We start from the raw sequence: 144,179 nt of genomic DNA, 5'->3' as shown, positions 1-144,179 counted from the left end.
TCCCAATTTTTAGCAAGAATGTATTTAATGACAATGATTATGAATTTATACATGTAGGAACAACAATAACAACAACAAATCTTACTTATTTTTGGGTGAGTGCCACAGAGTAGGGTAGAATTTGACAAGCTCCAGTTTTAACAAAAAAAGAATCAATCTAAGACTTCCAATCATCTTTTATTATTGGGCTTAAAGATATTTCTGCCTGGCCAGTGCGGCTTAATGGTTGAGCCCATGAACCAAGAGGTCTTGGTTCGATTCCCAGTCAGGGCACATGCCCAGGTTGCATGCTCAATCCCCAAGTGGAGACATTCAGAAAACAGCTGAGCAATAATTCTCTCTCATTATTAATGTTTCTATCTCTCGCTCCCTCTCCCTTCCTCTCTCTGAAATCAATAAAAATATATTTTTTAAAAAGACATTAGACACTCCAGCATGCAATCTTTGAAGTGTGTTTGTAATATCTCTTTCTCCATTGGATCTTGTGTAGGTTTCCACATTCTTCTTCACATCAATGGCTGTGCTTCATTAGTTCTATCTATATTTATCCAAATGCAAACACTCTCATCCTAATCTCAAAAGAGCTAAGACATTTGGCCTCCTGGGCAATCAACATGAATTAAACAGTGCCTGGAGATAATACTACCACACTACAGGCTTCTACTGTAGATTTTAAAGATTATGATTAAGAACTTCAATGGATATTTATCATGTCACTGAGTCCCTAAACCTAAACACTTGCTGCTGAGTCTTCTTTGCTAACATCACACACACACACCTGCCTTACATCAATTACTGTAGTAAACAAATTACATTTTGAAGATTTTGTATCATTCAGATACACATCAACTGGTTTCAAGAGAGAAACCCAGAAGAGCAAAATATGACCCAAGAAATTAAGGGACATACCACCATGATGTTATATATTCTGAAAACAGCTCTAGATACCATAATATTTCTACAAAATTGGTATACAATTAGCATATTTGAATTGTCCTCCTGAGGTTTCCCATTGCTTTGCGGGGTCTAGTCCAAAGCAGGCAGACCCAACTGAAAGGAAGAACGGGAACTATTCTGACTTCAGGGGTTTCCTTGTACACTAAAGGCAATATGACCCTACAGCTCTGGGGTTTGCCAGTTGTCACTCTGCCTAGCCAGCCTCAGACCCCGTTCATTTCAGTACCCAATCTAAAGCTGTCGTCGGCTGATGGAAAGAGTGACTCTGTTTGGTATGACTGCAACTTGTTATAAATAAATGACTGAGCTGTTAGAATCTACCCACAGCTTTAAATTGACCTGAAACTTTCTGTAGATAATCTCATCTGAGCCCTAGGATGACTTTAATCTTCTATATAAGCAATAGAAGCCTGCACTTGAGCTGGAATATTTGGATTTTAACCCTGCTCTAGCAATTTTTACATATGCAATCTGGGGAAAACTGCTTGACCTCTCTACTTGTTTGTAAAATTAAAATGATTGTGGTGAAATTAAATACTAAAGAAGATTGGATTTCACTGATAAAATCCAAATAAAGTTTTTGACTAGTGCCTGCCAGAAGAACTCAACCACAAGTTGTTATCATATTTAACATGTTTGGCTTAATTTAACATTTCCTACCTAGTAGTGTATTCTTTATTAGAGTAAGTCAAAAATCTGTTTAACTCTGTACAACATTTTTGTTAACACTCAAACTAATTAAAAAATAAAACATTTAGTTGAGTAGGTGAACAGGGAAATAATCATATCTAAAAGGAGAATTTTGATATCTGTAATATCACTAAAAATAAAGATTATGAATTGATCAATTGCATATTTTACCACAGAATAACTTGAAAATTAAAACCAATCATTGTTTCTTATGATGGTATATAAATTTATATAGTATATAACATAAAATAACAACCAAGAGAAAGTATAAAAATCATAATTAAAGGTAACATAAAATGTGAGACAAGATGACTAAAACTTTTGAAAATAAAAGAGACTTCAGAAATGTAAAGCACACAACCTTTGTTGCTATTATCGACAATGAAGCTATTGATGGTGTTATTTCTGATTTACCCTTGAAACTTTGGTTAAATTTCTTTTTTTCTTTTTTTTAACTGCACAGAGCTCATTTCAGGAACTTATTTACATTAAACATGTGACTTCATGTACTCTTTTTTTTAACTTTGATTTAATAGTAAATCCAACATATTGTTTCATTTATTTTTAAATGGTAAAAATAGACATGACAATCATAACTGCTAATGCTGATGTTATTATTTTAGAAAAATCATTTTTAGAATACAAGAATTAATTCAATCTTGAACAGGTTCATTGAAGATAAAAACCTAATTTTCAAATGCTGAGTGGATACTAAAAACAAACAAACCACCATATAAAAGAATTACATTGAAAATATGTACTCATGACTGCTTATATTAATGGTAAAAAAATAAAATAAAAATCATGAAACAAATGAGTCTTTTTCAGAGAACTCATTGAGACCAGCTTTCAATTTATATTAGTACTATGTAAAATATATTAGATAATAAAATGTATGAAATGGGCTTAACATTGTGTCTGGCTCATAGTAAGGCCTTAGCATATGCTAGCTATCATTATTCATCCTCATGTTATACAAACAATGTTATCTTTTCATTATCTGTTTTCATCTTAAGTATAAACTCCTTGATCAACTGAAACAGGGTACACTTTTTTGTGTGCTAGGAATATGTAAATAATTTATTCTATTGCAGACTCTACTTCTACCCAAACATTTCCTCTTTTAATTTAATCTTAACTGTACTATGCATTGTTACTTCAACAGGGTGAGTAACAATGACTTAATTATGAGTAATAATATTTTAAAATGTTTATGCTGCTATTGCAAATTTAACAATAAAAATATTCAAAGAACATTTAATTGGCTACCAGAGATAAAAGATAGAGGAACTGTGTATCTCAGTTAAAGGAGCACTTCTAATGGTTCTGGGTTTGACATTGTTATTCTTATATATGGACAACACCCAGTAATGCCAAAACATGTTGTATTTTGCAAGCATAGCCACCCATAATTGCACAAAAGAATTTCACAATAATTTAATAATTGTTTTATCTTTTAAGATGCATTAAATATCTAAATTGCAACTGTTCACTATACTGTGGGATCAAAAGATAAATGTTTTATTTTTATAGTAATCTGCTCAGCCCTCCCTGCACCCTCTCACAATCCAGGACCTTTCAGGGAATGTCTGACAGCCAGTTTAGGCCCAATCCTACAGATTGCAATCCCGGATCACTGGCTCCTAACTGCTCGCCTGCCTGCCTGATCACCCCTAACTGCTCTCCTGGCTGCCTGATTTTGCTCCTAAAACTCAAGCTTCTTTTTGTTGTTGTTGTTGTTGTTGTTGTTTTAATATTTATGTTTCTTCTTTATTACTTATTTTAAAAGTCAAGTTTCTTGAAAACATGAGGCATTTAACATTATTCCATGTTCCTTACAGAAAGCTAAGCATGGTAAACACAGCAAATACTTAATACTTATGGGCTTCTATACAAACCTAAACCAGGATGTTTTAATAGACAAGTCTCCAAAAACTTGAACTAGAAAACCTAAAAGTAGAGTGCTCAGATTTCAGGCATCAGGTGCTATTAGCAAGATATCTATCCCAATTAAACTCTAATTCTTAGCTCTCAACAGTCTGGACAAACTGCCCTTAACTGTCTCCAAGGTTTCTCATTCATCACTATCTCATTTTCTTTTTTTTTTTAGTTCAATGTTTTATATCCACATCAGTATCAACATAACATACAAAACCCACCTGCCAGCCTAGCTGGGCAGGCAGGAGGTGAGTCCATGGCAGCATAGAAAACCAGGGTTCTTGTCCCAAAAGAGAAGATAATGGTTTTACAGTCATGGAAACAAAATCAGAACCCAACATGATCAAGGAAAAACCTTGAAACTGCATGCAGCGGAGGTGCTGTGGGAAGCAGTACATCTCAGCTGGCCCAGCAGTACCTACAGTAATCTCAGTTCCTGGGAAGCCTGGGGTCAGATAGGGCCCAGCTCTTGAGATTATATATACTAATAAAAGGATAATATGCAAATTGGTCAGGACACCCTCACAGTAACGACTGAACAGCCAGGCTGCATGGGGTGACAAAGCCAGCAGAGGAGTTAGTGAGGGATGACCAAATAACTGAACAGCAGGTTGCATGGGGTGACCAGGTCTACGGGGGGTTAGGGAGGGACAAATGACTGAACAGCAGGCAGGGTGGGGCAACCAGGATAGCAGGTGATGGGGGGGAGGAGCAATGACTGGCAACCAGGCTGGGAGAGGGGCAGTTAGGGGCGATCAGGCCAGCAGGAAGAGATGGTTAGGGGTGATCAGGCTGGCAGGAGTGGCAACTAGGCAAGATTAGGCAGATAGGCAGGTGAGTAGTTAGGAGCCAGCAATCTCAGATTGTGAGAGGGGTGTCCAACTGCCAGTTTAGGCGCAATTCCTGAAATCAGGCCTAAAGCGGCAGTCAGACATCCCCTGAGGGGTCCCAGATTGGAGAGGGTACAAGCTGGACTGAGGGCTCCCCTTCCCCCATGCATGAATTTTGTGCACTGGGCCTCTAGTTTTAAATAATTTTGCTTTTGGGGAAGGAGGGTCTGGGCAGCAGCTCTTTGTGGGGATAACCAGTGTGAGTTTCACTTTAGGATTTGAAGGGGAAGCTGGGTCTGTGTGATGGGACTCACCAGGCCCCAAATGTCACAGCTGAGATTCTTGGAAGTGGCTCAGCAAAGTTCCTTCTTGCCTTCTTCCTGCCCTGACCCCAGGTCTTTGGCTTAAAAATCAGGGCACCACGCTGGGGCTGAGCAGTGCTGGGGCCTTTGTGAACATGGCAGGTACAGGCAGGTACAGGCAGGGGGAGCTTAGGGGAACTGTAGGAACTGGTGGGGCAGTCAGAGCCAGGGGAGGGCAGTGTCCATGGGTAAAGGGGACATGGGGTGTAAGAGGTATGCTCCTGTAACAGAGACTTAGAGGTACAGAGACTAAGAGAAACAGAGAGGACAGAAATGGCTATAGAGTGACAGGAAGAGAAAGACTCAGAAAAAGCAAGAGAGAGATTGAGACAGAGAAAGATTCACAAAAAAGAGAGGTACAGACAGAAAGATGGAGTCCTGCTCTGTATGACTCAGCTGGCTGGGGGCGGGGGGGGGGAGGGGAGGGAAGAGGGCAGGCACACATGGGATGTGTCAGTGTGACAGTAAGTGCACCGTTGTGTTGCATGAGGGAGGTGTGCTCCTTCAGAGACCCGTACAAGTTGTAGGGCTCCGCAAAACCCAAGCCAGTGACCGAGTGGTAGATCACACAGTGCTGGGTATGGCTGACCACCACAACAGAGCAGGCACAGCAGCCCCACTGGCTGCTCTCATGGACGAGAAAGGTACCATCCCGCTTGCCGGTCAGGTCAGCATTTCCTCAGCCTGCGTGCAGTGATCTTGCCCACATACCAGGTTCATTCCTCATGGTGGGGGAGGTCATCCTCATCCTCCATCAGTGCATACTGATCTTCAGTCTAATTTTTTATTCTCAACCACCAGTTCATTTTCTTCTGCTGGGTGTCTTTCTGGGTGAGCCATACCAGGTCCTGGTCTCGGCTCCTGAGTAGCTGCCTGAGGTCTGGCTTCAGGCTGTCCATGCACTTTATCGATCTCCTGATTGCCCAAGGCCTGTGTCCGCAGCTCCTGCTCCAGCTTCCTGTGGCTCTGGTGGATCTGGACAATGGGAGCAATGAGCTGTGCTAAGTTCAGCAGGATCCTCTGCATCTCATTTTCATTGTCCTCGGGCAGGAAGCGCTCCAGATACTCCTGGCTGCACTTCTCCTGAGTCTGGCCCTGCTCTTCGAAGATCTTGATGGCTTCATTGAAGGCTTCGATGGTGGTGCACTACATCTACAGTTCCTGGGAGGTGCGTGTGTATTCCTCCTAGAGCTAGCTGGTCGTACTCCTGGCTCTTGTCCTCCGCTTCAAACCCAGGTAACAAAAGAAAACCTTTAATTCTGATCTTATCTCCCCACAAGGGAACAGCAAACTTCAATCCAAATAATTTCCCTCCAGAAGTTACCTCCAAATACTGCGAGACTGAGGACTATAGGGCTGACTATGTACATGCACAATAACAGGCTCGGATTCTAGCTGTAGGCACCCAGGCGTCCTCCACAATCCCACAACCCTCTGGTCACAATCTTCCAGTTTTTCTAGCTCTTCCTTACGTGTTGCTTCCTTCAGTCAAGTTGCAAGTCCAGGGCCTCTAGTTAGAGGAGATTTTTCTGTTCTTCAGCGTTGATAGCTGTTTACTGTTTGGAATCAGTGAAGTTTCAGGAGCACTGCCACTGCCATGAACATAGCGATTCCAAGCGCACTCATGAAACAATTGCTGGAGCTGTCCTGGTTCCAATGAGAAAGGTACTGGGCTGAGCCATTTTCCAATCGGATCTTCCTCTTCCTTCCCCAGCACACTCCACACCTACCCTGGGCCGACCACCCCAACCTCACAGACCCTTAAGACCTTCCCCTGTATTTCTTCAGCTTTCTCCCATGAAACTCGCACCCTATCCTATTGCCTAAGGGTGCCCCTAACTGTTACCTGAAGGTGGGGCCAGCCTGGGACAGGGGCCATGGTGTTCTGATCTCTGGTCCTTCTGGTCTTTAAAATTGCTGGCTTTTAGATAGATAGATAGATAGATAGATAGATAGATAGATAGATAGATACATAGATAGATAGATACATAGATACATAGATAGATAGGAATAGAGCTGGCAAATAGATATAGGTATAATAACACAAAAATACACACATCTCTTTATTTCTCTAGCTATCCTTTTTCAAAATATATTTTTAATTGATTTCAGAGAGGAAGGGAGAGGGAGAGAGAGAGAGAAATATCAATGATGAGAGAGAATCATTGATCAGCTGCCTTCTGTACACCCCACACTAGGGATCAAGCCAGCAACCCAGGCATGTGTCCTGGCCAGGAATTGAACCATGACCTTTTGGTCCCTAGGTTGATGCTCAACCACTGAGCAACACCAGACAAGCTATCCTTTTTTTTTTTTTTTTTTTTTTTTTAACAACTGATAGTCAATTTATTAAAAAGATTGATTTAAGCATCTTCAGTGGTGACTTCAGTCTTGACTCCAGGCTCAATATTGATGGAACTAATCTGTTTAACAATCTTAGAAGGGCTGTGCAAGTCAATGACTTGCTTGTGGATCCTCATCCTATACCTATCCCAAAGGAGTTTTTCTTGTAGTGATTCTCAGAGTCTTGTAGGCATCCACATTGGTCCTTTCACTTTGATATTTTTTTCTTTTGCACCTCTAATCAAGTTAGCACATACCTTCACCAAAGACATTACATTGCAGCTGTGTATATATTAAAAACTATTTGTTTATACTGATACCTTTTATTATAATTTAACCTGTCAGAGTTCATTTCAGTATTTTTTATTTTATGTATAACCTCTTTCTCTGACAGTGAGAAACATGGCTCTCTTTCTTAACAATATATTTGCTTATTTTTTCAAACTTAGTACCTTAAAACATAAAATAGTTCAGAATTACTAACTTACACCCTACTAACTTAGAAGCAAATTTAATAAATAGAATCTAGCATTTGTGGAAATATCATGGGAATTTTTTTGTTTGTTTTGTTTGTCTTCATAGTTACTAGGTTTAGTCAAAATACTGCTTTCTAAAGCTATTTTTGTTAGTTCTTTCATCTTCACCCTCATCAGTGTGATTATTTTATTCATTTATAAATACCATGAAATTATACTTGTTACTATCTATTTCCATTTTGGATTCTCCTCACATTCTTGTTTGTTTGTTTGTCTGTTACTTGGGAAGCATGTAAAATAATATCATGATTCTAACAATAAGAGCTATAAAAATGTATATTCACAAAAGTATTGGTCTCCCTCTGTTCTATACCATGTTCTTATTGCTTCCTTGTTTCCACCCCTTTTCCACTCGTCCTGAATATAACCAATTTCTCTAGCTTCTGTTTTTTCCTTCCTATGTCTTTTCCACCAATGAACTGATCCATGTATATTCTCATACTTCCTTCTTGACTCAATGTTCAGATGCTACATATAGGCACTTTTAAAACTTTGCTTTTTCACAGAACAATATATCCTGAAAAGACCTTTCACATTCTTATATATAGATGCATAGTACTCCATTGTGTAAGGTACCATAGCTGTTCAACTATTTCTCATGTATGGACATTTAGGCTATTTCTAAATTTTCACAAGTATAATAAAGAAAAAAATGTAAATAATAGTGAAAGAATTTATTGCTATATCACCAGGATATAGCCTAGGAAATCTTTAAGAATCTTAGTCAAACTCCAATACAAAAAGGGCAATGAAAGTGTGCACCTCAGACAATCTGTGATGGTAGAGCATCTGGCTTCTCAGAGCCCATATCTTGTAGTTTTCAGTTTTCCACATGCTTAACTGCTGGAAACACAACTAGAGCAAAGGAGGACTGGGGTCATGACAGAGACTGCAGGTGCAAGTATGTTGTTCAAATGGATTAAAGAAACAACCACACAATATTCAGGAATAATTAAGGTCTTCTCCGCAGAGGCAGCAGGCCATGGAGAATGGTACAATACAACTCCAGCATCACTTTCCTCTGGAAAACTTAAATCTTGGAAAGGTGGTGGTGAAGGAGAGACTCTGGGGAATTTGGGGAGGGCTAATCCTATCAGGGGGTTTGCGTTTAAAGTTGAATGTTACCTTACAGAAACTAAGATTTAATTACATGTTGTAGTGTAACAAATTACACCAAAACTTAGTGGCTTTAAACAACAAACATGTATTACCTCAAAGTATCTATGGCGCAGTAATTCAGCAATAGCTTAGCTGGGTGGTTCTGGCTCTGGTCTCACATAACACTGCAAACAAGACGTCAGCCAGGACTTCCTCATGAATCCTTGAGTGCGTCCAAGCACATTCACGTGGCTGGCGGCCTCACTTCCTCACTAGCTGTTCTTAGGAGGCCTACGTTCCTGGCCACGTGGATCTCTCTATAGGCTCTTTGAGTGTCCTCGTGGCATGGCACTTGGCTGTCCCAGAGTGAGTGACACCATAGAAAGAGTAAAGAGGAAATTGCAATGCCTTTACATCCTAAACCAGAAGTCACACATTGTCAATTTCACTATATTCTTTTCTTCAGAAGCAAATCAATAAGTGAGTCCACATTAAAGGAAAGGGAAATTAGGCTCCACAATTTGTTTTTTGTTTGTTTGTGTGTGTGTGTGTTTTTAATTTTTTAAAACTATATTTATTGATTTTTTACAGAGAGGAAGAGAAAGGGATAGAAAGGTAGAAACATCGATGAGAGAGAATCATTATCTGCTGCCTCCTGCACACCCCCTATTGGGGATGTGCCTGAAACCAAGGAACATGCCCTTGACTGGAATCGAACCTGGGACCTTTCAGTCCACAGGCCGACATTCTATCCACTGAGTCAAACTGGTTTTAGCTACATTTTGTTTTTTTCTTTTGTTTTTTTTCCCCCTTGTTTTGTTTTTTGTTTGTTGGGGAACATAAGAGACTTGGTTGGAAAGTTGTAAGGAGGACATTCTGAGAAAAGGGAAGTGTGTGGAAAGCCACCTGCCCTGTTAATCGGAATTCTGACTTAGGGGAGATAGGGGAGCGTTGGAAGGCAGTGCCCCTACTTATTCCTTGACCTTTCCTCACAAGTCTGTGCACATGCAGACCCCCGGGTGTTTACTGGAATCCTTACACTTAATCCCTGGATGCCCTTGCCTAGAGGACAATGTAAACACTTGTGTTTTCCCAAGATTATTCACCCTACTGATTATATCTAAAGCACATGTGTCAAACACAAGGCCCGCGGGCCAAATCCGTCCCGCCAGGCCTTGCAATGTGGCCCGCACCTCGCCGTCATCACTGCACTCCACTGCGTTTTCATCACAATGACAGTTTATGACTGTTCAGTAAACCATTCGGCCTGCGATTTAGGCTGGATTTTAGATTTTGGCCCCTTCTCTGATTGAGTTCGACACCCCTAATCTAAAGAAAAATATTCCAGCTGAAACTGATTTGGCTCAATAGATAGAGCCTTAGCCTGAGGACTGAAGGGTCCAGGTTCGATTCCAGTCAAGGGCATGTACATTGGTTGCGGGCACATTCCCAGTAGGGGGTGTGCAAGAGGCAGCTGATTGATGTTTCTCTCTCATCGATGTTTCTAACTCTCTATCCCTCTCTCTTTCTCTCTGTAAAAAAAAAAGTCAATAAAATAAACTTTTAAAAAAAAGAATTATGTTTTAAAAAAAAAAACTCCAATAAAGGCCTAACAAGGCAGGCATTTAAGGCTGCCTGGCTCCTTCAGCCAGGCTGTCCCTTAGCATCTTTCACAGAAAACGTTGGGTTGGAGTAATCCATTCATCTGTCATTCAGAGGCTGCTGTTCAGCCCTGGCAAGGTGGTGCCCCATGTGAGGACCTAGGAATGCAATGAGACCCAACGGAACCCTTGAAAATGAAGAGGAAGGAAACGAAAGTGACTGTGCTGTAAGTCACTGGAGCCTGCTTGGGATTTCCAAGGTAGAGGGAATTGTTTTTCAGCTAAGATTTCACAATAAACAGCAACAGATCTCTTTGTTACTTAAAAAGTTATTAAAAACTATGGTGCTGCCCTAGCTGGTTTGGCTCAATGGATAGAGTGTCAGCCTGTGGACTAAAGAGTCCCAGGTTCGATTCCAGGCAAGGGAACATGACAGGGATTGTGAGCTCAATCCCCAGTAGGGGGTGTGCAGGAGGTGGCCAATCAATGATTCTCTCTCATCATTGATGTTTCTGTCTCTCTCTTTCTCCCTTCCTCTCTGAAATAATAAAAATATGTATTTTTTTAAAAAGCAAATCGTGCTTATCTATAATAATCTATAATAATAAAAGCATAATATGCAAATAGACCAAACAACCAAATAGCAGAACAACCATCTGTACGATTTTCCGAATAACCATGTTATGACATGCACTGGTGCCAGGCCAGGCAAGGTGGGTGAGATGTGACTGATCTGGGAGCCCCACCATTGCCCTATGATCTCACACAAAGGGAGGTCCAGGCCAGTCAAGCAATCACATCCCATGACTGTCGACCACAAAGGGAGGCAACTGGTGGTGGGGAGTGTGGCAGTACCACACAGATGGCAAGCAGTGGCAGTAGTGGGGGCAGGGCCAGCTGCCGGCAGACAGGGGAAGGAAAGCCCCAATAGGCCCTGATCGCCAGGCCTAGGGGCCCTACCCAAGGGGTCCCAGATTGCAAGAGGTCACAGGAGGGGCTGAGGGACACACACACCCCTAGTGCATGAAATTTGTCTACCGGGCCTCTAGTAATTTATAATCCTTGGTTACCTGATAGAACATTAGGTGATCTCTGGGAACAAGTAGACAGGAATTTAAAGAGAAATCAGGCTCAGGGAAAATGAGTGCCTTTGTCATCTTTAACTATGTGGGCTCTTGTTCGAGCTGCATTATGCCCATTTCACATTGAGGATCAAAAGCCTACAGAATGCCAGGAGGATTTACCACCACCCCTTCCTCCTGAAGTAGAGCCTATAAAACCTGTGATAGCTAAGGTTCTGATCCTCCACCTCCGTTCAGTGTGGGAAGGCTCATCAACTACAGAAAATGGGGCTAACAATCCATTTAAAAACAAAACAAAACAAACAAACAAAAAAAACGACTTAATGCTTTGTCTGAAAATTACCATTTGATGCCTTGGAATTGGAAGATTATAGCTAAAATGACTCTAGATGCCAGTTAATATTTGCTGTGGAGAGCACAATAAGATGAGATCTGTGAACAGGCTGTTTGTGGGTGTTCACTGGTGACCCCACCTGGGAGCTCTCTGGGCCACATCTGGCTATAAGTCCCGGGCACTGCAAAACACCTTCTGAAAGATCCATGAAATGAACTCTCATTTATTAAGTCTTGTCTGTGTGTTGTGCTCACCTGAAAATATCATAGATTAGAGTCTCTGTTGGTTGTTGTTTTACATGACTTTGCTGTTTGATTTAATTTATGTAGAGATGGGTCATATTCCACTTTGCTAGAGGCCCCTGCTATCAATATCTATGGCAGGCTGAACTCATAGCAGGGATTGCAGGAACTTCACAGCAGCTGCCAAGCATTCTTTATCTTGGGGACCCTTCCTGTTCTCCCTCTCAAGTCATCAGCCACTGGAAACTCTTAGCTAGTCAAAGTTCTTGTTCTGTCTGTAATGTAACTTGGTTAGTGGTGTTCTTTGCTTGCTTTCTTATCTTTAGGGAGGGTTAGTTTGAAGATTCCCAGTCCATCCTTTTATAAGTACTTTTTTATTTACTTACTTTTTCTGTTTTTAAGATCTATTCATATATATATATATATATATATATATATATATATATATATATATTTGATTTTTTACAGAGAGGAAGAGAGAGGGATAGAGAGTTAGAAACATCGATGAGAGAGAATCATTGATCAGCTGCCTCCTGCACACTCCCCCACTGGGGATGTGCCCACAACCAAGGTACATGCCCTTGACCGGAATCGAACCTGGGACCTTTCAGTCCGCAGGCCGATGTGATGTTCTACCCACTGAGCCAAACCAGTTTTGGCAAGATCTATTCTTATATGTAAGATTTCATGTTGTTAGTCTACTCAGAAAGAAAAAATATGGGAAATAATCATTTAACCCTTACAAGTGTTTTCCCTAGGATGATTAGACCAATAGATGTGTCCTCCAGTAGGCTACAGAAGTAGCTGTGTGGGGGCCAGTCCCATTTTTTGTAAAAAAGTAAATAAACTTTTAAAAATAGAAATAAAAATAGTACTTTAACATTAAAACCACTGAAGGCCATTGAGTTATCTCTGTTACAAAATTTGCCAAGAAATTGCTGTGGGTAACCATGATTGGCTTTAAAAGGTCAAAGTTGTTAAGGCAAAATAAATATAATTAAAATGAAGGGTATATGATAGAGATTTTTCAGTGGTAATTATAGATTCCTAAACTAATTTTCCAAAGTGTTTAGTAACTTAAAACTTTTGAGCTTGCTGGATTAAATAGTAAAAGTTATTAAGTATCTAGGTATTTTGAAAAAACAAAATACTGAAATATTAATTAATCTGAGTTTGCCTCACATGGAAAATTTGGAGGATGGATTTGAATCTATTAATGAATAAGTCTTCTATTTTATTTGAAACTAAAGGCCTGGTGCACAGAACTTGTGCACAGGTGCAGTCCCCAGGCCTGGCCAGCAATCGCAGTGCAAGTATCAGGAGTAAAAGGGTAGGTCCCAGCTGATCTCTGGGCCCTAGGCAGTATTTGGGGCCCTGCACCCTTGCACATACCCTTCCACCTGATTCATCAGGCCCCTGCCTGGCTTCCTCAGTGCCTGGTAGCCAGGTGGCAGCCCCACCCCCTGCCACCATCCTTGGTCGCTGTCTCAGGGCAATCGGTTGGGCAATCTGGCCCCTTCCTAGCTCCCTCAGTGCTTGGGAGCCAGGCAGTGGCCCTGCCCCCTGCCACCGTTGCTGGTCGCCATTTTCAGGGTGATCAGTGGGGCAATTAGGTCCCACTAACCCACCTTGGCCTGGCACCACCTGCTCACCTGCTCCACCATCCCACCATGGTCCTGCTTTCATAGGGGCCCATCAGGGCCAGCAGTGCTACCACTGACCTCCACTGTCAGAGTTGCATCACTGATGCCCACCATGTTCTGCACCACCCCCTGGTGTCATAGCAAACGTGTCATAGCAAACAGTTGAACTCCCAGTGGAGGGGACAATTTGCATATTAGGCTTTTATTAAACAGGATATGTCTTAAAATGTATTGCTAATTTGAGGGATGTTAATTACTTACATGTCACCTAAACATTAAGGTTCTTAAGGGTTAAGAATTCTAACTAACTAGAAAGATATTATGGTTTTGATGTAATGGAAGGATTGAGGTCATGGGGATGCATTTTGAAGGGGAAATAAAGTGGATTCTAAAACTGGTTATTTCTGAAAGTTGAAAGGTTTCTGAAGAAAGATTTGTGAAAGTTGTAGAATGTTGTGAAGAGAAATGTTGAAATGAAGTTATGTAAGTGAAACAGGCCAGCAGTAAGCCAGGAAAAGCAGAATAGCGAAACTGAGATGTTTAAACAGCAATATGGAGCCATCTAGTAAATTTTATCTTCCCTAAACCAAGGACACTTAAAAGTAAATGATTTGCATTTTGCCTCCCTAAACAGGGGGTAAATAGCTTACATCAATGTACTCAGGGAGACTGATAGCAGAAATCCAATTACCGGTAGTGTCATTTGCTGACCACACCCAAGGACAAATAAACTTAGAAAATAAACCTAATTTTAGGTAGTCTTTTTTTCTAGTCTGTTAATAGGAAAAAAGTATTTCCTATTTTCCTACCCAGGAAGTAAAAGTTTCATAAAATACAATCCTCCCGGGGTTTGAATTTTAAGAAACTTTTTCTTGTCCTAGAATTGGCTTTAGATCATTCGAATAAGCCCTGCAATGTTTCAAGTGTTTGTTTTCTTCCTCGTGAAGGAAAATTTTCTGCTTAAGGTACAGGGGAAGCTTTGTCAAATAAAAATAACTAACTACATTATGCTTTCATCTACAGCTCTAATTGTTAATCTGAAATTTTGTGTTTTGCAGAAAGGATAAGATTCCATGTCATTTGCAAATATCGCTGATTCTTAAACTTTTGTTGTTCAGATGTAAGGAAGCATTTTTAAAGCAATTTGGTAAATTATATATTTCTTTCCCTGCCTGTCCCTCCGGTATTTTAGTAATTCTTAATAAAGTGGCAATACATTTATTTACATGAATTCAATAAGACCTGTTTCCAATTGTAGCTATATTAACCAAGATAAAAACTGAAATTGGGCCTGCTTAGAGCATCCAGGGCTTTGTTGCCTTTTGCAGAACTTGGTCCACCCAGCAGTCTACGGGAATCCCTTATAATGCACAAAGGCAGGCCATCGTTGAATGTGCCTATGCTACCCTGAAGGATATGCTAGTAAAAAAAGGAGGAATATGTAACTTAAAAACTCTGCTATAATACTACCTAAATCACTCTTTACCTTTATTATTTATTTTAATTTGAATGATAATTTTCAGTCCTCAATAACCCCATATCAGAAACCACAAGTCTTATGGAGAGATGTAGTTGCTAATAACTGGATGGGACCCAATGAATTATTAACATGGGGAGAGGATATACATATATTTCTATCCCCACAGGACCGCTGTAAATTCCAGTTCATCGGATTAAACCCTACCATGGCATGGCATGGGACCAATCCTCCTCCAGAAATGAAGAATTTAGGCCTAGGTACTCCACAGCCCTGAATGTTGAGCCTTCTCCTAGACCCAGATGGCCCCCAGAATAACCTGGGGAACAATGACGAATAACCTGGGGAATGATGACGAATAACCTGGGGAACGATGACGAATAACCTGGGGAATGATGACGAATAACCTGGGGAATGATGACGAATAACCTGGGGAATTATGACGAAGCTGATGGCAGAGGCTGAGCAATTATTGGAGTGTACTCACACTCTACACATTCCATATAATTAAGCATTGCTCTTTTTGTTTTTCTTATAGTCTGTAAAATCATAGACTCTGAAGCAAGAAGTTCATCACCTCCCTCTGTCTTCTACATTCAACTAAGCAAAAAAGGGAGACATGGGGAACACAAGAGACTTGGTTGGAAAGTTGTAAGGAGGACATTCTTAGAAAAGGGAAGTGTGTGGAAGGCCACCTTCCCTGTTTATCAGAATTCGACTTAGGAGAGACAGGGGAGGGCTGAAGGCAAAGCCCCTAATTATTCCTGACCTTTCCAAAAAAGTCTGTGCATGTGCAGACCCCAAGGTGTTTACTGGAATCCTTAAGCTTAATCTCTGGGTGCCCTTGCCTAGAGGACAATGTGAATACAAGTCCTCCCATGATTACTCACCTTATTGATTGTATCTAAAGATAAAAGTTCCAATAAAAGCCTAATGAGGCAGGCAATTCAGGCTGCATGACTGCTTCAGCCAGGCTGTCCCTTGGCCTCTCTTTCACAGCAAACGTGTCAAAGTAATCCACTCAAATGTCGCTCAGGGGCTGCTGGTCAGCCCCAGCAGTTGTCGTTTTGTTTAAATATTTCTTTATTGTTGGAAGTATGATATATGACCCTTTTTTCCCCAATTGACCCCCTCCAGCCTATCCATCCCTTCCTCATATCCCCCCTCCCAGGCCTTCACCAACCTATTGTCTGTGTCCATGGGTTATGCATATAGGTATACAAGGTCCTTGGTTGATTACCTCCCACCCATCCACCTTCTGCTACCTTCCCTCCAAGATTCCAAATTCTGTCCCATGTTTCCATGTCTCTGGATTCACTGCATTCATCAGTTTATTTTGTTAATTAGATTCCACATAAAAGTGAGATCATGTGGTACTTACCTTTCTCTGACTGGCTTATTTCATTTAGCATGATGCTCTCTGGGTCCCTTCATGCTGTCACAAAAGAAAAAAGATTCTTCTTTTTTTATTTTATTTCTGCATAGTACTCCGTGGTGTAAATGTACCACAGCATTTTTATCTACTCATCTACTGATGGGCACTTGGGCTGTTTCCAGATCTTAACTATTGTAAATTGTGCTGCTATGAACATAGGGGTGCATATATTCTTTCTGATTGGTGCTTTTTTCAGGTTTCTTAGTATATATTCCTAGAGGTGGGATCACTGGGTCAAATTGCACTTCCATTTTAAATTTTTTGAGGAAATGCCATACTGTTTTCCATAATGGCTGCATCAGTTTGCATTCCCACCAGCAGTGTACTAGATTCCCTTTTCTCCACATCCTCACCAGCACTTGTTGACTTTTTTATGGTAACCATGAGGTGATACCTCATTGTCATTTTAATCTTTCTGATGATCAGTGACTGAGCATTTTTTCATGTCTCTTGGCTTTCTTTATATTCACTTTGGAAAAGTGGTTATGTCCTTTGCCCATTTTTAAATTGGATTGTGTGTTTTCCTTTTGTTGAGTTGTATGAGCTCCTTACATATTTTTTATATTAACCCTTTATCAGATGTAGCATATTGCCATGCAGTGAGCTCCCTTTTTTTTATGGTTTCTTTTCCTGTTCAAAAGCGCTTTTTTAAAAAATAAATAAATAAATAAATCTTTATTGTTCATATTATTACAAAGGTTCCTCATTTCTTCCCCCCTCCACCAGGTTCCCACCCCTCCCCTCCCCCCATTGTCCTCATCCATAGGTGCACAGTTTAAGTTCAGTCTCTTCCCGCATCCACCACTTCCCCTTTCCCTGAAAACTGTCAGTCCACTCCCCTCCCATATCTCCAACTCTACTACAATCAACAGCTAATATTGTTCATCAGGTTTTTCAATCTCCTTTTTGTAGTTGTTGTTGTTGTTTTTTTAATTAATAAACTTTTACACTTCTAAGAATAAATTTTAAAATCTAATAATTTTAAACCTTGTTTTTTCTGCCCTGGGAATTGAGAAGCAAACTTGTTTACATGTAAACTTGCCCTTAGGCTATCAAAAGGTGTAGCCATTCAAATGTAAATGAACAAGTTGTTTAAAGATAGCTACTGGTTGGAATTGGATTACCTGTTCTGGGTGGGAAGGGCTTGTCCTCTCCTTTCTCCATTAAAATTAAGGTGCTAGCTTTAAAACCTCTTTTTGGCAAGAGACCTTAAACTTTCAGAACTTTAGATTTTTCAGATAGTAAATCAGTTACTTAGCATTTTCTCAAATCAATAATACCTCCACATGCCCAAGGATACACTTCAAACAAAAGACATTTCCAAATAGATCAACCAACCTCATCCAGACCCCACACAAGGCACTCACAGATCAACACCCCAACACTATACTAACTCAACACATCCAGATCTAAGCCTTCATCACTTGATTCAGCAGACCCTCAAGATCCCCCAAAAGTTTCCAGCCATGTCTGAGAGGCAGCCCTGGGGCATGGGCAGGCGAGGAGCGAGCTGTTCCAGGCCTGGCCTCTGTTGCTCTGGTCCGCTCCACAATCAGCTGCTACGGGTCTGGCCACTGCCGCTCCCGGCCTGGCTGCTGCTGCTCTGGACCTGTCAGCTCCCCACCTGGCTGCTCCGGGCTTGGTTGCTGCTGTTCTGGGACTGGCTGCTCCCGACCCAGCTGCTGTCGGAGCAGCCGGGCCTGGATGCTCCCTGCCTGGCTTCTCCGGTCCCGGCTGCTCTGGGCCCGGCTGCTCCAGGCCTGGCCGCTCTGGGTCTGGGTGCTCCTGGCCTGGCCACCCTGGGCTTGGCCGCCTCCTCCCCAGGCCTGGCTGCTGCTGCTCTGGTTCTGGCTGCTGCTGCTCTGGGGCCTGGCTGCTGTTGCTCCGGGCCCAGCTGCCACTGCCTTGTGCCTGGCCACTCTGGGCCTGGCCGCCGCCGTTCCAACATTCTGTCCTTTTTTCTTTTTTTTCTTTTTTTTTAACACATTTATGTTGCAATGTTGGCTGCTGAGTTCTGTCTTAGTCTTTGATTTTTCAAGATCTTCTTTGTATTCTTTCTTGAGTAATTTTACTATCTTTTGCTATAACTTGATTTCTTCACATTGAAAACTTCTTTGGTTTCTTCCTCCTCGTCCTGGAAGCTCAGCAGGTTGGCCTGTGGCACCCCTTTGCTCTCCGCGGCCTCCTGTGCAGCTTCAGCCTGTTGCCGGGGTCAGCGCCGCCCAGGTAGCAGCCCCTGGACTCGGCTCCGTGGCCCTTGATCAGCTGTCGAGGGCGCAGAGGCACCAACCCCTAGGGGCCCCGTCGCCTGGCTCCTTGCCAGCGCCCTGCTGGCCGGTGTCCAGCAGGGGCTCCTGCTCCTCATTTCATTCCTCCCAGTTTGGAGCTTCTTTCTCCTTCCCGCTAGGGGAGTCTAGCATCAGAGTCAGCAGTCTGTCCTCTGCGCCTCGCCGCTCCACCAGGATTCCGCCTCACAGCCCTGTCTCCCTCTGTTTGAACCTGGGTCCCCAGGGATTGGCCTAGAACTGGGGTTCAGAGCAGTCGGAACTGGGGCTCAGTACAACCAGAGGTTTTGTTTCCTTCCCACCAGGGCAATCCAGCATCAGAGTCAACATTCCGTCCTTTGCGTACAATGTGGGCAACTCCCGGGGCTCCGCTTTTCTCCACTCCCCTGTGATTCTGCCTCACAGCCCCGTCTCCCCCTGCCTGAGCCTGGGTCCCCAGGGTCTGGCCCAGAACTGGGGCCCAGCGCTTCCAGTTCTGGGGTTCAGCCCAGTCCAGGGCTTTTATTTCCTTCCCACTAGGGAACGCCAGGCAGGCACCCAGCCTTCTCCTCCTCTCCAGCTCCGTCCTCTCCGCACGTGCGCAGCATGTCTCCGTACCTTAGGCTTTTCCAGCTCCTCTGATTTTCCTTCTGGTTTTCTCTTTTCTTCTTGTAGAATTCTCAGTCAGTCGACTACCTGTAGCTCTGGGCAATGTCCATTTTATATTTCAGTTGTATTCCATTGAAATTGTTGTGTGCGGCTGCAGTTAGGTGTTTACCTTGCAGCCATCTTGGATCCTCCTCCTTATGCAAAAGCTTTTTATTTTGATGTAGTCCCGTTTGTTTACTTTCTTCTTAGTTTTCTTTGCCCTAGGAGATGTATCCATAAACATATTGCTATGAGAGATGTCTGAGATTTTGCTGCTTATGGTTTCTTCTAAGATTTGTGTGGTTTCCCAACTTACATTTACCGTATTTTTCGGACCATAAGACGCACTTTTTTCCCCCCAGAAGTGGGGGGGAAAAAGTCCCTGCGTCTTATGGTCCAAATATAGCCTACACATATACTTTAAAAAAAAAGTTTTTTTACTTGCCCGGCTCTGTGTGGTCTTTGTGTGCTTGCCCGGCTCTAAAATGGTTCTAAATGCTGCTGTTTACTTTACAGGGTTGATTACATGTGTTTATGACTGTGATGTTGAGTTTTAATGCACATAAAATATTTTAGGACACTATTTGTTTCAGAATCTTTTTTTCTTCATTTCCCTTCTCTAAAAACTGGTGCGTCTTATGGTCCGGAGCGTCTTATGGTCCGAAAAATACGGTAAGTATTTTATCCATTTTAAGTTTATTCTTGTGTATTGTGTAAATTGGTGATCTAGTTTCATTTTTTTGTATGTAGCTGTCCAGTTTTCCCAGTAACATTTATTGAAGAGACTCTCTTGAAACCATTTATGTGCTTGCCTCCTTTGTCAAATATTAAGTGTAATGGTTTGGGTCGATTTCAGGGATCTTTGTTCTGTTCCACTGATATATTATATATGCCAGTTCTTGTGCCAGAACCGGGCTCTTTTGATTATGGTGGCTTTGTAGTATAACTGGAAATCTGGTATTATGATCCTCCAACTTTCTTTCTCAAAATTACTACAGCTATTTAAGGTCTTTTTTGATTCCATATACATTTTTGGAGTGAAATATGATGTTGGTATTTTAATAGAGATTTAATTGAATCTGTATTGATAGATTGTCTTGGGGAGTATGGACATTTTAATGATTTTGATTCTATCTATCCATGGACTTGGTATATTCTTCTACTTATTTATATTTTCTGTCTTTCTGTTTTCAATGTCCTGTAGTTTTCTAAGTAAAGGTCTTTTGCCTCTTTAGTTAAGTTTATTCCTAAGTATCTTAATTTTTTTGTGTGTTACAGTGGTAAATGGGATTATTTGTTTAGTTTCTCTTTCTGAGACTTCATTATTGGTGTATAAAAAGGCCATCATTTCTTGGATTTTTATTTTGTATCCTGCTACATTGCCAAATTCATTTATTAAATCTAGTAGTTTTTTTATGGAGTTTTTAGAGTTTTCTATGTACAGTATCATGTCATCTGCAAATAATGAGAGTTTTACTTCCTTCTTTTCAATTTTGATTACTTTTATTTTTTTTCTCTTGTCTGATTGCTCTGGCTAGGACTTCCAATACTATTTATGATAATAAGAGTATAATATGCTAATTAGTCTGGAGAGCCAAACAACCTTCCGGATGTCATTCCGGACATCCTTCCAGTGAAGCCTTAATGGTGGGACTGAGGCAGAGATGGTTAGGGTCAATCAGACAAGCAGGCAAGTGGTTAGGGGCAATCGGGCAGGCAGGCTAGCAATTAGGGGCAATCAGGCAGGTATGCAGAGTGGTTAGGGGCAATCAAGTAAGCAGGCAAGTGATTAGGGGGTGATGAGGCAGGCAGGCAGAGTGGTTAGGGGTGATCATGCAGGCAGGCAGATGAGCAGTTGGGAGCCAGAGTTCTAGGATTGCGAGAATATGCAGGCCAATCTGAGGGACAACCCCCTGCCCCCGTGCATGAATTTTGTGCACCAGGCCTCTAGTGTTAAATAAGAGTCATAAAAGTGGACATTTCTGTCTTGTTCCTGCTCTTAGGGGATGGTTTTAGTTTTTGTCCATTGAGTATGCTGTTTGCTGTAGGATTGTCATATATGGCCATTATCATGTTGAGATATGCTCCCACTATTCCCATTTTGCTGAGAGTTTTTATCAAAAATGGGTATTGGATTTTGTTGAATGTTTTTGTTAGTTTGTTTGTTTGTTTGCTTCTATTGATATCATCATGTGATTTTTGTCTTTCAATTTGTTTATGTATCACATTTATTAATTTTCAAATATTAAATGAGCCTTGAATCCCTGGAATGAATCCCAGTCGGTCATGGTGTATGATATTTTTAATATATTGTTGGATCTGATTTGCTAGTATTTTGTTGAAGATTTAGCATCTATGTTCAACAGGCATATTGGTCTGTAATTCTCTTTCTTTGTAGTATTTTCAACTGATTTTGGAATTAGGATAATGCTTGCCTAATATAAAAAGCTTGGATGGAGTCCTTCATCTTGTATTATTTGGAATAATTTGAGGAGTTTAAGTGATAGTTCTATTGTGAATGTTTGGTATTACTCCCCTGTGAAACCATAGGATCTGAGTTTTTATTTGCTGAGAGTTTTTTTTATTACTACCTCTATTTCATCAGTTGTCAATACTCTATTCAGGCTTTCTGAATCTTCCTGATTCAGTTTTGGAAGATTGTATTTTTCTAGGAATTTGTCCATTTTACCCACATTGTCCAGCTTGTTGATATACACTGAGTGGCCAGATTATTATGATTTCTGAATACATAATAATCTGGCCACTCAGAATATACATATTACAGGCCTAGTGCATGAATTCCTGCATGGGTGGGGGAGGGGACATGGGTGATTGTCCAGCCTGCCTGCTGGTCTAACTCCTGGTCGAGGGGACAATTTGCATATTAGCTTTTTATTATATAGAATATACACTGAGTGGCCAGATTATTATGTGTTCAGAGATCATAACAATCTGGCCACTCAATGTATAGTTGTTCATAATTTTTTTCTTACTAACCTTTGTATTTCTGTGGTTTCAGTTATTTCTCCACTTTTGTTTCTGATTTTTTTTTAGATCCTCTCTCTGTTTCTTGATGAGACTGGCTAACGGTTAATCAATCTTGTTTATGTATTTTTTTTAATCTCTATGTCATTTATTTCTGCTCTAATCTTTATTATTTCCTTCCTTCTACTTACTTGGGCTTTTCTTGTTTTTCTTTTTCTAGTTCTTTAAGTTGTAGAATTAAATAATTTATTGCTAATTTTTCTTGTTTTTTTGAGGTAGGCCTTGAATTTCCCTCTCAGGACTTTTGCTTTTACTGTGTCCCAGAGAGATTTGGGGTTGTTTTGTGTTCATTTTAATTTGTTTCCAGGAGTTTTTTAATTTCTTTCTTATCTCATTGGTAACCCTTTCATTGTTCAGTATCATGCTATTTTGCTTCCATATATTCAAATGTTTTGGGGTGTTTTTATTGTACTTGATTTCTAATTTTATTTCACTGTGAGAAGATGCTGAAATGATTTCAATCTTCTTGAACTTGTAAAGACTTGATTTGTGTCCTAAATGTGTGGTCTGTCTTTGTGAATGATCCATGTGTACTTGAGAAGAATGTATATACTTCAGCTTTGGGGTGAAATGTCCTAAAATGTCAATTAAATCCATCTGATCCAATGTATACTTTAGTCACTGTTTCATTTGTTAATTTTTTTGTCTGGAAGATCTATCCAATGAAATCTGTGGTGTGTTAAAATTCCCTACTATGACTGCATTGTTGTCTATCCCTTAAAGTCCTCTGGAATATGTTTTTTTTTAGATATTTAGATGCTCCTATTGGCATATTGGGTACATTTATGTTTACCAGAGTTATATCCTCTTGTTGAATTGATCCCTTTAGTATTATGTAGTGACCTTTGTTGTCTCTTGTGATGGCCTTCATTTTGAAGTCTATTTTGTCAGATATGACTATTGCAATTCCATCTTTTTTCCTTTTCCGTTTGCATGGAAAATTTTTTCCATCCCTTCATTCTCATCTTGTGTGTGTCTTTTGTTCTGAGAAGGTCTCTTGTAGACAGCATATAGTTGGGTCATGTTTTCTTACCCATTCAGCTACCCTATACCTTTTGATGGGAGCATTTAATCCAATGACTTTACAGTTAGTATTTACAGGTACTTATTTATTGTCATTTTATCTGTATGCCTTGCGTTTTCTTTCTATTTCTTCTTATTATTACAGCAATCCCTTTAGCATTTCTTGTAATGCTGGCTTGGTGGTGATGTACTCCTTTATCCTTTTTTTTTTTTTTTTTTTTTTTTTTTTGTCTGGGAAGCTTTTTATTTGACCATCTATTTTGAATAATAGCCTTGCTGGGTATGGTAATCTTGGTTTTATATCCTTGCTTTTCATTACCTTGAATACTTTTTGCCATTTCCTTCCGTCCTATAGAGTTTCTGATGAGAAATTAGGTGTCAGCCTTATGGGAACTCCTTTGTAGGTAACAGTTTTCTCTTGCTGCCTTTAAGATTCTTTCTTTGTCTTTAATTTTTGGCATTTTAATTATTATGGGTCTGGGGATGGGCCTGTTTGGGTTCTTCTTGCTTGTGTTTCTCTGTGCCTCCTGAACTTGGGTGACTTTTTTCTTTACCAGGTTAGGGAAGTTTTCTGCCATTATTTCTTCAATCATATTCTCTATCCCTCTCTCCCTTTCTAGCTCATCTGACACACCTGCTATTCGAATATTGTTACATTTCACCCTGTTCTACAGCTCCCTTAAGCTGCCCTCTGTTTTTTAATTGTTTTTTTTTTATTTTTGGTTCTCTAATTGAGTGATTTTTTTCAATCCTGTCTTCTAATTCACTGATTAGATTCTCAGCTTTCCCTAATCTGTTGTGTATTCCTTCCAATGTGTTCTTTATTTGTGCTATGTCACTCTCATGCTGTTAAGCATCTTTACCCTCATTATTCTAAACGCTGTATCAGATAAATTTATTATCTCCATTTCATTTATTGCTTCTGAAAAATTATCTTATTTTTTTATTTGTGGTTCGCTTCTTTGACTCCTCATTTTGACTGCCTATTTGGGTTTGTGATTCTGTATTAGGTATATCTGCCATGCCTCTCAATCTGTAGTGCAGGACAGTGTCAAACACTGTTTCTGACTAATTAGATTCTCGACTCCACATTTTGAGGGAGAAATATCAAAGAATATGTGGACATTAATAGCCACAGGATTGTTTTAAACTGGAAGACATTAGCTATCTATAATTAACAAATAAAAATTTATTTCTTCTATCAATAAAACCTAGACTCCAGAGCAAGATCAGTTGGTAATAAAACAAAGTGCTGTTTTTATAAGATATGTGTAGAGTGTTATCTCTGTTATAGGGTAAAAATAAATTATGTGAGCTGAATTGCTGAAAAAGATTATTTACACTCTCAATAACTTTTTAAAAGAATAAATCTATAATACCTCTCTGAAGTCACTAATGGCATAGCTTCTTTTACCTTTTACCTTCCAGTAAGATTGGGAAATATTTAAATTCTCATTTTCTTAAATTCTATAATATAAAATACTTTAGGTTTAGTAATAAGAAAACCTTGGAAGAAAGAAGTATATTCAGATATACTTTTGATTGGAGTCTCATTTCCAGTTACTTAACTAGTTTTGCATTAAAGCTTCCTTATGCCTCAGTCTTCCTGTATGAAAATTGGAATACTCATACCTTCTTCATAGTATTTAGGTTTGAGCATAACTAAAGCACCTAGCACAAGAACAAAAACATAGTGAGTACTTAAAAAACAGTACTATCTCTCCACAATACATAAATATAATTATGTTGATACAGTTTTAGGATTTAATTTCCTAACCCTCTTTCTGTTTAAAACTCTGCAAAATATCATACATAAGTATAAGCTTTGAGAACATACAATCATATGATGTCAGAGACAACCAACACCATCTTCATCAAATGTAAATGGATGTACTAGTAAAATATATTCATCAGTACCTAGGATTAGAGTACAGCTTTTGAATTTCCAAAGGAAGACTTCTGAGAGTTAAGAGCTTTTGTAGTGGAGACAGATGACCTGGGTTATAATACTGATTCACATTTATCAGGTGTGTGACATCAAGGAACTCAGTAATTTCTTTGTGCTTCAGTTTCATCATCTATATAACAGAAATAATAACACCATATTCTTAGGCTTGCTGAGAGGATTAAAAGAGTTAATACATTAAAGTAATTACATAAAAACAGAGAATATAGTAAGTACTAAATAAATTTTAGGTGTTTTCATTAACATGACTATGATTCCTACTATTATTATTATTACATTCATTTTACTTTTAAGTGTAAAAAAGTGTTTTGAAAATTAAAAAAGCAGGAATGAGAAGGTACTTTCAGGCATAGTTCTTTAAACTCCACAGTAGGTGCTATATATTGGACTCTAAGTTTGAATCTATTGAATAAAAAAAAAGAGTTTCAATAAATTCAAAGCTAAAATCTATCAAATCTGAATTCTTAATATTCAAAATAAAAATTCAAAATTCTCATTCTGCTAAAAATATATGATTATTCTTAATTTTAAATTATATTAATTTAGCAAGTGACTCAAGTAAACTCCTGTTGGATAGGAAAAAAAAAGTGATATTCCTTTTTTTCAGAGAAATAAAACAGATTTCTCTCTCTAGTGCAACACTAACTGACTATAGGGAAGTGATAGGAACAGAGGTGACTAGTAATGGAGGCTAATTTTAAAACTCAGAGAGAAATAGATAAGAAGACCTGCTAACCCAGAGAATAAAAGTTATTTTTGTGAAAAATGATGAATGCTCATGTAAAAGAAAGCTTTAATGTAATTCTTAGCTTGTTAATTTTGATACACTATAACTCTGCAAAAAATATTTTTTTTACAACTTAGTGTAGAAAAGGTCTTTATAAAAAGAGCAAAATGTTCCAAATTTCATTCCTCATCCTTCTGGTGTGCACTTCTCATCATAGAAAAAGGTGTTCTCAACTCTGAGATCTTTCTGTTTAAGAAAAAAAAAAAATAGGTCTCTCAAAAGACCCCTTCTAAGAATTGTATCCTCTAGACATAAGTCATTATATGTGACTTTGTAGGTATTTTAAAAGGCAACTTGGATTACTCCCCATTCTACTGAAAGCAAGAGGAGGAAGGCGGCCTACTTTTTCCAGAGGTCTTAGAATCTGGAACCAAAAGTATCAATTTGAAGTATTCCAAATTTTAAATTAAAACAAAACCCAGAAAAACAGCAGAATTATTTGGTTCATGAGATATGCCCAAGATGAGTGTGCTAAAATTTTTACCATCAACTTATACTAAACAAATCTCAATGGGCTCAAAACCTACTGAAAATATAAAATTTTTATACTCAAGACATAATGTTGATCCTTTTTAAAGGACAAAATAATCTATTTCACAATGTTCTAACTAGAAACCTATATTTTGTTTCTGATAATGCATATTTCATTTGAAATGTGTGTTCTAATGATTTTAATTTTTATAAAGATGTAGCCTTTTTTAAAATTAAGATTTGGTATCAAATGATCTTAAAAATACATGCCTTTGACTATTTAAAGAGACTGAAATTGTGTTAGTAAGCTCTTAACATTTAAAGCAATAGAGTTATCTTCTACCTTCTATTTTCAATAGGACAAGGCAGTGTTAAAACAAGACCATTCCATCAGAGACGCTTGATTATTTCCTCAGTGTCTTAAATTATGCATATGATTGGTGACACAAATACATGTTTAAGTGGTTGCAAATTTTAAAAATCAATATTCTCAAAGAACTAAAATTATGCCCAATCATAAATAACAAATTAATTCACCTGCATATTTTGATTTACAACTTACCATGAACAGGAACATTTTATAAAAGAGAAGTATCTTTTCACATCAACTTGTGTTCATTGTATTTCCTACAAATATAGTTCAAATCAAACACAAGGCTTTTCAAATAGAAGATACTCAGAACTGTCCACACTCTTTTCTTTCCCAGATGATGTGGTGTAAGATGTGGACTGCCATGTTGCACCAAACCTACAGCAACAGGACCCATTGTTCTCAAGGGAGACAGCCTATGCGGGAATGCAGTGGTGTGCTCTGCAAGGAACGTGGAAAATAGCATATCTCACCTCTGTACAGTGCACAACAGTCAATTATGATTCAACTGTTTAAATTATAATCAGTTTGACAAATGTCCACAAGCATCTTCATTCTATTTGATATTTTCCCTAAGACAAGGCAATCACACAACCAGACAATTCCATCAGGGAAGCTTGTTAGCTGCTTAGTCTGTTAAACCCTGGTTGCCATAGCATCTAGAGTTGAAAAAGCTGCAGATTGGCATGAAAAAGCATGTCGACAATTGCCCTGTCACAGCATGCAAGCCAGGTCTGCTCAAAGGCAGCACACTACAAGTTTTCTTTCCCAGTTTGCACTACCCCATGCTGTTTAATAATATCCATTTACTGGTATTGGGATTGATCTAGCTCAGTGTAAAATTCATATCCAGTGAGACTTTGCTTTTCACATGGAGTGAGATTCTTTAACAAATGGGAGTATGGCAATTAATTTAGCAGCATAATACTGTATATACTATAAGAAGCATATTTATTTTTAATAGAAAAACTGTCCAGAATTTAATGCACAGTTCTTTAAAGAGCCAAACAGTTTTACTTGGGTAATTTTTCAGTTGACTTTCTAGTCATTTCTAAACCCAGTTAGTCATACTTTGGAGATGACACATAGCATTCAAAATTCAGTAGGACATTTTCAAATATGTTTTAATAGTGCAATAGTCATTTCATTATGTGCATGCTATAATTTAATTAAGGATGTATATTTCTACAATCACTATAATTTAATTAAAGATGAATATTGTTAACATTGAAATTATAGTCTAGAAAGCAGTGTGCATCATTTTTTTTCCAGAGGGATCATATGCTTAGTGCTAATAAATTACTATGTATTAATAAGAAAAAGTGGGTTTCTACCAAAGGGTATTCAAACCCCTGACAACTTGCAGACTTATACAGGGCATGGATTTTAAATAAAGTAAAGCATGTTTACAAGCAAGCAACCATTGTTAACTTATTAAAACTATGTGACAATATAATTTTACATAATGGTGAAACTCAAGAAATAAATTTTTTCAGATATTTTTACTTGAGTTATTCAGTCTTTCCTTCTTCCATTATCTCCTATTTTACTCTGTTGCTTCAATTATGTTTTCTTTCAAAGCCACAAAGGAAGTTCTTAAAATACATATTCAGGAACACTATTAACTTAGCAAACCAATAAATATTTCAAATATAGGTATTTTTTACATTTTCTAAAATACTTTTTTCCCATTGATATCCATTATTTTGTTCTCCTAATATCATAAAATTATATTTAACTAAGTAAAAGTTATCTCATTCTTTGAACATTACATGTGAAAAAGTTGAGAGGAGAGTTTACCATAATACAAGAAAGAGACATTAATACTTATGTAAAATAGAGATACTGAAGTAATGATTATTTTTCATATTCTGAACTACAGACCTCTTTTTTCTAAATAAAATAATCAAAGATGTTTTAAATAGAATAATCAAAGCATAACACCTTGCGTTTTATATGGCCGTATATTTCAGTATGAAAATAGTGTCACGGGTCGGCCTCTTCAGACTATAAATTTAAATTCCTCACTTTCTAGGAATTCTCAAAATCATGGGATAAAAGTTGATTCACATATGGTGTCCATGAATGTGTTTTCTTATACCACATCTTCCAGTTAGGAAGGAAAAAAAAAAAAAAAAAAAAGCTGTTTACTTGTTAAAGGTCTTTTTATAAGCTTGGATGACTCAAAAACACCTTCATTTTAACACATGGGATTTGGCAAAGAAGTTAACCATGTCACCATTTGAAAGACTGATATTTTGAAAGAGAGGGAATTAAAAACAACAGAGATTAAAACTGAAGTTGGCTTTTGTGTATAGAACACAATTTTTCAAGTATATTTTTTTAGTACAAGGACTTACTACTGAAATTTATCTGCCAGAATAACAGATCAGAGCTACAGTTACCCTGAATGAACAATGGTAAGTAGAGTCACAAGTTTAACCCTGGTGTACCAAGTTAAAAACAAACACACAAAACGTTAGTATAACATCACAATTGTCTAAATAGATATATGTATGTGTCAAGTAAAAAAAATTAACAAACGTTTGAAATAAAATTTCTTCTATTTACACTTTTCCCAGAAAAATTGTATTCAAACTTTGGTTAATTCATTTCTCATCTTAATTCCTATGCAGTGCAACGCAGCACAATTCTTTAATGGAATAAAAGAAGTACCGCCTCTTAACCAGGCTTTGGGATGTGCATATTTTTCTACAGCTTTCAAAGTACTCAGTGGGCAGAGCCTAAGAACTTGGTTGCATAGAAATGAGAGTTTACAACTTTAACTCACAGTACCTTCGCTCTAGTCAGGATACCTCAAACCTTCCCTGTAACTCAAATGCTGTTTTGTCCACGATTTACAAGTAAGCGTTAGTCTTCACTACTGCACTGAATTAAAATTGTCCATTGCCACTGTATTTTTAAAAATTAGTTATGTATGAACTGTATCTCCTCTTTATGCTTGATTTACTTCATTTTTATCCTTCTACTGTGAAATTGGAAATTAAATGATTTTTTTCTGAATTGCTTAGAATTTGTGGGAGCGCTATCATGATTACTTTTGGACATCCTCTCCATAGAATCTGCCTCTCAGACACTTCGATTATTGCCAGTTTGAAACTATACAAGAAAATGTGAGTAAACTTGATCAAAGGAAAAGAGTTGACTGGTGGTAGCAAGGAGGTGATAGCTTGCCATGCCAGTTTCTTTCAGAATACAAAGGATGAACATCCTAATAAAGATACTACACTGCTTTATTTCGTAAAATAAATGCATCCTATTTATTCCTCATGTGAAATGCTACTTTACACGAAATGCAGGTTTCCTATAAGCACATACATTCTTGGGTAAAGCAGTTCTTGTTTTTCTGGGTGATTTTGCCTTATTCTGAAATTCTCTTCACCTGAGTGAAAGCACATTAACTGCTAGATAGGCATCACACTGCTGTCTCCACGCTGTCGCACACAGCCGTGAATTTGCTACGATCTGTTTAATCAGCAGTGTATTGATTTTCCGCAGCTTTCCTTCATTTTAGCCCCATAGCAGGCTTCTGTAATTTCCTTTGGACAAAGTGTAACCAAACTGTGCTAAGTGATGTTGATTTGCAGGCAAAAGTAAAGGGGTAAATATAAATTAACAAGCTATAAACATTTTACAAGTGGGGAGTCAATAAAAACAGTGTCTGCAGTTTCTTTAAAAAAAAAAATTATTTGCAGCAGATTGTTAACAAACGTGTCCAAAGAAACTGACATGAGTCTGAGAATAATTTTTGTGCTTTGTGATTAAGAATTGATCAGTCTAAAAGCCTCGGATGCAACTGAATCACCCATAAGCTGCTGGCCTGAAAAGGCTCAGCAGGGGCTGGTATTTGTTTGTTAAACTCCCATGATTCCAAGTAGATAATTGGTCTGTGAAGTTCATGGCAGAATCTGAATTTGCTTTCTTGCTTCCCAGCTGGCTGAGCACTGGTTTATAGACTTCTGTGTACAAATTTAGCCAGCAGCAAACCTCACATCTTTAATATAAAAGGTGTTTTGTTGTGTTTTTCAGGTGCTGAGTGGAAAGCCCACACTCCAGAAGCTCATTAAAAGGGCCAAGTTACAGTACAGGTTTATTTCTGTCACAGCATTTCTGCAAACAGTGACAAGGATTAATATGTTTCTTTAGTACTGGAAAAAGCCTGACACAATCCCTTGTGAATTTGATCATCTGTTCCATTGCCTGTATAAGATTCAATCTCCTATTATGTCCTGAAATTACAGCTGTAAACTCATGGCGGTAAGAATTTATAAGCTATTGCAGAAGCCTGGGGCGAAATTAATTGTTTTAGTCAATAGTCATTTGTTTATTTATTATTTATTTCATACCTCTCTACTGTTGTCTTTTTTCAACTGTTCCTCCTCAAAGTCAGAATTATCTTGGCTCTTGGTCTGAGTGCAGAGCAAGTACAGAGTCGTGGGCAGTTCATCTTTCCAGGAGCTTTCAAAAAGTTGCTGCAGATCAATGTGTGGTGGGAATGTGGTCCACCCAAAATGTTTTATGAAACCATTCTGACTCTCCTTTCCTGGAAGTGAAAGTTCCTTATTAAAAGGAATAGCTGCACATGCATGATAACCTTTGTGTTCTGTGTAATCATGTGACATTAGGCTTTATCTGCTAGTGGTTACTGTTTCTGGGACATGATATGGCATGTGGTACATGCAAATCCTAGTCAAGTGCAAACTGTATCATAAAAGGTTCTGTTGTACACCAAATTAGATAGACAGAGAGCTATTTACAATTTTCAAAAATTAAAAGTTATAACAATCTACTATATGGATACCATTAAATGAGTAATCCTTTAAATTGATAAATTCTCAAATCCTAGTGCCCGAGCTAAAATAATCCAAGTGTTTTGAGATAATTCCTTCAATGTGCATCAAGTTTAGTTAGTTCCAATGGTCTGAAAAACAATATCATGTCAACTGAAGTCAACAATTATTTCAGGCACACCACAACTTATACTGTCCAAATTGAAATAAATATTTTGTGCAACCTCCCTCTCTCACAGTTGTAGAGAAATATTTATTCCTTACCTACCTTATTATGGCAAATTATATACTACACTAGAGGCCCAGTGCACAAAATTCATGTACTCAGTGGGGGTCCCTCAGCCCCACCTGCACCCTCTCACAGTCCAGGAGCCCTGGTGGATGTCCGACTGCCGACTTAGGCCCACTCCCCAGCAGTCGGACATCCTTAGTGCTGCTGCAGAGGCGGGAAAGGCTCCCACCACCGCTGCTGCCATGAGCCCAGCTTCTGGCTGAGTGGTGCTCCCCCTGTGGGAGCCCACTGACCACCAAGGGGTAGCTCCTGCGTTGAGGATCTGTCCCCTAGTGGTCAGTGTGCATCATAGCGACCAATCTTTCTTCAGTTCAGTCTATTTGCACATTAGCCTTTAATTATATAGGCTTAGAACTTCACATAAAAAAGTATCAAAATTTCAAACTTTCTTTAAAAGTACAAGACACAAACAGAAGGATCCTTAATATTCCATTTGTGTAAACTTTTTAAGAGTTGGTGAAAATTATTGCAAGCGTAGGCTGAAGAAGTATATTTGTGCTGTGTTGGAAATTAAACATTAAGCTTCCATTATTCTTAACTGGAGTTGTGTGCCTAATTCCTAATGCACCAGAGACATTTTAACCTATAATAACTGATTGTAATACAGCCAGAGCCTTCTTACACCTGCCAATTTGCTGCCCTCTAGCACTGAAAACAAAAATAAAATGGTAGTAAAAGAAATGCCAAGCAAAGCACACTCTGCCCCTCATGTACTCTTCTTTCTATTTCCACAAATAGAAACTTTGCTTCTTGTTTTCCATCAACAAATTCAGCTTTGGGATTTAAAATCAAGTTAAGGAAAAAGACATTTTCATGACATGACAATAGCAAAATAATTGCTAAAATGGCCATCTCCTTTAAATTTGTATCCCCTTAAAACATTGTTAAATAATGAGTGCTTCATTGCACTTTTAATTGAGAATTAAGACCTAAGCCAAACAACACAGGTATTAGAATGGCAGCCACTTATTTTTACTGAATAGCCACAATATTTGGACTCAGTTTTGTTTATACATAAAAGTCCATGTGATTCATTAAGAAGGAATATAGCATTAAGATATATTTGAGGCCGAAACCGGTTTGGCTCAATGGGTAGAGCTTCGGCCTGCGGACTGAAGGGTCCCAGGCTCAATTCCGGTCAAGGGCATGTACCTTGGTGGCAGACACATCCCTAGTAGGGAGTGTGCAGGAGGCAGCTGATCGATGTTTCTCCCTCATTGATGTTTCTAACTTTCTATCCCTCTCTCTTCCTCTCTGTAAAAAATCAATAAAATATATATATTTTTAAAAAGATATATTTAAATTAATAAAGTTGCATTCTCTCTCTTTTTTTCATTCTTGGTGCTTTTCTATCATATCTTATAAATGGCAGCCCAATTATTTCTGTTTGTATTTTGTAGTAGCTTAAAGAATTTGTCAACATTTAAGTGAGGTTTTACCCCTCCCAAATGGCAATTATCAATTTGTCCTCTGTATTTATGAGTTTCTGTTTTGTTTTGTTTTTGTTGTTGTTGTTGGTCTTGGTTTGTTTTTTGGGGGGTTTTTGGGGGGTTTGGTTTTTTTTTTTTTTTGGATTCTACATATAAGTGAAATCATATGATATTTTCCTTTGACTTATTTCACTTATCATAATACCATCTAGGTATATTGATGTCATTGGAAATGGCAAGATTTCATTTTTCCTATGGTTGAGTAATATTCCATTTTACAGTACATATGGGCTACATCTTTTTTATCTCATCATTTACTCATGGGCACTTAGATTGTTTCCATATCTTGGCTATTGTAAATAATGCTGCAATGAACATAGGACTGCATATATCTATTCAAACCAATGGTTTGGATTTCTTTGGATAAGTACGCAGAAGTCAAATTGCTGAATTGTATGAAAGTTCAATTTTTAATTTTTTAAGGAACTTCCACACTTTTCTATAGTGGCTGCACCAATTTACATTCCCACCAACAGTGCATGAGGGTTTCCTTTTCTCCACATCCTCACTAACACTTGTTGTTTGTTGATTTATTAATAATAGCCATCTGACAGGTGTGATGTGATACCTCATTGTGGTTTTAATTTGCATTTATCTGATGACTAGTGACATTAAGAATATTCTGTGTGTGTGTTTTTTCACAAAAGTGTCTATTCAGGTCCTCTGCCCATTATTTAATTGAATTCTTTTTGCTTTTTGTTTGATGTTCAGTTGTATGAGTTTCTTATATATTTTGGATAATAACCCCTTATCAGATATGTCATTGGAAAATATTTTCTTCAATTCAGTAGAGTGTCTTTTTATTTTGTTGATTGTTTCCTTTGCTGTGCAAAGACTTTTTAGCTTGATGTAATCGCATTTGCTTATTTTTTTTTCTTTTGTTTCCCTTGTCCAAAGAGATATATCCAAAAAGACTATTACCAAGAGTAATGTCAAAGTGTTCACTGCCCAGGTTTTCTTCTAGGAGTTTTATGGTTTCAGGTCTTATATTTAAGTCATGAATCCATTTTGAGTTTATTCATATATTATATAAGAAAGTGGTTAGTTTTATTTATTTTTTTTGCATGTATCTGTCCATTTTTCCCAATACCATTTATTGAAGAGACTCTCCCTCTTCGTTTATTCTTGCCTCCTTTGTGATAGATTAATTGACCATGTAGTTGTGGGTTTATTTCTGGGCTCCTCATTCTGTTCCATTGATCTATGTGTCTGCTTTTATTTTATCTTTTAAATATATTTTTATTGATTTCAGAGAGGAAGTGAGGGGAAGAGAGCAATATAAACATCAATGAGAGACAATCATTGATAGGCTGCCTCCAGCACACCCCACATTGAGGTTCGAGCCCACAACCCAGGCATGTGCCCTGATCAGGAATCCAACCATGACTTCCTGGTTCATAGGTCAATACTCAACCACTGAGCCATGCTAACTGGGCTATGTGTCTATTTTTATGCCAATATCATGCTGTTTTGTTTACGGTAGCTTTTTAATATAATTTTATATCAGATAATATAATACTGCCTACTTTGTTCCTCTTCCTTAAGATTGCTTTGGCTCTTTGGGGTCTTTCTGGTTCCTTATAAGTTTTAGGATGATTTTTAACTCATCCTTCAACATTTAGTACATTGAGTACCAAAAGAATTTGTATATCTTAATTAACTTTAAGATTGTTGAGAACAAATAATAATTTTATCACATAGAAGACAATTAATTATTACTCCATAGACCAAAAAAAATGGTTAAGCTCAAATTAGCAATTAATAACCTTTAGACTTTATATTACATTTTAATATTTCATGCCTAAGATTTATGATTTCTAAGGCTGTTGAACACATATGTGGATATCTATGTTTTATTGGCTAGATTGTAGGATCTTGAAGATGGGATAGATGTCACTTAACTTTTAATCAACACTAAGCATTCATTTGGCATTCAGTAAATACATATTAAATTGAATAAACCGAGGCTTTCAAGTCACAAATTCCCAATATATTATCTTAATAGATAATACCAATTCTTATCACTTTTGGCAAATTAATCAGTTTTATGTCAATACATTACAATTAGAAGTTGCTGCACAGACTATATTTTTTGTGCCTTTGATTGGAAAATTAGATGAATAGGAATAAAAAATAGAAACAGAAAACAATATCTGGCATGCCAAATTTGAATGTTGTGTTACTCCTATAAATCAAATATTAAGTGGTTTAGGAGATAAAAAGGTAAAAACAAAACAAAACAAAAAACACCTCTAATAATAGTTGTGATTTTTGGGGGGATGGGGGTGGGGAGGTAAGCCTATACAGTATAGAACCCTATAAAACATTAGTAAAAATGTAAATAATTAAAAGAATGTTATAAAAGGCATGATTGCTTAGCTTTATAAGAATACTAATCAACCCATATCATTCATTAGAAATTACATGTAAAATCTATAAAGATTCAATTTTATTGCTGTTTGATTTGAGTAAGTAAGCAGCCTGGTCTTGTATTTAGCAGGGGAAAGACCCTTTCCACTCTCTTTTTCTTCTCTCTTTTATCTTTCAAGGAGTCTCTCTATCTCTCCACACCCCCCATGCCATCTGGGGCCTAAGTTCCAAAGGCCCTTCTTTTGAGCCTGTAACTCATTTTCTGAGCCCATTTCTTCTGTGGCTCACTTTTCCTACCTCTGTGACTTTCTAAATAAACTTTCTATTATGAGTCTTGTCTCAGAATTCTTTCTTAGCCAGAACTCAAGTATCAGGGTTGCTGAACCCAGGTCTAACACCTGGTGCCATTACGTTTCGCTGCCAACATATGGAGTTCCATCCTTTCCCCCATTTAAAAACAGACCCCGCCTACTCAATGAGAGAATGTCATTTACTTATAAAATGTACAATCAAATGTGTTGAGTAAATGTGTTCCAGTAAGGCTGTCTGAGTATGTTATGTCTTTATCGCAAGATGAGGTGTGAAGAATTAATCACTAGACTAGTTTAGGAAAAAGCTGCCTATACTGTGTCTCTATCAGAAAAATCAATCATAAAAAATCCTAGACAAAATTTCAATATGGCATTTTCATTTAGTATATTATACTTTATAATTTCTAGTTAAACTAAATTATTGACTTGTTTACTAGTAGATGCTTCTTGAAAATAAATACATCATGAACAACTCTAGAAACTAAGACAGATATAATTTTTTAAAACAAACTTTGAAACCAACTACATGTAGCTTTAGTCAGTTAAAAACAATTAAATGTTTTAAATTACTAAGAACCTTTTAACTGGCCAAAAAACAAAAAAATATATTCAAACTAGAAGAACTTCCACAAAACATTCCCATAACTATTTTGGTCTCCTTTTAGATTTAGAAATGCCTCCTACAACTTCTGTTTTCAGATATTAAATCCTAGAGTAGGTAGGCATTAAATTAAGTTGTATGGGTATATGATACAAATCCAAGACATTTGTAAGGACAAAATTTATGCCAATAGTGCAATCAGACACTGTTTATTTAGGATGATTGATGACTAATGTCTTTGTTGCCTTCTCTTTGCAGTTAAGTGGTGGTCTCAAGTTTATTTTGATAATAAAGCACTGTTCTGGGAAATGAATTCAAATCTTTAGTTCTCATCTATTTAACCTGTAGGGTTTTGTTAAGTGAAAATTATTATTTGTTCCCTCAATTTCTTTATTCTGTATTTACTATACCTTTTCATTAAAAATGTTCAAATTAGTGAATTAGATACATACTCTATTTCAGTGAAAACTGTAGCTGCCTTTAGTCCAAGTAACTTCATAAAGTTAGAAAATGTTAATGATCAATTCTATGAGTATTGCAAATTATACTTATCTGTATCTATTATACACTGAACAAAACAAAATGTCTAATTTGTGCTTTTAGCTTATCTTCATTCATTCACTGATTTTTTAAAATTATTTTATCCCTGAATATCAGGCACATTTACTTTAGTCTTTATACAAAGGATGCACATTTCAATTAATATTGGTGTCATCAGTGTAGATGATGTATCCTAAGGAGTTTTATAATTAAAATTACAAAAGAATAATAAATATTTACACAGGGCATACAAACATATTGAACTCATTATAATCAATATTCCTATCTAATAAAAGAGTAATATGCAAATTGACCATACCCCTGGTATGCCCACAAGTCACGCCCACCAGCCAATCAGGAATGATTATGCAAATTAACCCAACTAAGATGGCTGCAGTCACAGAGTGAGCAGGAGACTTAGTTTTCCCTAGAAATGGAGGAAGCCAAGCTTTTGGCCTGCCTTGGCCTGCCTTGGCCTTTGCTTAAGGCTACAAAGTTTCAATTATAGAAGATAAATAAATCCCAGATACCAGGGCCTCCACTTGGCTTGCTGGGGGGGGGGGGGGGGGGGGTGGCGCGCGTGACCAGCCTGCAAACCACCACAGGCCCCTCACTCAGGCTGCTCCATGCCCCAAGAGAATCCCCACTTTGATCGAGGACACCCTTCAGGGCAAACCAGCCAGCTCCCAATCGTGCACCAGGCAACTATCCTATCTAATCCTTCCATCTAATAAAAGAATAATATGCAAATTTACCATCACTCCAACACACAAGATGGCTGCCCCCATGTTGTCAAAGATGACTGACCCCATGTGGACACAAGATGGCCACCACAAGATGGCCAGCAGGGGAGGGCAGTTGGGAGGGACCAGGCCTGCAAGGGAGAGCAGTTGGGGGTGATCAAGCCTGCAGGGGAGGACAATTAAGGGTAACTAGGCTGGCAGAGGAGGAAAGTTGGGGGTGACTGGGCCTACTGGGAAAGGCAGTTGGGGGGACTTGGGCCTGCAGGGGAGGGCAGTTAGGGGCAAATAGGCTGACAGGGGAGCAGTCAGGCATTAATCAGGCTGGCAGGGGAGTGGTTAGGAGGTGATAAGGCTGGCAGGCAGAAGAAGTTAGGGACAATCAGGAAGTTAGGCAGGTGAGTAGTTGTGAGCCAGCAGTCCTGGATTTTGAGAGGGATGTCCGACTGCCCATGGTAGGATCAGGCCAAAATAGGCAGTCTGACATCCCTGGAAGGGTCCCAGATTGGAGAGGGTGCAGGCTGGGCTGAGGGACACACACCCCCGTACACAAATTTCATGCACTGAGCCTCCAATCTATATATATAAAAAACCCAGCAACTATTATGGCAGAACACTGGAACAAAGGTTGGTTATGACATGCACTGCGGCAGCCAACCAACCTGATCTGGCCCCTCCCCCTGGCTGGCTCTGCCCCAATATGCCTCCCCACCTGCTGGTGTTGGACACAGGGAGCAGGTGACCGAGCTGTGGCACCCCTTCTGAGGGGAGACATCCACCAGGTATACAAAAGGTATACAGAAGGCGCTCAACAAGAAGTCTGAGGAGTCCACACGGGTTGTGCTCACACCTTTATGCTGTGTCACCCCCCCACCCCCCACCCCCGCCACCACCACCACCACCACCACCACAATGCCAAAGGAAGCCTGATACAGAAACCCCAGTGCTGACCACCCACACGGAGAAACAGCCTGCCATGAAATGAACATCATGTCCAGCAGACCCCTGAATCCACCTCAAGAAGACCTACAGACCCCGAGCGGGAAGATGGGGACCAAGACAGAAGGTCTGGGAAAAGCAGGGCCGCAAATGGCCGTGTCTTGCATTTGCTGCCCACCCTGCTCCCCGGCCCCTCCGTGTGCAAAGCACCTGCATCGCCGCCTTCGGACTGAGGCCTGTGAGTGAGTGAAGAACTGCGGCTGTGCCTGTGGCTGCCCTCAGCCTCCTGCTCTCAAGGATAAGCAGGAAACATATTTACGTGCCAGAATCTAAAACCCTCTTTATCGGTAATAACGCAAATAATGCACGACCCACATGTGTCTCTAAACAGGACTCTGTCCGGCTGCATGCGAATCTAGATTGAAGGCATGCTCTCCGCTGAGGAGGTTGCAAAGGCTGCTCTTCTCTCCAACGCATGCAACCTGGAGAGGTTTAAAGGGAAAAGGAGGTAAAACTAAAACAAAACAGCAACAAACTCTGAGGCTGCTGCTGATGCCATCAAATCCTCCCCGTGGTGGTCAGGTCAGAGCCCATCTCCCCGAGCCTGGGGCTCAGACGGCCAAGCTGCTGACACCTGCCAGGTTGCTTGGCCCCGGCCTCATCTATACGGCCACTTTCAACCTCCCACCAGCTCCTGGAGGCAGGTGGGCTTGCGGATGGAGGCTTCAGTCTTTAAGCGACCTGTTGGTGTAGCACAGACACGTGTGGGTTTTTTGATGAGAGAGAACCCATAGCATCGCTTTATGGGTGTGTTTTTTACTGAGATCACGCTCCCAGCCTTGGCAATTCTCAAATAGGCCTCAGTGATTCCACTCACCCAATACAAAGACTGGCCCAGGTTTCATGGAGATGGGACCCTGGGCCCCAGAGCAGCCAGGTCCTTTCAAAAGGACCTTGCTCTTTATCACTTTGAATATTTCTTGCCACGCCCTTCTCTACCTAATAAAGGTCATTCAGAATTGAAGGCCAGATAAAGAGTTTCACAGACAAGAAAAAGCTAAAGGAGTTCATTACCACCATGGCCGTTGGGGCCAGCCAACTGCCCACGGCCCCTCCCCTCTACCCTGGCTCCATCACCCCATTATGGTGGCTGGCTGGACCCCACCCATGCACAGATTTGTGAACCAAGCTTCTAGTTATATCATAAGTATGTCACTTAGAATGAAAACTCTTTTGTTTCCACATCATTGATTGTCATTTTTGTTGAACTATTTTTTTTGGAAATTTAAGATATGGCTATCTGATGAATTAATTCTTCTTACAATAAGCTATTCCTTAGGTGGTGGAGTAATTATAATAGAGAGGATATTGGCCCAAGTGAATTTCTAAGTTTTGTTAACAATATTTATTAGACTCTTACTTTGTAATAAAACATTATAGCAGATATTGTATGGAAATGCTCCAAAAAGGAAGGTAAGGTTTGGGATTCCTGCCCATGGAGCTTTCTAGCACATATTAGAGAACCAGATATATATCAGGAAGGCTCAGAAGGTCATTGTTATTAATCAGAGTTATGTAAGTATCATAAAATGCCAAATGGCAGCATGATCACTGTCATGTGGGGTTGATGATAGAAAACAGTTCCAGAGAAAATTACTTTTAAGCCAGGTTTCGAAGTAATTAATAGCTATTTAATTTAAAGGAGAGGAACTAAATAAACTAATCGGAAGGGAATTCTATGTGCAAGACACTATGCTCAGAATTTGATTGGTATGCAAAAAACTCAAACATTCTGCTTGGACTCATGATCTCTCCATCTAGTGATGGAGACATGAAAGCAGAAAACAATGTCATGTGCCAAGCCTAAGGAGTAGACACATACACATGAAATGTTCAGAGACTGGAAAGACTTGTTTTTTCCTGGTTCAGTGAATAGGGCATCGGCCTGCGGACTCAAGGGTCCCAGGTTCGATTCCAGTCAAGGGCATGTACCTTGGTTGCTGGCACATCCCCAGTGGGGGGTGTACAAGAGGCAGCTGATTGATGATTCTGTCTCATTGATGTTTCTGGCTCTCTGTCCCTCTCTCTTCCTCTCTGTAAGAAATCAATAAAAATATATAAATTTAAAAAAAATAAAGGTTTCATATAGAAGAATAAAATTAATTTGTTACTAAAAAAAAAAAAAAAAAACTAGGAGTGGGTTATCAGTTGGCAGAAGATCATGAGGCATGAATCAGCTAGAAACAGTTGCAGTCCTTAGAGCTTTGAATCAGAAACTCCAAAACATCAATGCCCCTGGTTTTCTCTTTCTTTCTCCTAGTATGAAACTCTGGAATTCATAATCACAACACTCTTCAGCAACAGGTGTTGTGACTGAATATCAGATAACAGGCTAAAAGAAAGAGAAGACCAAAGAAGTGACTATGCCATTTTCCCTTTGCCTTTTGAGGAGCTTTATTTGGAACATTCATCTTATGGCTTTCAGTTATATCTTCTTGCATACTATGTCCCTAACTACGAGGGAGGCTGCTCTTTCACTAGTCCTATTACTACTCCCAACAAATCAATTATGTAGCAAAGAAAAATGAGAATGAATATGGAATGGACATCCAGTAGTCTTTACCAGAGTAGGATTGAGAGGGTCTTGTTTAGAAACCACTGGATATGAGCAGGAAATTGCTGAAGAAACATTATGAAACAATAATTGGCAGAAATTATGTTGATTGTATGTGAAATGAGTTTTTAAATATTGTATGCAAGATTAATTTTAGAATATTGAATTGAAGAGCTAAGATATCTTTACCCTGGCTGGTATTGCTCATTTGGTTGGAGCATCATCAATACACCAAAAGGTAGCAGGTTTGATACCTGGTCTGGGCCTCTCTCTCTCTCTCTCTCTCTTTCTTAATTTCTCTTTCTCTCTCTCTCTCAAATCAATAAATAAATTTATAATAATTTTTAAAAGAGCTATCTTCAATTCAAATAGTAGTAGATAAGCCCTGAATATGGTCAACCCAAGATTACCTGAGGAAATAATCCTCAACATTTGTTAATGAAAAATATAAGAGAAGCAAAGTAGTGTGTGTGTGTGTGTGTGTGTGTGTGTGTGTGTGTGTAGAAAGAGATAATTGGATAAAGAAGATGTGGTACATATATATATACATACAATGGAATACCACTCAACCATAAGAAAAGATAAAGTATGCCGTTACTGTATCAACAACATAGAAGGATCTTGAGAATATTATGATAAGTGAAATAAGTCGGGCAGAAAAATTTCAGAAACATATGATACCATTCACCTGTGGGAAATAAAACTGAAAGTAACAAATGAACAAATAAGAAAAATAAACAAACAAAACTCATAGACACGGTCAACAGTGTGGTATTTACTTGAGGGAAGGGGGAGGTGAGAGTAATAAAGAGTAAAGGGGGTCAAATGTATGGTAACGAAAGAATATTTCACTTTTGGTGGTAGGCACAAATGCAGACTGACTACAGATGATGCTTCATAGAATTGTACACTTACAACCCATATAATGTTATTAAACAATATCACCCCAATAAAGTTAATGAACAATAAAAAGTTTTGTAAGCTGTAAAAAAAAAAAAAAAAAAAAAAAAAAAAAAAAGAGTATGCCACTTATATACTTTAAAAAGTTGAATAGCTTTTTACTGCAATTATAATTAAACCCTCAGATTCAGTATCAGGGTCTACTCTCATAGTCATATATAAGCTGACCCCTTAGTACTGTCCACTCACTCTCTCCACAGTGACACATATTTTACTGTAGTACATTAAGATCATTCCTAGTAGTGTGTTTGCACTTACTATTTTGCTCCTTCAGCACTTCCCTCTTGGTGATTACATCCACAAAGCTGACTCCTTATCTTTCAGGTCTCAGAGGTTTATAGAGTCCAGCTTATCAAAAGTGATCTCCTTTTCTCCAGGCACCATTCTGGTTTTATTCTTTTCATTGTAACTTTTTCCATCTAAAATATGCATCTTATTATTTATTGTCTGTTCAGTAGAAAGAACATAAGCTCCATAAGACTCACACATTATCATGTGAATTATTGTTCCCCTGCCCTTAGAACAGCTCTTGCTTCAAAATAAGCACTCAATAAATACTTGTGAAATGAATACGCTATTGGAATGACTATTGGACTTTGAGCACAGCATTATATTTGAAATAAGGCAACTTTGGGGATTAATGGATGAGGAGGAATATAATACCCTCTTGCAGTGGAAAAAGTAATGCTGTAGTATGAAAACAAAAAATTAGTTATAGCCCTAGCCAGTTTGGCTCAGTGGACAGAGCCTACAGACTGAATGGTCCCAGGTTCGATTCTCCTCGAAGGCACATATCTCGGTTGGTTGCAAGCTCCTCCCTGGCCCAGGCCCTGGTCAGGGAGAGTGCAGGAGGCAACCGATTGATGTATTTCTCTCACATCAATATTTCTGTCTGTCTTTCCCTCATTCTTCTACTCTCTCTAAAAATCATTGGGAAAATATCCTTGGGTGAAGATTTAAAGAAAAAAAAAGTAGTTATAGGCTGTTCTGGGGCATTCTATAGTACACAACACACAGAGGAACAGGACTATTCAGGTTTGGAATTCTAAAAACAATAAACCAATCAGGGACTGTAGGGTGTAGTGAAGTGATGGACTATAAAACCAAATTCACTCAAGACAATCCCATTTTATATCTGCTATCTCAACTTAATTGTTAACAATGTCCCCTTTCACTCTCAAAATTGTTCATTGGGCTGAAAAATTTTTACAAAATCAACCTAATTCTAGGATGCTTATGAGCTGTCCATGGAGTTCCTATACAAGCCAGTGGAGAATACATGGAGATGCCCTAGTAGTTTTGTACCATGTTACTTGCTCCTCTGAAATGCAGAACAACAAGGAATGTTTTCCAAAGACCTGAGTCTCAAAGGGATTGACATGGACTTTTCCACCAGCTGCTTCACTGACTCTGCAGTAAGTAATCATCCAGAGAGCTCAGCCTGAGCTCCTGTGGAAGTATTTGGCATAAAGGAATTAACACTGCTACTTCTGATGTAAGAACAGCAAGTACTTCACTGAGTCATCAAGTCAAACCAAAGATGGAAGGAGTCCCAGAATGCCAGCTGGTCTAGGTTCCTGCTTTAGGAAACTAAATATGAGAGCTTGATCTGGTCTCCAAGGGCATTTCTTCAACATACAGGTAAAATGGCCCATGTGGAGGTTATGTGACATGACAAACCGCATAACTGTATGGCATCTCTTCCACTAGATTTATAGATATAGTTCTAATGATTTTTCCTTTTCTTTTTAATTTAAAATCTTTATTGTTTAAAAAGTATTACATAATATCCTTTTTTCCCATTTGACCATTCCCCAACCTCCCCCATCCCTCACCCATCACATGTCCTCAACACCCCACTTCTGTCTGCATCTATTGGTTATGCTCATATGCATGCATACAAGTCCTTTGGTTGATCTCAGAGTGCCTCACCCCCCACTTTCTCTCATAGGTTGGACAGTCTGTTCAATGCTCCTATGACTCTGGTTCTGTTTTTGTTCATCAGTTTATGTTGTTCATTATATTCCACAAATGAGTGAGATCATGTGATATTTCTTTTTCTCTGACTGGCTTATTTCACTTAGCATAATGCTCTCCATCCATGCTGCTGCAAATGGTAAGAATTCCTTCTTTTTTCAGCAGCATAGTATTCCATTGTGTAGATGTACCATAGTTTTCTAATCCACTCATCTGCTAATGGGCACTTAGGCTGTTTCCAATTCTTAGCTATTGTAAATTGTGCTGCTATGAATATAGGGTTATATATATATATATATATATATATATATATATATATATATATATGTGTGTGTGTATATCCTTTCTGGTTGGTGTTTCTAGTTTCTTGGGATATATTCCTAGAAGTAGGATTAATGGGTCAAATGGAAGTTCCATTTTTAACTTTTTCAGGGAACTCCATACTATAATATTTCCCACAGTGGCTGCACCAGTCTGCATTCCCACCAGCAGTGCAAGAGGGTTCCTTTTCCTCTATATCCTTGTCAGCACTTGTTGTTTTTTGATTTACTGATGATAGCCATTCTGACAGGTGTGAGATGGTACCTCATGGTTGTTTGAAATTGCATCTCTCAGATGATTAGTGATTTTGAAAATGTTTCCATATGTCTCATGGCTTTCTGTATGTCTTCTTTCAAAAAATGTCTATTTAGGTCTTTTACCCATTTTGTAAAATGGTAAATTTTAAGATAAAAATTCTGTTTATCTTCTTTTTGTCAAGGTATATGAGCTCCCTATAAATTTTGGAGATTAAACCCTAATTGGAGACAACATTGGAAAATATTTTCTCCAATGCAGTGGCATTTTTGTTATTTTGTTGATAGTTTCTTTCGCTATGTGGAAGCTTTTTATTTTGATGTAGTCCCATTTGTTTATTTTCTCCTTAGTTTTCATGGCCCTAAGAGCTGTATTGGCAAAGATATTGCTATGACAAATGTCTGCTCTATTACTGCCTATGGCTTCCTCTAGGATTTTTAAGGTTTCCTATCTTATGTTTAAGTCCTTTATCCATTTTGAGTTTATTTTGTGTATGGTGTAATTTGGTGGTTTAATTTCTTTCTTTCTTTTTTTTTTTTTCATGTATCTGTTCAATGCTCCCAACACCATTTATTGACTCCATTGTATGCTCTTGCCTTTGTCAAATATTAATTGAGCATAATGGCTTGGGTCAATCTCTGGGTTCTCTGGTCTGTTGCATTGGTCTATATGTTTGTTCTTGTGCTAGTACCAGTCAATTTTGGAACAGTGGCTTTGTAGTATACCTTGATATCTGGTATATCTGGTATTGTTATCCCTCCAACTTTATTCTTCTTTCTCAAGATTCAGAGTCTTTTTTTATAATATTCCAGAAGAATTTTTAGAGAGTTTTTTCTAGGCTTTGAAGAATCCCATTTGGTATTTTAAAAGTTATTGCACTGAATCTGTAGATTGTCTTGGGTAGTATGGACATTTTAATTATGTAGGTTCTTCCAATTCATGAACATAGTATATTCTTCCATTTGTTTATGTCTTCCTCTATCTCTTTTTTCAACATCCTATAATTTTCTGAGTATAGGACCTTTACCTCCTTGGTTAAATTTATTCTAGGTATTTTAATTTTTTTGTTACAATGGTAAATGGGATTTTTTTATTTTTTAGTTTCACTTTCTGTGAGTTCACTATTGGTGTATAAAAAAAAAAAGCCATAGATTTCTGGATGTTAATTTTCTATTCTGTTACATTGCCAAATTCACTTATTAGTTCTGGTAGTTCTTTTATGGATTCTTTAGGGTTTTCTATATATAATACCATGTCATCTGAAAAATATGAATAAGGTATATCTTCCTCTGCTTGATAAATAATTTTTAAAAGCTATAGCTAATATATTAATCATAAGAAAAGAGATTATTCCTTCCAAATATGGGCAACAAGATATAATGTTTTCCTACTCAGCATCATACTTGAAGTCCAAGATAATATAATAAAACAAGAAAAGGAGACAAGAGTTATGCACATTGGAAAGGAAAAAATAAACTGTCTTTTTCACATGTAACATCATTGTCTACAAGTTTTCAAAAGAACAATGAAAGCACTACTGGTATTAATAAGAGTTTATAGCAAAGTTGCAGGATACAAAGTTAATATACAAAAGTTAGTTGCTTTTTCTTGTATCAGCAGTGACCAATTGGAATTTAAAATAAAATAAAAAAACACATCATTTTTATCAACACCAAAATACCCCACAGGTCTAAAACTTTTAAAAAGGTGTAAGATCTATATAAGGAACACTACAAAATGCTATTAAAATAAATAAAAGATCTGAATAAATTGAGAAAAATATAAAAGTAATATAATAGAGAGCACAGAAATAGATCCACACAAATATAAACATTATTTGACAAAGAAGAAAAGTCCATTTAGTCAAGAAAGGATGCTATTGTGTGTTCTCTTCATAAGTCATGCACATGCCTAATCACTATGTTGATGTTGTACAGCTGAAACAGATATAATATCAGATGTCAACTATAACTGAATAATTTAAAAATTAAAGATAAAGGATATTGTTTTCCACAAATGATGCTAGAATAATTAGATGATCATATTAAGAAAAAACAATGAATCAGACTCAGACTTCACACCTTTTATAAAAAAATAATTCAAAATGGAGCATAAACTCAAATGTAAATGCAAAATTATAAAACTAAAAGAAAACACAGGAGAAAATATAGGTGACCTTGGATTTGTGATGACTTGTTAGATATAACACTAAGAGCATGAACATGAAGGGAAAAATCTTCTGTTCTGAAAAAGATCCTGCTAATACAATGAAAAGTGAAGCCAAAGTCCTGGCCAGGATTGCTCGGTTGGTTGAGCTTCATCCATTGCACTAAAAGTCACCAGTTTGATTCTTGGTCAGGGCACATACCAGGGCTGCAGGTTTAATGTCTGGTCAGGGAGCGTGCAGGAGGCAACTGATAGATACTTCTTTCTCACCTCTCTCTCTCTCTCTCTCTCTCTCTCTCTCTCTCTCTCTCTCTCTCTCTCTCTCTCTCCTCCCTCTCCAAAATAAATTTAAAAAGTACTTTTTAAAAAGAGAGCAAAGTGAAGTCACAGAGAAAAATTATTTGCAAAACTTAAATCTATAAGTAAAATATTAGAAACATGCTTTAAACTTAACAGTAAGAAAATAAACTACTAAATAAAGCAGACATCTCTCCAGTAAAGACATGAAGAGAATAAATAAGCATATAAAAGATGCTAAACATGTCATTGAGAAATGATAAATTACAACAATTAAATACTACCACACATCTATTAGAATAGCTAAAATCCAAAACTCTGACAAACCAAATGCTGTATCAGAATTCTTATTCATTGCTGGTAAAAGTGCATAATGATACAGTCATTTTGAAAGACAGTTTGGTAGTTTATTACAAAATTAAATTTAGAATTACCATATGACCCAGCAATCATGCTTCTAGATATTTTCACAGATTCAGATTATTTGAAACTTCTATTCAACCCAGCCAACATGGCTCAATAGTTGAGCATAGAACTATGAACCAGGGGGTCAAGTTTGATTTTCCATCAGAGCATATACCTGGGTTGTGGGCTCAAACCTTAATGTGGGATGTGCTGGAGGAAGTTGATCAATGATTCTCTCTCATCACTGATGTTTATATCTCTCTATCCCTCACCCTTCCTCTCTAAAATCAATAAAAATATATTTTTAAAAAACTTATATCCACACAAAAATCAGCATATATAGATATCAAATTTATTCATAAATGCCAAAAATTGGAAGCAACCAATATGTCCTTCAATAGATGAATGAATGAACCATGATCCATTCATTTAACGGAATATTATTCAGCAACGTAAAGAAATCAGCTATCTAGCCATGAAAAGACATGGAGGAAACTTAAATGCATGTTACTAAGTGGGAGAAGCCAATCTGATAAGCCTACATACATGACTCCAACTCTAAAACATTTTGGGAAAGATAAATTGAAGAAAATAAAAAGACCAGTTGTTATCAGAGGTTCAGAGGAGAGCAGGGAGAGATGAATGAATGAAGAACAGAGTAATTTTTAAGGCAGTGAAACTGTTCTATATTAAACTATAATAGTGGATACAAAATATTATGCAGTTTTAAAACCCATAGAGCTGTTTGACACAAAGAGTAAACCCTAATGCAAACTATGAATTTTAGTCCATAATGAAGTATCAATACTGGCACATCAGTTTTAACAAGGGTACCACATTAATGCAAGATGTTAAGAGGAAACTTGGGGTAGTGCTTGACCAGGGATGATGGGGTATGTGGAATTCTATACTTTCTGTGTAACTTTACAGTAAACTTAAATTAAAAAAAAAAAAAGTAGATATGGCCCTGGCTGGATAGCTCAGTTGGTTAGAGCATCACCCTGTTATGCCAAGGTAATGGGTTGAATCCCTGGTCAGGGCACATACAAGAATCAATCAATGAATGCATAAAGAAGTAGGACAACACAACTCTCTCTCTCTCTCTCTCTCTCTCTCTCTCTCTCTCTCTCTCTTTTTCTCTTTCATCAATAAAACTAATTTTTTAAAGTAGATATGGATCTCACTATGTACGTTTCTAAGAATTTCTATGGCAGCTGAGTTAATTAATATAAAAAATAATCCAATTTCAGAATTCGCCAGAAATATGAAGATCTCAGGTGCTTGAACTTGAACAACTCTATGTATATTAATTTAGATAGAGACAGGGATATTGATATATGTAGAGAGACAAAGCAGAAGAGAGAGAGGGGAAGGGGATTACAAAATTCTCTTGAAGAGAATGAAATCATGACATATGAAATATTAAACAGGCCAAGCATAAGACTACCTTGATAATAGCTTTTGTGTATGACCTTGGAATCATTTTTAACTTCTGCAATTCTCATGAGTCACCAAGTCCTGTCAATTCAAACTCAACTTGCCTCTCTTCTGGATTCTCACTGCTACTTTCTGTGGGGAAGCGTGGGACTTGGTTGGAATGTCTGTAAAGAGGATTCTCTGAAAGGCCTGGGGCCTCTGAGGGGACCTTGCCTAAGGCAGCAGCCCCTACCTTGACTTTTCCAAACAAGTCCAATTCCCGGGGTGTTTTACTGGAATCTTTATGTTTAGACCTCAAAGCATCTTTGCTTAAAGGACGCATGTGTTTTCACAAGGATGCTTGCCCTGCTGATAGTATCTAATAGCTAATTTTAGTTCAAACTGTTGATACAATAAAAAGAAGCAGATGAACAGGACTACTTGGTGGTGATAGCCAAGTAGTCCCTTAGCCTCTCTTTCACAGAAACATGTGTCAGTGTAATCATTCATCTGTCATTCAGGGTCTGCCGGTCAGTCCCAGCAATTTTCCTTATTAAATCTCACATAGACTAAAGCCTTTTAGCTCAGTGGTTTAACACCATTGACTCAGTGGTGTGCCTACAAATCAGTATTTTTTAAAGTTCCCAAGGTAACTCTAATGCACATCCAAATTTGAGAAACATTGTTCTAATTCACCTCTGTGCCTCTGGTCTCCATCATCATTAAGCCTTCTTTCACAAGATTTATCTTTCTAGCACACAGATTTTTAATATAATTGTTCTGTTTAAAACACTTTTATTGCTTTAGCTGGCGTGGCTCAGTTGGTTGAATGTAGTCCTTGCATTGAAAGGTTGCTGGTTCAATTCCCAATAGGGGTGCATATGGGTTTCTCTCTCTCTTCCTCTCCCTTCCTCTCTTTCTAAAATCAATAAAAATATCTTTCAAAAAACACTTTTATTTCTTTCCATAGCCAAAAAAATTCCAAACCCATTAGAACTGCACTTAAAGCATTTCAACCCTCTGAACCTAACAAACATTTTCAGTTTAATATTCTCTTACAATCTTGTGCTTAGCCAGACAAGAACACTCACCATTGCTAGAACATGCCAATCTTCCACATGTCTGATCCATGCCAATGATTCTCATACTTTGGTGTGCAGAAGTATAGGAAAGAGATTATTAAAAATTCATATTTCAATTCCATATACTTTATTTTGAGCTAAAATAGTTCAGAGGCACTTCCTTCTACAAAATAACCTCATACTTCATAAAACCTAATTTTCTCTGCATTGCTGAGGTCATGGCAAATAGGAAATTAATAAGGGCGTCCCATATCAGGGAAAAATATCTGTTTGCCAAACCTGGAGTGGAGACAGCAAGTAGCAAGCAAATGAGAACTAACAAGCTTCCATGAAGGTAAACATCAATATTAGCACTGCATCAGGAAAGACGTGAGCAAGCCTCAGGAAGGAGAGCTGAACTCCCAGACTTTCTAGTGGCCTGGAGAGAAGTTTAAGTAGTTTCAGGTTAATAGTCTCCTTGCCATCAGGAGCTAATTTAAAGGAAGGGGACCTGAAACTTGGACTCATATTAAAAAGGGAGTCTAGAAAAAATCTGAAGTGATCTCAGGTTGGTACTACCCTCCTTCATAAGTAAATGCCCTTCAATGCAAGAAAAAATACAGAGTTGGTATTGTGAAGAAACTCAGGCTTCAACAGTAGCTTCTCCTGCTTTAATAGGGGAAGCTGAATACTCACATGTGATAGCTGCATAGAGGTATCCAAGATTCTCACAAATGAGGATCAAACAAACATGAGCACTAATCAAAGATCCCCAAGCATGCAGGAAAATAAGCCATCATGTGTGAATCAGTAGAAACAATAAACAATAGACTTATTCCCAAGGATTTCAGATATTGACATTCTAAAGATAAAAATATAAAATTTCCACAAATGAAATGTTTAAGAAAGTAGAACATACAATCAAAATGTTATCAACTGCTTTTTCATTTAATATTTTTGTCATAATTTTACTACGTCACTAAGCATCCTTTTAAAATGTTACTTTTAATGGCTTTATATGTCCATATCAGAAATTACATAACCATTCTTCTATTGTTGAATATATGGGTTAATTTTATTTTTCTGTATTCTAAGTAGCATTGTATTGAGTTTTGTTTTTGCACATGAATTTCTGTCTGAGTTTCTATTTGTTTAGAAAACTTAGAATTGGGGTAGCTATAGTATTAGTTTTCTTGAAGTGACATAAAATACCACACTAGATGGCTTACCACAGAAATATTATCTCATAGTTGGGGGAGACTTGAAATCAGAGATAATGTGTTGGCAGGGTTGTTTTCTTCTGAGGGCAGAGAGGGAAAGATCTGTCCTAGAATTCTCTCCGTGGCTTGTAAATGGGAGGCTGTCTTCTCCCTGGGTCACATCATCTTGTCTCTGTATGTGTCTGTTCAAAATTTCTTTTCATCCAAGGTCATCAGTTATATTGATTTGGGACCCACTCTAATGGCCTCATTATCATATACGGTCACATTCTGGGATACTGGAGGTTAGGACTTCAACATGTGAATTTTTAAGGGTGTAAAATTCAGCCCATAACAAATTGCTAGAGACTTTTTAAAAGGTGAAAGGTTTAATCAAATAGCCCTCCATAAATTGTATCCTACCCAGACACAGAACAGGCATTTCCAAAAGTTTGGAGAGGGCTCAAGTAATGCAAAGTAAATGCTATAGTATTTCTTTTTAAGGGAATACATGCACAGCAATTCCACAAAACTTCACTGCTTTGAAAATGGAGAAGAGCTCTATATCAGACAACAGCTCACTGCTTAGAGCATTATCTGAGGATAGAATTTATTTATTATATGTGTAGCTGCACAAGACTCTTGCAGAAATACTGCATGAGTTACTTCTCTCTGCTGAGGGACATGGATTATTATAAAAATGTTTAATATTAATTTATTTATTAAAACAAAATGTACATACAATATACCAGTGTGTGATGGCTTTTTACAGATGAGATGTTTTAGACCAACTTCTCTAATGTTCCTTCTGTCATATTTTGAAATGCTACTTGCAATCAGGCAATAAATTGAAGGCAACTAAAGAAGTCCAACACAGCTGCTAGAATAATTTCCATAAATGTTGTTTGGATAACATCATTCCCTCTCTTAGAAAGCGACAGTGGCTTTCAACTTCTTTTTGTTCCAAATATGAACTTCTAAATATTTGCTACAAGGTTTGGAAAAATTGAAACCCACTTAACAAGGCTATTGTTTTCTTTGGCTGATGACTTGCAGTCAAATTTTCCATCCATCAAGTAACCAACTTCCAGGGTATGTGTGTCTCACTCTCTTGGTTGACTTTTGGCTCAGCTACTGCTACCAACCGAAACCTCTTCTCCATAAGCTCAACTTCTTACTTGCCACTAAAATTCTTTTATAAAAATTGCCTATACAATGTCTTTTTTCTATTTTTCCAACATTAGGTACTTTTAACACAAAAAAAAATTGTTTAATCAAAACACTCCAATGAATTCCAGCATTGGTGCAAGTAGAAACATTTGCCCAGGTCTCATCTGTCTTTCTAAAAATGTAATCATTATTAAAGTCAAGTTGCTAGCTAGCTTGCTTTTGTAAATGTTAGAAACATTTACTACTGTTCAAAATATTTTATATTAACTGAAATTATTATGTGTACCCACCATATGTAGTTCAATATTTTTTATTTTTTAATGATAAAATATTGCATATCATTCTCAAACACTTGCTACAGTATAAATTTGTGCAACATTGTTTAGAGAAATTCTGCTGTTTAACAAAAATAATTTTATAACATTTACTTCAATGCAACAGTGGGTTCCACTGAATATAGTAAATACGTGTGTACAAATATATATATATATATATATGTTTAAGGATGTTAGCTTCAGTATTGTTTAATTTTAAAAAGTTATAGAACAAAAAATTAATAGAACTTATGCAGCTATTTTAAAAATTAGCTATTTAGAATTAGGTAGCTCTGTGCATAGTGATAAGTGTAGAAGATATATTGAAGCAAGTAAAGTTAATTGCAGAACTGTATACAGAGAATGATGCCATTTGTTCAAAATTATGTTAGGAGTCCTTGCTTCTGGGAAGTATGGTACCTGAAAGTTCCCTTTTTCAAAGAGATTTAAGCATCTATTATTCTTATAGTATAAAATATAGGAAAAGGTTTGTCCTGCTGCTCCAAGGAAAGCAAGGCTGAATGTGGGTGGATGGGGAGTGGGCAGCAGAAGTGAGGATGAGAAATGGGCAGAAAAGATGGAGGAGGAAAAAGTTCAGGATGAAGCAAAAGAGAAAGAAGAGAAAGTGGAAGAGGTAGGGGAGAAGGAAAACAAGAACAAAAAGAGCAAGAATAATAAGACAAAAGAAAGAAGGAAGGAAGGAAGGAAGGAAGGAAGGAAGGAAGGAAGGAAGGAAGGAAGGAAGGAAGGAAGGAAGGAAGGAAGAAAAGGAAGGAAGGAAGGAAGAAGGAAGGAAGGAAGGAAGGAAGGAAGGAAGGAAGGAAGGAAGGAAGGAAGGACAGAAGTTGAGGAGTTCAAGACACAGCAGAGGAAACTGCATTTGGAAGAATGAGTCCTGCTCAAATCTTGCAAACTTCATCAGAATTGTGCCACTTGTTCTATGAAGACTCTCTTGGATAATATGGAATTGCATGGAAAATTATAAAACTTGATTTCTCAGTCTTGAAAAAGCTAAAAGGCAAGAAATTTTTGACTGGCACAAAGCAAACCTTTGGAGGCAATAGATAGGTTCATTATTTTGATAGTGAAGGTTTCACAAGTGCATATCTATGTTAAATCTTACTAATTCAATCACATTAAATATGTTCAGTTTATTGTGTATCAATTATAACTCAATAAAGTTGTTTCTAAAATTGTAAAAAATAAGTAAAATAAAATGAAGAACTCTTATCATTTCCAACAGTATTATGCTAGGCAAAATAAGCCAGGCAGAGAAAGCTAAGTATCACATGATCTCACTCATATATAGAATTGAGTGAACAAAATAAACTGATGAACAAAATAGAACCAGAGACATAGAAACATGGCACAGACTAAAGAATTTCAGAGAAAGGGACGGGATGGGGGTGGGAAGGGAGGATTAACTAGGAACTTATATGTATACTAAAGGCCCAGTGCATGAAAATAGTGCACTTGGGCAGGGGCGGGGGGAAGTCCTTCAGCCTGACTTGTGCCCTCTCGCAGTCTAGGACTCTTCAGGGAATGTCCACCTGCCAGCTTAGGCCTGCTCCCCAGGAGATCAAGCCTAAGCTTGCAGTCAGACATCCCTCTGGCAGCCCAGGAGCCCTCAGGGGATGTCTGACTAATGGCTTAGGCCAGTGGGGAGTGGGCCTAGGCCGTTAGTCAGACATCCTAAGCTGTTAGTCGGACATCCTTAGCACTGCCAAGGAAGTGGGAAAGGTTCCCACCATTGTTGCTTCTCTGTCTAGTCACTAGATGTCTTCTGGTTGAGCAGCACTCCCCAGCACACTGACCACTAGGGGGCAGCTCCTGCATTGAGTGTCTGCCCCCTGGTAATCAGTGCACATCATATCGACCAGTCATTCCCAATTGTTCTGCTGTTAGGGTCAATTTGTATATTAACTTTATATTATATAGGATATGTATAACTCATGGACATAGACAATAGAGTAGTGAAGGCCTGTAGGGGTGGGTACAAGATGGAGGGGGGAAAAAAACACAAACAAACAAAGGAGACATCTGTAGTACCTTCAACAATAAAGATAAATTTAAAAAGCAATGACACCCAAAACACACACACAAATCTCCTTACCTGCACTGGACTTTGGGCATAGTATCAAGTCTATACTTGATACAGTATGTAACACAGAAATTGCAGATGATATTATAACATATGCAACAGACAAAAGGCCATTTGGTAGGTAAGTATTTATCAGTTTGATCCCTCTTACATCCTATATTAAATACCCAGTTTTTTTGGTCCCATCAGTACATCCAGTGTGCAGACCACTTTTCAAGGGAACAAGAACTTACCTTTAGAGGGTCTTATTCCAGATTGCTTTTTCTCTGAATATCCTGAGCTCGAAGAGTGGTTTTTCCAACCATTACAAAGTAGGGTTGGTGGGGATAAGTAAATTCATACTCTTCTAGTAAAAATAATGCTAAAAAATAAAAGTAAAAACCTTCTCTTGCATGGGAATCCATAGAAAAGGCAACTCTAGGATTCAGGGAAGCCTGTCACTATCCATGGTTATGATGGAACCATCACCTGGGACAGAACCTCTGAAGCATGCCTTACAATTTTTGAAATCATGCAGGAAGAGGCTAATGAAGCCAAACTAGCTGAGGAATTTTTTCCATAATTATTAGCCTACAGTTCCTTGGGCCAAAAACACCAAAAAGATAGTTAAAATAAATTAAACATAATGTGGGGACCAAGATACCTCACTGTTTCAGGATTTGAATGGATATTTTAAACTCTGAAAAGGCCCTGGCCTGGGTGGCTCAGTTGGTTGGAGTGTTGTCCTGTTCAATTCCCGGTCTGGGCACCTACCCAGGTTTCAGGTTCCATCCCCTGACAGGGACAAGTATGGAGGCAACCGATCGATGTGAGAGAGAATCGCTTTGGTCTCTCTTTCTTTCTCTCTCTCCCTCTCTCTCTCTCTCTCTCTCTCTCTCTCTCTCTCTCTCTCTCTCTCTCTCTCTCTCTCTCTCTCTCTGTCTCTTACACTCTCAATAAAGTTAATAAAAAGTATATCCTCAGGTGAAGATTAAAAAGTAAAAAAAAAAAAAAATCCCTGAAAAAAATAGCTTAGTTGAAGCCTATAACAATGATAAGGCAGAGATTAAGAAGCTATATAAAACCTTTGGAAATTATATGCTGGCTGTTAATCAACAAACCAATTTGATCTCAAGATGAAACCTCATCTACTCCATCTTTTCAAGGGAATGTCCATACTGCCTCCAAAATCTGTGGCTAGTGGATCCTCACCCATACCCCTACCTCTACTTTGCTGTCGGCTCCCAAAACTTCTCCATTCCATTCCCCTCATGATGTCAGCCCATTTTTCATCATCACTATTGTAAAGCATGATATCTTAATCTCTCCACATCACCTGGGCTGTGGGAAACATGGTAGAAGGAATGGGTTAACACATAACAATGTATGAGATTTGCTGGGGTTTGTACCAAGATTGCCCCAACAGAAAGTCCGAATATCAGGGAGAAGTTAGTCATCCTCACCAATCTATTCAAGGGCCAAGTGCATATCTTTAAGAAATTCAAAGGAAAAAAAATTATTTAACCCAAGAAAAGATAAACCTCAAAACCCATTTCAAAATGTCCCTAAGAGCCAGCAAAGGCAGCAAAACCATGATTAAACTGTAAAGTTTAAGCAGTGCAGAAGTCATTATGCCTTGGGATCAATCCCAAATGAGGAGGAGGAAATGGTGGTACTGATTATTGAGCATTTCTAAACCAGCCAAACTGCACAACACAAGATCAGAAAATCTGTTTCTGTGCTGAGACAGAAGAAGCAGAAATGTTCTCAGGAAGTCATCTCACATCGCAGCAATCAAGGCTCCCAGAAGCACCCAGGAAACAGCAAATGACTGCAGTCTTTCTGACACTGACAGGATAAGATCAAACAGCCAAGTAGAACAGAGAAATGAAAAGCCTTCCTGAGCAATAAAAAGTTGGCCGGGGGCATGCAGGAACTTTAAAACGGGCCCTAAGAATATTAGGCACCAAGAAGGATGGAAGGGGAATCAGACCACTTTCAGACCAACAGCACCAGGCAGAGAATTCCCCACAGACATGCCTCCCACTGGAGATTCTGAAAGCTTCCCACTATGTGCACTACCACCCCACAGTACCCACATAACTCTCTAACACCATCCTATTTAGTTGGGCTAATATAGTTGGTAATGTTGAAGGCAAAGAAAAATTCACATCCTTTTCATTTTTTGGTGGAAAGCTGTCTCTGCACATATGTATGTTTTAAAGGGAGAAATATGTTCAGATGTGCTTCTTGGAGAACACACAGAGTTTGTAAAATACCTCCTATAAGTTCAGTAACTTCAACTTTTAATCCTTTTTTAGCACTTTAAATGTTAAAAACAAGATCAAGTTTTTTTGTGTGTGTTTTTTTCCCCAGTAGTTTAATATTATACAAAGAAATTTCAAAGAATTTACTTATCACCTTGGCCAGCGTTCCTAAGTAGTTAGAGCACTGGCCCAATCACACAGTAGGGTCAAGGGTTTGGCTCCCATTCAAGGACACCTATCTGGATTACAGGTTCAATAATACCTAGTCCTGGTCTGGGAACCTGGGGGAGGTAACCAATCAATCTCTCTCTCCTCCCTCTTTTTTTTTTTTTTTTTTTTTTTTTTCTCCCTCTCTCTCTCTCCCCAGAGCCTCCAGATAAAAGCCCAGGCCTGCTGACACCTTGATTTTGATCTTGTTGGTTCTGAAGCAAAGCAAATGGTTAAGCCAAACCAGGCTTCTGATATATAGAACTATCCTATATAATAAAAACCTAATATGTCAAGTGTCCAACCATTTGTCTGACCAGTCAACCAGTCGCTTTGATGTGCACTGACCACCAGGGGGCAGACGCTTCGACCAGTATGTTAGCTTGCTGCTGGGGTCTGGCAGATCAGGACTGGGTGAGTTGGGCTGGACACACCCTAGAGCCCTCCTGCGGCCCCTCCCCAGCCCTGGTCCTGCACCAGTCGGGTCCCTCAGCTTGGCCTGTGCTCTCCCTCAATCCAGAAACCCTCAAAGGGATGTCGGACAGCTGGCTTTGCCCAATTCCCGAAGGCTAGCCGAGGGACCCCACTGGTGCATGGCTTCTAGTGATATAATAAATGTGTATTGTGTTAACCACTATATATGTGGTAATTTGTTATGGCAACAGTCTAAAACTAGTACACCAAGCCTTCATCAGGAGATTTTTCTGAAAACATCAAGATTGAGAGCAGCAGCAAATAATTTACAACAACAAAAAAAGAAGATTCAACATCCAGGAAAATGAAATGCAGTTCACAGGAATATATGCTAACTCTGTCAATTAGCACTTTCCTCTCTAACTGCTTGTCGCTAGTTTTTGAGTGCTCAGAAAGTTTATCAGGAGTGCTCTTAATGGATCTGCACTGCAGAAGGGAAGAGAAGGAAGAGGGACTGGGCAGTGGAAGAAACTGAGCTCTGATGTGGACTAATTGAAGACCTTGGCCAATCCTAATGTAGGGTGTTCTGAAGGTGGATGGCCCTTGACCACATCAAAATTACAACTAAAATACAGAATAACCATCATCCAGAACAGCCTGAAGTCTGGCTGAAGGGAAGTCCTACAATTATAGAATTAAATTCAAAAGCACATTGAGGCTGGTAGGAGGGGTGGAGGTGTAGAAGGGGCTGGTCAGACACCCACGTGTGGCATTTTTTTAATCAGGAGGGAGATCCTGGCTGCCTCAGCCTCCTGCAAGCCCCACACCAGACTCCAAAACCAGGGTTCCTACCTTCTAGCTCTTTACTGGTGCATTTTTGTTGTTGTTTTCTAATTGTTCTATCAGTTGCTGGGAGAGAGTTGTTAAAATCTCCATGATTATGGAATTATCTTTCTCTCCTTTTAATGCTGTCAGTTTTGGCTGGAGTCTGTGTTGTGTATGAATTAGTCAAAATTTTAGGTAAATTTGACACAAAATTTGGAGGTATCCTCTCTGCTCTCCTCATTTTGCAGTAGCTTTGGTTGCCCTGAACTCTGTCCTCCAGTCACTTAAACATTTAGGTTTGTGAGTTCTCTGAAGGAATGTTTGGCTGTTGGTACTATTGGAAGATGCTGAAAGGACGATTTACAGAGTACACTTACAGCAATGGTGCAAAGACCTTCCTCAAGGGCACCTGGCTTCCCTGTCAATCAAAGGCCTTGTGTCTGTGAACCATCCTATATCTTAAAACTGGATGAGACTGTGTCAGGTTTTTGGATACCAGAATTTGAATTTTTCCCATTGTATAGATCAAGAAATAATCTATTAGACTGCCTATTTCATTCCTAGAGACTCTGTGATCAATTAGCCACACCCAGAGGTATCTATGAGAAAATGCATTCCCATATCTGGTAAGTCTTCACTAGCCAATAAGACCACCTTGTGTTGGACAGTTAAGTAGGGCCACTTAAACTCTGCTATTCCGGGGTCCCATCATCCCTGCTGAAATTAGGGAACCCATCTCAATGTTGCCATCCCCTATAGTCATATCTGGACCACAAAGAACACCAACCATAGAGTCTTTCAAGGATGCAGGTACTCTTCTCACTAATATTAATGTCCTAGTGAGGTAAATATCCTCTGAGCTTTCTCATGAAATATATTAAGAGGATGGCAGATAGATTGCACATGATACAGTCCATAACTTTCCTGTCTCTATAAATCTTTGGGCTCCCTCCTATACATCATGCCAGAGAGGCCCTGGAATCTTCATCTCATTAAATGTAAGCCACTACTGCATCCAAGTTTCACTCAACCCAAATAAGCTGTTAAAGCCACCTCCATCTTCATGAGCTAACACATTAAAATGTAAATCCATTGTAAATAATATCAGTAAATTTGGTGTTTCATTCTGTCTTCCTTGGTCTAACTTAAATCCCTTCTCATTCATGTTCCCCATATCAGCTTTTACACACATATATTAATAAAGCTTTGACATTCTTTAATATGTAAGCTATTTCCCCGTAGCTTATACTGTGTAACTGTTTGCCCTGGAGTGGTGATTCTCTCCTGGAGATGATTTCCCTCCAGAGACATTTGGTAATTGCTGGAGACATTTGTGATTATGCAAGTGGGGGGAGGAGAGATCTCCTGGTATAGAGTGGGTAGAGAAAAGGTTTGCTGCTAAATAATCTACAATACACAAGGCAGCTACCACAAGAATTACCCAGTTCAAAATATCAGCAGTGCTGAGAATGAGCACTTGCAGAATGCTGAATTTGACAATATTTGGGCCATTTATTGGCAACAATGGGTAGTAGTGATTAATCTTGAGTAGAATATACACCCCCTTCCAAGGCATCTGTCCAAGTATGATTATCATAAGATTTTTCAAGAAAAAGGAAAGAAAGAAAGAAAGAAAGAAAGAAAGAAAGAAAGAAAGAAAGAAAGAAAGAAAGAAAGAAAGAAAGAAAGAAAGAAAGAAAGAAAGGGCTAGCCTCTTTGGATACTGGAGAGAAAGCTACTTCCACTGATAAGGGAGGAGGTCCAACCAGATCTCCGCTTTGCAGGATTCAGAATTCCAATATTTTCTACTTCCACATGAGAAGCTTAGCAAGAGTTGGATTGACCTGTCATTATAGTTCAACAACTCACACAACTACATTTTGTATTAGGTCTAGTAATAATTAATGTCGTTTTCTAATACTTTTTTTCTAAATCGAATTTATTTAAACAATACAACAAAATTTAATCAACAATATTGTTGCCGTTGTTTTCTACTACTTGTGCCCAACGCTCAGGAAGCATTTTAATCCCTCTATTGTAAAATTCTTGTGATTTTGATGCAAAAAATTCGGTCAATGCATTTTTGAGGCATTCTTCATTATTAAATTTTTTTCCAAGAAGAAAGTTTTGCAAAGAACAAAACAAATGGTAATCAGAAGGGGCAATATCAGGAGAATATGCAGGTTGAGGGAGAACTTCCCATTCCAACTGGCGCAGTTTTTCAGCAGTGATTCTTGCAGTATGCGGTCGTGCATTATCGTGGTGAAGAATTACGCCCTTCCGATTAATCAGCGCGGTTCTTTTTCTCTTAAAGCTTGGGCTAACCTTTCCAATTGGGCACTATACACTGCACTTGTAATGGTTTGGGTAGATGGTAAAAGTTCATAATGAAGAATTCCTTTAAAATTCCACCAAACACACAACATCACTTTTTTCGCATGCAAGTCAGGTTTTGGCGTGGGCTGCGGAGCCTCATTTTTGTCCAACCATTGAGGCCGCCTTTTCAAATTAACATACTGCACCCATTCTTCATCTCCGGTAACAATTTGCTCTAAAAACTGCAAACGGTTTTGACAAGAGAGGAGCGAACTGCAAATTGTGACTCTTTGATTATGGTTGTTGTCGGTCAACTCATGAGGAACCCATTTTCCAAACTTTTGGACTTTGCCAAGTGCACGCAATTGATTGGAAATTGTTTTTTGTGAACAATTTAAAGTTGTCGCAAGCTCTTGTTGGGTAATTTGAGGATTTTGCACCAAAAGAGCTTGAAGAGCTTCTTGATCAAAATTGGACACACAGCCTCGACCACTCTTGTCATCTAACGAAAAATTTCCCTCACGAAATTTCTCAAACCAACGCTGGCATTTTCTGGTGCTAACTGCATCTTGACCAAGAGCACTACAGATGTTTTTTGCAGCCTCACTTGCTTTTCTTCCTAATTGGAACTCGTAAAGCATGCAGTGCCGAATATGCTCTTCATCCGCCATCTTCTTAGCCCTAGTTTTGCAACAAAAACCAAACCAAACACAAACTTTTTCAAGCAAAACTTGTTAATTGCACTTCACACATTCTGTAGATACCACATGTTTGAAGGTTATGTCAATACAAGTCAACGCCAAGCAAGATTTTAAACGAATGTTAAAAACGACATTAATTATTACTAGACTCGATATTTGATTTTCACCAATATCAATCCTGTGGCTACAAGAAATAAAATACTTTTAGGAATGTTGTAGAAACTCATTGGTTATAAAATTGTAAGTTAAGTTTAGAAATAATGGAGTTAAGATTGTTATTTTTTCTCTATAAGTGCTCAAATACACACAAAAATATTTCTTCTCACATTGCAGTCATTATAGAATTCACCACTTCCATCTGGTTAAGTGTAACAGTCATTTGAGTTCCCAGGAAATGTGCTTCAGTTGGCACTTTATCCCAATCAACCACAGTTGATAGCTTGGTTAATTTTGATGCCACTACAAGCCATGGGTTACTAGCATCCATTTCCCAGTAAGGAGGAGCTCAGCACGGTGCTAAGGCTCAAGGGCATGGCCAGTCTCAAAATCCCTTCTTTAAAGGCCTATTGCCTGAGATCCATCCCACTTCTGGAACCAATTCTGAATCAGGAACTAGAAACAACATAGTGATCTAAACAGTAGAAGACTAATATAAAAAATTATTACTATGTTATAATGAAAGAGTAACTATAAGATGTAACAGGATCCTCTAAGTCTCTAGGTTATGGGGGAATATGTAAAGAGGAAGAACTTGGGCTGGGGGCTCCTTCCACAAGAATGTGCTTCAGATTTCCTTGCAGAAGACACAGCTACAGGGCTGACATTGAAGGCTGAACTTGGAGCTGGGAGGCAATAAATTGCTATCAGGTGCATCTCTTGTGTAGCCATTTTCCAAACCATTTATTCCTTCTTTTATTGGGCCAATTTTATTGAGCACTAATCATGTCTCAGGTACTCTTTTCAGTCTGGAGATAACTCACTGGGCAAGACAAAGCTTCTGCCTTCATGCCATTCTATTAGAGGAGATAATAAACAAATCAAGCAATATCAACGTAAATATCCCTTCAGGCTTATAAATCTGACTACATGATTAAATTAAAAGTGTTCCCTTATGGGGAAGGCAAAGAGATGACAAATATACAATGTATTCTACTTATAGATTCTACAATTCTTTTTTTTTTAATTTCCATGAAACCTGAACTTTTCATTTGATTGGAAGACTTAGATTCACGCCATTCTGTGGAGACATCTGGCAGCTAATCAGAAATGACATATACTCAGTAATAAAAGTCCAGCCCTCCCATCAACAATAAGCATAAGTACATGTACAAAGTTGCAGGGGGAAGCTGAGCAACAGCTAAGATTCTAATTATATCCTCTTCTTAGCCTCTAGAGTTTAGGTATATAGCCTTATGAGTAGCACCTTAACAGACAAATTTCAATAGGAAAAAATATGAATGAGAAGAAAAATATTTTTCCCAAATTCCCATATTCAAGTGAATTTCAGATGAAGAACAAAATTTGTCTTATGCTGAACGTATTGCTTTGGAAATATCCTGAAGGAAAAGCCTTGTTTTAATGAGAAATGTTATTTTAATGCCATTTCTTAATAGAAATGACCTGGAGCTGTACAGAAGCAATTCCACTGGCCTTTCTTTTTCAAGAAATCTACATTCTACCCAAAGCATCTGTAGGCTACAGAATATTATCAGACAACTAATACATTCCAATCAGACTGAATTTATTTATAGACAACGGTCTTTTTGCAATGTTAGATGCCTCATTAACTTGATTCAGCTTGTGCATAGCAAAAATATTCCCTCCCTCTTCAGATTTTTGATAGAGTGAATTATAATTTTTTCTCTCACTCATTATAAACCTTCAGTTTGGAGGAGATTTCAGAAATGTGTAGTACCACTTGTGTGAATCCTGGATTACTTATCCTGGATTAATTATGTTCTTTATTTATTTTCCTTTGGGAGAAATATCAAGAGGTATAGTGACTACCCTTATTTTATATAAAAAATAATAATAATAAGTTAAATTTTAATTTTGTCATAAACCTCCTCCTAAGAAAAATGAAATGTAAATTTTTGTTTGAGTAGATTTTACTATGTCTATTCTTGTCAAGTTAGTGGGGTGTGGGTGGGATAGTTGATTTTTAAAACTTCTGAAACCTTATTAATTTAACTTACTTCATATATATGTTCATCTGAGATCAAAACTAAAGTGATACTGTGAAAAAAACAGTATATATAACTCCCATATTATGTTACACATTGTCAAATTTTGAAATTTCCTTTTGAATATCACTTTGCAACTTTGGGTTGTATGCTCTTTTAATTTGGCTTGCACTTCTATAACTGTAGGGGGGAGGATTTTTCTTTCCAAATCTTTCACTACAACTGTTTCAGATTCTAAACCATATTTAACAGGTTAAATTTGGCTCAGAAGATGATAATTAAAATCCTAACTTCTATATCTCTTAAATCAACATTACATGCTTTCAATGAATTTTCACACAAATAATAATATTTAATGTTTGATGTAAAATGGCCACTAATTATACCAGAAAACAAGTAATTTTTTGTGGAAAATAAGTAATTTTTAAATTGCTCCTGCAATGTTTTGAATCTATTTTATATGATTTTATTAATCTGTTCAATAAACTAGAATATAACACATATAAAATTCCTAATATGTTTTGTTTTCATTGTCTGCCAGGTGATGGAGAACATACTTATTACCTTGTAACTCTGATACTACCACAATTATTTTAATCAAACTTGATCATGTAGCAAAGATAAAGACAGGCAGTATCACTACTAAATTTTAGCACTTAAAAATATGTAGCAGAAATGTGAACACTTCAAGCAACTTTCAGAACTTTGTTTATAGTTAAGGAAAAATGTAGAAACTCTGGAAACCAGACTATTTTTAATCTTTTATTGTGAGTATTCTAAATAAACTTCTGTTCAGAAGAAATGATTGCAAGAAAATCTTTAAATACAAGATCCAAGTGGGTTTTGGAAAATATATTTTAAAAAATGTTTTAAAACATCTCTACCCAGTTTTGTCATGAAAGGCCATGAAATTAACTAGAAAACTTTTCCCCTTCTAGCCCGAAAGTCTCCTGAATCCATACTGGATAAAAATTCTGATTTGATAAAAATTCTGATTCTCAAAAAAGAAGAGGTATTTATTCAAAACAGTGTGACCTGTGTTCATCAGATGGAGCACTTTTCTTTGTAATGGAAAATAGGAATGGAAAATTGAAAGGATTTTCAAGTAAGATGGAGTTCTAAACTTGTAAATGCAGTCTTGGATGCCCAAAGGTATGGAGCATGGTTTAAACATATGTGAATGGCCTGTTGATGAGCTGTATTGTTTAGAATATATAAATGAAAAATTATTTGTAAGCCAATTTTTTGGTCCTAAAGAAATTCTGAATTTACCTGATGATCAGGCTAACTCTTGAGGATACATATGGTAAGCCCAAACTAGTAACCATCCTCTATTCTAATCACAGTTAAAGTCAGCTGTGGGAAGCTGCCACCTTTGAGTGTTTATACTCAGCTTGAGACATGAAACTGACTAATTTCTGGAAGGTTGGGGGCTGTTTTTTCACTTTTCAGTACATTAATGCCACCACAAAAAAAAAAAAAAAAAAAAAAAAAAAAAAAAAAAAAAAGATTAAATGTGCTGGGGTTTCCATGCTGCTTCCTTTCTCTATTTGTTAACTTTTCATGGTATGTGGGCTCATGTTATATCTATTTTTACTTCGCTTCAAATTTTCTCACAGCTTTGCATTGGAAAGACTGCTTTGCTATACTTCTAGCATAGGACATCATTTCTATTATGCTATAGTTTATCACATTATTTTAAAGAGATGAACACCTTAAAAATAAATAGATAAGACACTTAAGCTCACTAAAATGATCATACCTTTCTTGGTATCCCACTCCATTCACTGCCATCTCTCGGAAGGTTACTTGTGATCTTCTTTCTCATTGTCTAAACTTTATTGGATTTATTGGGGTGGCATTGTTTCACAAAACCATATGTGTTTCAAGTGTGCAACTCAACAAAACATCACACTCACACCTAATGAAAGTATTTTAGAGGACAGTTTAGAGCTACCTAGGTTCAAACCCAGTCGTAGGTAGTCCATTGGCCCCCACCCTAGGAGCCAACTCCTCCTCCTGTGACAGAAGCCAGGGAAAGGTACCCACAAAAGAGGAGGCAGATAAGGCTACTCACCATCACCTTCCTCTTCCTCCTCCTCCCCTCCTCCTTCCTCTTCTTCATCTACCTCATTGTTAGCATCCTGCTCCCCATTTTCCTCATTCTCCTCAACAGAAAACATGCCAGGTTATTACCTAGGACAGAGCATCACTGCTGCCCCCATCCCTTGCCCCAAACCCTGCCCAATACCCTTCTACAGCCTCAGACCCTGGAGAGACACTAGGTGACCTTGCCTAGATAGCTCTAAATATAGCCTCTAAAATACTTTAATTAGATATGCACATGATGTTTTGTTGAGTTGCACATTTGAAACGCGTATGGCTTTTTGAAACAATGTCACCCCAATAAATTCAATACAAGTAAATTTAAAAGAATATTATTAGTAGAAAAGTCACAATACAATTATAGACTTTCTTCCTGAATCTTCTAAACTTCAAACTACAGTGTTTTATTTCATTCTCTTAAGTCTCAGTCCCCTAAATTAAGGACACATGTCTTCTAGGATCTTATATATATTTACCGTAAGTTATTGTTCCCTTGAATTTTGAAAAATCTTACTCAAGTTTTAAAGGAGGAAAGGGCTTCATATAATCAACCAACACTCAAGTATGTTAGAAAAAATAAATTATATATATAAATTATATAAAAGATATAACGGATTATATATAAAAAGAAAAACTGATTTTATATATATATATATATAATACGACACTGATTTTATATATATATATATATATATATATATATATATATATATATATATAAATATATGAGAGAGAACAGGAAATCTGGAAAAAATATCTAGAAATTTTCTGTACTATTATTGAAACATTTCTGTAAGTTTATAGTTATTTCAAAATGAAAAAAAATAAATATTTGTAAAATATGCTATCTATAAGTATATAACAAATGATATAACAACTAATGTAGAAAATAAAACTATTATAATAATTATAATATAATAAAAATAAAATACAAAGTAAGACCATAATTGGTAGTTTCCTTCACAAAAAATATTTATTATATTTTATATTCTAGTTTGTTATAAAAGTTGCCATAGAACTAGGAATTGGGTCATTTGTAATAAATCTATATCTTTTTCTGAGTATCTGATTCATGCTATTGTGGAAAACAATTTACCTTTTACTTTTGTCAATTTGAAATGAAATTTCCTTTACCCTTTGTCACTCAGAGATTAACTGACATATTGTCTCAAACACAGTAAATACACTCATGAAGGCAAGACAAAATCCTAAGGGTTTCCTGTTTTATTTTATCTTTTTTTTTTTTTTTTTTTTTAGGAAACGTCATACTGAATGGGTCTCCCATTTGACTAGTGATCCCACTTCTAGGAATATATCCCAAGAAACTAGAGACACAAATCAGAAAGGATATGTGCACCCCTATGTTCGTAGCAGCTCAATTTACAATAGCTAAGATTTGGGGGGGGGGGGGGGGGAAGGAATTCTTATCATTTGCAGCAGCATGGATGGAACTGGAGAGCATTATGCTAAGTGAAATAAACCAGTCAGAGAAAGATAAATATCACATGATCTCACTCATTTGCAGAATATAATGAACAACATAAACTGATGAACAAAAACAGATCCAGTGACAGAGAAGCATTGATCAGACTGTCAAACCTCAGAGGGAAAGTAGGGGAGGGTGGGGGGAAGGGGGAGAGATCAACCAAAGGACTTGTATGCATGAATATAAGCCTAACCAATGGACAGAGACAGCAGGGGGGTGAGGGCACATATGGGAGTGGGGGGGCAATGGGGGAATATGGATACATATATAATACCTTAATCAATAAAAAAATATTTTCATACAAAAAAGCCTAACCAACGGACATAGTCAACAGGAAGGTGAGGGCATAAGTGGAGGGTTGGGGTAGTAATGAGGGGATAAGGACATATACATAATACCTTAATCAATAAAGAAATGTAAAAAATAATAACATAAGACAAAAAAAAAATCCTAAAAGTTTTTACAACAGCTTTATAAAATACAGAATCAGAAAGACTATATTGCAATTGCTTCTTTACATATTATAACCTCCTGAGAGCTTTCTTATCTCACTATGAATACCCATGCCTAGCACATATCTAGTACATAATAGGAACCAAGTAACCATTTCTGAATAAAAATATCAATTCTAGTTTATCTTAATTAAAATAACCTACACATAGTTTTCATTCTGACATTTTTCTGATTTTCAAATTTTTAAATTGGAGAATGTGGAAAGGTGACTAAGACCGTGAGGTTCAATTCAACATCTGCTCTATAGGCATATTTATTATGTAATGTATTCACTTACTAACTAGCTCTGTGGAGTTGTACATGCAGAAGGAATTCTGCATATACCTAATAAATATTTTATCATGTCTTTTCCTATATGTTGAAAGTGAGAAAAAATTTAATAGCTTAAATTTTCACTTTTAAAATACTGCAGGAAATTTTCAATAAAAATAAAATTGTACAATTTTATGAACAGAAAAGAAATGTTCACAAATTTTATTTTCTACTATTTGGAATATGTTGTTCCTGAAAGCAAACAAGGTCAAGCTTATAATTTTCATAAATGTAATTTTGCAAATCTCATAAAAGCTAAACCTTCTTTTACTTGATGTAATGAACAGGTGATGGTGACATGCATAATGCAATTTTCACAAATGAAAGTAAATGTAAGTTCATATTTCTATATTCAAGAAAAATATGAATTAACTCAATAAAGATGAGCAATATTAACCTTAAGGAGTTAATCATCAAAGTGAATGAGGAAAAATAGCATAATTAGCAATATAGGAAAGTAGTCATTAAGGTGAACCAAGACACATAATATAGTTTGCAGTATAATGTAAACAAAAGCCAAAGTTCCCATGACAACACAAACTTTTCTCCAATATACATATACTGTGTTTTGGATAACCAGTTAGAATTTCTTATCCATGTGTGTAGTAGTAATGATATTTCAACATGGATGGATAGATTGATAAAACTAAAACCTCTAAGAAACAATAAAATTTTTATGTTCAGATTCAGATGTCTAAATTTGTAAAGCTTCTTGCTTAATTTTTTATATTTTAACATCCCCTAAAATGATGTTCACTTCAGGTCTATGAAATTACTTTTATCTCATTTGTGGCAATGTTTGTAATTACCTTGATTGTTTAAGCTTGTTTGTTTTAGTATTCACATATTATGTCGTTTGTAAAATTCAGTTTTTAAAACTTTGATGATTAAGTCTTGTGGTGTTAAAATATAAGGCTATAAAAATATTGAGACATCTAATATCCTGTCCTAAATTATTCCACATAGCCATAAAATAGTAGACAACAAAAAAAATGATAGACTTTACTTAGATGGACAGTGGTATTGAGATACTCTTGTTATAAGAAATTACTTCTATAATTCTAGCTCAAATAAATCACTCCATTATAGCTATGTTGTTTTTCTTCAAAAAATAAAACAGGGCTGTTTATTGTTTTCAACTTATTATATACAATTTATTCTGCATTTGCATTTTTAACATAGTACCTAGCAGCACAAGGCTATTTAAATACTTAAATTTACACAGTGCTTTACAATACTCATAAAATGTGGTGAATAGCCGGGACCGGTTTGGCTCAATGGATAGAGCATCGGCTTGGGGACTGAAGGGTCCCGGGGTCGATTCCGGTCAAGGGCATGTACTTTGGTTGCGGGCATATCCCCAGTAGGGGGTGTGCAAGAGGCAGCTGATTGATGACTCTCTCTCATCGATGTTTCTAACTCTCTCTCCCTTCCTCTCTGTACAAAATCAATAAAATATATTTTTTAAAAAATGTGGTGAATAGCCCAGGTGTGAGTTAATGACAGTTACTTGTATTTTGCCATATGGAGGAAGAGACAAGCACCAAGGTAACACAATAATAATGATCTGACAATACAGTACTTGGCATATCAATGTTAAACCCTATGTTATTTATATTGGTGGGGGGAAATCTTGTATTTCATTTCATATTCACATAATCTATTCCTCTAGATATAAATCCTTATTCATTTTTATTAAGAATCAATGATCAAGTGTTTAGAATATTCTGAAGAAATTGAACTTTTCAAGGTTTGAATCTTTAACAGATTTTGCTCATTGTAAAATAAAAAGACGGTAAAAGATATTTTAGTTTTACCAATCTATTCGTCCTCGATTCAAAACTTCTCAAATATTTGTCTTTTCAATTATATTCTAATAGGAACAGAAGGATCAATTTTTAAGTGAAGATTAGTGTGAAGTCTCTAAATTAAACCATTTTGAATTGAAAAGCTCAATGGCAAATCAAGGAGCACCTGATATGTGGGGGAAATATATTCTTATCATTTGAATAGACAGAATAAAAATATAAAAATCTCATCAAACTTTCCAGAAAATATATATTTACATTCTTCTATTACTTAAAATATCTTTACTTAATAAATACATGTGTAAAATGTCAGAGAAGCTAAAAATAAGGATAAAGATTAAAAATTGATCTTCAGCCCTAACTGGTTTGGCTCAGTGGACAGAGTGTCGGCCTGCAGACCCAAAGGTCCCAGGTTCAATTCCGGTCAAGAGCATGTACCTTGGTAGACGGCATGTACCTTGGTTGCGGGTACATCCCCAGTAGGGGGTGTGCAGAAGGCAGCTGATTGATATTTCTCTCTCTCTTGATGTTTCTAACTCTCTCTCCCTCTTCCTTCCTCTCTATAAAAAAAAATCAATACAATATATATTTTTTTAAATTCATCTTCAATTAAAAATTAAACAATAAATAATATGAAGGAGCATAGATGGCATTACTAGTTTAGCACTTCCTAGCACCAAGAGATGTTCTCATTGTGGTATGTGTATAAATGATTTCATTCATGTTGCTATTAAGTGAAAGTACATGTGTCAGGATACACATTTTGAAACAAAGATGTCCAATATCAGAGGAGAGGGGATTATCCCTTTTTAAGATAATGATAAATATTCAAGTTTCCCTCCATGAAGGTAATATTTTTTGCCTAAGTCAACATACTTTACCATTTTTAAACTTTTCTCATCATATTTTTGACAGCATATTTTCCAATTTTGACAGCTCTTTAAAAGTAATTTTAACAGCCGAGAGATTTCTCTTCTAAGCAAAGTCAGATTATGTGAAATGTCAATGTAAAAACTATACACTCTGACACAAAATCATTTTTAGTTGAATTTACTCATTAATCTTGCTTGCTATTACTAATAAAACATAAGTGCTCAGGTAATTGTATTGCTTTTCGAAATGTTTTAAAAGTATTAAAACTATATCCTTTTTACTACAGAATGTCTCACTTTGTCACCATTAGTTATCCTTCCAAAAATGGAGAGCAAGGGGAAGTAGCAGCAGTAAGCAGATAAAAGGTTACTGAGAGACTGAGTCAAGCAGCTATTGTGAAGTGGAAATACAATCCTGCATTGGTTAAGCCAGGATGGAGGTCTATATGAATTCCCTGGGTAACATGTGTGTAAATATGCATGTCCCTTCTCCCATGATCAACACAATCCTGTCCCCACAAACTCACATTGCTGAGATTCTGATACACTCCCAGGGCAAGAAAAATAGAGAATAACTGCCACCCTTCCACTTGATTGAAAACCCTGGAAACAATTTTTTTAAATCACATTCATTTTATTGGATAAACTAGAGGCCTAGTACATGAATTCATCCATGGGTGGGGTCCCTTGACCTGATCAGCAATCAGGGCCAATTGGGGCCCATCTCAACCAGTCTTGATTAGGGCCCATTGGGGCTGGCTGGAGGGACCATGGAAGTTGTCTGGCCACAGAAAATTGGCTGTGGAAGCACACTGACCACCAGTGGGGAGCTCCTGCATTGAGCATCTACCCTCAGTGGTCAGTGTGTGTCATAGCAACCAGTCATTTGGTCCACTGGTCGTAACTGTCACTTAGGCTTTTATATATATAGATTATTTAAGGAGTATGCATTGTCCACTATTAAATTGGATTCTAAACTAGCCTCTATTCCCAGTCATGATAGAAATGTTCCACTTTGGATTGAATGAACAGACTTGCCTTAGAAAAATTAGGAGCATTAATTGTATTTTGCAGTATAAACAAGTAAACAAACAAACAAAAAGTTAAGACTACAAATGATATTCAACAATCCAATACCACCATTCAATAGAAAGTGGAAAACAATGAAAAAATTCTAGGGGAAAATTATTTTTAATCAGACTTTTAATCAAGTGTGAGAGTAGAATATAGTGTGGGACAAAAGTGGATTTACAGTTTATATGGAAAATAATATAATAATTAATAAATAATAATACAAGAATAAATTCTGTGTTTTTCATCTTCACAACCCTCTATAGTCTTTTTAGATAATGCCTAATATAATTTATTTCTTAGGTAGCCTTTCTTAGTAAGCTATTAAAGGATGGGATGTACTTCACCAAGTTGAAGAAGTAAATCAATAAAATAAAATTCAGCAATCCAGCAAATAAGAAAACAACTCAAGAAAGAGACAAAGGTCAGTACCAAGATGATGAGAAAATCTTTAAGAAAACAGCTATGCAGTAGGCCTGAGCTGCTGCTAATGCAGTCTATCTCAGAAGAACAGATATATCCAAGAAATAAAATTAATGGAAGAAAAATGCACACAGAAACAAGTTTGATAGTTTTGGTGGAAAATCGGCTCTGAAATAATAATTCTATATAATAAAAGGGTAATATGCAAATAGACCCATCTGAAGAATGACTAGTCACTATGACATGCACTGAACACCAGGGGGCAGATGCTCAATGCAGGCACTGCCCTCTGGTGGTCAGTGCGCTCCCACAGGTGGAGTGCCTGGGCTGATTAGGGTCCATTGGGATGATGGACTGGCAAGCACAGCAGCCGGCCTCCTTGGCAGTGCGCTAAGGATGTCTGACTGAAGGCTTAGGCCCACTCCCTGTGGGTCTAAGCTGTAAGTTGGACATTCCCTGAGGGCTCCCAAACTGTGAAAGGGCACAGACTGGCTGGGCTGAGGGACGCGCCTCCCTTCCCTACCCCCAGTGCATGAATGTCATGCACCAGACCTCTAGTCCTGTATCATATAATAAAATGCCAGCGACCATAATGGCATAATGACCAGAACGACCAATCTACCAGTCACTATGAGGTGCATTGACCACCTTTCAGTCCCTCCCTCCAGCCCACAGGCTCTGATTGATGGATGATCAATGGGGAACCATGGGGAACAGGGCTGGGTAGCAGCAGCAGGGTGGAATGGGGACTGGTGAGCAGGCAGAAGATGTTCCTGATTGGAGGCTAGGCCTAGGGACCCTACCTGTGCACAATTTCATACACTGGGCCTCTAGGGGTACATAAAAAATAACAAATTTAATGTAACTATGAAACAAACTCTAAAAAATAAGACATGTTGTATTAAAAAATTAACATAATCAGCCTGGCCAATGTGCCTCAGTGGTTGAGCTTCAGTCTATGAATCAGTAGGTCGTGGTTTGACTCCCAGTCAGAGCACTTGCCCGGGTTGAGGGCTCAGTCCCCAATGTGGGACGTGCAGGAGGCAGCCGATCAATGATTCTCTCTCATCATTGATGTTTCTATCTCTCTCTCCCCACCCCTTCTCTTAAATCAATAAAAACATTTTTTTAAGTTAATGTAATCAAAGGAAAGAAACACCTAAACTTTGGGTAATATTTATATTGTGGTTTTTTTTTCAAAACAGCTTTATTGAGATATTTACAAACTATAAAGTTCATCCTCCCAGAGAGTACAATTCAGGGTTTCAGCATAATCACAGAATTATACAACTATTACTACTATCTAAATTTAGATAGAAACATCATCCCCATTAGCAGGCGTTATTCCTTTCTTCCCCAACCCCTGGCAGCCAATAACCTATTTAGTATCTACATAGGATATCTATTCTAGATAGTTCTAATAAATGGAATCATATAATTTGTGTTCTTTTGTGACTGGCTTCTTTAACTTAGAATTAGGTTTTCAATATTCATCCAAGTTATAAAATGTAATGGGATTTTATTTATTTTTATTGCCATATAAAAAATTTTTATATGAGTATTTATATGAAAAGTACTTTATTTTTATGTGTATGTCAAATATATTATTTGTCTCTCAGTAGATGGAAATTTGGGTTGTTTCCACATTTTGGCTGGTATAAGTAATGCTGCAATGATTATTTGTACACAAATTTTCAAGTGAACATATGTTTTTATTTCTTTGGAGGTATATACTTAAGAGTAGACTTGCTGGGTCATCTGGTAACTTTATGTTTAAAATTTTGTAGAATTGCCAAACTATTTTACAAAGTGGCTGCGATATTTTGAAATCCCACCAGCAATACTAGTTTTTTTCACATCCTGTTAATACTAGTTATTGTCCATCTTTTTATTTTAGCCATCCTCGTGGGCATGAAGTGATATCTCCTTGTGATTTTGATTTGCATTTCCCTAATGATCAATGCTACTGTGCCTCTTATCATATGATTATTGGCCAATATCTTCTTTAGAAAAAAAATTTACTCAAATCTTTTGTTCATTTTTAAATTGAGTTACTTTTTATTTTTTGAGTTCCAAATTTTTTATATATGTGACTTACAGATATTTTTCTCCCACTCTGTGAATCAGAAAATAATTTGAACCTAAATGTTTTAAATATTTTTATTGCTTGTTAGATAGAGAGGAAGGGAGAGGGAGGGAGAAAGAAACATCCATATGAGACTGAATCGTTGATCGGCTGCTTCCTGCAAGCCCTCTACTGGGTAACTGAGCTCCCAATCTGGACATGTGCCCTGACTGGGAATCCAACCAGCAACTTTTTGGTGCACAGGATGACACTTAACCAACTGAGTAAAGGTGGCCATGGATAACCTAAAATTTAAATGTTTTTAGGGTAGAGTTATGGGAAGTGATTGTGTGTATGCATATGTATATGTGTGTATGTATTGGCATAGGTTTGAGAAGGGATGTTGATTCACCTGGCAATTATCTTGCACTTAAGATGCAATTGAGTGATATGCTTGTTTTCATATTTTGCAAATAACATAAAGTTGGTACAAAGAAATTCTGGCATGGAGGCATGGAACAGACTGACATACCTTGATGTGGGGATGAGGGAACAAGAAGAGATAAACCAAAAACCATTTATATTTATATGCATAGCCCATGGGCATTAGAGCGGTGAAGATCTGGAGGAGGGAGGAGAGAATAAAGGCTAGGAGGAGGGAAGTAAATGGGGAGGGGGGGGTAATGGGAAATATTTACTATACTATCAACAATTAAAAAATCTCTATATATAAAAGCCTAAGTGACCATTTGACCCTTTGACTAGTAGCTATGATGCACACTGACCACCAGGGGGAAGATGTTCAAAGCACAGGCATTAGTACATGGAACAGACTGAAGAATCTCAGAGGGATTGGGGGAGGGGGGAGGGTGGGAAGATATTAACTAAAGATCTTATAGGCATACTAGAGGCCTCTCACAATCCAGGACCCCTCGGAGGATGTTGGACAGGACAGGCCAAGGTACCGCACCAATGCATGAATCTGTGCACTGGGCCTCTAGTCCTATATAATAAAGGCCTAATATACAAATTATCCCCTCAACCAGGAGTTTGACTGGGAGTTCGAGGGCGATGGGGACAGCTGACTAACCACAGGAAGGGAGGCCCCAGCCTGGGGCAGGCAGCCATAGGGGGAAGTGAGTTCCCAGCAGGCAGCCAGCAGCCACTGTGGATCCTACTCATGCAGGAATTCCATGCACTAGTAGCATATATATATATATATAAAGAAATTTGAGTACTCCTCCATTTCTCTCAATCTGTACTCTGTCTCTTCCACTCTTCCACTCTCTGCCTTTTAGTCTACATATGCAAATAAAAAATTAAAATAGAAAGAAATTGGATATTTTTTAAAATGTTATTTATAATGACAAAATAAAAACTTGTCTACTAACCCTGAAGAGGAAAAAGAATCAAACTTAACAAATCACCCTTTTGCAAATAGGCTTTTGGGAAAAGAATGTTCCTCAAAATGTCCTAAAAGAATACAATTTTGTCATGAATGGTATTCTTAGGCTTTTAGAAGGACAGTGGAATCTAAAATAATAACAATAATAAAGATTTTTATGAGAGAAACTACCAAAAACCTGTCATTGAATTGTGCTTGTTCTATCTTAACAGAATGCATTTATCAGGTGATGTTTCTTGAAACTCTCTGGAGTCTTACCATTATAGACAGTAAGAAACAATGATAAGTATATGTGTGCCTATATTTATTTTTTATTTTACTATAAAATTGCATTTACTTAACACCCATATATTAAATATTTATCATTCCCAGTTACTGAATGCAACAAAGAACAAAGCTGACACAGTACCTGTTTTATTAACTAAGTCCCATCTTTGCTTGGCAGGAGTGCCTTATCAAATGTTTGTTTATATATATATCTTGGTCACTGAAATCTATGATATGTATACAAAACAAAATGCCACAAAAGCCTTGACTTCAATAAGTCTAAAGTCTATTATAAGAGATTAAAAAGGTACTTTCACTAATGTGTGGTGTCATGATAGCAGTAAGCATGGCACTTAATCCAATCTTCTGAGATGAAAGTGGTGAATAGACAACTTTATTAAGAAGGTGACATCTCAAGTTGAGACTTCAAGAACAGAAGCTGGAGAATTGATGGAGCAAAAGTATACTGGACCAAGGGAAAATTAGGTACAAAGGTCCAGGGGGAAAAGAGATCATCACACATTCCTTCTGATAGTAATTTTAAACATTCCAAAATAGTCAATTTTAAATTACTCTTATTCATCCATAATGTATTTAATAAATAGCCACTGACCAGCATCCTTTTTCAGTTGGGAAATCTAAGATATATAAGAAGATTAAATTACTGCATGCTTGATATCAGAGCCTTTGAAATTAACTAATGCATGGCAGAATTAACAGAACAAATCAGAAAAATCAAAGACAAAAAATATACTCTTAATTATTGCTCCTCAATTCAGCAGATACCATATAACTTTAAGTAATTACCAAAATTAAAATTTAATAAAATGTTTTATTTATGCAACCTTTTCCAAATACTTATTCATTCACTCATGTATTCACTGAAGAGATAATTAACTCATCTTAGGCCATGTTACAAGCCCTAGAGATTTGTCACAGACAAAATAAGATAAAAAAGACAAAATTCCTGACACCATGGAGCTTGCATTATACTGGAAAAGACCAACAATAAACTAGACAAATAAGTAAAATATGTTAGGTATATTATATATGTTAGTTAAATGCTAAAGAAAAAAATAAACCAGGGAAGAGTCATAGAAATCATAGAGGAAATGTTGGAACTTCTGATAGTGTAGTCTGGGTAGCAAGAAGTGAAGTTTGAATATATTTTGAAAATAGCACCAACATAAATTACTGACAAATTGGATGTTGTATGTTAATGAAAAGTAGCTGTCAAAAACAGTTCTAAGGAATTTTGGGTTGTGTAATTGGAAGAATGAAATTGCCTTCTCTAAAAGGGAAAAAACTGGATGAAGAGCAGGTTGTGGGAGAATATCAAAGGTTACTTTTGAACATGTTGAACTTAAGATGTCTATTTGCTAGCTATGTGGAGATATTTTGCAGGTAGCTGTAAAAGAAAAATAGAATTCACAAAATAAATATAAATTGATCACTTATATTCATATATTTTAATATCATATGTGTATGGGTTTACATGTTGTATTTTATGTATTACTAGAGGCCTAGTGCATGAAAATTCATGCACTAGACGGGGAGAGGTCCCTCAGCTTGGCCTGCCCCCTCTCACAGTCCGGGAGCCCTCAGGGGTGGTAGGCAACCTGGCGATCAGGAGAAGGCACCACCCCTATCACACCTCTGCTGCTGCCACTGCCAGCAGTGCAAGCCTCAGCTGGCCCTGGTTACCTGAGCCTGAGGTAGCCCTGGACAGCTGGGCAGCTGCCATCCGAAGCTTGCCTGCACTTCACGCTGGCCCTGGGTGGCTGGGGGTTAAGGGGACTGGACACCACCTTCTTGTGGTTGTGGGTGCCACCATCTTTGAGTGCATGTCAGTCAATTAGCATATTTCCTCTTTATTTGATAAGTTATTATCTATACTAATAAAAGGATAATATGCTAATTACACCAGGTCAACTGGCCATTTTCCAGATAAAGCCATGGTGGTGGAGGCCAAGGCAGAGGCAGTTAGAGACGACCAGGCCAGCAGGGGAGGGTCATTTGGGGTGACCAGGCTGGCAGGGGAGGGGTTGTTGGGGGCATTAGGCAAGCAGGCAGGTGAATGGTTAGGAACCAGTCATCCTGGATTGGAAGAGGGATGTCTGACATCCCCAAAGGGGTCCCAGATTGGAGATGGCACAGGCTGGGCTGAGGGACATCCCCCCACTCTGTGCACAATTTTCATGCATCAGAACTCTAGTATTACATATTTTATATAACATATATTTGCATATGCATTTTATATCGGTAGATCAATAGCAGTTAAAGCCTTGAGAGTGGATGAGTTCAAAAATTATTCAATATAGAAAAGATAATTGAGCCAAAACCGGTTTGGCTCAATGGATAAAGCATCGGCTTGGGGACTGAAGGGTCCCGGGTTCGATTCCGGTCAGGGGCATGTACCTTGGTTGCGGGCATATCCCCAGTAGGGGGTGTGCAAGAGGCAGCTGATTGATGACTCTCTCTCATCGATGTTTCTAACTCTCTATCTCTCTCCCTCTCTGTACAAAATCAATAATATGTATGTATATATATATATATATATATATATATATATATATATATATAAAAGAAAAGATAATTGATATGAGTACTAAGCCTAATGGCACTGCAACCTTTAGAAGACAGGGGAATTGAAAGGAAATAAAGAATCTGAAATCAAAAATCCAAAGGTAGGATAAAAAGCAAACATAGCACACAGCAACACTAAGATTGTTGTCCTGAGAGCCAAATAAAGAAAGTGTTTTAAGAAGATAGTAATCAATCTTGTCAAATGTTAATGAGAGTTCAAGGAAGATAAAGCCTGAGAACTGACCATTGTATTTAGCAACATGATATTTATGGATGACTTTGGTAACAGTAGTTTAAGTGGAGTTCTAGTGCTAAGTCTGTTTGGAATGGATTAAAGAATAAGAGAAAGAAATATGTAGAAACTCATTTTTTAAGAAATTTTGTTTAAAAGAAATGAGAGCCCTGGACCCAGTTGGGGTGTGTGCAGGAGGCAATCATTTTATGTGTCTCTCTCATGTCGATGTCTCTCACTCTGTTCCCCTTTTCCCCCTGCCTCCTTCTCCCTGTCTCCCACTCTCTCTGTAAAATCAATGGAAAAAATACCCTCAGGTGAGGATTTTAAAAAATAATAATAAAAGGAGTGAGAGAAAAGGAAAGCCAGAAGGGGAAGTCTAGAAAATAGTTTTTTAGGAACTCAAGAAATAGCAGCATGTGTGTGTGCTGATATGAAGCATCTAGAATCAAAGGAAATACACATGGTGCAGGCAAGAGAAGAGATAGTTTCTAGGCTCACACCATGAAATAGGTTGGAGAAGGATATCAGAGTAAAGGTTCCTAGAAGTGAGATCACTGGGTCAAATGGGAGTACCATTTTTAGTTTTTTGAGGAAACTCCATACTGTTCTCCACAGTGGTTGCACCAGTCTGCATTCCCACCAGCAGTGCATGAGGGTTCCTTTTTCTCTGCAACCTCTCCAGCACTTGTCATTTGTTGATTTGTTGATGATAGCCATTCTGACAGGTGTAAGATGGTACCAAACTGTCATTTTGATTTGCATCTCTCAGATGATTAGTGACTTTGAACATGTTTTCATATGTCTCTGGGCCTTCTGTATGTCCTCTTTCAAAAAAGTATCTAGTTAGGTCCATTGCCCATTCTTTGATTGGGTTGTTTATCTTTTGTTAAATTGTATAAGTTCCCTATAAATGTTGGAGATTAAACCCTTATTGGCAATAACATTGGCAAATATATTCTCCCATGCAGTGGGCTTTCTTGTTGTTTTGTTGATGGTTTCCTTTGCAGAGCAGAAGCTTTTTATTTTTATGTAGTCCCATTTGTTTATTTTTTCTTTAGTTTTCATTGCCCTAGGAGCTATATCAGTAAAGATATTGCTTGGGCATATGTCTGAGATTTTGCTGCCTGTGGATTTCTCTAATATTTTTATGATTTCCTGTCTTATGTTTAAGTCCTTTACCCATTTTGAGTTTATTTTTGTGTATGGTGTAAGTTGATGGTCTATTTTCATTTTTTTTGCATGTATTATCCAATTTTCCCAACACCATTTATTGAAGAGATTGTCTTGACTCCATTGTATACTCTTGCCTCCTTTGTCAAATATTAATTGAGCAGAGTGGTTTGGGTCAATTTCTGGGTTTTCTATTCTATTCTATTCTATTGGTCCATATGTTTGTTCTTGTGCCAGTACCAGGCTGTTTTGAGAACAGTGGCTTTGTAATACACCTATTGGTATTGAGATTCCCTCCTACTTTGTTCTTCTTTCTCAGGATTGCTGCATCTATTTAGGGTCTCTTTTTTATTCCAGATGAATTTTTTTATTTCTTGATAGCACAGAAAACACACAGTTTTATGTGTTATGTGAACATTTTCATTTTGCGATTCTAAAAATGTTTTTGTTCTCTGCTAGTCTTTTTTTTTATTAATTAATTTCTGAGAAGAGAGAGGGAGAGATAGAAACCTCAATGATGAGAAAGAATCATTGATGGGCTGCCTTCTGCATGCCCCCGCATGGGGATTGAGCCTGCAACCCAGGCATGTCCCTTGACCAGAATAAAACCTGGGACCCTTCCATCTGCAGGCAAATGCTCTATCTACTGAGCCAAACCAGCTAGGGCTCTGCTAGTCTTTAAACTGTCTCATTTGAAAACCAGAGTCTTCCATTATCAATATAAATATTAGCATCGGGCTGCTTGGGAACAGCAAAAAGTTAAACTCAAAATAAACAAAACAGTAATGTTAAATTATCCCTGAGTGCACATTATTTAGTTCCTCATTAAGTTAATTGTTTTCTAGTAAAAGTGAAATGTGCAATATGAAATTAAATAATATTACGTGTCAGAATTTGAAAGAAATATTCATTTAACATTGGAAGAGGTTTTTTTCTCCCAGGAACTCTTGTTCATTTGTTTTATGAGAATTTTTGTTTGTTGCTATTTGTTCAAAACATAATACAATTTTGAGACCCAGTGCCTGCTGGCAAAGTTGGAATAGCTGTCAGCAGGAAATGGCAAACTAATAATAAGTGCTGGTAAATATTTATATTATAGTTTACTGGGAAGCTGAATGTACTTTAGTATTTCATTAGTGCCTGAGGCAGTATATAGGTTACATGGTTGTGCTCCAAGATAACCGGATAGAATTTTAAAGACTGTAGTAACTTATCTTTCAGCTATCTGCTGGGGGATAAGAAAGAAAAAAAAAAGCTTAATAATAATAATGCCTTTTACAAGTTGAAATTTAAGAAATTTTAAACGAGGTCCATAGGGCAGTAATTAGTAGCATCTCACGTTCAGTGTTATTGGACACTAGGCTGGATCAACTGCTTCTGTATGAAGCCTAGTAATTTTGCTCTGGTTCATAATTTTCAATAACAGAGCTATTCACAAGGGAGGGGTGGTCCTAAACCACCAGAGGACTCAAAGTATGGTGATGTTCAAGTACAACACTGTGTTTATGTACTCCCCAAAGTGTATCAAAGCTCAGATCCAGAGAAATAAAAGAAAAGTCAAACAAAACAAGCATTAGACTGCGTAAAATAAGGTATGGACAAGGCTAACAGGTGAGGCATTGTTTAGGTGGCTAAGGTAGATCAATATCTATTCTTGCAAGCCAGGAATCCTGCCTGTTTTCCTCCACTGCTCTGCAGATCATCTTACGGCTTGCAGACATACTGTCGCCTAAACCCAACTGACAGACAACCTATTTCACCCCTGTAAAAAATCATACCCATCTTCTTTCTTTGAGGTTCACTGAGGAGAGAAAAAAATATAACTGCCAAAATAAAATAATACCACACTGGTTTAACCACACTTTACCATCCCCTTTCATTAACTTAATTATAAAAAAACCTGGTACCTAATATATGTATATATCTTTCATATATAATTTTAATCTACTCAACAATGTAAGTATATTATGAGCATAACAATGTGTGTGAGTATATGAAGAGGTGACTATATTAATCCAAACAGTAAACTTATATAGTGTCTTGTGTATGATAATCACTCAAATACTAGATAATATCAATCTTTCTATCATAATAATTTTTTTAAAACTAACAGAAAGATGTACAGAGACTCAATTAGGAACTAAGGAAATAGATGCTTATACAAGGTGTCCTCACAAAAAACGTATGTACACTTTATCAGCTGATAAAATTTTCAATTTTGAAAATGAAATGTATTTTAATAAACACTGCCTTTATAATTATTCAACTTGTATACATACATTTTAAGAGGACATCCATAGTTACCATGAAATTCATAAAATAAAGAGGCAATATTTCGGTAATTTTTAAAACATTTAACAAGCTCATGATAACTGAACTTCAAGTAAATAACAGAAAATTAGATTATGTTTTATGATGTACTACAATCAATTTGTCTTGTTCTGATGAACTACAAGTTCATGCTTAACAATTAGTAATCTTTTAGATTTTTTTTTTTTTTATGTTTTAACTGCAATGGGAAAATCAACACCAGAAATCTTCTCAAAAACAAATATTATAGTACTTAGTTATACCAAAAATAGCCAAAATATAAAACCTGTCTTCTAGTTCCACAGAACTATAGAAAATTATATAAACTTTGGTGGGGGTAGGGACAGAGATCAATCAAAGGACTTGTATGCACGCATATAAGCCTAACCAATGGACACAGAAAACACGGGGGTGAGGGCATAAGTGGGAGGTTAGGGGGTAATGGGGGAAAAAGGATACATATGTAGTACCTTAATCAATAAAGATATTAAAAAAATAAAAACAAAAATAAAAATAAATGTTTTACTTTACAAATATCATTTTATTGTGTGTTTTCTACTGCATAAGTTTAACTAAAAAGTTAGGAGAATGTCTTTTACTGTAGTAAATGCAATAGTCATTGTTATAATAAAAAAAGGAGAAATTACAACAAATCTTACTTAACAAAATATAAACAATAAAAGTATATACAATCTTAATTTTGCTTTGGCAAATGGGAGACATTTTATATGTTTTACTCTTGAATTGGAATTTATTGAGATATAATTTTTCATATGTGTACAATAGCCTATAGATTTTATCTTATCCAGATTTTCATAATAAACCCATAATGTACTTTTTTTACCCTCTGAGTTGACTAAGAAGAGGGATGACAATTTTAATATAGTATTTAAAATACTAAAAGTCAAAACAAATCCTTATTTTAATGGTTTTAGAGACTGTCTTAATCTTGCAAGGAGAAAAGCTTATATTTTGTAGACTGATGAATATTATATGTCTTTTCATCACTACTACTGTTTTCTGCTTACCTCTTTATGGTGGAAGAAATGTAATTTACTTGTCAGATTGAAATGTTTGATGTAAACCTTTATCTTATCTTTTGAACTAGCATTTTTGAAACACTACATTATAAAAAAAGGGCATGTTTAATTAAACAACTACTTTAATATTAACTCAACAAGAGAGTATGATTATATTAATTTATTAGTAAGCTATGTGACTAAAAATTAAAAATGTTTTCAACTCAGCAAAAAGTATGATTATACTAAAGCTCCTGTCTTGGATATCAAAAATGTTTTAAGAGTTAAAACTACTATAAAAATTAATTTACATTATATTTTCTTCTGTAATTTTACTCATCTACAAGCAAAGCTAAATCTACATGTCAATTAACAGTTTACTATAATGTTGAAACTTATCTATATAATAAAACCCTAATATGCAAATCGACCGAAGGGCAGAATGATGGGCAGAATGACCAGTGGCTATGACGTGCACTGACGACCAGGGACCAGAAAATCAATGCAGGAGCTGTCCCCAGCTTGCAGACCCTGATCTGGGGTGGTGGCAGGGGGTGGGCCGTGCCAGGCCAGCCAGAGCAGGTGCAATTGTGGGCCCCCACTCTCCCACCAGTCACCCCACAAAGGGAGGTGACCAGTGGTGGCAGCAAGATTTGGGGCCAACAAGTGGACGGTGCCAGGCCACCCAAGGTGGGTTCGAGCGGGGGCCTCGATCATCCTGCAGGTCACCTCACAGATCTGCCCTGTTTGCTGGCCAAGCCTAGGGATCCTACCTGTGCATGAATTTCATGCACTGGGCCTCTAGTTTTAAATATAAAGAACTGTGAAAGATCAAGGAATTCATTTTACTTTGGTTGTGACTGATTTATCAAATATATTACTGCTATTCTAATAAAAATAAAATATAATGAGGTAAATTTTGCTGAATAATTAGGCATGCAAAATTACATGATTATATATTTATATACGCATGTGTGTTTATGTATGTAAATATATTTGAGTGTATAAACTATATGATTGTTTGAAAGCCAAGAATAAATTTTATCTTTAAATTTCAAAATATGAAATATTAGATTTGCTACAATCACTCAAAGGTATTTGACTAATTCATTTTTACTCATTTGTGGGAACAAAGAAAAAAATTTTAAATGGGTTCTGACCTAATTGAAGCCATAGATTGTTTTTAAAAATATGCATTGTTAGGATCCTAATTATCTTATTTGTGTTTGTTCAGATGGATAAACAGATGAAACATTTCTGATCCAGATGTGACAATCTCAGTGCTGTCATTTACCTTTCAATGATCATAGATATTTTGCTTTTAACACATTCCCTCGAGTACCTACATGTTTTCATTATAAACCAGTAGTTGAGAAAACATGTCAGATGCTAAACTCAAAATCCACCATGCAGGAAACATGGGGAAATGTTTTGGAAGAAAATGTCTTGAAGTCAACTTACATAAAATTTTAAATGATTTACCAATGAATTATAATTAGCATTTATGTTACAACTGCAAAGGCTAAATAATTTCTGCTTAACTGCTATAAGACTAAAATTATTTTTGTCAAATATGTATAAAACCTTAAGCTAAAATTCCTATGTTCTACAACTAAACTAAAAGCTGTGATACAAACATATTGTAGAATTTGTAATAACAATTTAAGTTATTAGACAAAGGAAACAAAGTAATTTATACTCTAGACCACTTGAACTCATTTAACACAATATAGTATACTAAAATTTCATTAAAAATATGCAGCATTCAAGGTAATAATTTCTAATATGAATATTCAACAACTTGTATGTCCAAGTAAACTGAAAACTTAGAAGTACAATATTTCTAGAAGTTCACAATCACTAGAGTAAATGAAATGAAAGTTTTAGAATGCTGTGTAAAGGTTAAAATAACTCAAATTATTTTTTCATTAAATGCTTCCTAATCTTCATCAATAATTATTTTAAACTATAAAGAAAATTAATTGTATAACCTAAATAATATAATTAATGAAAAGCTAAATGCAAAGATAAATAATGCAATATAACTGAGCATATAATAGAAAACACCTAAAATATTTAATCATATTTTTATATGACTACACACTTAATAATTTACTTCTACTTAATAAAATAGTAAAAAATGCCATTTTGCACTTTAAAAATGCATATTAGGAAATCTCACAGACTTGTTCAATTAAATAATACGTATTTGCAATTAAAAATTAATGTATTTATGGGTATCCATTTTCTATAGTTATTTATTTAATAAATGCTAGAGTTGGTTAGGCTAGCATGGAAACAAAATTTATGATGTTATTTTAAATTCTAAAACCTCTTTTAATTTGCAAACAGGTAATTATATGAAAAATTACAGAATGAACTAAAAAAGCACTTGGAATACACCAAATATTTTATGTGAAAATTATTAAGTAGTGTAATAATTACTAAAAACAGTAGTATGCACATGAATATATAATCATCTAAAAAATGTTGGTCATGCCCAGCCAGCATGGCTCAGTGGTTGAGTGTGGACTTATGAACCAGGAGGTCATGGTTCAAGTCCGGGTTGGGGCATGTGCCCAGGTTGTATAGCATGTGGGAGGCAGCCAATCAATGATTCCCTCTCATCACTGATGTTTCTCTCTCTCCCTCTTCCTTCCTCTCTAAAATCAATAAAATTATGTTTTTAAAGAGAGAGGGCCCTAGCAAAATTGGCTTAGTGGATAGAGTATCTGCCTGCGGACTGAAGGGCTCCAGGTTCCATTCCAGGCAAGAGCACACGCCTGAGTGGCAGGCTTGATCCCCAGTGGGGGTCGTGCTAGAGGCAGCTGATCAATGATTCTCTCTCATTATTTTTTTTAAATATATATTTTGTTGATTTTTTTACAGAGTGGAAGAGAGATAGAGAGCTAGAAATATCAATGAGAGAGAGTCATCGATCAGCTGATTCTTGCACACCCCCTACTGGGGATATGCCCGCAACCAAGGTACGTGCCCTTGACCGGAATCGAACCCGGGTCCCTTCAGTCCCCAAGCCAACGCTCTATCCATTGAGCCAAACCGGTTTCAGCTCTCTCTCGTAATTGATGTTTCTATCTCTCTATCCCTCTCCCTTCCTCTCTGAAATCAATAAATATCTTATGTAATAAAAGATTAATATGCAAATAGACCGAATGGCAGAAGGACCAGTCACTATGACACACATTGACCTCCAGGGGGCAGATACTCAATGCAGGAGCTGCCCCCTGGTGGTCAGTGCGCTCCCACCGGGGGATTGTTGCTCAGCCAGAAGCCGGGCTCACAGCTGGCCAGCACAGCATTGGTGGCAGAAGCCTCTCCTGCCTCTGCGGCAGCACTATGCATGAAATTAAAGAACTCATGGTGTTTTTACACACAGCTCGCTCCAACAGATTATTGGTATTTACATGAGTATTGAGTATTAGTTGCTATCATTTGCAGTTTGTTGGTAAAATGTAAAATAAGCAGGACATTCAAATCTATTTCCTTAAACATGATGAATAAACATGATCATGAAAACATTAAAAATCTGTCTTTTGGAGAGTGCCTGGAAATGCATGTACTAAATGGATTTTAATATAAGCAACTCTCTCATCAGTAAAGTGGAACTTCAGAAAAAGTCATGTTTTAGATTATTATAGCAAAGTGTGCACTGTGTATAAAATGTACCATCACAGCAGTTTTTTATAGAAAAATGTCTTAGATCTAAAGTTATCAATCTGCTGTCTTTTTTTTTTTTAGTACTGTAGTCATTTAGAAATAGCAGAAAAAAAACTCTTAAAAGCATTGACTTTTAGACTTCATTCTGACAAAAGAATTCGTTATTTACTTATTTTACAGTTAATCTCCATGCTAAATCTGAAAGTATGTTCTCAATAACAACTATAATAAAAGAATGTTGAGATAATGACACAAGATGAAAAAAGCAAGAAAAATGCTCATTTGACAATATAATCTCTTTCACATATACAAGCTTTAAGTAGAAATGAAATAAGGTAAATGCTCCACAAAAAATAACCCAGAGAATTCTTATAGAACATAAACATATCAAAAGGTGGTATGAAGCCTTCCTAGACTCCAATCCCTGTTGACAAAGTCTTTGTAACATAAGATATATACCTCTATAAAATTATGTTCAAACAAATTTTTTAGGCTGGAGTCCCTCAGCCAATCTTTAGCTAATTAACTTTGTTGGTGGAAGTGTTTGGTCAACTGGTAAGGCAGAGATAATGCTGTGTTCAGCAATACATTATTTTTCCTTCCAAACACAAAAACATTTCAAATTGTCACCTACAATTATGATAGCTTGGGTCATGTGACTTCTGAACAATGAAATAAGATATCTTTCAGAACCCTCAACAAGTTTTCTTCCCTCCCAACCCTATTGCAGAGTGTCCAAGGGTGGACTCCAGGACACTAGAAAATGGCACTCTTGGATCCCTGAATGACTGAGAGGAACCAAATGGAACAAAGATTAACCCCCACTCTCTGCTTGCTCCACACCATAATGTGACATAAAGGAGTAATGAATCATAAAAATATTAAGCTACTGAGACTTGAGAAAAACTAGATTATTCATTTATCAATTTATTCCTCAAATATTATGAAAAATAAAATTTGGTACTTCTCAGGAGGGCAAAGGCAGTAATTACACTGGACCTAAGTAAAATAGTAGGAATAGTTTTTAGAAACTATATGATCTCAAACATTCTTCAATTGGTTCCATTAAAATCTTACTTTCCTAATCATATGCTGAATCCATATCATCTTATTATTATAATACCAGATGTCTGGTGCACAAACTTGTGCACATTGAAAGGAAATTAATTAGAAGAAATATTTTAATATCATCATTGTCATTCACTCTTTCTCTGTAATAGAAGTGTCAACCAAATTCATGATCAACAATAACAGATGGAAACACATGCATGTGATTGGCGACAGTGAGAAGTTTATATGTATTGACAGACTTGCTTAATTAGAACTGCTTTCTGATTTAGCTAAACTTTTTTCCAGCCCAGTGAAGCACCCCAACTTCTCTTTCAGGTAATTGTTAGCAACACAGCAGTAAATATCAACATGAAGCAGATTATTATTGTAGATCACACAGCGAGAACAGAGGGTAAAATATTTAACTGAAGCAGTGTTTGACTATATTCTGCAAAGTGAGAAAATCTGAAGTCATTTTCAAGTTCCACCATTTCTTACTTCTTTTCAGTCGGGTCAAGTTTCTAAACTTACTAAATCTTCATTCTCCAGCTAATTGAAGGAAAATAGGATTCTATCAAATCTCCTATCTATTTATTCTAGGACTTCTGTGAGGATCAAATGAGATGAGGCATGTGAAAATTATTCACAGACATTTTTGGTTAAAGTGTAAAATGTTTGCAGCTGGCTATTAAGCAAGTCATGTTCCTGGGCTGAAGAAACTCTAAGGAGGCTAGTCACTAGGAAGAGGAAGCCAGGCATTACTATGTGACGTTATTACCCAGCACCCACATTGACCATTTCCGGACTGGGCTAGACAGTGGGCCACATTTTTCACAATGGAGACTCAGCAGCATTGGCTGTGATTGGTGGGGTATCACTCCAGGGTGGAGATGGGGCCTGTGTCCCACTTGGTTTGTTGGCACCAGGTTCATGGTGCTGATCAGTCAACTCAATGGTAACTCCTGCAATGGTAACTCCTGCAATTGGTGGTCAGTGCGTATCATACCTACCAGTCGGATGGTTGGAGGGACACTTAGCCTTTTATATTTAGATTATTATTCATCTTAGTTATAAATGCACAATACATCAACTACCATTCATTTCTTACCATACTCTGGGCATAGAGCTATTAGACATTTTGTGAATTAATTCATTTAATTTCAAAATATTCATATGAGGAATTTTTGAAAATATATGCATCTTACAGAGGAAACCGATGTCTATAAAAGTTAAGATGAATTGCCGAAACCGGTATGGCTCAGTGGTAGAGCGTCGGTCTGCAGACTGAAAGGTCCCAGGTTCGATTCTGGTCAAGGGCATGTACATTGGTTGTGGGCACATCCCCGATAGGGGGTGTGCAAGAGGCAGCTGGTCGATGTTTGTCTCTCACCGATGTTTCTAGCTCTCTATCCCTCTCTCTTCTTCTCTGTAAAAAAATCTATAAAATATATTAAAAAAAAAAAAAAAGTTAAGATGAACTCACAGCTAGTAAGTGCTGAATCCAGAACCTAAAAGTTCTTGTTTGAGCAATGGTAGTTTACTTCAATTACTCTATACTAGAATTATATAGTTCTATATTCATTCTGTAGGCCACAAGAAGGGTTGACCTTAGCAAATTTATTATAATCTTGATCTGTCCCTCATAGTGGAAACCTGACTTCATCAACTTGCTAAAAATTGATCTATCAATGATAGATGCAAAGTAATCAATAATGTTTTGATCCAGGAATCAGTCAGTTATGATGAATAACTTAAATTGGGGGGTGGGGGGAAGGGTCTTCACTGAAGTCCTAGAATATAATAATTACTCACCTAAAGGTAACTACCCTTATAAATGATATATTTAAAATTCATGTGATTAAAATATATATTCTAGGAGCAGGGATACTTGGGGAGCCAAATAATAATCAGAATATTGCTTTTAAAAACATAGATTCCAAATAAAGATATTTTTATGGAGAGAATGTTTGATAGCATCAAGTTTAAATAGCCTAATATTCATCCACAGAAGGAATGGCCTTGTCATTGGGATTAAAGTCCAATGGAATTAAGTCCACTCCCTCATCTCTGAACCATATTTGGATAGACTTAGCCTACATTGCTTCTGACTTTCCTTTATCTGCTTTCATGGATAAAATATTTTCTGTGGATACGTCAATATCTTCAATTGGATTATGTCAAAACCCTGCTACACAGAAATTTATATGTTCTTTGAAATGACTTCGCACATCTCTGTGCTGATTTATTTTGTGCTGATTTTGAAGTTTAACCATCTCGAGTCCTTTATTTCAAATTTACTTCCAATATCTCTCTCATTATAATTTCTAAGAGCAAAAACAATGACAAGAATTGGAAAAATTAAATCCTGGCTATTTATGAGAAACGAGTGAGGAGAAATAATAGCAGCTCTTTTCTTTTCTTTCACTTAGGGTAGAAGCAGTGTATTCCCAGGATGCAATTAATCATCTTAGCACAGCTCTTGCTTGCTAGGGTAAAGCTCCCAACACTACCCCTACAAGAGGCACCATGTTTTTCTTTCTAATGGTACCATACACTATACTAAGCTAGAGTGATTGCTCTGGAAGGGGGTGTGGCCCAGAATAAATTAAAGCTGGCATACAATGTCAGGGAAAGATGGTGGTAGGCCAGTTGTATCCCAATCAATGAAAAACTAAGCTTGTACAAGTTTTATGCTACCATCATGCCATGCACTTCAAGAGCAACATCTAATGCCACATACCTAGTGTTCCTTTTCCTAACCAGGCAAATGCCAAGAGGAGCACTTTCCCACAAACAAGTGTGTGTGAGCTAGTAAATGCAATATTAAGGCTAATGAATCCATCAGGGTGCTTCAAGACAGGAATGATTCAGTCAAACAGAAATGATTTTTGTTATTTTATTATTATTTATTTTTCATCCATGGAGCCAGAAGGTGGGAAGTGGACCGAGAACCCTGACATGGGACAGATCTGAAGGAACTTAGGAACCTGTCTAGTAGTTTAGAGTCTGGAGGATGCTATAGAGAGAAGTACTCAAAAAAAAAGCAAAAATGCTGAAGCAACTTTCTCAGAAGACAAATCATGCACACTTAGGGAGTTCCCAGATGCCTTTCTGCCTGGATGCAGCAACTTTCCTTGAGTTAGAGAACTCATATTTGGAAACTTCTGCTTGATAACAGCACACCGATGAATTCTTTGAGGCAAGTTGGATGATCATGCCATCAACCTTCATTGTACTGACCAGTGAAAAACTTCTGAAAATAATGTGGAAAAGATAATGAAATACATGATCAGTAGAGAAAAAGCAAAACAATTTTAATAAGAAAAAGGTAAGAATTGTTATAAAGACAGAAAGTTTTAAATTATATTAGTACTGTATTTGTAACTTGGTAAATTATTGTGGTATTAAATTGTTAAGTTGTCAAATTTTATTTTTATTAGTAGAAATAATTTAAATGATAATAAAATTAGAAAAATTTCATGAAAGTAAGCATTGATTTTGGTGTGGAGGAAATTTAGTAGGAGTGAATACTTAAGCTATTTCAGTAAAGTAAAAAAAGAACACATGTGAATACTCGTGTATAATTGAGTATAAACAAAGTTAACCTCCGCAAAAAATGAGTAAATAAATTAAGAGAACTTAAAAGAAAAAAATGTCAACAGTGATTTTTGGGGAAAAAATTTACAGATCCTAAAAAAAAATTTACAGATTCAATTCTTAGCATCAGTAAAAGACACAGCACACCAAATTCACCAACTCATGGTTTCATTTGATTCTGCTTAATAGCAATCTCCTACAGTCAACAATAAGCTGAACCTTACTCATGGAGATAAATCAGAGCCAACATAAAATTCTAAAATATTATATTCCAAAAATAAATAAATAAATACCTATTAAATAAATAAGAGAGAATTTCTTTTTTAGCAGAATGAATGAAGGGGGGGGGGAGAAGGGGTGATGTCGAAGTTGAATGAAAGCTTTTATTACATTTCCACTACTGCTGAATAAATAGCTGGAGGTACTTGTCTAAAAGCTGGGTTTTTGGACAATTACTTTTGGTTTATTAAAATATAGCTTAAGAGTATGTGCATAGAAAATAAGTAATGGCCATTAAGTTTTACCTAAGGCTCTTAAAAATTACTTTCAAGAAAGAATCTTACCCTGGCCAAGTGGCTCAGTTGTTTGGAGCATCATCCTGTACACCAAAAGGCTATGAGTTTGATTCCCAGTCAGGGTGTAAACCAAGGTTGTGAGTTCAATCCCAGGTTGGGGTGTGAATGATGTTTCTTTCTTCCTCTCTCTAGAATCAATAAAAACATACCTTCTGATGAGCATTACAAAAAAAAAAAAAAGTCAAATTTAGTTATAATGTTGGAGAGAGCTTCCCATTTATTGAAAATAACATGTTAGAACTATGTAGTTATATTTTCAGAGATAGAATTTGAATTGCAAGTCCTAAAATGTCACTATCATGAAGCTCTACTTTAGTCAGGTAACTGCAAATTGGATCTGGGTTTCTTTTTCTAAAAATGAGAAATAAAAAGGAATAATGTACTATCCATATTTATAATCTTTTCTTTAAGTGTATGGGAAACATGGTGCCTATAGTTCATTATTTCAGTGGGGCATTTGGTTTGTCTTATCTACAGTTAAACAGGGTAATACACAAAGATGAAGGCCCATTCAAGAGCTTACCCTTTTCAATCAGAAAAGGAAAAATGCTCAAATCTATCCTGGTTCATAGGTAGCACCTGTATTGCTTCCACACATCTGTAGAATCACAATATCAGCCAACTGTTAATCAAGGATCAGTTCCCTTCAAAGTGACTCATGATCCACTGTTAAAACAGCTTATAAAAATAACTTCTCTTCTGAAAAGGTGCTTCAGAGTTTTCAGACACATCTTAGCATTCCTGCTAGCTTAATGCATGTTTAAAAGTTAATTTCTCATTAATATTTAAAGAAGTGACTTCAGAACAAATTTTAAATGATCCATTACATTTTAGAAATAAAATATTATTGGCATTATTTTCATCTCAGTTACAAAGAATAATAATGTCCAAGACTGGCTTTTAAAACTGTTAATGAGCCCTGGCAATGTGAAAAAGATATGGATTAGGTAGATGTAATGAGATATGATTAAAGGGTGCAAGCACTGAAGGGTGTTGGAGAAATTATTTTCAGAAAGAGGATAATTAGTGTCTGATAAAAGTACTTAGTAGATAAGATTTTTTTTTTGAAGAACAAGAAAGGTTAAGATAAACACATACTTTATGACAAACCTGCTTCATTTTTCTCCTTTGGTTCTCTTATATACTCAATATTATGTTGAAACTTCATATATAATGTTGGTCGAATACTTGATGCAATTCTACCAATTAGAGTGTTTTAATTGCCAGACACAGAGAGCAGAAAATGTGTTGTAACATCTTATTCCATTTTCAGTGTACATTTCTTTGTTGATTTATGTAATGTAGCTAATAATATGCAACCTACCCTAGCTTTAAACAAACAAACGAACTTCTAAAAAACAAGCTTTCCATAAGTTGCTAAGCAACTCCACAGGCACATTTTACTAACTTAATAAATAATATTTAGATGACAAACCCTTAAGAAAGATTTCTAACACCATATTGTTAAAAGTAGAATATCCAAGCAGGTATCCTTCTAATTGTCCTGTTTCTAAAGCCTTGGAGCTAGGAAGAGACACTGTCATTTTCAGAGCCACTTTTGACTCACTAAACAAATAAAACATTTCTTCAATTGAAAAGTTAGGTTCTGGGTCTCATTGTCTAGTTCTCCAGAGTTAGAACTCTTACTTCATATCCATAACTGAAGGTTTCTCAATCTGGGCACTATGACATTTTTTGTTCCAGAAGATTTATTGTTTGGGAACCAGGGGCTGGGGAGGTGTCAGGGCTCTCCTGTGCATTATAAGATGTTTAGCAATATATATCCCTGGCCTCTACTTACTAGGTGCCAGTAGAGACCCCATAGTTGTTAACAACTAAAAATGTCACCAAACATTGCCAAATGTGTCTCTTGAGTTGGGGGGTGGAGGTGGGGAGGGGGTCGTCAAATCACACCCAGATCAGAAGTACTGCTACTGAATAATGGGTCAATATAAATAATGGGTAAATGACTAACCTCTGCTCACCATCAGTCAACACAATATTCCCTACCACCAACAGAATGAATAATTGGGGTAGTACTGATTTCACTGCTCCTGTGGCTTTATTCTATTCAAACCTCATCATCTCAATGTATTTTCTATTGTATAATAATTGGGGAGAAAAGTCCTAATGATGGCTCTGTCTATAGCCACTATCTAGTAATATTGCATTCCAGAACTGCACCAAAATCTTTTTTTTTTTTTTCTTACTCTTTCTCCCTCAGTTTTCATCATAATCAATTGCTGGCTAGAATTTTTTAAATTCTATTAAAAAATTTTAATCATGCCAAACTCTACATAGAAAATCAGTCTCTGCTATCAAATACAATCTCCTCTGGTCTTTAAGGTTTACTAGAAATCACCACCAAACTCCAGCTCATCAAAATCTTTCTCATTCTTTGTGTATGCCACCTTTAATCAGCCCCCAAATACAAACAGCTTGCATATTCTAGTCTTCTTATGTGACACATTAAGGACAAGTTAATACCCTCCATGAAAGTTTTCCTAATTAATCCTTTATTTCTTATCAGTATCATATTTCTGTTAAAAGAATGGCATGGCTGCAAATTAATATGTGAGACAATTATTTGCTGAATGTTTTCCATATGCCAGACACTGAATATTACTTAGTAACTGTTTCTATCAATTTAAGTTTACATTATTTATGCCCAAGTAGATTGTAAGTTCCCAGAGGATAAGAATGAATCTTATTTATATCCCTCTAATGCCTCTTCATAATGATGCTAATAAATACAGTTTAACTTTGATTTGCAATTATAGCCTTTCAAATTATTTTCATGATTGTTACCTTATTGGTGTATATTTTCACTGCTACAATCCACAAAAATGGGATATTAAATGCTCTAGGGGACTAGGCTGTGAGTTATACAACTAGTGCTCAGTAGAATATGCACTTACATATGTTGACTGAATCTAGTCTCATAACTTCACACCTATAAAATTTCTCTCCTTGTTAAAAAAAAAAAGTTATTTTGGCAATTTAAAAACAAATGCTATTGCAAAGAACAAGAACAGTTGAATGATGCAGATGATACAAGTGAATTAGGATCGGCAAGGGTTAAACTATTATATACTATATCTTGAAAGCAAAAGAGATATCTTAGTTTCTGCCTCAAGTTGGCTACAAGAGATTAAGTTAACTCACAAGGCCTTGACTTCTTGCCTCAGAAAGTAAAACTTTAAAAAGAAAGCAAATGGAAAAGAAAAGCCACAGAGGAGCTGATAAACCCCCAAATTCTAAAAATCACAACATTTTACCCCACACATTTAAAAAAAAAAAAAAAAAAAAAACCCTCAGAAACCGTTTTCAGCAATTCTGACTTCCTCCCGATTTGGGGGAGTTCCTCCCCCGACCCCCCACCCCCCCCAAAAAAAAGGAAAAAAGAAAAGAAAAACACCAAAATGCCTGAAAAAAACATTTGATCATTAACCTCTCAACTAATTTCAACAAAACACCAGAAGTCAGAAGTCAGCTAATTTTTAAGGTTTACCCACTAGCTCTAAGCACATGTGCCCAAAGTGGCAAACCTTTATTCGGTAGTTCTTTTTAACATTTATTGCATGCCTACTAAGTTCAGACACTGGCCTAGCCTTAAGAAAGGACTAAGTTGTTGATGGGAATTTGTGCATGGAATTAAAAAAGAGGCAGGTGATCTGAAAAATAAAAGGGGGGCAAATATTTATCTTGTGTGCGCCTTAACTCTCAACTCCTAGCTCTCCACTCCCTTCCCTCCTGCTCCCCTCCCCTGTTTAAGAAAGCGAAGACGTTCAAGGGAATTGAAAATAAAGAGAAATAAAGGGAACAGGGAAAGGAACATCATCCGCCTCCTGGAAGGTAGCCCTTGGCCACGGGGCTGGCGGAAGTGCAGAGGCCCCCGGGGCGGAAGTGCTGTGTGTGGGTGTGGCCCAGCCCCTCCCCCCCCCGGGGGACCGGAAGTCAGGCCCCGCGGAGCGCGGGAGAAGCCCGAGGCCCCGGAGCCTCTCGGGGTTTCCTGTGCCCGTGAGGCCCGGTCCTGTCCCAGAGGCTGTGGGCAAAGTGGGGGTTTCTGGGCGTTAAGGACCGTGGCGGTGTTTTGACGTGGGTTCTCCAGGGCCAGGTCTGCGCTCCGGTCCCCTCTGCGCCGGGAGGGGAGGACCCCCAGGCCCAGCCCCGCGGCGGTGCGGCGCCGGGGCGGGTTTGCGGTCCGCGAAGCGTGCCGTCCGGGGGGACGGGCCGGTAGGGAGCGGGCGCCCGGGCACCGGGCCCCACGGGGCACGGACGGGCGCTCAGGGGCCGCGGGGCCGCCCGGCGGTGATCTCAGCGCCCTCCCCCTCCCTCCCCGGCGGGCGGCGGCCTCCGCGGAGCCCCGGCTCGGGCGGCGCTTTGGGAGCGGCTTTGGGGGCGGAGGAGGCAGGTCTCCCCGGCTCTTTTGAAATTAAATTGCTGGGAACCGGGTTGCCTCTGGGGTTTTTATCCCGCGTGTAGACACTCGGAGGTGTTTCCGTTTTCTCTCCCTCCTTCCCCCGCTCCAAGCCCCCTACTCCCCACTCCCCGCCCCGAATTAAACCCGGAGCCCCAGCTCGGCCTGCGGGCGCGACGCGGCGGGGGAGCGCCCCTCTTCCCTCCCCGGCCTCCCCCAACCCCTCCTGGGCACTGTCCGCCCCGCGCCCCGCTGCCCGGACCCTCCGGAGAACGCCGCTCCCGGCGCTCTCAGCGGGAGCGACACCCGTCGGGGTCCGGGGCGAGCGAGGCCCCGCCGGGCTTCTCGTCTCCAAGCGCGCCCGCCCCGTGGGTCCCCGAGGACGTGGGGCACGGACCGGGTTCGGACACGGATCCTCACGTGGGTGTCAGACCGCGCTTACGGTCTTACTTGGTGATGAGAGGAAACAGCTTTTGAATTAATGGTCATCACTGTAACCGCCTGACGCCTCACTCTCTGCGCTCTCAATGTCCAAACATGGAATGGAAACTCCAGTTCATCTCCGCCGGTCTGGTGCCTCCGAGGAACCCTCCTCTCCTCTCCCCGCACTGCCGGCCCCCCGTTATCCTGGGGGTGGGGAGAGACCTTGGGACTAGCGGCCAGGGAACCGAGGAGCCCAGCCACCGCCGATTACAGAGGGGTGGCGGGAGGGAGGAGAGCAGTGGAAAGGGGGAGGAAAATATTTGTGTTCAATATACACATTTCCTGCGCGGAACAAAAAAAGTTCCGCCATCAGCAAAAGAAGTCTCTTCCTCCAAAATAGCAGCCAAACAGAGAAAATTAGAATATGCATCAACTCCTTCATTTTCATTCAAACGGAGCGCGATTTCCGGCAGATTTGTGTGTAAGCTGCTCTATTAATCCCAATTTCTGAACAGCTTTTTACTTAGCATCTTCCCAAGACTCACGTGAGGAGCACTGCTCTTTCCCTGCCGTCCGGTTTCGATGCCTCTCTCTTTCCTATTCTCCAACTGCCAATGGGAATTTTATTGATAAGACTAACTTTATTTTTCCTGCCTATTGTTTTTTTTTTTTTTCTCTCTCTCTCTAAAACTGAACTGATGTGTTGAACTATTATACAAGCTGGCTGCTGGCTGTGGAGTCATAACTGCAAATGAGAGCCTAGTGGAAGGATAAGTTTTTGAAATGTATACTTAAAAGGAGAGGAAACCTGATAGGACCAATAGTCTTGTGCAGTTCTTCTCATGGAGTGGAATCCTTCCTATTCTACACGAGTCATATCTCACCATTAGCAATACTTGGGTCACTTGGACATGTACACCCCCATCCCTTCCTCCTCCCAATTAAATCTCCCCAAACCCACTTCTAAAATATTGGCTTTGCCACTGTGCAACAGATCTGACTGCATCTGCCTTAAAAGTTCTTTGTTGGAAAAAAAAAAAATGTTAGCATCATTTGCAGCCATTCCCTTTCTGAAATGTCATTAACTCTCCTGTCTTTGAAACTGTATATTTCTTTTACTTAATAGTAAGGTGTTAGTGTTTAAAAAATGAAATCACCAAATCTTGGTTTACAAAAAAAAAAAATGTGTGTGTAGGTTTTAATTTCACTCACCTCTAAATTCCTTAGGAATCTGTATTTGCTTCATCATAAAATCTAAACAAAATGTAGTGGTTCTGGTTTCCTTTAGTGTTTACAGATCACAAATAATCCCAGTTATTGGTAGTTAAAAACTTAGAAATGTTAGTACTGATTTAGTCTTACTTTCTAAAAATAAACTAGCATACATATTTGAACTAAATGAAGCATGGTGCATATATTCATAAACATTTAAATATCTGGTTTGTGTTAGCTAAATTATTTTTAAGATATAGGGATATAGAAGTCTATTAATTTTGTGAAATAGGAGCATAAACTGGGCACATGAATGTCTGCATGACTTTGTGAAATAACTTTTATTGCTTCTTTACTTTCTGTCCTATATTTCCATTACAAAAGTACTAACTTGGTTTCTTTTAGTTAGGCATGTCTCCAATGAACCAGGGGTTCTCAGTTATATATGATTATAACCAAAGTACTTAAAAATTGATTCTTAAAAGCCATATTTTTTTGGGGGGGTATATATAACAAGATTGAGGGTTACTTTTACTGGCAGTGTTGGTTTCTTTTAATTATTGAAACAAATGATATTTTTCTATTAAAAGAACAATGCAAACAAAAAGTCACAATAACAATATTTCTTCTTAAGTTGTTATTTGTATTAGATTTGGATTGTATATGGAAAGCTCCAGTTTGAGTTCAAGTTGCAGAGCTGTACTTCCAGAAGAGTTGAAGTGAACTTTATTATTGGTGCAGAGAGAAAGCCTGGGGTACCATTGAAGAGCAAAGCAGTATACAGTTGCAGCCAAAGCTGCCTTTCTCCCATTGCAGACTATATTCAGTGAATTTATCTCCAGAAATGAAAGTTCCTCATTCTTTGCTAATCTTCAGTAAAATATTATTCTCATGAACTGGAATATTTCATACCTTTTTAAGTGAAAAGACTAGACAGAAATGAAAAAGAATTGTTCAGCCTCCCTGCTGTTAAGGGTAAAGGTGGATGTAGGAACAACCAGCAGGGAAGCTGTGTCCTTCTTTTTTACCCTCCCTTTCTTCCTTCCACCATTGTTTTAGTTATGGATTGTGTGTGTGTGTGTGTGTGTGTGTGTGTGTTTGAAGACAAAATCTAAAGAAAAAAGTTTTCTGGAGGACAGAACAGGGCATTGTTAGGCCTTTTTGTAATTTAATTTTTAACAAGACTTGCAGGTCTTTTTTTTATTATAAATTTTTAGGGCTACATTAATTTATAATAAGACAAAACATAAAAATATTGAATGGTTACCCTTCATTGCTCCCAAATTACCCTTCTATAGCTAAGGTCCTTATCCATTTGGCCCTAGTAGCTGGGTTGCCAAGGAATTTCTATCTCTGTCTCTGCTCTCCCCTCCTATAACTACCCTTCTTCTACTAACCAGCTTTCTTTCCTCTCCACAAATGAAAGCAGTTATTGAACAACCCGCAACATCTGCCTGACAAACATTGAGTCTAATTCCCTCCCTACTGCTTCCCCCCCCCCCCTTTGGGTGAGGGGGAGATAACACAGGGAGCTCAGAACATGGGGCTGATAGTATAGTTAGATTCCTGCAGGCACAGGTTCACTGGCAAATTCATTCCAACTTAGCCTCAGGAACTGGTGGCTGTTCTCACGCCTGAACCAATAAACCTTGTCAGGTTTACAATTGACAAAAGCACCTCTCCTTCCTCCTAAGGAGATGGGCTTAGCTTTACTATATAGATCACTACCAATTACATCTTCAACCTGAACTCCTTCCTCCACTTTATTGTCCCCTTTCCATCCCTCTATCCTTAAATCAAAAAAAAAAAAAAAAAAAAAAAATCAGGGGAACCTAATTCTTAATTTCTGTGTCCTGTCCTATGGCTGAGTTCTTCAGAGCTACTCTTCTCTTTGGCTCACAGACATCTCATAACTGAAGCACTTTGCCCATTTCAAACTCCGCAGCCCCGATTACAGGATCCCAAATATGACAGCTTGCCCATTCACCAGCAGAACTTCAGCCACATGTATGCCTCTGCTCCCAGTCTCCTTCATGAGTTGATTTGATTCTGAATGGTATGTGGGGGGACCTTACACATATCAATGAAGAAAAGTGGGTACAGAAGTACTCTGTGCAATTAAAAAAGACCAACTATATTAAACCAAGGGAATCTCAGAACACTTGAGTTGAGCCAGAATGGGTCATCCATCTAACCAGTGAAACAAGAAATCAGAAATACCTAACTGTAGCTGTGAAACACAAATTTCCTCTTCAGTCTATTCAGCCAGATAAATTATTTTAAAATTGTTTCTGCTATTATTGTTTGCATTATTATTATTAACATTTTATTTTTATCATCATGGCTGCAAATTTTATTTGTGTTGTTATTGCGTCTATTATACTATTCACAGAAGTTTAGGAACATTAGTCAGATTAATTAGTTTATCAGTAATTTAAAACTGAAAACTAGTAATTAAGCCAAAAACTAAAAATGATCAGGGATGATTCATACCAATGTAGGATTGGGAAGAAAAGAATCTAAACTTTGGATATAAAATTTGGCAGCTATGAAATAAAACAGGTCTTGGGGATCAGAAATATGATAATTGAAATATACTTAGTCACTCAAATTCAGCTAAGATCATTCTGTGATTTGCTTTGTAGAGAAAAAAAAAATCACGTTAGTTTTTGTTTACATAGAACAAAGACCCCGTGCTTGTTCTTCATGAGAAATGCTTTTGCACATGGATTCCCTCTGCTTAGATCCTTCCAAATATCTATTATTCCCTTCCACGTTTGCTTCCTTCATCTCTTTGCTCTTCTTATGCACCTCACTGAAGAGGGTGCATCATTTAAGACAGGTATACAATTTCAGCCCTCTCCACAGACAGCTTCTATGGAATATAAATTCAATAATGCAATTACACAACAAGCTCTCTGCTCTCTTTCAAATATAATTAATGTTTTAATGGTGTAGTTCTTTACACACACACACACTAAAAAAAAAATGCATCCTCTAGTTTTGTTATTTGTGCATCTAAAACAGAAATGGATGTGGCTCTTTCACTGGCTCCTAAAATTCCTCAACTCAATCAGCCCACAGAGAAGAAATCTGTTTAGGGAATAACTGCACGATTTGTTGTATGCCCCAAAATATTTAAAGCAATAAAAAGTGCAAGCTCCTACTTTTTTGATAGTCATTTTTTTTGTCAAATCTAGAAAATAAAGGGTATTCTGAATTGATATTCTGATACATTCACTAGATAACAGCTAAAATACATAAAAATCACTATACTAAACTGCTGGTTGTCTTTTCCAAGTTTTGATGATTGAAACGGAATTTCAATACTTTCCATTTTATCCAATTGTGGCTAAACTGACAGATGTATACAAACTAGCAACCATAATAACAAAATTATGACTTCCATAAGAAATTGCTTACTCCATTAAATACCTCGGTTATGTTTTATATGGATTCATTTAATTTCCATTGGTTGTATATTGACAATCATATGTAAAATAGATGGTTAAAAAGAATGACAGATGTAAAGAGCAATATGGCAGTAGGAGCTGAGTGATCAAATGCTGCTGAGCTTCAATATTAAAGTGTAGCATATCCTAATATTTTATTTTTAAATCTGATTATAATTACTAGAGGACAACCTTCGACACTAGGACATGATATGTTTTCAGTTTTTAGTAAAGTAAAACAAAATCTATAAAACAATCCAATAAAATATTAACCCTTAACTTTCCTATAATGTTTTTTGGTTAAAGAAACTAGTTATTTGGAACAAATACACTTATTCCCAACCATCTTTTTAGTTGGCTCGTTTGATTTGTGAATGTATAGAAGGTGCTGGTGGAGAAAAACATTTTACAAATTTCTCCAGTTTTTTAGAGAGGATATGTAAAATGGATATATATTTTTTAATCTTTTGAGGTTTTATTCTTTTATGTGGTTTTTGATGTTTGAAATTGTGAACATTTTAATGAACAAGATAAGGAGCAGCAGTAGCTGAACCAAGAAGATCTTTTAACTGGATGGAAAAGAACTATTCCTCCAGTGCAATTGTGCAGACGAAGTGGGGGAGACTGTGATTTCTGAAGAACTCACTTCTGCTTGTGCTTTTTGTTATTGTTTTAGAGGGTGGCCCACCAGGGTTCCTTTCCCACTACTTTCCTCCAAACTGTTTTCCTTGAAAGCATAAATGTGGAAAGTACTTATTCATTCATCCTTTCACAAGCTAAAATAAAGAGCAAGAATTTTAGTTAAACTTTCAATATAAAAAATCCTTACAGGTTCAGAGATTATATTACTACAGGACCAAATGATCCATCCTAGTTGATTAGATTCAGCTAACTTGATATTTGCCTCTACTAAGTTAATAAATAAATATAAATACAAAGGTAAGATTTTTTACAATATTGATCAGCAATGACATGTGAGCTATCAAAAAGAAATTCTCAGACTTTTAATATCTGTTCTGATTTCTTCCTTGTTTTTCTCTTGATTTGTTTTTGAAGTAGTTACATGACAATTTTTTGGTTCCCAAATGAGTTTCTGTTTGGCTCAGATTAATATTAAAGAAGATCACATATACCGTTGGAAAATATTTTTAATGAGAAAAATTTAGACTTCCGAGTGTCAGATCTATGATTTTCCACAGGGCAATGGAAATGGTACTGACATCACTTTGCACTTTAACAATCAGATTCGGTCGGGGTACAAGTTGTTTGTTTAACCCGACAGCTCGGTGCACCCCATCGCACGATTTGCACACTCATTAAAACGATTATTCACGACCTGTCGAGTGTTTTCGGGTTCATTCACAGGAGAGGCTTGGAGCAAGCGAGCACAATTCAAGTCAACACTGTCCACTACCCCATGCATGTGAGGAGGAGCTGGTGTGTCCATAAAAGACAGAGGGAGGGTTGGGTGAGCACACCCTAGCTATCCGTCCTGTACATCTGATGCTCTGGAATCCCAGTCTCCAAAGAATGCCAAGAGCGCTTGGTCCTAAAGGGCCATGTTCCTGTGCTAATTTCAAGGGCTTGGCACAGGACAGAAAAATAAACCAAATAAACAAACTCAAAGCTCTCCCTCTGCTTCTCCTTTCAACCTCCTGCAAAGCTTGAGGTCCCCATCAGCCACCTCCCGCCTGCAGCCCTGGGACTGTGAGGCTCCACCTCCCATTGCAGATGCTGAGGGTAAGCAATTTCAGGAAAATTTGACTGGTTGAGGAGATTCCTTTTCCATCTCCCAAGACCCTTTCATCCTCAAGAAATAATTCTGCTAATTTTCTCCCCAGTATACTTCACAAATACTGGAGGGGGTGGGGGAGCTATAGATGAAGAATTGGACTGTAAACCGTATTTGGTAGATGTATTCCAAAATTTTAGCAAGGAGAGATTCATCCTCCAAAACAAAAACAACTATAAAATGAAGAGTAAATAGCCCTCAATAAATTAAGCTATTGTACTTTTATTTTCCAATTTCCAAGTCATCTTTCCACATTTTGTAATGACAATAAGAGAAGCAGGCACACACATCACAATCTCCCACTATTGCATTGTGCATGTAAAGAACACCCCAAGGTTTTTAGTGTTGTATGTGTTCAAATGAACCCTGATATATAACATTTACATAAGATATATTAGTCCAAGAAATACCTATCTTTATAAAACAGAATGGTACACATACACCAAATCATAGAATAAGTGAGTGTATGCATTTCATATGTATTGGAGAACTCTGAAATGCCCTGCATAGTAGAAGTACCCCTGGCATAAGTCACAGATATTTTTTAAACAAGGCCATTTCTATATTCAAATCCTGCTGCTCCTTAATTTTTCATCCAGGGCATTAGTAAACACAGAGGCCACTTTATTGTTATGAGGGTAACTTAGTTGTGCCAACAGAAAAGGACAAGACATTCATCAGTTTCATTCTATCATATCTGACACCATAAAATTACCTGTGTTTCTATTTTATTGAAACACATCAATACAATATGTGAAGAGAAGAATGGAAGTTTTCAAGTAGCTTGAGGTTTTAATGAGAAACAGTTAACTACTAAAAAAGCAAGTATGAATAAGTAATTTCATAAACTCTTTGGGTTGACATAATTCACTATCATATTTACTTACAATTGATATATCAAGCATGTTTCCTATATATATAAGCTTTCATTAAAACCAACCTGAGATAATAATCAAGAGGCAGATGCTGAAATATGTAAGTAAATAACCAAAAGCCTCTATATAAACAAACACAAATCAATGCAATAATAGGCAACACTATCGATGTAGGAATGATCAATTTTAGTCTTCCAACCTACAATAACCTCAAGATGTATTATTAAAAGTGTATTTCAACTCCACTAATACTACTATTGGAATAAATAAAAAAATAATAAACTAGCCTGATGCCAGTTCTACCTGATTCCTTCCTTCAGTCTAAAGTACTTTTGATGGGGTGGAAGGAGTACCTACTTTTTTCTAAGAAAGCTTTGCCAACTTTAAAACTACATTGCTAATTACAAAAATTATAAAAGTATTAAATAACAAAATTATCACCTCATTCTTGTTCTGAATTTCCAACCATCATAGCCTCTAATTATTTATTCACTCAGCACATTTTAATAGGAAAAACACACAATAGTGCTCATTATTTTAAAAGATTTTCGAACTACCCTACTACCTTTGGGTATAAAGATTCTTTGGGCTTTTGTTAAAACAAATGAGAAAAATGTCATTCCCTTAATATATCCTGGAAGCTCTCATGCCTGTGCCTGCATATGCAAGCAATCTGAAACAAGGGGAGGGGGCGGGGAGCATCTGCGCTATTCTAAAATTGTTTCATATAATGATTGCAAAACAAACAAGTATCTGATTCAAAGAAATAAATATACTTTGGATTTCTAGAAATTCACATCTAAAACATTTCAGATTTTGCTTAAAGTTAAATTTCCTTTTTGAGAATATCCCTGGATGACAGAATTAATTTAGTTTAGCAAGCACCGGTATATGATGAGTTTGAGCATTTAGGTTTTGTAGAGTAATGAAAATACTGTGTTCATATTTTTTCTTAATCAACAAAGATGCTTATTTACAGTCATCCTTGAATTAGTGTGGTCCTCCTGAAGCACAGGCCTCTAAACGAATTTGTTTATAAAATTCATCTGCTTTGAAAGTGATTTCTATTACATACATAATATTACCAGCACATAAATATTGATTTTTATAATCTTTACATTTTCATGTGTCCAAGCAATCTTTTGATGCCTATTCTTCCCATCTAGGGAAAAAGATTCAGGGCAACCGGACCCAAAGGGAAAATATCAACAGTTATTGTTTAGGGGCTAATTTAACAGATAATTTAATTTCAAAAAACAATGATCAGGTCACTATTCCAGAGCAGTGAAAAAATGAAGAACTGAGAACAAGGCTCCCTAACTAACCTCACTACAGTGTTTAGTCTTCCTGATCAGCGGAATCAACAATGAATATGCTTGCATTTTACACCCGCATTCTGATTTAAAGAATGAGACTAGAAAAGAGGGAATAAAACTGAAGACTAGGACCTGATTCTGAAAGCGATACCTGGGAAGACAAATTAAACTCAGGCAAAAATGAATATCCAAACATGTCTGGCAACTTTTCACTTGGACAGGAATCTCCAAATCTCAGCAATATGCAACGTGCTTTCCTCCCGTGAAGCTCTTCGGAGAGGCCAAAGACCATGAAAGAGGATTATACATGTCAGGCACCGGACCGCGAAAAGGACTTGGGGCATTTTTATCTCCTCTCTTACTCCCACAAGAATTAATTTGAGAGTTATTTGTTATCATTTAGAAAAACTTTTATGATTACAATTTCAAAATTTCTGCCTACCTCAAGTTTGACAGGAGGCCAGGTAAGGATGATGTTGAAGCATGGGAACTGGGTCTATGGGCGACGGAGGGGCAGTCAGAAGTGACGAGCTCTATTTTGCATTGTCCTTTCCTTCCCCTCCTTCCATGGCTGGAGACCACAGCACTCTCCGGCACACGCAGGGATGCTCTGCCCTCCCCAACCCCTGCCTCCCTCTCCCCAACCCAGGGCCTCGCTTAGGACTTAAGGGAGTTCCCACCCCAAGGCTACCTCTTTTCCTGTTTGAAAAGACAAAAGCAAAAAAACCTTCACCTTGGCCAACACGCTCGGGTAGAAAAGGAATAAGCTGTAGAAAGCGAAATGGAAGAGCAGGGGGGGTGGAAAGGAGAAAAGATGTCTATTACAGAGAAAACAGTGTTATCAACTAGCAAATAAGTGCTGAGATCCGAAACAGCACCAGGTAAACAAAAGAATCAACTTTTAAGGGGTAGGGGAAGGAAGCGGAGAAGGGGGAGGGGGAGGAGAGAAAGGAAAAAGGTGGGGAAGCGCACCAGCCGGTTCTGGAGTAATTTCCCAGGCCTCGGCCAGCGTGAGCTACACGCCAAGCTCGGCTTGTCCTGGGCAAGAGCGCCCTCACCTTGCTGCTCCCGCGCAGCGCTCTCTCCCCGAGGCCGGGCTGTGCTGCCGTCCCCGGAGCCTCTCCTCCGGCCGCGCTGCACCGGCGCCGGCCCCGCAGTCCTAGCCACTTTAACAGAATCCACAACCCGAGGACAAAACAAAACAAAACAAAACAGAAAACGCTGGGTCCCCGCTGTTAGGACTGCAGCTCCCACCACTGCGCCTCTCCCCCCAGCTTCATCCCCAGGAGGTTCCGAGAAGGCGAGGAGGAAATCGCAGCGAAGCCCCAAAATCGCTTCTGGCGGAACCAGCCTGTGTGCGGGGCGCTGGTAGCCACTCTCGGGACAGCCAGGCCCTGGAGCTTACACCTTTGTCCCCTAAGTGTGCATTAGCAATCAATTATTTGCCTGAGATTCCCAAAGCCGGGACCGGGGATATTCCCAGCAGGGACAGTCAGACCCAGAACGGAGCTCATTTCCCTGGTCCTCCGAACGGCAGAAGGGCAGCCTCCCACCCCGGGGCCTGCACTCCGCCTGGGGCCGCTCCGTGTGTGTGTGTGTGTGTGTGTGTGTGTGTGTGTGTGTGTGTTGGGGAGGTGTGTGTAGAGTGGGGGACTTGAGTGACCCAGCCAAAAAGCTGAGGGAGGATGCCCAGCTCTGGGGAGGTTGTCAATGTTAGTGTGAAAATGGGGAGGAAAAGCGTTTGCTCCCCCCACCCCCCCCCCCCCAAAAAAAAGAAAGAAAAAGAAAAAAGAACTTTAGAACGAGGTAGATCTGCATAGAGCTTTGTCTCAAATACGAGAGCAAATACCTATGGGTTTAATCGTTAATAAAGTCCAGTTAGGATATTCCCGCAGTTGCGGTGAGACTCAGAAATCGTATTTCCACGAAATGAATAACTTTGCACTTTGGGACCTGTTTCCGTCTTCTACCAACTCTGTTCCCTATAAATTCGCCTAGTTTCTCTTCGTCCCTCTTTGCCATGTCTGCATCCTCTTTACGCAGTGACTTTCTGCCGACATGGAAAAAGCATGCATTTCCTAAGCTAATTCCTTGATAGCACACGCCTCTAAGAAAATTAAATTTAAAAAAATAGGAGCACTTTCGCCAGGGACCTCAAAGTCCTGCTTTAAGCCTCAGTTAAAGGTGGTCAGGGGTAGCCCGCCACCCTTCGGAAAATCACTTTTACTTACCGATCTGGAGGGAAGGAGCGCTCCCAGGCCGCAATCTTTTCTTCAGCATCCTCAGACAACTTCAGGCAGTCTTGGGTGGAGGGAAAAAAAACAGAAATTGGAAGGAAGAAAATAGACTCAAACCATAGACTCAATACATCACATATTCCCCGGAGCTACACCCTCAGGACTAAGTTTGGGCGAACTGACCACTACAGTGGGGAAAAGGTCGGTTTAGGGGCCAAGACTAAGAGGTGGGTTATTTGAACTGCTGGTGGTTGGGGGAGGGGAGGCCCTGGAGAAGGGACAGGAAAGAGGGGATGGTTGGGATGAGAAAAGAAAGCCTTAAGAGAGAGGGGGGGGGGGGGGGGGAAAGCACACAAAAAAATGGAAAATGAAGTACTGTGGAAGAGTGCCTCTGAACTCTCACAGGTAGGTAGCTCTTAGAGAGAATGCAGACAGGCGAGTATGAGTTAAAGGAGAATCTAGATGACCCTTATTCTCTCTGTATCTTCAGGATCTGGCTTCATGGAGGGGGGAGAAAAAAGAGGGTAGAATTTTAATGCAAGTTTCACCTACCCTGCTTGTTGGAATGGCTGCACAGATTATCCTGTTGGAGAGTTCCATCTGTCTGGCAGAAGCTGGAGTGGCGTGGGGGCAGGTTATCTGCTGAAGTAGGAATGCACAGGAACCCCGCCCTCTAGGCACGGTTACACAGCCCCAGCATCCCATCTCAGCCAGCGCTAAAACCTCCAATCTTCACCTTCACCTTTTGCTAGCCTATTTCTCCAACAGGCATTTGTCCCCAAACTCAGCTAGACACTTTAACTATACATAAAATTAGTATCTCAAAAGCAAAATTGCTTCAATGCATGCAAGCTCCTCAGCAATGTTGTAGAAAATACACTTTTTAGAAATTACATTTATATACTTAGAATTCTAAATATATTCAATTTATCTGCCTATGTGGGTGAAATATGCAACTTGAATATATATAATCAACACACAAGAAGGTTCACTTTTTGCCTCTCTACCTTTGATTTTATGCAAGTTATAGAAATCACATTAAATCTTCCATGATCATAAGGATATTTGTATTAAATCTTGAAACATATTTGGAAGAATCCTTTCCTGCTCTAACTAAGCCATTTTCTTAATGTTTTATATATTAGTAACTTATATTAACTTTATACCAGATAAATTCAAGTAAAATACTTTAAACCTAGAAATAAAATGTAATTTGGAATTTCAAGTTATAAGTTGTGATCACTTTTAGTTCCAAAATCTCAAAAAGAACAATTTTCATCTCATTGAAAACAGTTATAACTATGAAAGAAGAAACAGTTGAAAAGTTTTGAAATTTTTTTTCCTGGTATAAGGTAATTTTTAACTTGCAAAGATTGGTGAAAATAAATATTAATGCCATATTACAATCAATTTGTTGCAAAAAAAAATCTACTAAATGCCACACTACATTGTCATGTATTTTTTTTTTAAAAAGATAGCTTGAAGGATGATAGGATAAGACTGAGATAAATTAAATGTTCGTATTGGGCAGTAGGAGGCCTTCACAGATTTCTCTGTCCCCCATTATATATGTATATATATAACGTATCCAAAAAGAATTTCAACTCCAGTCCTTAGTTCCTATGAATTCAAAGAAGTAAGTTTTAATCTTGACTTCAAACTATAATGTTTGCCATTGAAATTCTGTTTCTCCATAATGCAAATATACACTTATCACAAATAAATATAGCTTTTTAATATGACTTAAAAAAATGCTCAAGGAGGGAATCTTTCTTCTAGATCTATGTCCTTTTAACTCAATATAAGAGTTCAACTCTCCAACTTTTGATCGGCAAAAGACTATATTTCTTCTGTGCCAGTACATTATCATTCCACAAATAAAATCCCCGATAAAAGCAAACACGTCATCACCTTTTTCAGTCTAAACACATGTTTTCCCTTCAGTTGTTTTTGTTCACAAATGCATCAGTGGGGATCTCCTTTGCCTTACCTCATTCACTTGAACTCTATCACTGTTTAATACTAGCCATAAATTTGGCATCTAATACAACTTATTTGTTGGGTTTTCTTTCATGCTTCATTCTGAAGAACTGTTAAATTTCAAGCAACTTTGACCTTTGGTGAAATTGCTCTCTTATGAAAAAAAAATAAAATCATGTCCAGTCTGCTTAAAGGAGATAATTAAACTAGCCGTCTTAGTCTATTAGGTCCATTTCCTATTTGTACATAGTTGCTTCTAACTCTTTTAATTATCCTGGCCCTTATATTTCTGTCTTTCTTAAACACCTCCCTTTCTTTCTCATTATTTCCTTTGGTAGTGGGGATTTTTATTTCTTTAAAGACCTTTTTTTCTTTTCTCCCTTCTCTCTCACTTTCTTCTTCTACCTCCATTCGCAACCCATCCATCCCCATATTCTAATATTAACTGTGCTGTATTTCTATTTCAAATCTGTTTGAGTCACTCTTGCTTCTCTCCTACCTTGGCTTTATTTTTTTCTCTCTCTGAGCAACTCTCTAAGTGTTTGCCGATAACATCTTGGGGACAGATTATTTTTCATTGGGCCCATTGTAAGAAGTAGCCAGCTTATTGCATTACTGCAGAACACATTTCAGACCATACAATTGTAACAAATGAACAACTTGTCCTCCATGGACTCACCACAGGATCCAATTAGTTACTAAACCTTTTACTTAGGTTTTATAATTATTTTCTGGAGTCATTGCAATAGGACTGCTGAAACAATTCAAAAATCATTTCATGTTGTTTCAGAATTATATATATATATATATGTATATATATATATATATATATATGTATATATATGCATATATATGCATGCCTATGTATATTACAAGTTAAAATTATGACTGCAAACAAAGAAACAAATCTCTAGATTATACAGACTTATCTAAAAGGGAATCAGATAAATACCTCTACATTGCAAAAATGAAAGAAAATGAGAAAGAGGCATTTTACTGCTTCTGAATTTCTAGAACTTTAAATTGTTATAATTTAAAAATAAAATATAAACATTGGTCTGCAAGTCAGTACAACAGGTGAGCACTTCAGCAAAATCTATATTGCAACTTCAGCACATCTTTATTAGAACTCTTTCATCGTGAGTAAACAACGACCAAAATAAATGCTGGCTTAGTATAAATACAAATATTTAAACAAAAATATTTGCAGCATTCATAGTGCAAATTTTACCTGAACTGAAGGGCTCTGTGTGTCTATATATATTACATATTGTGAGCATTATATTCACTTCGATCTAACCACATACATTTATTTATAGTTTGCCAAGTGGTATAAACAAGATACCTGAAACAAAATATATAAAAAGCATTCTATTGCCTGATTTGAAAATAAACACAGGGTAAATAACTATGCACAGTAAATTATCTCTTTTTGAGTACATCTACAGAAACTTTAAAATATCAGCTGAAAAGCCTATACTTTGTTTAAAGCTAGTGTTTATTAAATAGCCTGCTCCTTTGTAAAATTTGATTCCATAATGGAAAAAAAATACTCTTTTCATTTAAAGTCTCAGTTCAAATGAAAGGAGCGTTTACATTTTACTTGGCTAAAAAAGCCTTTGAATTCTCTAGAACTCAGCTCTACTTAATAAAAGAGACAAAAGTATCAAGTTATATATGAATTTAGCCTATTTTTTTATTTCTGTGTGTTCATAGTAAACATTTTTGTAAGTGACAAACACGGGCATATGACCACAGTATCACAATCAAATTTTAAGACAACATTAACAATCACTCAAATTTTGCGGCATTTGCGCAACACAGGTTACATATTTGCAAGGTTTACCTATAAGTACAATAGGTATTAACATTTCACTACATTTAGAAAAAATAAAAGTGACCTGTTAGTGACCACATACATCAAAATATACACAACACAAACTGAAGGCAATCGTTAATTTTGTCCCCTTCCAATTCATTTGAATGGGCAGTGCTGCCAACTGAAACAACTTTCATTTTTTTTTAATACTTAGTATACCAAGTGCATTTTCTAGAACCCAATCTTTGGTCTAAAAGTAAACAAAAGAAAAAAAAGTTTTTTAAAAGAAAAGGACAAAACAATAAACGGCCAAAATAATCTCTTGGGCACCTTTACTACGAATGCTTCTTAAATACAAATTACAGTTTAACATTTAAAAAAAAAAAACTCTCCCCATAATTTAGGTTGTTCTCAAGGTCTGCGGCCACCATTTAGATCCATGATAACTTATAATACTGCACACATGGAAATCTGGCGGCTCTTCAGACTTGTCGGGTTTGAATGAAATGGCAAAAGCAGTCACTATTTAGATACACGTGCTACTATAATTTTGACTCCCAGACTTTATATTCTACAACGTATTCTCCCCACATTGCACCTCGCTGACACTCCACACCTTGTTAGAAGAATAAACAACCCTAAAGACTGAACAAACGTACAGAAATGGCTGGGGGGGGGGGGAGGGAAGAAGGGAGGGAAGGGGGGCGGCTTAATAAAAAATACCTGGACTTATTTTTTTTTTAATTATCATTTACAATGCAAATGTGTGTAAAACGTTCACTTACAGTCTGGTCCCAGGGAGGTTAATGTATTAGAGGGTTGGAGGAAGAGCCCTGGTTCTGGTGTGTGAAATAATCAGACAGTCCCCCGGACAGTCCCGTCGTGAAGCTGGGCAGAGAGGGTCTCAAGGACTCGCAGGGCAGCGTGGAGGGCGCCTGCGGCGACGTGGACGCGGACGCGGCGCGCGCGCCCATGGACGCGCCCGCGCTCTGCGAGGAGCTCATGGACGGGTGCGGGACGTGGGGGAAGAAGTAACTGGTCTGGCCCGCCAGCAGGTTGACGGAGCAGGGGTTGAGCGAGTAGGTCCCGGAGCAGGGCACCGACAGGCCGCAGGGCACGGAGGCGGCGAGCGCGGCGGCGGCCGTGAGGTGGTGCGTGGCGTAGGGGATCTCGCCGTTGACCAGCCGGTCCACGCTCAGGCCGTTGGCCGTGGAGAAGGAGTGGTTGTTGCCCAGCGAGTTCTGCGTCAGCACCGAGCTGTAGGGCATCGGGTGGCTCGGGTAGGCCGACGCGGCGCCGTTGTAGCCCAGCGTGCCGCCGGCGCGCGGGTGGTGCAGCGACAGGAAGGGCGACATGGGCCAGTAGAGGGAGCCGGCGCGGTCCATGAAGGTGAGGCCGGTGGAGGCGAGGCGCGCGCCGCGCTTGAAGGCCAGCTTGGCCCGCGACGTGGTGGAGCGGCGGCGCAGCTTGCCCGTGGTGCCGCCGATGAACACGTCGTCGCTCGACGGGTCCAGCATCCAGTAGTTGCCCTTGCCCGGGTCGTCGTAGTGGCGCGGCACCTTCACGAAGCACTTGTTGAGGGACAGGTTGTGGCGGATGGAGTTCTGCCAGCCCTGCTTGTTCTCCCGGTAGTAGGGGAAGTTCTTCATGATGAACTCGTAGATGCCGTTGAGCGTGAGCCGCTTCTCGGGGCTCTGGCGGATGGCCATCATGATGAGCGCGTTGTAGCTGAAGGGCGGCTTCTCGTACTTGCCGTTCTTCTTGTCGCCCTCCTTGCCCCCCTCCCCGTCCTTGCCGCCCTCGCCCGCCCCCTTCTTGTCCTCCCCCGCGCCGCCGCCCGCGCCCTTCTCCTTCTCGTCCGGCCCGACCGCGGCCGCCAGCTCCCCGGGCCCGCCGCCGCCCGCCTCGCCCTTGCCGCCCAGGCCGCCGTCCGCTTTGGCGCCGTCCAGGGCGGCGGCGGCGGCGGGCGGCGGCGGCGGGAGCAGCAGCGGCTGCGGGCCCTTGTCCTCGTCGGGCCCCGGGCCGGCCCGCGCCTGGGGGGGCTGCGGCGCCTGGGGCGGCGGGGGCTGCTGCTGCTGCGGCGGCGGCGGCGGCGGCGGCGCCTGGGGCGGCGGGTGGTGGTGATGGTGGTGGTGGTGGTGGTGGTGGTGCTGGGGGTGGTGGCTGTTGTGGGGGCCGTGGCTCGCGTGGTGGTTGTCGTTCTGGACCGCCTCCGGCACCAGGCTGTTGATGCTGAACGAGGACTTGGGGATCATTTTCACCTCTTTCCTATCTCCCATGTCCAGCATCACCCGGTCGTCGAGGGGCGGCGGCGGCGGCGGCGGCGCGGGAGCGGGAGCGGGAGCGGGGCAGCGGCGCGGCGGGCGGCGGCGACCGGTGGGTGTGGAGCGGGGCGCGGGCGGCGCGGGCGGCGGCGGCACCGAGCGCTCCGGCGGCGGCAGCGCAGTTGGACCGCAGGCTCCGGCGCTGGCAAGTCATGTAGCACCGGCAGCAGCCACCCCTCAGGAATTAGAAGGAAGAAAAAAAAAAAAAAGGAAAAGGAAAAAAGAGAAAAAAGAAACCACCACCGCCCCGGGGGTGAAGCTCCCTCGCTTCCAACTCTACTTCTAGGTCCCCCCCCACCCCCCGCTCCCCCCCCCCCTGCTGCTTCCTCCTCCTCCTCCTCCTCCTCGACCAGCAGCAGTCACAGCAGCAGCAGCAGCAGCCCGCAGGGGGGGAGAGCCGGGCGGCGGGCGGGCGCGTCCCGGAGCGGCCGCGGCGAGCCGGGGAGACGGCGATCGAGGCGGCTATCGCCACAATTAATTTCCCGAGCTCCGGGCGCACACTAGGGCTGTAAAAAAATTTTTGGTTTAACCTTTCCTACCGCTGGGCCAATCAGAGCCGGCGGCGTGCGGGAGCGTCTCTCCAGCCGTCGACCAATCAGCGGGCCCGGGCCCACCCACCCACGCCCCGCCCACCGGCGCCCGCCCCCATCCGGGGCCCCGCCTCCCCCGCTCGCCGGGCCCCGGCCTCGCGGAGCGGCGCAGGGATACGCCGGCGGGAGCACGCTGCGCCGCGGCCCCTCCGCGCGCCCCCCGCGCCCCGCCGGAGTCCCCTCTTAGGGCAACTGTCTCACGTTCCGCCTCCCTCCTCAGTGCTTTGGGTCACTTTGGCTGGAGCGTCAGTATTTGTCCTTATTGATTAAAGTTTGTATCCGGTTTTATGTTTAATAGCGGGGGCGGCGGCGGAGAGGAGCGGGGGCGTGCGGGGAGAGGCCGTGCGGCGAGGGCAGGAAATGGAGGCGCCGGAGGAGAGGCGCTGCTGGGCGCTCCCTTCCCCGCCGGGCCCGGGCCGCCCAGGCCTCCCGCGCCCTCAGGACGGGGTGCCCTGGAGGTGCCACCCGGGAGGGTGTGGGTGGCGGGGGCGGAGAGACCCGCCCCGGCGCGGGGAGGGGGCCCCGCACCTTACGGGGGTTGGCCCGGGAGGGTTGGGACGGGGCTGAGGCGGAGGAAGGGGCCGGCGCCGGGCGAAGCCGGGTTACTTACTTGGTTGCTGGGCCCCGGCGGCGGCGAGCGCGGGGCTGGGGTCGAGCGCCGCCGGGGAGCCCGGCCCGGGGCTCACGGCTGCGGCGGGCGGGGGCGGCGCAGTGGTGGGCGCCCAGGAGGGCCTTCCGATGAGGGATGTTCAGAGAGAAAACTGTACCGATCTCGAAATAAACCAGGTAACACCTGCCATGTCGATGCGTCTCTTCCTTCCCCTCAGTCCTTCTCCGGACGTCGCTCCCGCGCCGGTGACTCGCGGGTTCTCCGCGCCGCTCCGCGTCTCCGCCGCTTCCAATCCGAACTGGGAGCGAGCAGGCGCAGCGATCACCCCGGGAGTGTGTTCATTCTGCTTGTTGACATTGGAGGGAAAATAGGGATGGGCGTCTTATTTCTCTCCGGGTTTTTTTTTTTTTTTTTTTTAAGCCTTCCTATTTTCACTCCTTTCTTTCCGTCTCTGACATGCTTCTAATCTGGGCGAGCCTTAATCCTGGAACAACCGCACACCAAAGCAGTCCTCCTTCCCCCCCCCCCCCCCCCCTAATGCTGCTGGAAGGCTCCTAGGAGCATGGGGAACGCGCACCCCGCAACCCCAGCTTCTGGGGCGCTGGGACGGGGAGGTGCGGCTGAGGCTGGAGTGAGAGGGGAGCTTGTGATTCGGGGGCTTTAAAGGGATCCCGTGGCCAGGGGCAGGGCTAAGGCCCAGCATTTCCCAGGGATTGGAATTCGGTTCAGAGCACACTGATCAAAGGCTGTTTCATCCCACATGGGCACGAAACACACCACTCTTACAGAGGATCTAGGCGGAGAGAAGAGGGAGATGGAGGAGAAATATAAATGAAAAGCACCCTTTTTCCTCCTCTGTAAGGTAAATAACCATAAAATGTAGACATTTCTTCACTTCGATGAACTCAAGTCAACTGGCAGATGTGGTATTGAAGAAAACGAAGGAAGAATAAAAGGATGTAGTGTTAAATTTCAATTCTAATATAAAGAATGCAATTAACGAATAATCAGGATGATAGGGAGTTTCCACTCTTCGCACCCCACCCTCACCTTGAAATTCTGAGAGAATAAACTCTGAAGAGAAAAGCAAATAATTACAAAATTGGTGATTTTTAAATATGCTTCTATTAGGAATGCCATAAGGGACCTTTGGACATTGGACTAACCTTCACTATCCTTCCACCTTAAGTATGTATTTCCCCCCAACCCCAATGTCTACGTATTTTCTTACTTTAAAACCAACTATATTTACACGTGAGGGGAAATCCAAGGGTTTCAGCTACCAACGTTGATAGTGACAAGGCCCCCAACATTGACTTCTAAGCTCAGATTTCCTACGGGAGGAGCCCGGTGAGCTAATGGGCCTTTTGGACCAGGCTGGAGAGATCCCTGGGCCCTCCTTTTCCTGCTCGCTTTTCCTCCTCCCACTCTTCTCCCCTCCTCTGGCTTGTTATTCCTACTTTTCTTCAACTGCCTTTCCTCCCTCCTCCCCTCTCCCACCTCCCTCTCTCCTCACTCCCCCACCCTTCTCCTCCATTTCTCTCCCTCTCTCCATTCTTCCACCTACTCCCCGTTTCTCTCCCCCTCCCACAGCCCCCCTTCCCAGCACCACTTATAATGGCACACAAGGGCTCCCTCTGAGGTGGACGCCCGGTACGTTTTCGTAGTCGGTCTAGCGTGAAATGATTCGGTGTAACCGGATTCTTGGGAAAGGACAGGTTACGTAAACATTTACTGATGTGGAGTAACTATACTATTTGTACTCTGATATGCAGGAAGGAAAGTGTTGATTAACACAGAAGAAAAAAAAAGCGAAATTAGCTGATTGCATGCTCATAAGTGCAAGCTGTCATTGAACTGCTTTTAAAATAGACACAGCTGGGTGTTTGTGTTGAAAAATTTCTTGTGTTTTTGCTAATACTGAAATAAGCATGATTTTGTATACCAAACATTTTCAGATCATTAAAATTTGTAATCTGTGCTGGTTTTAAACACAAAGAAAAGAAACAGAATCATTTCGATGTAAAATTTGCTGATATTATATTAACTCAATCAGGTCTGTACAAATTGTGCATTGTGCTTCCTAAAATCTGTTTGATCAATTTAATACACAAAGTGCCAAACGTGGGTATTGTTTGTTAACATTGGGCATTTTATTCAAATCCAAGCTCAGCAGCAAAGTGGAGGAGCATTCCTTGAATACACCACCAGCCCTGACTGATGAATTTTTAATGTTTGAAGGTATTTCTTAGGTCAAAGCTGAGTGTGCATTGTTTTTGTAACCCTGCATGAAATTTTAGCAGGTGGAAATAAGTTTTTCTTCTGTTTACTTTCAAACAGCAAAAACTGGAGTCTGCTAATGAGAGCTGTAATAATCTGATTTTATGTGTCAGGAGCTTATATTGATTAGAAAAATGTTTTATATGCATATTAAGAATGTGTTATATTATTTTAAGGATTGCATGAATGCAAGTCTTCCAAAATAGGATATTTGTGTAGGAATAAATAGACTATAGTTTACTATGATCATATTAAAGATCTGGGCTCCCTAATGAAAAAGGTCATTTGCAATTTTGGGTGAAGTGAGCTTGAATTCCTGTTAATAATTTTAATTGGGCTTTGTAGCGGGATAGAGTGCCATATATAGGTGTGGGGGTAGGCTTGTTGAACAAAACATGCACTGTTTACCCAGCAGCCCACATTTGTCTCAGCAATGGCTTCTTTTTAGAGCTGCTACTAGATGAACTGAAGGGGGACGGGGTTCTTGGACAGAGTATTTTGGAAGTTGAAAGTCCCTAGATGAAGATTTGTCTATCTTACTGAACAGTTTGGGTGCAAACTGGGTTTGAAGGACTGTCCATGTCTACTTTGGGCTTCTTTCCTAAGCACATGAAGCCCTGACTTTGTATTTCCGCCTCACTCAGTCTGGGACCGTGATTGTTGTCAAAAGACAAAGGGCACCTAGTGGTCTCAGATCTGAAATTCTATATCATTCTAATATTTTTTCATCAGCAGCTTAATTTTGAGCTCACACATATACATCTACAAATGCACATTGTTAACGCATCAAAGTGTGAGTCAGAGCAAATATAATTTTCTGGTATATATAGTGGTGAACTTCTTCTCTGGCTACCACTCCCCCACACCACCCCCACCCCCACCAAAAAGAAGGACAGACTCAGTGAGCGGTTCCAATGGAAGAATTGCTTGGGAAATGCGTTGGATTATTCCCTTTCTGGTTGTAATGAATAACCAAGGCCCCACAGCCTATTGCATCCCGGGAGGGAGCAGGGCATTTCTTTTCATCTTTGGCGGTGATGCATTGTCTTCCTTAGGGCCTATTTTCAGCTTTCCGCGCTTCCCTTCCTTTTTCCTTGTTACCTGCTTGATAAAGGAGGGCAAGTCCTTCCTACCTAAAACTCACCCTGCACCTAGCTCCTTGGATAGGGTCTCCCTGAGGGGGTGCCCAGCGCCCAGCTCCAGCTAAGGCCCTCTTCCTGCAGATGCTCAGAGTGTCTGACCCCATGACGTTTCGGAGGGAGTGGAGCCCATGCAGAGGCATCCAGGTATTTCAGAGATCCTGTAACAAGAAAGGTTGCCCCCATTTGAGCCAAGTTCTCTGTAATCCCTTCCTAACAGCAGGCAATGGTGCTAACGTTTAGTGATTATAAATTACTCTTTAGCGTGTTGTATCCTTGTTCTGTGGGTTTTGGTTACAGGTTATAAGATTAGGTTTGCGAGAACAGTAGTGAACTAAACTTCTCAGTAAGAGGTCTTCACACCAGGGAAGTGTTACTTTTCTGCAGCAACCCTGCCTCATCACTCATTAGGGAGCTGCAGGTTGTCAGGCGGCTGCTTTCTGCATGCGCGCACCCTCAACATCCCCGGGGGCGCGCGCATATATATATATATATATATATATATATATATATATATATATATATATATAGTGCTCTCTCTCTCACACACACACAGCACTAAAACTAAATTAAGAAGCCAGTGATTAAGACAAGCGTCTACTAGGCCTGTCATTTCAGCATCCTTCCATCATAACATTGTGGCAATGGCAATTTTCCTTGAGAACCTCGAGGAAAAAAAATAATAAGGGAGAGCCTCCTATTTGAGAGTCGAAATGTTTAACTTATATCAGCTAGGGAACCACTTTGGAAGCAAGTAAGTCCAAGGTTTCAAAAATAGGAAGGAAGGAAGGAAAGGAAGGAAGGAAGGAAGGGAAAGAAAGAAAGAAAGAAAGAAAGAAAGAAAGAAAGAAAGAAAGAAAGAAAGAAAGAAAGAAAGGAAGGAAGGAAGGAAGGAAGGAAGGAAGGAAGGAAGGAAAGGAAGGAAGAAGGAAGGAAGGAAGGAAGGAAGGAAGGAAGGAAAGAAGGAAGAAAAAAAGAAAACTCGATAGAGACCCTAGGACTAGGACTCTCCAGGCAGGTTTCCTTAACTCTGCCAGAGGTCCCACACTCTCTGAAGGCAAGCACATAATCATGGAAAGGAGTGGTCCTGAGACCTGCAACAAAACACAGTGGGGAGAATCTTCTCCCAATATTTCTCCACAGAGAGACAGGTGCAGACAGATCCACGATGGAATATGACCAACCCAGGGCCAAAGGACTTTAGAAAAGTCTCTCAGACTACTCTGCACATTTATTTTGTAAATATAACATCCCCACCACCCTTTTACTTATTTCTTGAATATTGGGTTATTTGCCAGTATACTTGGGACCTTCAAGGGTGGACAATTTGTGGAAAAAGTTGAGACCCTGATTATGTGAGGGCAAGCCTGTTTCATTTCTTCACCCCATTCAATTTGGAGAAAGGGCTCCACACCTTTAGGACAATCACGCACTAGAAGGCTAATTCCTTTTTCCCCTCTGGTTGCCCAAGGAAAAGGTGCAGCTTCTTCCCCATGGTCAGGAAACGCCAAAGCAAAAGACAGAGATTTGGAGGAGAAAGAAGGCGGTTAGGGCTCAGGTCCTTAGTTTTAATCCTCCAGTGTATCTGTAAAAGAGAAAGTGAGACTTGGCAAAAATCAGCACACAAGACAATGCTACCTTGGATTTCCCATCAGTGACACACCAGAAGAAGGGAAAAGTTACTTTTAAATATATGTCAGGTTGAGAGAAAAGCTTACAGGCTTCAAAATGCCGAGCTTCCAACTACCCCATCACTGTTCTCCATAATTAGTTGGAGCTACAGTTTGATTTCCCATAGGAGCTTGAATAATCTACCTTGGGAAGTGTTATTGCACTGTTCGGAGAAGGTGGGGAATTGAGCCTCCCCTATTTTTAAACACCCTACCAAAAAGTCCCCAACTCCTGTGTAGTGCGGGAAGATGGACCAGTGTGACAATGGCAGCCAGCTCCGAGCCAGCAACCTTCTCAATTCTTAAAGGTCCATCTGGAACACTGAACAGCCCACATAGCGGATCCATCAGTAAATTTTAGAAAATGCTCTCGCTCTCCGATGGTCTGTGAAGGAATGAGAAGGAAGAAAACTGCATGGGGTGAGCAGATCAGCAGGCACGCAGAGAACCATTCATCCCAATGGCTCTCTTTGCTTGAAGAAAGTCATATGAGAGAAAGTAAACTATTTATTAACCAAATACATTTGCTTCCTTTCTAAAATCCTGGGGGAACAAAACAACCAGCCAGTCTTGCTTGTGTTTATCTCACACCCACCTGCCTCCTAACTCTGGAAGTGCTTCTCCTGGAGGTCTTCCCCTCTCCCCTCCAAATCGAAGCAGTGGAATATCCGTGAGAGCATCTTTTGCCAAAAGGTCGTGATCCCCTGTCTCCTCGGTTCACCCCGGGAGGCTGAAACCGCAGCGGTTCCGGCAAGGAGCGCCCAGGGGTCCTCGCTCCTCCCCGCGCACCGCACAGCCGTGCGCGCTGGCCCGCTCCTTTGTCGCCGGCGCCTGCAGAGCGCAATCATGCTGGAGGACTTGCTCTTAGATTTCATTTCCGGATTTTTCACCGTTAAAGTTACCTTTTCAGCCGAGATGTCTCGTGTTTGCACATCATACCGGAAGCATGCTCACAGATCAATAATTTGAGGCGAAGAGGTCATCTGCCACGGCGAACACGAGAAAAAAAAATTAGAGACCAGTTAAAGGTTTTAAGCTTATTATTTGTATAAAGCACACATCAGAGTTAATAGATTGGGGGGGGGGATGCGGGCAGGTGAAGTCAATTCGAATATTCAATTACATATAAGGGGCTTTGAACCCAGTAGGGGAGAGCAGTTATACCCCCATTTCTCTCCTGCCCTTGGGAAGGAATGGCAGGCAGGGAGCAGAGGAGCGGCCAGGATAAGCTTGGTTGGGCATGGCGTGAGGAACCAGTTACCGTTATTATGTGAAAACAAAACAGTCCGAATCCTCCATTCCAGAATCTACAACAAAAGCAGTGGGGGTGGGGGTCACTCTTATTTAAGAAGCAATCCAGATAGATTCTTGTTTACCAGTGCATCTCCCTCTGGCTTTGTGGCGCGCAGGAGAGAAAGTAACCTTGGAGAAGAAAGCAGGATCGGCAAGTTGGGCTTCCGTGCCTGTGAACGATTAATCACCACAGTGAAGGGGTTTCCTTTTATTCTCACCCTTTTCTTTTCTCCTGGAGCTTGAACTTGTTAGATAAGATAGATGAGGCCGCGAGGAAATGGAAGCGCTGAGAAAGCAGCTCCTTGGAGAGGGCCTGCGGGGCCAGCGGGCGGCTGCTGCGCGCCCTCTCTGAGCGGAGGGCGCCGAGCTCGCGGGGGCTTCCCGGCTCCTGCCTCCGCGGCCCCGGAGGCCGCCGCCACCCCCACCGCGAGCTCAGCCCGCTGCCCAGGCTGCCCACCTTCCCTTTAGCCGGAGAGGCTACACCCCAGAATCCCAGAGAATGGTCCCTAATTGTAAGGAGTATCTTCTCTCCGGCTGGAAACACACTAAGCGGGGCCGCAGTTTTCCTGGAAGAAGTTCCAAACACAAAGCACAGGGCGTGAGACACTAGATTTTAAAGAAGTCTGGAATCGAGCATTATTTTCCTCATTAATTTGAATAAATACTCTTTGCTTGTTTATGTGTATATACGCGCTCTTGGTTACATACCGCTTTTTACTTGGGAAAAAATGCTTAGCACAATTCCTCATTCTTTGTCCCTTCCAACGGAACATTTTCAGCTGATAGTGTGGTTGGTTGGGATCAATTAGTACTGGATTTTGCCCCAGGATTGCTCCCCAGGGCAGGTAAATGGAGCCTACTTATCCCCTGCGTACCCACCCCTCACCCCCACGTTCGTAACCACGCCAGGGCTTTAGAAGCATTTCAAAATCCCCAGCCTTGGTTTCGCTTGATTTGTTGTTGTTGTTATTGATAAATATTGGGTCATACACAAGCCACTTGTCAGAGCCTTTGGCTCCATCTCGCAGCTGCAGCTCCTAGCAGGGCCTTTGAGCCCTGTCTCAGGAACTGGAGGGATTGATTCATCGGGAAAAGAATTGCACAATCTCGTCCCTTCAGCTGTGGAGATGGTTCCTTAACATCTTAAGTCTTGTTTGTTTACTGTCATGTTTATTTCTTAATTTGCTCAGATACAGTATGTGAACACTAGGTAGACGTGTGTCTTTCCCCCCCTCAGTATCTTTTCATTAAAATTATCTTTTTTTTAAAAAGGGAGAATCTATTGATATTAGTTTTCTATGTACATCTGAAACCAAGAAAAGAGAGAGTAATAAATAATTGTTATTTTGGGGAGGGAGAGGTTGAGCAGGTAGGACATTTGGGGGTTGTGTAATTGGAGTAATATATACAGTTTATCTTTTGGCTGCTCTGTGTATTCCCTTTCCCTTGATACATATTGCATAGGAACTGAACCCATGGTTGGCTTGTCTTGGCATGTTTGAAGCCCCAGACACCTAACAGTATCATTACAGGAAAGAGACAAAACCCAAAGACTCCGGGCAGGGAGGGGGCTGTCTTTGGAGTGAACGGAGAATTTGTCTTGGCTTTGGGCTTTTTGGGTGAGCTTGCCCAGTGGCCCAGACTGCCTGGCAGCACCAGTTCAGGTCTTCCCCGCAGAAGAACAGGGAGGGGTGAGGATAAGGGTGGGGAAAGAAATAGCTGATTTTCGACATGTCTAAGGGACTCTTTCTATTTATCAGTGTTACCAAAGTGTACGTTACTGGAGAAACAACAAAACAAGCACAGAGCTGCAATTTTCAAGAAAATAGGATCCCCAAATATAAAAATAAAAAAGTAGCAGATAAGATGTATAATTCAATCAAATTACACAAAATTGCTTGAAAATCCAGAACAGTAGCGATCCATTATGCTTCTGTTTTATTAGTGACAAGTACAATTACTCTAAAATAAAGAACACTGGTGAATATATAATTGGCTGTAATCATGTTAGTGTTTGAATAAAAATGACGGGAACATTTAACACTTTGACAACAAAATGTTCAGAAATAACTTATTTATTCAAACAGTTTTTATTTTCCACCAAGTGAAGGAGAAACACAGTTTGCTTAGGAAAAATCAATGACTTTCCCCTGCAATAAATAAATATCCAAAGGGGGAAAAAAAGCCCCATACCTCTATATTATTACTGTTATTATTTTTAACCAGCAAGAAGCTTAATCTTGTGTTTGGGAGTCAGCAGCCGCCTGTGGGCGGTGGGACCAACGCCCGCCACCTAGAGGAAGAACTCGGCAGCTCACCCCACGCCAACGGGGTTGCGACGGTGATCTCGGGAATCAAAGTTAATATTCCCTTGCAAATTGCTCTCCCAACGAACTCCCTCCTCCGCACCCCCTCACAGCCCCATGCGCCCTACAACCTCGTCACAATATTTTCTCAGTAATTGCTCCACACAACTGACAGAAGCGCCGAGTGTCTGGCAACGCGGTGCTCTCCCAGCGAAGATCCAGAGCCAGTTAGGCAAGCAGGTCGGGACCCATTTGGGTCTGGGGAGAGAATCCACTTTCCGCCCAAATTCATCGAGCGGAGGCTGAATTGGGGTCTGATGAAGCCATGGCTGTTGCCGGAGCCACCATATTCCGGGGCTTTTTAGGGCTTTCTCGTAGAAAACAAAGCCGGGCTTCCTCTGAGGCTAGCTGCTCCCCTCCACCCCCGCCCAGACTTCCCCCAGTTACGCTTCCTTCCGCCTCCCCGCCCCCGGCAACTACCCCTGACACTCGAAGGGCTGCGATCCCAGCTCTCTCCAGTCAATTCTTCAAGCCCAGCGGGTCTTTTGATTTTCCCACGTGAACTGCTTGATGTACTGAGGTAAAGGCATTAAAGGAGAGGTGAGATCTCAGGTCTCTACACCGAGTCCGCGAGTTTCCAAAAAACAAAACACACACACACACACACACACACACACACACACACACACACACAAAACCCTAAAGGTGTGCGGGGAAGGGGGGCTGGGTTGGGGATCAGGCCCAAGAGACCACGGATCTTTTAGCATTTTTGTCCGGTGTACCCCATAGGCCCCTCTGGCAGAAAAAGCCACCTTCACTCCCAGGTCCTGCCCGACCGTTCTCCAGCAAATCCTGGGGACAGGAGGTGCTCAGCGAGGGTGCAGGGGCCCCGGGAAGAGACCTTCCCGCGAGCTACTTGGTGCTCAGGGTCTGGTGACAGAGCCGCAGACAGACCTTCCACAGGGTCTCCACACCCCGCCTGTCCTCGCTCCGTCTCCCGCACTAAGAACACTGTTCAAGCCGAGAGTTTGCTAGAAAGCCCAGGAGGGAACAAGCAAGTTGAATGTTTTGGGGAAAAAACAACAACTCTGATAAATAACTGGGCATCAAGTATCCAATTTTATTCCTGCCATTTCCCCTTCTTCTCTTCCTTGCCTCCCTCAGTTTCTCACTTCCTCCAACCCTCTTCCCTTTTCTGCCTTCTTCTCTCACCCCATCCCTATCTTTATCCTTTTCCCCATCTCTGTTTTCTTCTCAGGGGAGGAGAAAGGAAGCAGCGGGAGGCGGTGGAGGTGACCATTTTTACACTGAGTTTCAGAACCTCCTTATTCGTCAGTTCCCAGGCCTGATTAGGGAGTTTAAAGAAGACGTCCCAAGATGACGCTTCCGTCCTCCCTCCCTGATGTGACCTCAGAACCACGGACTAAGAAGTGCTTTTCATGTTGCAGAAATTCATTTTTGAGATGGTCGAAATAAATGTATATACAAAAAACAAAAAACAAGAAAACCTTCTAAAACTGATGTCCAACACATGCGTCCCTCAGCCCCCACTCATGCGCCCCAAACCAACTCCACTACCTCCTAAAAACCTGAGTCCTCAGAAATGTTTCGTTTTGTTTTATGTAAAACCAGCGCTTCCACTCAACTCCCCAGTCTGTCATTACTCGCCCGCATTATATTAACAGGCGATGTGAGCCTTCCCCTACGTGTGCAGGTTGCTAATGAGGGCCAATAAAACAGCAAAAAATGCTCATCTGTGGAGATTTTCCCAAGGCCGGCAGCGACGCGACTCCTTTCCCCATTCTTTTCAGGGCAGACCATTCCCCCAGGCCGGTTCTTTTTTTCCCTTAAGGCGGGGCTGAGAAAAAGGTCTGGCAATTTTGAATGTATGAGAGAGAGCTCACTCTATCTCCCGCCTGCCAACCCACCCAAGAAGTGGTGGATGTTTGGTTTCCCCTTGGGAGCAGGAATAGCTGGGTGCTCCATCCGTGCCACTCGGTTATCTCTCAGTGAAGTTGCCTTCCCATTCCCCTCAGCCACCCCTTCCTTTTTGCAGCTCAGCCTGTGAGCGTTTCAGGGGTGCTCTCATGGCCTCCTTCTTAGCCATGGCCTGCGGAAGGCGACCCTGCAGGCTTTCTTGTCTGCTGGCAGGAAAACTGGGTTGGAGATGCTTCTGAATATGACTGCGTATTGTGTCTGTCTAGTTTCAGTAACTTCGGGGAGGAGACTCTCCTGGACTTGCTGCCCACCCTTTGCCATGGAGGAGACTCCCTGGGAAGGAATCACCTGGACTTTTGTCATCTTCCCTTGTCTTTAAAGTGTGGCCTGGGAAGGTCATGCTTCATAGGTATCCAGTTTCCAGGGAGAAAGCAAAATAAAAGCAACTTAATGTGCAATAGGTACTACTCAGTGGGTTTGGGTATAAAAAGATAATTGCTTTCATTGCTTCCACCTGGAACCCTTTTGCTTTTTAAAAGCCTAGAAAGTGTAAACATGAAACAGTTTTCCAATTCTGGCTTTCTTCCTATGAGTCCTTAGGCAAGTGACTGCACCTTTCCAGTTCTTTCTTCATCTTTAAATAATCTGCATTCATTAATATGTAAACTACATCCACCCACCCAAACCCCAACAACAATAAAAAAACAATTCCTCAGATGGTAAGAACCTCCTTTTTTTAATGGAAGGGGGGGGGGGGGGGGGGGGGGGAGAAGAAGTCTCATTTAAACGGCAGCAGCGACATCTAGTGACAAAAATGCTCAATGATAGTGATGAAACCTGGGATAGCTTACCAGGTTTTCAGAGTAGAGAAACATCTTGGTTTTTCTAATAAATTTCGAGTGTCTGTCTGGCAATGAGTACTTTTTTGATGTCAAAGGGCATTTTACTGAATTTAGAAAATGTGAGATAGAGAAAGGAAACATATTTTACTAGCTCAAGTGAGCAGAGAGCAATTGAAATTTGTAAGATATTCTTCTAATGTTTTAAATTTCATGTAAAGAGACTCTTTCATTTAGTGGGTTGTGCTTTATGTAAGTAATTTTCCAAATTAAAACAAAATCTATAACTGCGCAAACACTTAACAAAATTGGAAAAGGTAGAATTTTCCAAGATTTCCTACATCAACCATTTAGTTGATTTGAGATAGCTGTGTAGTCAATATTAGGAATCATAATAAAATATGTTTTAAATCGCCACATATATTCTCTGTCTGTATCACTTTTGCTCAAAATATTTTGAAATTCAAAGAAATGAGATTCCTATTTCTGGATGAACTCCACCTAATAAAAGACAAACATGTAAATTGACTGTTTCTCTGCTATGCCCACAGCCAGTCAGAGTGAGTATGCAAATTAGAAGGCCAGAGATGGAGGCCACCTAGCTGCGGGCGAGCACAGAGTGGCCAGGCAAGGCAGGACACCTGCTATAAGAGGGAGGGGGGGAGTGAAGGGATCTATAGGAGCAGGGTGCCCCAGCAAAGACAAGACTGCAGACTCCAGAGTCTGCAGTGAAGACAAAGATGGCAGACTCCAGCCAGAGTGAAGGCCTGGGTCCTGGGTGCCAGAGGAAGCCTGTGCTGGAAGCCAAGGGAAGGTAGGCCTATTGCACGAATCTCTTCTAACACACACACACACACACACACACACACACACATACACACACACACATATATTGAATATATATATATATATATATATATATATATATGTTAGCATTTAACACATTAGACATGTGCATGGGCATAGTTTGTTCTTACTGAGGTATGTATCACTTACTGAGGTATAGGTGTGTATCATTTTCTATTAGCAAAGCAGTGGATGACTATTGGAATATAAGGACCCATGTTTTGTAACTTTAAAGGAAGCTCATTTTGCCCATTCTGTTTTATTTTTGATCAATGCTTTCTCTGCTTTCACTATGGTTTTGGCTACTGATTGGGACACTAACTATTAGGCAGTTAGTATTCTAGATTAATAAGATAAACTGACCTGGTTAACACATGGGAGAATTTGAGCAAGTCACACCATTTCTCTTGGCCTTAGTTTCCTTATATACGAAATGAGGAGGTTGAACTCTCCACTTTTTCTTATAGCTCAAAAGATTCTATAAATCATCAGTTCATTTGGGAAGACCCTGTTCTGGTGCCTCTGTTGTTATTTGTGACTCTTCAATGTCCCTTCTGAATTCTCCAGTTAGGCATCTCATCCTAAATAAGAATGGAAAAAATTAACAAATCCTTCTTCTTTATGTCCCAAACACCTCCCGCTTTATCTGCTTTAAAAAATGACAAAAACCTTAACTTTTCAGTTAACATTTACTAACTCATTGGCATGCACTCAGTTCTCTCTTGCTGTCCATCCAGAAAAATCACAGCGTGGGAATGGGACTACACTGAACACAAAGCTGAGGCAGCTGCATTTGAGTTTTTCTAAGATGTTCCATCTCTTCATGGTAATGATTGTGTATTATTATTATTATTATTATTAGGAACCAGACCCAAAGTGTTCTGGCTGCAACAGCTCACATTTCTTCTTCGCTTCTGTGGCCCTAAGAATACTTTTCTTTAGGAGATGGCAGTACAGTGCCTTCTACTTCTTTCTGGCATGGAGCATCGTTACACACATTTAGCAAGGAGAAGACTGTTCCTAGGAGGCAAATACTACTTACTCCATGATGTGAACATGCTCAGCATTTCATATAGACACCGTAAGACTGAGGACTCATACAAGGAGAGTCAGAACTATGCTGACCTGGACTGATAGAAGAGGTGGATTCATTATAAAGAAAATTCTGAACCTGTCAAAGGTTTACTTTTTAGATGCTTTTATTTTGTTCCCTCAATATCTTCCTGCTCTTCCTACTACTCAAACTGATAATAACAATAATAATAAAAAACTATATTTGTATAAAATTAACAAGGCATGCTTTCTCCTGTGAATTCATCTCTGACCTAACAGAGACAGGCATTATTTTATTACAGAAGTGAGGAAACTGACCTGGAGAGGCTAAATGACTCACCTAAGCTCACACCACTAGGAAGATACAGGAGCAGGAATCCTGTTCTTGGTTGGGCCCTCTCATTGGGAGCTGAGGTTACTCACTGACCCTGCTGCTGTTCATTAAGCTTCGCACCAATATTCCATTTGAGAAATCGCAACTTTTAGAGAATTCCAGGGACCGCTTGCAATATGGTAGAGTCAATGTTTGCTACTCTTCACTCAAATATGATTTTCTCCTCTTAATGCTAACCATTTTTATATTCTTTCAGAGTTTTTGGTTGACAATATTTGCAAAAGGACTGTACTCCAAAACATATTTGTTCGTGATCCTGGGGTCCAAAATCTTGGAGTTGGAATGAATGTAAGATTTCATCTGACTCAGCAGCTCTGACCAGTGATCCCTCTCTGAATCAATGGCTCCCGGGAGCGGTGCTGAGCCGGAGTCTGGACTGTTCTGACTGTTCTGGTGTTGTTTCCTGCCATCTCCCTTGATTCTTGGCTTCATACATTAATGCATTTGGGAACTCAGTTCTGGCTGGCTACCCTGTGGACCGGTTTTCCAAATGGGCTGCGTCTTCATTAGCACACTATAGGTCTGGCTAAGGACCCTGCTCTCAGCAGGGAGCTAAAGCTTCCTCCTCTAGCATTTTCTCTCAAGTGGCTCTCTGCTGCCCTCTGCTGGTATCCAGCCACCAGACCTGGCTAGCCTTCTGCATCCTTGGCTATAAATGAAATTTGAGAGCATTATTAAGCACACTATACAGTGTATCGTTTTTATAGGACAGAAAAGTAGAAATAAGATTCCCTTATATCCGCCTAGACCTTATGTTATCAATTGCTTTCTATGAGTTGGCTGATGGGCCATGAAGGAGTGTATCTAACTTTCACTATTTCCAAGTAGTAGTGCTAGAATATTTGGAATAAATACTTATATTTAATTATCAAGTTGAAATACACTTCAGCCACAAATTTCTAAATTTGGTGTACTTACTCTGTCTTAAGTAATATTATATGTTTGATCATTAATGTTTTAAAGATATAGTGAATTATATGAAGTCCCTAAACGATATGAGCACTTTTTTATTTATTCAACAGATATGTGTCAGGCAGATGTAATATGCCAGGAACTATTCTTGACACTGAGAATACAGCATTGGATAAAGGAAAGAAAACAAGCAAAACCCCTCTGTTTTTATTAAGTTTATTTCCTAGTTGAGGAAAGTAAACATTAAATAAATAAGCAAAATGCTCTTTAAGGGAACATGGCATTACCATATCTATTTTCTACCACAAATACACCATAATAATTCCATGTTTTAAATTTTTAAAAATATTTTTATTGATTTAAAAAAATTATTTTTTTTTATTGATTTCAGAAAGAAAGGGAGAGGGAGAGAGAAACATCAATGCTGAAAGAGAATAATTGACCAGTTGTCTCCTGCATGCCCCTACTGGGGATCGAGCCTGCAATCTGGGCATGTGCCCCGACTAGGAATTGAATGATGACCTCCTGGTTCACAGGTTGGTGCTCTACCACTGAGCCACGCTGGCCGGGCGATTCCATGATTTTAAGAATGTTAGTATTAAGATTAAGAGGGATATAACCAAAAATGAGATGGGGTGATACAAATATTTATTGTGATTTATTTATAAATTTATTGTGAATATAGTGTGGGCTTATGAAAGTTATTGATGCAGGTGAATGTATGAATCCAACAGCTATAAAGATGTTTTATCTATTTTTTAAATCTTCACCCAAGGGTATAATTTTTTATTGATTTTAGAGAGAGGAAGAGAGCGAGAAACATGGATCTGTTGCCTCCCACACACGCCTCGACTGGAGATTGAACCCACAACTTGGGTATGTGCTATGACCAGGAATCAAACCCTCAAACTTTTGGTGCATGGGATGACATTCCAACTGAGCCACTGGCAATTGCAATGATGTTTCACCTGGTGATTGCTACCTGGTCACCCCTGTAATTGCTGTCATGGAAGCCCTGCTCCTGTTGCCCTTGTTGATGGGCTTTGTTACTGTATTTCCTTTTCTCTTTATTTTTATGTTCTCTCTCTCTCTCTCTCTCTCTCCACAGATGATCTCTAATAGATATCATTAGCCAAATGGAACACATTTTTCCTTTCCTATGGGACAGAACTACTAATCATAACTAGGTGTAATCGCCTGCTCTTTTCTAACAGGTCTGTTTGAAATGAGTGTTTGTCCCAGCTGAAGCATAATTGGTTTGGAGAAAAACAAAACAAAAACAAAATAATGAAGTAGTATTGGCATTAATTACAAATACAATTTTTAAAACAATGCTCTATTGGTTGGAGAGTTCTTTCAAGTATGAGTATCAGAGACCCAAGAGGCACAGCAAGCTGGCTGTCCTTCCTCAGGAATAATGCAATAGTCCTCACCCAGATTCTGAGCCTTCTACCAGAGATGCTGCTTGTCAGGAAAGCTGTCTGTAACTTCCCCAGTAGAGTATGGAGTTTAGATGGTTTTATACCCTTATTTTTGAGTGAGCTCCCTGTCTGTCTTCAGACTCCCAGACAGAGTTGGCCTTGACACATATGCAATGTCTTTGGCCAGAGGTGTCAATAGTTTATTTACATATCATTAATGGCAAACTGGAAAAGATCATGTAACATGTTTATACAGCTGCATGGGTACTATTCCTTTCACAGACTTTATAAAACAACACATCTGTATATGTCCTGCCTGTCTTTTGCACCAGAAACCAATTCTAATTTGTCAAGATAAGTGGTTTGAGAGAAAAGCTCTAAACTTCAAGGATTTTCTTTCTTTCTTTTTAAAATATTTTTATTGATTTCAGAGAGGAAGGGAAAGAGAGAGAGAGTTAGAAATATCAGTGATAAGAGCGAATCATTGCTCGGCTCCTCCTGCACACCCTCGACTGGGGACCGAGCCCGCAACCCAGGCATGTGCCCTTGACTGCAATCAAACCTGGGATGCTTCAGTCTGAAGGCCAACCCTCTATTCATTGAGCCAAACCAGGTAGGGCTTTAAGGATTTTCTTAAGTGTTAGAATTTGGCAGTGGTGTTTATTTATTTGTTTGTTTGTTTGTTTGTTTATTTATTTATTTATTTATTTTTGGCCTTTGGAATTCTCCATTTCATTAAGGTTTTCACAAAATACAAAGCTCCAACAACATAACTGTCTATGTCCACCACAAAACAGAATCAAATAAGTGGTTAGCACACAAACATAATGATCCTTTTCATTTTAAAAATTATAAATAACAATGTTCAAGGCTTTACAATTTTCTGCTGTGTGTGTTTTTCTTTAAGGCTTTATGCTGCAGACCCTTCATTAATGAGTCCTTGTACCTGTCATCAGGGTGCATGGCCCACACATAAGGCAGGTCACTGTGGATACATTCCTGAGGGTGTCACACACTGATCTCTGTTGCCTGAGCCTGTTGGAAACTAAATAATCAAATACTCTCCAATCAGTTCTCACAGTTTCATTAATTTTCTTTCTATTGCAAAGTAATAATAGAAAGGGCTAAGTTCCCAGCAGCATTGAAGCTCGCAGATCAATCATGAAGGGTGAGAAGGAAAATACAGGCTTTTTCCTGAATAGAATCTTTTTCTTTTATCCAGAAAATCCCCCCAAACCCATAGAGTTTAAACTGGTTTGTACTGAAACATTTTTCAGATTAAATAGTGTTGAAAGAAAAGATGATCTTTCGGGTGGGTGTTTTAGAAGAGGTTAGATAGGAGAGGTTACCGGTGGGAAAACACCGCCGGAAGTACATTCCCCCACAGGAGACATTTTACTTGTGAGGTCAGGGGGCAGTGCCAGGGTGCCCTCCTTGGGGATGAAATCCAAGGGGAGACTCTCCAGCAGGCACTTGTCTTGCTTCTGGCCCAGTTTGGTCTTGTCATCCAGCTCTTGCTGCTCAGTGAGGAGAGTTGACTTCATTTTCACAAAATGCTGGTAATCCTGGAGTTGTTCCTCTGAAAGGCAATTGGCCAGGATGTCCAGCACCACGTGCTCCCTTCAGTCCCAGGCATCTCATGCTGCCCCGCCAGGACCTTCCTCTTCTCGTTGAGAGAGCTCCTTTCTTCTTTACTGGCATCTTCACCAAGACCACCGAGGACATTCTCCACGCGGGCCAGGCAGCCCGAGAAAAAGAGCAGCAGGCTGACCACCGTGTCCATGTCCTTGATGAACATCTTGTACTTGTCAAACTTGTTGGGCTTGCAGACCCCACTGACCAAAGCCTCCACCTCCTTTCCCCAGGTGCAGTGAGCTTGACGTCCATTAGCAGGCTCCCCTTGGCGTTGGCAGAGTGTCAAGCTTGTGGGTGAGGCTTCCAATGATCTCGACCTTCTTTTCATTGATACCCACCTGCTCTTCTTCCTCATTCATCTCTTCTGGCCTATGTTTGATTTTGTTCAGAAGCTCAGCCTTGGGAGCCGACATGCTGTAGTAGACAGGGCAGTTGACCAGCATGCCCACTGCTTCCTTATCTTCACTCCTCTTGCCTTCCTGTCCTGGGCAGCTGATGGCTCTCTGCATGGCCTACCTCTTGATGCCGTTTTCCTGCAGCAAGTTAGCACCGAGAGGAAACAAACCCTCCATCATGTCCAGGGTGGTCTTCAGCCTGGAGTCGGGGTCCCAAATGTCTGCCAGAGATTTGTCTTGGACAATTTCCTTGGCCAGCACCTCCGTACTGATGTCTTCTGAGGACCGGGACTGGCATTGTCTTCTAAACCCAGAGTCCCACTGAGTGGGTTGTGGATGAGGCCTTGGGCCAGAGCAGGAGGCTGCTTTCCTGTGCCTGGCAGCCAGCCGAGGGGCCCAGCATGCTGAGGGGCAGGCTGGATCTGTGGGCCTCGGAATCTCTGATGGAAATTTGGGGTCTGGATGATGGTATCTGATGGCCAACTGACTGGGCTGCCTCAGGCATGGGCCTTCCCTTGGCAACTGTCCTGTTGACAGATTTGCTGGAGCTACTCACAGTGAGCTCCATGCCATCCTTGCGGTCCAGCTGCGCCTCACACAGAGCTGGGGGAGGGGGGAGGGAAGTTATCCCAGCTATTTACCAGGATTTCCTGGCTCCATGGAGGGGGTGAGGGTGGGAGTAGGGGGAGAGCTTCGAATGTGGGGTGGAAAGTGGCATTGGGGTGCAAGTCCTTCACAAACACTTCGTCATCGTAGTCCTCCTGAAGCAGAGGGCAGGCCTACAGGATGGACTCCGATATTTGGAGGGAGATCCTCCCTGGAGTGCTTGGGACCCCAAGAGGAAGTGCTGTTTGAACTTGGGAGGTTCTGCTGTTTTGGTTTTTTTTTATAGGGCTTCAGGCTTGCTAATTCAGATGAGCAAGATGCCTTGGGGAAGCTGTTCTCTGAGATGGTGTGGGCCCACTTCACACGAGGGGAGGCCGCTTCCGCTTCCGCTTCCCCTCTTCCGCCCCGTGCTCCGGGCTGTGGGGCTCATGGCCTCTAGGACGGGGAGGCTGAGCCAGGCTGTGGCTATTGCTTCTGTGAGTCACTGCCACAGTGAGGGTGGAAGAGGCTGCTGGCCCGTCTGACCATCCCTCCCGGTGGGCTGATCACCGGCAGCCTGTGGACAGTAGCTGGAGGGGCAGGGGGAGGCAGAGCAGAGCTGAGTGGGGTCAGTGGTCCTGCTCTGGTGTCTGTGAGATGCCCTTGCAGCCCTGTGGGTAGTGGCCTGGGGCAGGGCATCCTGCTGGCCTGCCTCTGATGATCCAGCTGTCCGGGGCAGTCGCTGGGAATGGAGGCACCAACTGCTTTGCAGCCTGAACCACCCCACGGAGGGCTGGGCTGGTGCTTGAGTATTAGCATCTCTTCTTTCGCCTCTTTCTGGACAACAGAGTGGCCTGGGTCCAGGGCCAGCCAAGTAACATGGATCCTTCACAAAACCAGAGGCATTGTTTTCCTCCAAAAGCACATCCTGGAGTTTCTTCTGGGTGGTGGGAGATGATCGTGACCTCATCTGGACAGGGACCGCCAGGAAATCCGAGCGCTCCAACAGGTTCTGAGTGGACATTGATTTCCGGGCTCTACCTGCTGAGGCCCCCCACAAGGAGGGCTCCCCAGGGATCCTCTCCCTCTTCTGGCTGCCTTTTGGCCCATCGCTGCTTTTAGCTCCACCAGGCAGCCCCCTAAGGGCTTGGTCCTCGTGTTGTCTTTCTCCCAGGAGGCGGCCATCAGCAGAGCTGCTGCGATCTCGGGCCCCACAGGGGGTTCCCCATTGCTGCCTGCCACCAGCAAGAGGTCGGCCTCCCTGTGGGGCTGCAGGCTGGGCTCCCGCAGGAAACAGAAGCTGGTGGCCGAGGTGAGGCAGGAGCTGTTTAGATCATCACAATTTAACATTATTGATTTGAAGTGATCAAATTAAAGAGGTGAAGGGGTCAGTATGTTTAATTGAATTGAATACATTGTCCATTGTAGGGTATGAATCATTATTTTATAGGCCACGAAGAAAAAAAAAACATGCTGGGAATTTATTTATGACACGACAGAAATTAAGGTGCATACACACTTCAGAGATGTTAAATGTGCATATCACACTCCCATGAGATATAATATTTACTTTTCTGTTTTAGGATGGATTCTGGTAAAATAGTAACACAGCTCCTTGGGAAAACACACCTAGTTATAAATGTATCTTGACTACCACCAACAAAAATCTTAATAATACAAAAAATACATATTTTATTTTATTTTAATTGATGTTAGTATTTTATTTTATTGTTTAAAGTATTACAAATATTAGTACATATGTCTCCCTTTTTCTCCCCACTGACCTTCCTCCCCCTCCCCCGCACATGTCCTCACTGTCCACCTCCCCCTGGTGTCTTGCGTCCATTCATACAAGTCCTTTGGTTGTTCTCTTACTCCCAACTCCAGACCTCTCCAGCCTTCCCTCTGTAGTTTGGCAGTCTGTTTGATGCTTCTCTGCCTCTGTATCTTTTTTTGTTCATCATTTCATAATGTTCTTTATTACCCATAAATGAGTGAGATCATATGGTATTTTTCTTTCACTGACTAGCATATTTAACTTAGCATAATGCTCTTCAATTCCATCCATGCTGTTGCAAATGGTGAGAATTCCTTCTTTTTTACAGTAGCATAGTATTCCACTGTGTAGATGTACCACAGTTTTCTAATCCACTCACCTGCTGATGATGGGCACTTAGGCTGTTTCCAAATCTTAGCTATTGTAAATTGTGCTGCTATGAACATAGGGGTGCATATATCCTTTGATTGGTGTTTCTTTTTTTCTTGGGATATATCCCTAGAAGTGGTATTATTGGGTCAAATGGAAGTTCCATTTATTAAAAACTTTTTTGAGGAAATGCCCTCAAAAAATTTCCACAGTGGCTGCACCAGTCTGCATTCCCACCAGCAGTGAAGGAGAGTTCCTTTTTCTCCACATCCTCTCTTGTACTTATCGATTATAGCTATTCTGACAGGTGTGAGATGGTACCTCATTGTTGTTTTGATTTGCATTTCCCAGATGATTAATAACGTTGAGCATGTTTTCATATGTCTCGTGGCTTTCTGAATGTCCTCTTTTGAAAAGTGTATATTTAGGTCCTTTACCCATTTTTTGATTGGATTGTTTATCTTCCTTTTGTTAAGTTGTATAAATTCCCTGTAAATGTTGGAGATTAAACCCTTATTGGAGATATCACTGGCAAATATGTTCTCCCATGCAGTGGACTTTCTTGTTGTTTTGTTGATGGTTTCTTTTGCTGTGCATAAAATTTTTATTTTGATGTAGTCCCATTTGTTTATTTTCTCTTTAGTTTCCATTACCCTAGAAGCTGTATCAATAAAAATATTGCAATGACAAATGTCTTTTATTTTGCTGTCTATGACTTCTAAGATTTTTATGATTTCCCATCTTATGTTGAAGTTCTTTATCCATCCTGAGTTTATTTTTGTGTATGGTGTAAGTTGGTAGTCTAGTTTCATTTTCTTGCATGTATTTTCCAGTTTTCCCAGCTCCCTTTATTGAAGAGACTGTCTTGACTCCATTGTATGTTCATACCTCCTTTGTCAAATATCAATTGAGCATAATGACTTGGGTTGATTTTTGGGTTCCCTGTTCTGTTCCAATGATCTATATGTCTATTCTTGTTCCAATATCAGGCAGTTTTGAGAACAGTGACTTTGCAGTATAGCTTGATAGCTGGTATTGTGACCCCTCCAACATTTTTCTTCTTTCTCAAGATTGCTGCAGCTATTCAGGGTCTTTTTTATTCCAGATAAATTTTTGGAGAATTTGTTCAAGTCTTTGAAGTATGCTATTGGTATTTTAATGGGGATTGCATTGAATTTATAGATTGCTTTTGATAGTATGGACATTTTAATGATGTTGTTTCTATCAATCCATGAACATGGTATATTCTTCCATTTGTTTATGTCTTCCTCTATCTCTCTCTCTCTCTTTTTTTTTTCTTCAACGTCCTGATTTTTCTGAGTATAGGTCCTTTGTCTCCTTGGTTAAGTTTATTCCTAGGTATCTTAATTTTTTTATTGTTGCTTTTTAAATTTCTTTTTCTGTGAGTTTATTATTGGTGTATAGAAAAGCCATAGACTTCTGGGTGTTAATTTGGTAGCCTGCTACATTGCCAAATTCATTTATTAAGTCTTTGAGGTTTTCTATATACAATATCATGCCATCTGTGAATAAGGACAGTTTTATTTCTTCTTTACCAATTTGGATGCCTTTTATTTCTTCTTGTCTGATCGAAATGGCTACTACTTCCAGTACTATGTTGGACAGGAGTGGTGAGAGTGAGCATCACTGTCTTGTTACTGTTTTTAGGGGAAATGATTTTAGTTTTTGCCTATTGAGTATGATGTTGGGTGTGGGTTTATCATATATGGCTTTTATTATGTTGAGGTATGATCCTTCTATTCCAGTTTTGCTGAGAGTTTTTATCAAGAAAAGGTGTTGGATTTTGTCAAATGCTTTTTCTGCATCAATGGATATGATTTTTATTTCTCAATTTGTTTATGTGGTGTATCATATTTATTAATTTGCAGATATTGTACCATCCATGCATCTCCAGAATAAATCCCACTTGGTCTTGATGTATGATCTTTCTAATGTAATGCTGGATTTGATTTGCTAGATTTTGTTGAGGATTTTGACATCTATGTTCATGAGGGATATTGGCCTGTAATTCTCTTTCTTTGTATTGTCTTTATCTGGTTTTAGGATTATGATAGTGCTAGCTTTGTAGAAAGAGCTTGGAAGTGCTCATACCTCTTAAATTTTTTGGAATAGTCTGAGGAAGATAGGTTTTATTTCTTCTTTGAATGTTTGATAAAACTCCGCTGTGAAGCTGTCTGGTCCAGGGCTTTTGTTTGTTGGACATTTTTTGATTATTGCTTCAATTTCCTCCATAGTTATTGGCCTATTAAGATTTTTTTATTCCTCCTGGTTAAATTTTGGAAGGTTGGATTTTTCTAGTAATATGTCTATTTCTTCTAGGTTGACCAATTTGTTGGAGTAGAGTTACTCATAGTATTTTTTTTTATTTTATGATTCTTCATATTTCTGTGGGGTCTGTGGTTATTTCACCTCTTTCATTTCTAATTTTGTTTATTTGGGTCCTCTCTCTTTGATCTTGGTGAGCTTGGCTAGAAGTTCATCAATACTGTTTATCTTTTCAAAGAACCAGCTCTTGGTTTCATTGATCTTTTGTATTGTTTTTTTTGTCTCTATGTCATTTATTTCTGCTCTGATCTTTATTATTTTCTTCCTTCGGCTCACACTGCTATTTTCTTGTTGCTCTCTTTCTTCAAGTTGCTGAGTTAGATGGTTTATTACCAGCTTTCCTTGTTTTTTGAGGTAGACCTGTAAAATGCTATGAACTTCCCTCTCATGATTGCTTTCACTGTGTCCCAAAGATTTTGGATTGTTGTGTTTTTATTATTTGTTCCCAGGTTTTGTTTTTAAAAAATTTCTTCTTTGATCTCTTTGGTAGCCCATTCATTGTTTAATAATGTGCTATTTAGCCAAAAATGGTTTGGCTCAGTGGATAGAGCGTCGGCCTGAGGACTGAAGGGTTCCAGGTTCGATTCCAGTCAAGGACATGTACCTTGGTTGAGGGCATATCCCCAGTGGGGGGTGTGCAAGAGGCAGCTGATCGATGACTCTCTCTCATTGATGTTTCTAGCTCTCTATCTCTCTCCCTTCCTCTCTGTACAAAATCAATAAAATATATTAAAATAAATAAATAAATAAAATATATTAAAAAAAATAATGTGCTGTTTAGCCTCCAAGTGTTTTAATTTTGTGATTGTTTTTATGGTAGTTTATTTCTAATTTTTTGCCATTGTAATTGGAGAAGATGCTTGATATGATTTAAATCCTCTTGAATTTGGAGAGACTTTGCCTGTGTCCCAATATGTCCCATGTTCTCTTAAGAATATGTATATTATGTAGTTTTGTGGTGGAATTTTTTAATGATCTGATCTAGTGAGTTATTCAGGATTGATGTTTCTTTGCTAATTTTTTTGTCTAGAGGATTTATCCAGTGATGTTAATGGGGCTTTAAAGTCTCCTACTATGATTGTGTTGCTTTCAATCTCTCCCCTGATAGGTTCCAGAAGTCTTTTTTATGTATTTGGGTGCTCCTGCATTCGGTACTTGTTGTGTTGATCCCTTTAAAATTATGAAGTGGCCTTTTTTGTCTCTTATTATGGCCTTCATTTTGAGGTCTATTTTATCAGATGTAAGTATTGCTATCCCAGCTTTTTTTTCTTTTTTTTTTTTCCATGTTCATTTGTCTGGTAGATATTTTTTTCATCCCTTCACTTTCAGTCTGTGTAATTCCCTTGTTCTGAGGTGGATCTCCTGTAGACAGCATATATATGGGTCATGTTTTCTTATCCATTCAGTCACTCCATTTCCTTTGATTGGAGTACTTAATCCATTTACATTTAATGTTATTATTGACTAGAGGCCCATTGCAGGAAGATTACTGCAAGAACAGGGCTTCCTGTGGCCTGAGTGAAGCTTGCCCAGGTCAGCTTCCCTCCTGCAGCTGCTGCCCTGTGCTTTCTCTTCCCTCCCACAGCTGCTGTTCCCCACCCCACACTTTCCCTCCTGCCACCATCACCGCCACCCAGTGCTTTTCCTCCCACAGTTGCCAACCCCCACTCCTGCACTTTCACTCCTGCAGCCACTGCCGCCACTGCTGCTGCCCCATGCTTCCCCTCTAGCTGACACCACTGCCCCACTTTCTGCTTTCCCTCTTTCTTCCTTCAGTGCTGTCTTCAGCCTTCACTCTGCATCTGCATACGCAAATTAACCATAAATCTTTGTTGGGTTAATTTGCATACTTGCTCTGATTGGCTGGTGGGCGTAGCAGAGTGATGGTCAATTTGCATGTTTCTCTTTTATTAGTGTAGATAAGTACTTGTTTGTAGCCATTTCTGTATTTTATGCCTGTTTTTCTTCCTCCCTTTCTATTTCTTCTTTTTAAAGTATTCTCTTTAGCATTTTTTGCATTGCTGGTTTGGTGGTGATAAACTTCCTTAGCCTTTTTTTTTTTTTTTTTTATCTGCAAAGCTCCTGATTTCCCCTTCAATTTTGATTGATAGTCTTGCTGGATAGAGTATTCTTGGATTCAATCCTTTGCTTTGCATCACTTTGTATAGATACTTCCATTAATGTGTTTCTGTTGAGAAATTATTGATAATCTGATGGGGATCCTTTGTAGGTAACTCTCTGTCTCTCTCTCGCAGCCTTTAAGATTCTCTCTTTGTTGTTAACATTTGCCATTGTAATGTATGACATGTCTTGGTGTGGGTCTTTTGGGATTCATCTTGCTTGGGACTTTGTGTAAGTTTTTCTTCCCCATATCAGGGAAGTTTTCTGTCATTATTTCTTCAAATAGATTTTCTAGTTCTTGATGCTCTTCTTACTCTTATGGTAGCCCTATTATATCTATGTTACTGTGTTTTGTGTTGTCCCAAGCTCCCTTAGGCTCTCCTCCTGCTTTTTAATTTTTTCTCCAGTTGCTGTTCAGATTGTGCTTATTTTTTACTTTATCTTCTAACAATAATTCAGTCCTCTGCTTCTTCTAGTCTGCTGTTGAAACCTTCCATGGTATTTTTGATTGTGGCTATTATCACTTTTGATTTTTTTCCTGATTTTTACACTGGTTGTTGATTTTCTCATCCATCTGGTGTATGAACTGCATGACCATTACTCTGAATTCTTTTTTTCTGTCGTGTTGTATGCCTCTGTTTCACTTATTTCACTTATTGGCAATTCCTCTTTTTCTTTCCCCTGGGGATTGTTTCATTGTCTCTCTATTCTATCACCAGGAGGTTCAAATACCAAGTTGCATGGGCCTGAGCCATGTGCAGTGGGAACCCAAGTGTCACTGAAGAGCTCTGACACCAAGATGTGTAGCTGCTGTGGGTTGGTGGGATCCATGCTTGTCCAGGATCAGAGTCACCAGTGCTCAGTGCAGCCTCATGCACACATCTAGAATCAGGGACCCCACCTGTACCATGCTGAAAAAGAGACCCTGCTGGAGTGTGCTGAAAATAAGAGTACCCTAGTGCATGTCAGGAGTCAGAGTCCCCTTGTGCCCACACTGAGAATCGAGTATCAGAGCCTCTGTTGCTTGATGCAGCCTTGCTCTGAGAATCAGGGCCGCTGCATGTGCATGCGCTGAGAATTGGAGTTACTGGCTCTTAGTGTGCATGAACTGGGAATCAGAGATCCCAGGCACGCATGATGAGAAACAGAGTCAAGTCACTGGTCACAGAGAATCAGAGTTGCTGGTTTGCTTGGGGGACCGGATTGCACAGCTGCCCTGTGTCAGCAGGAGGTCCACTCCTGCACTGCAGAAAACAGACTTCCGTGTGTGCTTGCCCAGAATCAAAGTCAGGTGGCACTGTCGCACTCTGAGGGTGTGGGGTCTGTTTGCATGAGTGCATGCTGCAGGAAACAGCCTCCCAGTGTCCATGCACCCAGGCTCAAATTCAGGCAGCGGAGCCACCCTGTGTGGGTGTGGAATCTGGGCATGCGATTGTGCTCTGTGGAAAACAAATTCCCAGTGTCCATGCCCCCAGGCTCAAATTCAGGCAGTGGAGTTGCCCTTGGAGGCCTGCTTGCATGGGGTGGGTCCAGAAGTTCCTATGGTGCTGCAACAAGTCTTCAGGGAGGGGAATGGGCTCTGTGACCGTAAGTTAACCTGTTAACCGGGGAGTTCCCATTTTAATGGCGCAATGTACAACGGGCGCACACTCTTTCACTAGGACGTGTCAGTACGTCACACCCAGCGGACGTGGTGACCTGGAAGCCAAGGAAAGGAGTGTTCGTAATCAATGATGTAAAAAGCTGATGAGCCAACGAGGACCAAGACAGAAAATTGATTGGATTTACTCATATGGAGGTCATTGGTGAACAGTTTCATTAGAATGGTGAAGATGGAAGTCTCTTGGATCATAATTAAAATTAATAGAAAAAGGAAAATTTGAGATAGAGAGTATAGACAATTTATTAAGCAATTTTGCTAAAAAGAAGTGGTAGGACAGGCATTAGCTAGAGGGAAGTGAAGCCAAGAGAGGTTTTGTTTTTTTTTAAAAAAATATTTTTGTTGATTTTGAAGAGGAAGGGAAGGGGGGAGAGAGACAGAAACATCAATGATGAGGGAGAATAATTGAATGGCTGCCTCCTGCACACCCCACACTGAGGAATGAGCCCGCAACCTGAGCATGTGCCCAAAAGATAAATGTATGTAGAAAAGCGTATACAATTTTACAGTAACACAGAGTTACATTTGTGTTTTCTCAAATTGTTCAAAAGGTTATTTTTATACATAAGAATATAGTAGGCAGCCTTCTAAGTGAAGCTTATAAAATATTAAAGCTTATTAAAAAATAGTTTGTTAAAATGTTTCTTAAACTTCTTACCCAACCTATTAGAACTAACTCACTCCTAACTGCCCTAATGGGCAAATGTGTAAGACTGCTGTAAGTTTTATATAAATCTTCTATCGTTTCTCCCATTTATTTGTGGCGAGCTGTTTCTTGGAACAGGGGAGTGGAGAGGCTTTAAAAATTACTTAATTTGGAAAATGGCTAATTACATGTTTCAGTATTTTACAAAATAACTCATTTGTGAGACCTGATAGATATGTGTGTTTTAGTAGCTGAAAAGGGCCAAAAACCAGACCTTAGTTAGAGGAAAGACATTGAAATCCTAGATTCTATTCTACTGCTTAATAACTGTGATGTAGGGCTTCTCATTCTAATCTTTCATTTTCTTTCTATTTAAAATGGAGTTCAAAACGCCTACCAGGGCTAACTCTGAAATTTATTCTTATGAGCAAGTGAGATGTGAGGGAGCTTTATAAATAGCAAATACAATATAATATTCCGATTTCATGTCTGGATTTGGTTTATGTTGAGACTCCAAAAGGCAGACAAACCCTCCAAAAGATAAGACTATTCATTGTCACCAACTACTGAAG

At 39.3% G+C, this 144,179-nt stretch overlaps 1 protein-coding gene, 3 long non-coding RNA genes and 2 pseudogenes across 5 annotated transcripts; all 6 read right to left on the bottom strand.

The window, feature by feature from the left end:
• LOC118715314 overlaps window positions 1–31,785 on the bottom strand; it is a 34,617-nt pseudogene extending 2,832 nt beyond the window's left edge.
• Window positions 31,786–39,300: 7,515 nt separating this feature from the next.
• On the bottom strand, window positions 39,301–66,584 carry LOC123652018. The gene is made up of 3 exons (XR_006741061.1): window positions 66,354–66,584; window positions 47,050–47,053; window positions 39,301–39,312 (listed from the first exon to the last, which is right to left on the bottom strand). It is a non-coding gene; the product is annotated as an uncharacterized LOC123652018 (long non-coding RNA).
• A 25,058-nt stretch (window positions 66,585–91,642) lies between these two features.
• Window positions 91,643–111,435, bottom strand: LOC118726268. Of its 2 annotated transcripts, XR_004990258.2 has the most exons (3): window positions 109,212–111,435; window positions 108,654–108,723; window positions 91,643–92,013 (listed from the first exon to the last, which is right to left on the bottom strand). It is a non-coding gene; the product is annotated as an uncharacterized LOC118726268 (long non-coding RNA). The 2 variants fall into 2 exon arrangements; XR_006742253.1 differs by lacking the exons at window positions 108,654–108,723; window positions 109,212–111,435 and adding an exon at window positions 92,921–92,975.
• A 284-nt stretch (window positions 111,436–111,719) lies between these two features.
• On the bottom strand, window positions 111,720–115,096 carry FOXG1 (forkhead box G1). The gene has a single exon (XM_036450738.2). It carries the CDS (start codon window positions 114,744–114,746, stop codon window positions 113,262–113,264), a length of 1,485 nt encoding a protein of 494 aa, XP_036306631.1. The 5' UTR covers window positions 114,747–115,096; the 3' UTR covers window positions 111,720–113,261.
• A 5,523-nt stretch (window positions 115,097–120,619) lies between these two features.
• On the bottom strand, window positions 120,620–122,306 carry LOC123651970. The gene is made up of 2 exons (XR_006741017.1): window positions 121,974–122,306; window positions 120,620–120,986 (listed from the first exon to the last, which is right to left on the bottom strand). It is a non-coding gene; the product is annotated as an uncharacterized LOC123651970 (long non-coding RNA).
• A 10,482-nt stretch (window positions 122,307–132,788) lies between these two features.
• Window positions 132,789–134,655, bottom strand: LOC118715264 (annotated as a pseudogene).
• Window positions 134,656–144,179: the final 9,524 nt, after the last annotated feature.

Source organism: Pipistrellus kuhlii, unplaced genomic scaffold (assembly GCF_014108245.1).
Source record: "Pipistrellus kuhlii isolate mPipKuh1 unplaced genomic scaffold, mPipKuh1.p scaffold_m20_p_1, whole genome shotgun sequence".
Lineage (NCBI taxonomy): Eukaryota > Metazoa > Chordata > Mammalia > Chiroptera > Vespertilionidae > Pipistrellus > Pipistrellus kuhlii.
The sequence above is the reverse complement of the archived record's forward strand: the minus strand, read 5'-3'. Positions and strand labels throughout refer to the sequence as shown.

Excerpts from the sequence above, each read along its gene's own strand:
- FOXG1 (XM_036450738.2), bottom strand. The coding sequence starts at position 114,746 with ATGCTGGACATGGGAGATAGGAAAGAGGTGAAAATGATCCCCAAGTCC.